Raw genomic sequence first — 139374 nt, 5'->3', positions numbered from 1 at the left:
CCATTCATAATCTGCTCACGGGATACTTGAGGACCACTGTGTTTGCCCACTCTCTTCTGGAATCACCTGTTGTGAACATTGTTAAATATGAATTAAGGCTGACACCACAAATAAGGATAGTGAAATTACAAGATGGTCCATAGAATACACAAGGTAGATCATTGTATGAATTATTTATATGCTGCAAATATAAATAACAATAAGTTATACTTTATCAAGGTGTGGATAGTATTTGATATATCTCTGTCAAAAATAGAATCATAGAATGTTAGAGATGAAAGGGACCTCCAGGGTCATCGTGTTCAACCTCCTGCTCAATGCAAGATTCACTAAATCATCCCAGACAGATGTCTGTCCAGCTTCTGTTTGAAGACTTCCATTGAAGGAGAACTCACCACCTCTCATGGCAGCCTGTTCCACTCATTGATCACCCTCACTGTCAAAAAGTTTTTTTATAATATCTAATCTGTATCTTCTCCATTTCAATTTAATTCCATTGCTTCTTGTGTTTCCATGTGCAAATGAGAATAAGGATGATTCCTCTACACTGTGACATCCCTTCAGATATTTGTAGACAGCTATTAAGTCTCCGCTTAGCCTTCTTTTTTGCAAGCTAAACATTCCCAGATCCTTTAACCGTTCCTCGTAGGACATATTTTGCAGTCCGCTTACCATCTTGGTAGCTCTTTTTTGATCTTGCTTCAGTTTTTCAATTTATTTTTTAAAATGTGGCACCCAGAACTGGACACAGTATTCCAGATGAGGCCTGCCCAAGCAGGAGTAGATGGGGTAATTACTTCACATGATCTAGACTCTATGCATCTCTTAATACATCCTTGAACTGTGTTTGCCTTTTTGCTGCTGCATCACACTGTTGACTCATGTGCAGTCTGTAATCTATTAGTATACCTGTGTTTTTCACACGTGCTGTTACTTATTCCTCCCATTCTATAGATGTTCTATTCCTCCCATTTTATAGATGTAATTTTTGTTTTTCTTGCCCAGATGTGGAATCTTGAATTTTTCCCTACTAAATATAATTCTATTAGTCACTGCCCATTGTGGGAGTATTTATGAAATAAAAGGAAATAATAATATGCAAAACTGAAAAAAGTTGTAGACCTTCATTCTTCCACCAGTCCACTGCAATCCCAGTAGCAGATTATCACTTTGGTTCAAATTTCCACCATAATCCCCAAAAATACATTACAACATTATAATCACAGATTGTACACATTAGATTAATTTCCTGAGTCTAATGTGCATGGGGTTACCCAACTCGCCCCCAACTTAATCCTTCTGTTGGGGAAGAGAAAGATCGAGCAGTTTGAATTCAAATGTCTCATCCTTTCATTCTCCTGCAAGATAAGCCACTAGCCGCCGTAGTTATCAGGTACTTGAAGAAAAAGAATCACTGCACACGTCAGGAAAAGTCAATTTTGCTGAAGTGAAGGTTTTTTATTCAAGGTGCAAAAAAGAGGTTCGAGGACGTAACAAGGCAACAGTTCAAATTCTAACGTTTCGGCAACACAGTGGCCTTGGTCACAGAGTAATGCCTCGGTGGTAGTCCAAATCGTATCATATGGTCAAAACAGTATTCAAAGACGGGTACGGCCCGTGATACCTTGTAAACAATGAAGGCTGGAGTGGTATATGTGATTGGACCCTCAGGTGAAATGTTCGGGGATAGATACACATGGAAGAGGTATTTTACCAGATGGATGTCAGCCGGCACTTAATGTTAAAGTTATGTGTAGTAAACATATGCTCATAAAAAAAAATCGAAAAATAAAACATACGGTACTTGTAAATACATTCCCAAGCAAAGTAATGACTGTGGGAAACATGAAATCATTACACTTGAAAACACATTATTTTTCATAGCCTCATATCATATTTCTTAAGGTATCCTATATCCTACTTACTCTCCCATGTCCTATAGAGTCGTTTTGCGATTTTAGGATAAGTCCAATTCCTGGAGACAGAAGGGCCTAAGGTCATTAAGCACAAATCTATGAGTTTATATATTTTAAACCATTGATGAATATTGTTGTACATATAGTGAATATAAAATATCTACACAGCTGTTAGAATGCAAAATTTTTCTTATAAAAAAAACACATCAAGAAGAATCAATTCAGAATTTTTCCACCTTCAACACGTCCGGATTTTTAGCGTTTTTTTTGCGGAATTTCGCTATAAAAACGCTATAATTCCGCATCAAAAACGCTAAAAATATGCATCCTATCATTTAGAATGCATTCCGGATTTTTTGTTCAGATGGATGCGTTTTTTACCGCAAAAAAAACGCATTCCGCAAAAAAATGAACATGCTCATTCTTTTTGCGGATTTTTTGCGGATTTCTTAGCCAAAATGACTTTCAGGAAAAAAAAAAAACGCAAAAATTCCACAAAAAATCCGCAAAAAATCCGTGCAAAAAAATGCGCAAAAACCGCGAAAAATCCGCGCGTAAAAAAACGCAAATTTCTGGCAGAAATCTCCGGATTTTGTCAGGAAAAAAACCTGACGTGTGCACATACCCTTAATTTCACCCATAATCTGTACAATTCAATTGAAAAATAAAATGAATTCATTTCGGCTTGAAAAAGAAAAATAAACAAGTAAAATAATGTGGTTGCATAAATATGCGCATCCTTAAAACAATACTTTATTAAAGTACCCTTTGAATTTATGATTGCATTTAGCCTTTCTGGGTAGGAGTCTATCAGCATGGAACATCTAGAATTTGCAATCTTTATTCTCTTTTCCTTGCAGTAGGGCTCCAAATCGATCAGATTTTGAGGGCATCTCCTACATACAGCACCCAGGTCTGTGCTGTGGTTGGATCATTCTTAGCCATTGATCTTCTTCTGGTGAACTCATTATTTTGTTGATATAGGGGTATGCTTAGGGTTGTTGTCATGTTGAAAGGTGAAATTCCTCTAAATCTTTTTAGTAGAGGCAGATTTTGTTGCAAAATTGACTGATATTTTAAACTGATGATAATTGTCTACCTTGAAGCCCCTGTTCCAGCTGCTGAAAACAGCCCCAAACCATAAAGTTATCTGAACTATGCTTCAAGATGGATATTGTGTTCTTTTGGTGATGTGCAATGTTGGCTTGTGCCAAACATACCTTTTGGAATTATTGCCAAAAAGTTCAACCTTGGCCTCATCAGACCATAAAATGTTTTCCAACATTCTTTTTGCACAGGTCTGGAAATTTTTGTATATAAGAAAAAGGCCTCCGTCATGCCACAGTATTCCACAGGCCAGACATATGAACAATATGAAAGAATATAAGGGAGCAGGATGGATACCTATGGGGGGGCAGGATGGAAACATATGAGGGTGCAGGATGGAGATACATAAGGGGGCAGGATGGAGACATATGGGGCAAGATAGAGACATATGGGGGCAAGATGGAGGCATATGGGGGGCAGGATGGAGAGATATGAGGGGGTAGGATGAGAGATATGGAGGGCAGGATGGAGACATATGAGGGGGCAGGATGGAGACATATGGGGAAGAGGCAGGATGGAGATCTATGGGAGGACATATGGGAGCAGGATGGAGACACATAGGGCCACGATGGGGAAGTTATTACTGGAAGGTGCCAGAATGTAGGATATTGTTACTGTAGGGGCTAATTAAGGGATAATATTACTACTGTGATGTATTTTATTTTTGGCGTATTTTGTTTTCCGCGTGGAGGGGTCCTGTTACTTTGCAGGGTGACACTGACTTTTTTTTCTTCATCCAGCGTAGTGTAGAAGTTGAGGAAAAATTGCAGACTGTGCTCTAGATCAGGGGTGTCAAACTGCGTTCCTCGAGGGTCTCAAACCATGCGTGTTTTCAAGATTTCCTTAGCATTGCACAAGGTGCTGGAATCATTCTCTGCAGGTGATTAAATTATCACCTGTGCAATGCAAGGAAATCCTGAAAACATGACCTGTTTGCAGCCCTCGAGGAATGCAGTTTGACACCCCAGCTCTAGATAACTGTGTTATTATCTTAACAGATGAGTGCTGGCTGGAAGAAGTGATGGTAGTCTGCTCTGGATAAAGAAGCAAAGCGAAGATGACTGTATTACTTATACACTGACACTATATACAGAGCTCCTGTGTATAATGTCACTGTTGATCACTGTATTACCTGTACACTGACACTATATAAAGAGCTTCTGTGTATAGTCACTGGTGATCACTGTATTATTTGTACATTGACACTATAGAAAGAGTTCCTGTGTATAATGTCCCTGGCGATCACTGCATTACCTGTACACTAACACTATATACTATATAGAGAGCTCCTGTGTATTATATCACTGGTCATCACTATATTGCCTGTATATTGACACTATACACTGTACACTATGTACAGAGCTATGGTGTATAAAAGCATTTATAGTAATATTAGTATTGTTTTTATTAATGATCAGTATTGTAGTATTCAGTCACTATGTTGTGGTAATATGTTGTCTGGTCATGGTGTAGCGGCATTTCACCCTTGAATGTGATATTATTCGATTACTATGTGGTGATAATATATGGCCTAGTCAGGGTGTGGCTGTATTTGGTCTATACATGTGGTATTATTCAGTCACTATGTGGTGGTAATATGTTGTCTGGTCATGGTGTGGTGGCATTTGTCCCAGTATGTGGTATTATTTGGTCACTATGTGGTGCTAATATGTGGTCTGGTCATGGTGTGGTGGTATTTATCCCAGTATGTGGTATTATTTGGTCACTATGTGGTGCTAATATGTGGTCTGCTCATGAGGTGGTGGCATTTGTCCCTTGTATTTGGTTTTATTCGGTCAGTATGTGGTGGTAATGTGTGGTCTGGCCATTGAGTGACCCTTGTATGTGGTATTATTGGTCATTCTAAAAAAATGTATGTGACATATTCCTTCAAAGAAAAATAAATACAAATATACCTAAAAAGAGCATTATACATTTTAACAAATGTTTAATAAGTCAGAGTAGAGTAGGGTCCTGCTAAAAGAGTCTACCTTGTCATGTTGGTAGCTAAAAAAATCTTTTTGGTCAAAACAAAAGCTGATGGCTATGTACGAGATATGGCGAGGACATGGTGCACAAGTGGAGTTTTTCCAAGAGTGGGCGATTTGGACTGTGGAATGTTTTCAAGGTAGGGGCGGAGCCAGGGCAGAGACTCAAGTGTGCCCCAAAATTTTGCCAGTATGGGGCCCTCAAATTCCTAGTGGCAGCCTTGCCCAACAGTATTTGTTGGCCACATTTCCAAACAGCTGTCTTTCTGTCACCTCAATAGTTAAAGAGGATATCTTACTGTAGCCGTGGAGTTTTTGGTCTGAAGGACAAAAACTGGCTATAAATATCTGTAGAGTCCCCCGGTATGTTTGTATTGTCAGCCAATCATAAAACAATGTGTTCAGAGTCCTCTTGACTGTATTATAGCAACAGATGTTGGGTGAAGAAGGATTGAAATGTTAGACTTCAATATCTCCACTATATATTTAGATAGAATAATTTAGAAAATGTTAAACCTATACATTATATAATGCAAATGGAGAAAAAATAATACTATCTTGACATTTTGGACTAAACTTTTTTAAACCCCATTGAAATCATAAAACCCGGCTATAAATCCAGATCTCTCATTTACCTATAAACGATCTTTACAATTTTAATTTTTACATCTGATATTAATCCATGCTTTTTTCCCCTCCTTTCCACTCTGCCGATTATCTTGCTCCTCTTTTGTCTGTGTTCTGTGTGTGAATTATGGGTTGAGGCAACACTTGATGTGACTTTCGTGGTATATTTTCTTTTCTCTTAGTTTCCTATGTATGTCCTAAGATTTAAAGAGGATCCGTCAGCAGTGGACAGTTTTTGGTTTTGTTCTATTCCTGCTTCTCTCAGAAGTATTCTGTTTTTGTGGACAGCTCTGGAGATATGGACCTTTTTATCCAGTGGTAATTTGTCTGTTTTTTCCAAGGGGACATGGCTCACAGGATTCTCTGGGGTTGTGTCTTTAGGCTTCTTTACATTATTATTCTGTGAGTAATGCCCCCTTGGAAAAGGCCATAAAAATTTATTAAAATAAAATAAAAATGAAATAAATAATACAATTAAATAAGGTTAATAAATAAAATAAGAAGGCAAATATATCTGGAACCATAGAGCGTGTTTTAAAAAAAAATAAATAAACAGAATCCTCTAGAGAAGAAATATTAAAACAAGCGCAAACACTGCCATTTTGTTCTGGCAACAGGTCTTTTTAACTAATGTCGTGAATAAACCTGATGGACGCCTTACCGTCAATTGGATCAAAGTTTCCATGGAACGTCCCCTTAACACAATATAAGATAGCATTCTCAAATCTAAATATTTTTCTATTTCTATTTTTTTATATTTTTCCAGTCTTTACCTGTAATTATAGTCCTTATATTCAAAGTATAGTGACTTAGTTGAGAAAAAAGCCATCTGACGCACTGCATGTGGAAATAAAGACTATCTTGGTTTAATTGTAATCTTCCTTTCATCACCAGGTTTTCATTATGAAATTAATTTTGAATAGTGTTTAGTCGAACATGGCAAACATCTGAGACCATTGTTATCAGAGGAGAAGAGAACATGTGCAAAGTGGACGAGAATGGCCCAGGAGTGGTGACATTTACCAATCCCTGTACAACATACAGAATACAGAAATCATTTCAGCCAAGTGTTTACTCAAAACGTTGATCCTCTTTCTATTTAATCTCCTGCCTATGGGAAAAAGTCCAGATGAGCTTGAATTTCCTGAAAACATAATCCAATCAAATATATGAGATGTATGATAGCGTTGTGTTTTAACGAGACATTGCATAATTATGTGAGGCTCTGTTCACGTCATTTACTTTTTTTTTTTATAAATTGGACCTTCTTCAGGCAAAAAATCTGATTTGTTCATAGATGTTAAATTATCGAAATACCATTTTGCTGGCGTGCCATTATTTTTAACTTTTCTTTTTAATATAGAGAGATGCCATAAAAAGACTTTTGTTTTACCATAAGAATCAAAGGCAGATAAATGTAACTGTATACATCCGGGTCACATGGTGGCATTTTTCTAATGTGCAACCGTGATGTAATTCATAAAGCTTAGGCTGCCCATACACAAGATAGATGTTGGCAAAACAGCAATCTGGGGTTCTACCTCTATTTATCCAATGTATATCTCCAGCTTTATTGTAGGTATCCATATAAGTGTGATGTTATCATCGTTAAGTATTGAGGTAACAAAGATCACTGTTGTGGTGCCCATACATCTTAGATCGCGGTTGGCTTAACAAATAAAAATAATAATTTTGATTTCTAAAGCGCCAACAAATCCTGCAGCACTTTACAAATCAGAGTTCAGGGAACTTGTACAGACAATATCAGACATTATAGAATAACACATAATTCAACAGGTATAAAGGGGAGTGAGGGCCCTGCTCACAAGCCTATAATCTATGAGGAAATAGGGAGGAACAAATGATAAAAGTGCTGGTATTGTATGGTTCAGCCTTCAATATAATAACTAGGGTCTTCACATAATCCCGTATGAACCGGTCACCAGCCAGTATGTGAACATGTACAGTGCTATTAAAGAAGCACTCCTCCCATCAAAGTTTTAATACTCTTAATATATTGCTATCATCATATTATATAGGACTGTATACTTACAATTGCTAATTTTTCCTTTCTGCGCAGATAATTCTTCTGTTTTTCGTTAGGTCTATGACATCACATGATTAAAACCTGACTAGCTGAATCCTTCTAAGCTCGATGTAGAAACTGGAAGTGTATTTGTCCTAAATAAGTCATCATTAGAACTACAATTCTACAATAATCACAAAATATGGGAAGTGAGGCACCGCATCCAGTGAAATGAACCTGTTATTCACCCATGCAATATTTCAGCTTCTTTGAGCTTTTCTCAATCATTTTTCTTCAGAAAAGCTCATAGGACCTGAAACATTGCATGGGTGAATAAGAGATTAATTTCACAAGATACGGTGCCTCACTCTTCATATTTTGTGATAATTTGTCATTATTGGATCAAGTCCTTAGAGGCGTGCACACCCTATTTCAAATTGCTTGTGCTGCTGCCTTTTCTTTAAAGATCTGAGTCAAATATAACCCAAAGACAGCAGGCGTGCTGCTTGGATTTATGGTAGAACCACAAACGGAAATGGCAATATTGGGTTTAGGAAGATTCAGTGGAGGGACGAAACACAAGATGCTCAGTTTTTGACAGATTCAGTTTTAGGTAGAAGAGAAGACAAAAACGTTAGAGACAACGGACAATCACTGGTATTTTGTAGTAATGCAGGCATGATGTTAGGAGAAGAGGTGTGTAATTAGATAATTGGGTGTCATTAGCATGGGACTGTTGTATAGAGAGGAGGAGGCCTAGGACTGAACCTTCAGGAATCAGGATTGTAAGGGGAACAGATGAGGAATAGGAGCCAGAAAAAGATACAGAAAGGTAGGAGTAGAACCAAGAGAGAGCAGTATTCTTGAGACTGATACAGGGGAGCACAGTGAGAAGGAGTGTCGAACAGTGATCCACAGTGTCAAATGCTGCCGAGAGATCCAGAAGAATCAGTAGAGAGTAGTGGCCATTAGATTTAGCTGTTAGTGGTCATTAGAGACTTTAGTGAGGGCGGTTTCTGTAGAGTGTAAAGAGCGGAAACTGGATTGTAAAGGGTCAAGAAGGGAGTTATCTGACAGCGGATTAGAAAGGAGAAGACCAAGTGTTCCAGAAGTTTGGAGATGAAAGGGAGGTTAGAGATAAGTCTGCAGTTAGCAGGGCATTACTGGTCGAGGGATTTAAAAAAGTGGGAGTATGATGATGTGTTTAAATTAGAAAGGATGAGAGAGAAAGGTTGAATATTTTCATTAGGTGAGTGGTGACAGCCAGGGAGAGAGATTGGAGGAGGTGAGAGGAAATAGGATTAGCAGTCCAGGTAGTAGGGTGATAAGAAGTGAGGAGCCTAGTAACTTTTTTTTTCTTCTTCCATGAACGATTCAAATACAGAACATGAGCTAGATGTTCGGCAGACAGCTATCTCCTGACTCACACACGGCCTATGCCTCAGCATTTATGTGTTCTGAAAAAGGAGAAGGGAGTAAGCCGCTGCCTAAGGTCTTCTGTTCCGTAGAACAATAGGATCAGGTATATTCAGTCGAAACACAATTTTTCAATCCTCTCTTAACATGTTTTGACAATCATTACGTCCCTTAAAGGGGTTTTCCCACGAACAAAAGTTAATTTTAACTAATAGATTTTGAAATAATAAGTCCCATGATTGAATGTGTTAAAAAAAATGTTTCTGTGCTAGATAATCTTATAAATGTGCCCCTGCTGTGTACTGTGTAATGTCTGTGTCTGACTGTACGGGGACATGGTCTGATCATACCACATCTCCTGGGCAGGGGAGAACGCAAAAGACTATGCAGACATTAAACTTTGTTCGTGGGAAAACCCCTTTAACTGATTGTATTAGGATATGTTTACACAGAGTTTTTGAGGTGTTCAAAAAGTTTTTAAACTAAATAATCAGAACAAATTCCTTTTTTGGGGGGGGAGATTATCAATTCCTGAGCGGTTTTAAGGTGTTGTAGGGCTATGTTCACACATCGCATTTTTGTGGCATTTTTTTTTTCAGCAGGGAAAAATTGTTTTCTTGGCAGCAAAGAAGCTGCTTACAAAAAGCAGGATTTGCTGCATTTTTTGCTTTGTATTATGTGTGTCATTTGTCTATAGTATATGTTTAATAAAGTTAGTTCTATTCAGAAAAAATGTAACAAAAATACATGGTTGCATTTTTTGCACTTCTCATTGCTTTCTATGGGTGAAAACAGCTGTAAAAATGTCGAACGAACTGACGTGCTGCAGATTTAAAAATCAAGTATGGGGATGAGATTTCCGAAATCACATGACTATTGCTGGAACTATAAAAAGCAGCGTTTAATTAGCAAAAAGAAAAAGAAAGAGCACTGAAAAAAATGCTGCAAAAACGCAACATGTCAACATAGCCTAGAAGAGTTTTTTTTCCCCCGTGAAGTGTTTTTTTGGTTTTTTTTTTTGCAGCAGCAGTTTGATAGTCCCTAGTGTGGAATGGAATCAGAATCCACTTCATAGCGGTGACATTCGTTTTGTTTTCCCACCAGGTGTTTTTCAAGGAAAATAAGTTTGTTTCCTCTGGTGGACTTACTGTCTCATGATGGAGCAAATGGGCCAATAGGACAAAAACGTAAGAGTCTCAAGATTAAACAAATAAGTTTGTTACTAAAGACTCATGACAAATCAAATGGGATAATAGAACTTAGGGTATGTTTCCACGTTCAGGATTGCATCAGGATTTGACACAGGTAAAATCTGCACCAAATCTGCACCGGAGGTCACTGGCAGGTCACCTGCGTTTTTCATGCGTTTTTTTCATGCGAATTTGTGTGTGTTTTTGTAAGCTCAATAAAGATATACGAAAAAAAAGGGTGATATTTCTTGTCCAACCTCTTCATTTATATACTCCATTGAAGAATAATGTTTACACACAGATATATGATAGATATGGGATAGATAGATGATAGACAGATAATAGATAGATCTATCGTATCTATCGTATCTATCTATCGTATCTATTATCGATCTATAAATATATATATCGATAGATATATCTATCGATAGCTAGATAGATATATCGAAAGATAGACACGATAGATAGATAATACCAAGCCCGATGTTTAGTATATCTATAGGTATATCTATCTATAAATATATCTATAGATAGATTATCCATCTATCTATACAATCATCTAAGGCAGAGGTGTCAAACTGCATTCCTCAAGGGCCGCAAACAGGTCATGTTTTCAGGATTTCCTTAGCATTGCACAAGGTGCTGTAATCATTATGTGTGTAGGTGATTAAATTATCACCTGTGCAATACAAGGAAATCCTGAAAACATGGCCTGTTTGCGGCCCTTGAGGAATGCAGTTTGACACCTCTGATCTAAGGGGTACTTCCGTCTATTTATCAGTCTGTCTTTTATGTCTCTAATGGAAATCCCAGTCGCTGATTGTCGCAATCAGCGACAGGCTTAATCCGGCCACGAATTGGCCCCTCCCTACTTTCCTCCAGCCAATGCCCCCTCCCTACTCCCCCTCCAGTCAGCGCCAGTGTGTCGCCCCATCCCGGACCAACGTTTTACTATTGATGCTGGCTATGCAGCATCAATAGTAAAAAAGATATGATGTTAAAAATAATTTAAAAAAAATAAAAATCATGCTATTCTAACCTCCCGTCGCCTCCGCAGCTTTCCCGCTCCTCCCGATGCTCTCGGCAGCTTCCGTTCCCAGAGATGCATTGCGAAATTACCCAGATGCGCCAATTCTGGCACTTAGCCCTTCTCTTCCCATTCCCCTGTAGCGGTGGGACATGGGGTAATAAGGGGTTAATGTCACCTTGCTATTGTAAGGTGACATTAAGCCCGGTTAATAATGGAGAGGTGTCAATAAGACGCCTATCCATTACTAATCCTATAGTAGTGAAAGTGTTAAAAAAAAATAAAGACACAGCCAGAAAAAAGTATTTTAATATTCTTAATTTAACCATACTTGCCATACTCGATTGCCTGCAAAAAAATTAAAATAAACCAACCGTATACTCCCTGTCCGCCGTAGTCCAATTAATAACGAATGTCCCACGACGATCTCTCCTATAGAACAGTGACATCGGGTGATGTCACTGCTCTATAGACCTTCAGTGACACTGACAGGAGACAATGGCTCCTGCTGTGCATCACTGAGGTTACCTTAGTTCAGGGTCTCGCTTTATGGCAAAGCTGCGTGGGAATTTTCCCACACAGCAGTGCCACAAGTGAGACTAGGGAGTATTTCTCACAGGGGCGGAGGAATACATTGCTGAAGGATACCTTCCATCATTGTATTCCTGGAGAGCGGTCGCATCAGGTGATGTGGCTGCTCTCCACGGGAGTTCGTCGTGCGACACTTGTTTTAATTGGATATCTGCGGATCAGGGAGTATATTGTTTATTATTTTAATATTTTTTACAGGAGACAATGGCTTCGGGCATCAAGGTGACAAGGTGATGGTGAGTATGTACTCTATGTTGAATGTACTGTATGTCTATATGTGTGTTGTATGTAGTGTATACATGTGTTGTATGGTGTATGCTGCATGGTGCATGTCTCATGGTGCATGTCGCATGTCGTATGTTGCATGTCATATGTCACATGGTGCATGTCGCATGGTGCATGTTGTATGTCACATGTTGCATATCGCATGGTGCATGTTTTATGTTGCATGTTGTATGTCACATGGTGCATGTTGTATGGTGCATGTCGCATGGTATATGTTGTATGTCACATGCTGTATGTCGTATGGTGTATGTTGAATGTTGTATGTGCACACAGTCTAGACGAGTCCAGCTCTGCTACATCTGGATGCCTGACATCCAGATGTAGCAGAGCCTGTAGATGATCGCCGGAGATAACTCTCCAGCCATCACCTACACTGAAGCGTTCACACAATCAGCTGATCAGTTGATTGTGAGAAACAGACTAGTGACCAGAGATAAAACCCCCGGTGACGTGCACGGCAAGTCTCGCGATAAGATGGTATCCCATTCAGACACTAACAGACTCAATTGACAAATTCCAAGAATATGTCGAGAGGGATTTAAAAGACATCAATAGCAACAAGAGAAATTATAATCTACCAAACATGCCATCAGCAATATTCACACAGCTGGAACAACATGATCATAAAAATGCCCAATAAAAGGAGATCTGTTGTGGTTATGGACAAACACGATTCCACTTCTTCAGTGGAAAAATTGCTAACTGATATCGGGACATATACTAGACTGTTATGTAACCTTACTTATCAGTTTATGACTGAGATCAGTACGTTAATCAATGAAAAGCAGAGTATATGACAATAGAATATTATTCCAATCATGCATGTCTTCCCAAAAATACATATAAAATCACTCCACTGTCCATGCGACCAATCATGACAAGTGGCGGCTCTTTGGGAGACATTAGAGATTGTGTGAATGGTTACCTCTGGCTCTCTAACGACTTGCACATAGTGTACCTGGTTTTCTATAAGATACTAGAAATGTTCTCCAAGGCCTTAAAGAATTTAGATGATCTTGTAATTACTCTTGGCTGGGTTGTGATGTAGTGTAAAAGAATTCCCCATGATATTACTATGGTAGCTACTGATTTCCTTCTCAACAAGTATAACATAATGGTGTTTTAATTTCTCATGACCTATAAATATTTTTGCTTCAAGAAGCAAGATGCTTCAATGAGGACTTATCTGAGATCCCTGACCCTTTTCTTATACTCACCAGTCACCCTTTTCATCTGATATCAGCACAGCTCCAATCGATCTGCTGCAGTCTGTGACCTGATGGATCCCTCCAGTGTTTGCTGGGCGAGCCAAAAGTCACAACTCAATGTCAGTCTATGTGAGCGAGACAAGGCCAGAACAAGGCTCTCATAGACTAAAGGTACCGTCACACTAGACGATATCGCTAGCGATCCGTGACGTTGCAGCGTCCTGGCTAGCGATATCGTCCAGTGTGACAGGCAGCAGCGATCAGGCCCCTGCTGTGCTGTCGCTGGTCGGGGAAGAAAGTCCAGAACTTTGTTTCGTCGCTGGACTCCCCGCAGACATCGCTGAATCGGCGTGTGTGACACCGATTCAGCGATGTCTTCGCTGGTAACCAGGGTAAACATCGGGTTACTAAGCGCAGGGCCGCGCTTAGTAACCCGATGTTTACCCTGATTACCATCGTTAAAGTAAAAAAAACAACCGCTACATACTTACCTACCGCTGTCTGTCCTCGGCGCTCTGATTCTCTGCTCTGGCTGTGAGCACAGCGGCTGGAAAACACAGCGGTGACGTCACCGCTCTGCTTTCCGGCTGCCCGGCGCTCACAGCCAGAGCAGAGAAGCAGAGCGCCAAGGACAGACAGCGGTAGGTAAGTATGTAGCGGTTGTTTTTTTACTTTTAGGATGGTAATCAGGGTAAACATCGGGTTACTAAGCGCGGCCCTGCGCTTAGTAACCCGATGTTTACCCTGGTTACCGGGGACCTCGGGATAGTTGGTCGCTGGAGAGCTGTCTGTGTGACAGCTCTCCAGCGACCAAACAGCGACGCTGCAGCGATCCGGATCGTTGTCGGTATCGCTGCAGCGTCGCTTAGTGTGACGGTACCATTACACTGAGAGCTTGTGACCATTACCTCTGACTTCCAGTCAGCCAGAAGTAGAGGGCACAAGATGACACTTTTGGAAGTGCATTGAACAGCAAGGGGGGATGCTGCCTGAGGGGAAAGAGAAAAAAAAATATTTAAATCTTCAGCTTAGCGAGTGTGAACGAGCTGAGTGTGACCTGAGCGTAAGTGTGAACAGCGGTAAGTGTGACTTGTGATTCAGTGACTTTGGATTCAGGGAGTTTCCAAAGGAGGAATTACTGAATTGCTGTCTGTGTTTTAGTGATACTTTGCATTTATTTTTTATTTAACGTTTCTGTGTGGTGCAATCCCCATTTAGGAAATGTGCTCCACTCTTGTTAATGCCATCCAGTGCACATCTTGCCACATGCATGCAATCCTTGATCAGCCGGTCGAGGGTGCATACTGCTGTGCGAGATGTGAGCACGTTGTGCATTTGGAAACCCAGATTCTGAATCCAAATGTGCAGCTGGCAACACTGAGATCCATAGACAATATGGAGAGGAGTCTTCTGCTCACGGAGCAGACGCTCAATGGGATAGATGGGGGGTTGGTAGGATGGAGCTGCAGGACAGTGAAGTAGCAAGCTGGGCGACAGTTAGGAAGCGGGGTAGAGGGAAGAGTGCCAGGGAGGCTAGTCCTGATCTGGCACACCCCAATAAGTTTGCTAAGTTGACAGATGAGGGGGGGTGCCAGTACAGGGGTAGCACTGCTGCAGCAGGGCATGTCCTCTGAAAGCCGGAGGAGTGACTGCTCCAGTAAGGAGGGAAATAGGAGAGCAGGGCAGGCCAGACAGGTGCTGGTAGTGGGGGACTCAATTATTAGGGGAACAGATAGGGCAATCTGTCACAAAGACAGGGATCGTCGAACGGTGTGCTGCCTACCTGGCGCTCAAGTCCGACACATCGCTGATCGGGTGGACAGATTACTGGGAGGGGCTGGTGAGGACCCAACGGTCATGGTGCATATTGGCACAAATGACAAAGTTAGAGGAAGGTGGAAGGTCCTTAAAGATGATTTCAGGGAATTAAGCTGCAAGCTGAAAGCAAGGACCTCCAACGTGGTATTTTCCGAAATACTGCCTGTACCACGTGCCACGCCAGAGAGGCAACAGGAGATTAGGGAGGTTAATAAGTGGCTCAAGAATTGGTGTAGGAAGGAGGGGTTTGGGTTCCTGCAGAACTGGGCCGACTTTTCAGTTGGCTACAGGCTCTACGCTAGGAACGGGCTGCACCTCAATCGGGAAGGTGCAGCTGTGCTGGGGGAGAAAATGGCTAGAAGGTTGGAGGAGTGTTTAAACTAGGAATTGGGGGGGAGGGTATTCATTTTATAGGAGGGGAACATAGTGCAGATAGAGACCTGGGCACAAATAAGGAAGTTGGGGGTGGCGTGGGGGGTGGGGTTAGATCAATTAATGATTTAAGAAAATAGATTTAAAGAGAGATACATAAAGTGCATGTATACTAATTCCAGAAGCCTCGCCAACAAAATGGACGAATTAGAATTGTGTTGGAGGATAATTATGACATGGTGGGGATATCATGATTAAGGGAGCTTAGTCTCCAGAAACGCGTTGAGATTCTTACCCATATGGTTCGTGCTGAAGTCTGTATCCTCTATGCTTAAAGTTTGTGAATAAAGAAAACTCTTTTTTACGGATTCAGTGAAGCTGGACATTCTCTTCTTTTTTTGACCTTATACGCCTGGACACAGTGGGTCCGTGCTCCTGAAGTTTGGTTTATGCATCACTGGTGAGCTGGCTTATATTTCTTCTTTCCAACTTAGATTAGTGGCACCACTCCAGCGCTGAAATGAAAAACACCAGAGTGGTGCTTTAACGCAGCTTACCAATAGATATAACTGACCTGTTATCTTTATTCAGCCAATGCAGTTGTGACAACACCAAATGTACAGTGGGTATGGAAAGTATTGAGACCCCTTTAAATTTTTGACTCTTTGTTTCATTGCAACCATTTGGTAAATTCAAAAAGTTCATTTTTTTCTCATTAATGTACACTCTGCACCCCATCTTGACTGAAAAAAAACAAAAACAGAAATGTAAAAATTTTTGCAAATTTATTAAAAAGAAAAACTGAAATATCACTTGGTCATAAGTTTTCAGACCCTTTGCGCAGACACTCAAATTTAACCCCTTCATGACCCAGCCTATTTTGACCATAATAAAAATAGAAAGAAGTCTAGCACTCAACTTAAGCGGCGAAAGATTTGATTTATTTGTAGCACTTGAAACGTTTCAGTCTGACTAGCGGTGGATACCGTGTCTGGAGGCAGTGTCCCTCACCCCTACATCCTGATGTGCGGCCATTGCCACACCATTACAGCACTCTAGCTAAGCTCTATTTTACCTCTATTCTCTATAACGCAAGCTGTGGCGGCGCTTTTTGCACATTCTGTGCATCCCTGCTTTTCCTGAACCCAGCCATACGGGCTTCTAACGGCACGTGACTGATGAAAGTCCTTATGGACTGAAACGTTTCAAGTGCTACAAATAAATCAAATCTTTTGCCACTTGAGTGCTAGACTTCTTTCTATTTGTATTGAAGGTCTGGGAACCTAGTCTAAGCACCACAGTATAGCTGTGCACACGGTGTTTTCTCTCACATATTTTGCCATAATGATCTGGCCATTTGTTGCAATTCTGACCAGTGTCCCTTTATGAGGTAATAACTCAGGAAAGCTTCAACGGATCATAGCGATTCTGAGATTGTTTTTTGTGACATATTGGGCTTCATGGTAGGTCGATAATTTTTGCTTTTATTTGTGAAAAAAATCAGAAATTTGTCGAAAATTTCGCAATTTTCAATTTTTATTCTGTTAAACCAGAGAGTTATGTTACACAATATAGTTAATTAAGTACATTTCCCACATGTCTACTTTACATCAGCACAATTTTGGAAACAAATTTTTTTTTGCTAGGAAGATATAAGGGTTAAAATTTGACCAGCGGTTTCTCATTTTTACAATAAAATTTACAAAACCATTTTTTTAGGGACCACCTCACATTTGAAGTCAGTTTGAGGGGTCTATATGGCTTAAAATACCCAAAAGTGACACCATTCTAAAAACTGCACCCCTCATGGTGCTCAAAACCACGTTCAAGAAGTTTATTAACCCTTCAGGTGTTTCACAGCAACAGAAGCAACATGGAAGGAAAAAATGAACATTAAACTGTTTAGTCACAAAAATGATCTTTCAGCAACATTTTTTTTTATTTTCCCAAGGGTAAAAGGAGAAAGTGGACCCCTAAAGTTGTTGTCCAATTTGTCCTGAGTACACCGATACCCCATATGTGGGGGGGAACCACTGTTTGGGCACACGGCAGGGCTCGGAAGGGAAGGAGCGCCATTTGATTTTTTAATGAAAAATTGGCTCCAATGTTTAGCGAACACCATGTCGCGTTTGGAGAGCCCCTGTGTGCCTAAACATTGGAGCTTCCCCACAAGTGACCCCATTTTGGAAACTAGACCCCCCCCCCCAAGGAATTTATCTAGATGCATAGTGACCACTTTAAACCCTCAGGTGCTTCACAAATTGATCCATAAAAATGAAAAATAACTTTTTTCACAAAAATTTTCTTTTAGCCTAAATTTTTTCATTTTCACATGGGCAACAAGATAAAATAGATCCTAAGATTTGTTGGCCAATTTCTCCTGAGTACACCGATACCTCATATGGGGGGTAAACCACTGTTTGGGCGCACGGCAGGGCTCGGAAGGGAAGGACTGCCATTTGACTTTTTGAATGGAAAATTAGCTCCAATCGTTAGCGGACACCATATCGCGTTTGGAGAGCCCCTGATGTACCTAAACATTGGAGCTCCTCCACAAGTGACCCCATTTTGGAAACTAGACCTCCCAAGGAACTAATCTAGATGTGTGGTGTGCACTTTGAACCCCCAAGTGCTTCACAGAAGTTTATATGTGGGGGGAAACCACTGTCGGGGCTCGGAAGGGAAGTAGTGACGTTTTGAAATGCAGACTGATGGAATGGTCTGCGGGCATCATGCTGCGTTTGCAGAGCCCTTGATGTGCATAAACAGTAGAAAGCCCCCGCACAAGTGACCCCATATTGGAAACTAGACTCCCCAAGGAACTTATCTTCACAAGGGTAACAGGAGAAATTGGACCGCAAAAGTTGTTGTCCAGTTTGTCCTGAGTATGCTGGTACCCCATATGTGGGGGGTAAACCACTGTTTGGGCACACGTCGGGGCTCGGAAGGGAGGGAGCACCATTTGACTTTTTCAATGCAAGATTGGATGGAATCAATGGTGGCGCCATGTCGTGTTTGGAGACCCCCTGATGTGCCTAAACAGTGGAAACCCCTCAATTCTAACTCCAACACTAACCCCAACACACCCCTAACCCTAATCCCAACTCTAACCATGACCATAATCACAACCCTAATCCTAATCCCAACCCTAACCCCAACACACCCCTAACCCTAATCCCAACCCTAACCCCAACACACCCCTAACCCTAAACCCAACCCTAACCACAAGCCTAACCCTAACCCCAACACACCCCCAATCTTAACCCTAATTCCAACCCTAACTCCAACCTTAACTCTAATTCCAACCCTAACCCAAAGGCTATGTGCCCACGATGCAGATTTTTCTGCAGTTTTTGAAAAATCCGCAGGTAAAACGCACTGCAGTGTTTCCAGTGTTTTTTGTGCGGATTTCAACTGTGAATTCCTATACAGGAACAGGTGTAAAACGCTGCTGCGGAATCCGCACAAATAATTGACATGCTGCGGAAAATACCGAGTGGTATTTTCCGCACCATGGGCACAGCAGATTTGGTTTTCCATAGGTTTACGTGGTACTGTAAACGTGATGGAAAACTGCTACGAATCCACGCCATGTGCACATAGCCTAATTCCAACCCTAATTCAAACCCTAATTGCAACCCTAACCCTAATTTTAACCCTAACCCTAGTGGAAAAGTAAAAATAAATATATTTTCCTTATTTTATTTGTTTATTCTATGGGGGTGATAAAGGGGGGGTTTATTTACTATTTTTTATCACAGTGATCAAAATGAATGAACAAATCTGTCGGCAGATTCGGCGGGCACACTGCGCATGTGCCCGCCATTTTGTAAGATGGCGGCGCCCATCCTAGAAGCTGGGTGGACACCGGGAGGGACCCCGGAGGTACGGGGGGTGAGATCGGACAGCGGGGGGCGCCGGACAGGATGGAGGGGAGATGATTATGGTGGGGGACATAACGGAGGGGAGAAAAGACTGATGGCGGTGGCAGATCGCCGCTGGCAGTCGGTGGGGGGTCAGATCGGGGTGTCCAACCGTGGCCGATGATATTGCAGCATCGCCATGGCTGGATTGTAATATTTCACCAAGTTTCATTGGTGAAATATTACAAATTGCTCTGATTGGCTGTTGAAAGTGAAACAGCCAATCAGAGATCGTAGCAATGGGGGGAGGGGGCAAAGCCACCCCCCTGGGCTGAAGTACCACTCCCCCTGTCCCTGCAGGTCGGGTGAAATTTGAGTTAACCCTTTCACCCGATCTGCAGGAATGCGATCCCTCCATGATGCCACATAGGCGTCACAGGTTGGATTGGCACCAACTTTCATGAAGCCTACGTGGCGTCACAGGACGGGAAGGGGTTAAGTCACATGCTGTCCATTTCCCTGTGATCCTCCTTGAGATGGTTCTACTCCTTCATTGGAATCCAGCTGTGTTTAATTAAACTGATAGGACTTGATTTGGAAAGGCACACACCTGTTTACATAAGACCTCACAGCTCACAGTGCATGTCATACCAAATGAGAATCATGAGGTCAAAGGAACTGGCCAAGGAGCTCAGAGACAGAATTGTGGCAAGGCACAGATCTGGCCAACTTTACAACAGAATTTCTGCAGTACTCAAGGTTCCTAAGAGCACAGTGGTCTCCATAATCCTTAAATGGAAGGAGTTTGTGACCACCAGAAGTCTTCCTAGACCTAGCCGCCCAGCCAAACTGAGCAATCGTGGGAGAAGAGCCTTGGTTAGAGAGGTGTGTACTGAGCTCCAGAGATGCAGTAGGGAGATGGGAGAAAGTTCCACAAAGTCAACTATCGCTGCAGCCCTCCACCAGTCAGGCCTTTATGGCAGAGTGGCCCGACGGAAGCCTCTCCTCAGTGAAAGACATCTGAAATTCCAGAGTTTCCTAAAAAACACATGAAGGACTCCCAGACTATGAGAAATAAGATTCTCTGGTCTGATGAAATGAAGATAGACCTTTTTGGTGATAATTCTAAGGGGTATGTGTGGAGAAAACCAGGCACTGCTCATTACGTGCCCAATACAATCCCAACAGTGAAACATGGTGGTGGCAGTATCATGCTATGGGGGTGTTTTTCAGCAGCAGGGACAGGATGACTGTTTGTCATTGAAGCAAACATAAATGCAGCCAAGTACAAAGATATCCTGGATGAAAACCTCTTCCAGAGTGCTCTGGACCTCAGACTTGGCCGAAGGTTCACCTTCCAACAAGACAATGATTCTAAGCACACAGCTTAAATAACAAAGGATTGGCTTCAGAACAACTCTGTGAGCATTCTTGACTGGCCCAGCCAGAGGCCTGACCTAAACCCAATTGAGCAAGAAGACTCATGGCTGTACTAACTCAAAAGGGTGCTTCTGCTCAATACTGAGCAAAGGATCTGAATACTTATAACCATGTGATATTTCAGTTTTTCTTTTTTAATAAATTTGCAAACATTTTTACATTTCGTTTTTTTTCAGTCAAGATGGGGTGCAGAGTGTACATTAATGAGAAAAAATGAACTTTTTTTGAATTTACCAAATGGCTGCAATGAAACAAAGAGTGAAATATTTAAAGGGGTCTGAATACTTTCCGTACCCACTGTATATAATATATTAACCACTTCATGTTTATAAAAACAGCAAGCGGTTAAAAGAAGTGACCTGTTAATCCTTCTGGTGTTTTCCAATTGGAAGGCGTTCTGCACTTTACAATGCAAGTCAATGGGAAGGCTTAGAAGACGAACTGACAACTTTTACAGCGTTTTACCATCGCTTTTGCTTAAAAATGAAAGCGGTTTGCTCATTATTAAACGGAGTGAAAAAAATACATGTAAAATGATAGTAAAAAAAAGACTTGACAAAAACAATGGGAAAACACTTTTAACAAAAAAAAAATTAAGGTTGCCAAAACCATTGGAAAAATGTCCAGGAAGTACCGTATATACTCGAGTACAAGCCGAGATTTTCAGCCCATTTTTTAGGCTGAAAGTCCCCCTCTCGGCTTATACTCGAGTCATTGTCGTTGGTGGGGTGGAAGGGGGGGGATGGGGGTCGGCGGGGGAGCGGCGGCTGTCACATACTCACCTGCTCCTGGCGCGGTCCCTGCATCTCTGATGGTCTCCGGGCGCCGGCAGCTCTTCTTGTCTTCAGCGGTCACGTAGTACCACTCATTAAAGTAAAATATTATATATTTTCTTACAAAATTTTACCACTAGGGGGAGCATTTTCCATTTTAGACCTCAAGCACATATAGTGAGAAGTACCAGCTTTACTGATAGCTGGAAAATTGATTGGGGAAGTAACTGCTGACATCACCATTTCCCTCCCCTTTTGGGTGGTCTAGTATCCCTGGGGCAGAATGAAGAGTAGCATCACAGGGCAGCGCCATTTTGTGGGTGACTGCCCTGTGACCTGCTATCACCAGCAGTTACTGTCTCTCTCCCAGTCTTCACATGTCTCTCTCACCCAGACTACATGTATCTCACCCCCCTCCACAAGTTCACTGCAGACCCACAGCTCCTATTCTTATCTGAGGGATGAGCCACAGCTCTTGCTGACAGCTCCTGGGATAATGCTGATGCACATTGTCCCTCCTTGATGTCTTTGCAGTCTCTGATACTCTGCCCTAGCTTTTCTCCCGCATTTTACATGTCATTTTAATGACAGGAGACAAATCGAAAGCCGACGGCTCCATGAAAATGGCAGCCGAACACTCCCACTACTGTGAACTGTGGAGCCCACAGAGGCGTGCCCCGTTCACAGCAGTGACTGCTCCATTACAATAGATAGGGTTGGCGGCGGTTATCTCCTATAAACATGGGGTGCCATATTATGACACTGATGCTGCTGCAGTGAAAGCAAAATGTCAGCCTCCAGTGCCTTCTTTAAGGCTACTTTCACACTTCCGTCTTCTGGGCTCCATCGCAATCCGTCATTATGGGCAAAAAACGCATCCTGCAAATGCGTTTTTTGCCCATAGACTTGTATTAGTGACAGATCACGACGGATGGGCACACGTCACATCCGTCATGCGAAAAAAATTTCAATGTAACTCCGCACCCTCCTCCCCACTTATCACAATGTGCAGCGGATGCATTGTAAAACTGCATCCGCTGCCCACGTTGTGCTACATTTAGCACAACGCCCGTCGGTACGTCGGGCTGACGGTTTGCGACGGCCCCGTACCGACGGAAGTGTGAAAGTAGCCTAAACTCCTATGACACACAAAATGAGTTTCAAATGCAATCAAATCTTGGTTATAACAGCATGTTATGCTACTTTACATTGATTTATTCATGATCTACAAATGCGGTACCTTCACTTTAACAACCGCCAATACGCCTTTTAAACGGCAGCAATTAAGGGTACTTATTCCTCAGGGCCGCTTTTTAACGTCGCTGAGAAATAACGGTATGGCGCCCCGCAGAGTCAGAAAATCATCATCGAGGCAGTGCTGAACTGTGGTGACCTCAGGACCATGGGAAAATGCCAGTGTTGATGTCACTGCTGGTGAATGATGCTGCACTCTCAGCAGCTCATTCACCAGTGGTTTTCAGCTGGGATGGTCGCATCTTGGCACCGCCCACGTTGAAAACTATTTATGGGGCCTTCATTAACCTTTATGGAGCATTACATGGTGCATATTTTTGTATGGAGCATCTTATGGGGCCCATCATGATCTTTATGGAGCATCTTATGGGGCCCATCATGAACTTTATGGAACATTATATGGGGTGTATTTTGTATGGTAGAAGGTTTACACAGTAAAATATTGATAATCGCAGATGATACAAAACTATGTAAAGCAGTTAATACAAGAGAAGATAGTATTCTGCTACAGATGGATCTGGATAAGTTGGAAACTTGGGCTGAAAGGTGGCAGATGAGGTTTAACAATGATAAATGTAAGGTTATACACATGGGAAGAAGGAATCAATATCACCATTACACACTGAACGGGAAACCACTGGGTAAATCTGACAGGGAGAAGGACTTGGGGATCCTAGTTAATGATAAACTTACCTGGAGCAGCCAGTGCCTGGCAGCAGCTGCCAAGGCAAACAGGATCATGGGGTGCATTAAAAGAGGTCTGGATACACATGATGAGAGCATTATACTGCCTCTGTACAAATCCCTAGTTAGACCACACATGGAGTACTGTGTCCAGTTTTGGGCACCGGTGCTCAGGAAGGATATAATGGAACTAGAGAGAGTACAAAGGAGGGCAACAAAATTAATAAAGGGGATGGGAGAACTACAATACCCAGATAGATTAGCGAAATTAGGATTATTTAGTCTAGAAAAAAGACGACTGAGGGGCGATCTAATAATCATGTATAAGTATATAAGGGGACAATACAAATATCTCGCTGAGGATCTGTTTATACCAAGGAAGGTGACGGGCACAAGGGGGCATTCTTTGCGTCTGGAGGAGAGAAGGTTTTTCCACCAACATAGAAGAGGATTCTTTACTGTTAGGGCAGTGAGAATCTGGAATTGCTTGCCTGAGGAGGTGGTGATGGCGAACTCAGTCGAGGGGGCCTGGATGTCTTCCTGGAGCAGAACAATATTGTATCATACAATTATTAGGTTCTGTAGAAGGACGTAGATCTGGGGATTTATTATGATGGAATATAGGCTGAACTGGATGGACAAATGTCTTTTTTCGGCCTTACTAACTATGTTACTATGTTATGGGGCTCCTGATTCAATATGGATATTCAACTGATGTCTCAATTAATTTTATTTTTATTGGTATCTATTTTTATTTTTGAAATTTATCAGTAGCTGCTGCATGCATTTCCCACCCTAGGCTTATACTCGAGTCAATAAGTTTTCCCAGTTTTTTTGTGGCAAAATTAGGTGCCCAGCCTTATACTCGAGTATATACAGTACATCAATTTAAGGTTTGAACACTGCAGTCTTCTCTGGGCCAAGGCTAATTTATAAAGGAATGAAGAAAAATGGCAAACTGCTCTGTGATTAGATGAATCAAAATTTTATATTTTTTATGGAAACCACGGATGCCGTATCCTGAGGACACAAGATGAGGCGACCATCCAGCTTGTTATATTTATATCTCTCTGCTGTATCTGTGCATCATGAAGTGGCCCACTGAGACTCTTTAGCCGGGGCCCAGGAAAGCCTGGAGCCGGCCCTGTGTGTTTATGAGTGTGCATACGTAAATCAAATGGTAACACTGGACACACAAACACAAAAAAAAAGATTGTAGTTGCACAATACAGTTTTAATGAAGGGGCTTGCTGGAGTACAAGCCCCTAACTGATTTAGAGGCACACACCATTTAAACAGGAGTATGTCAGCACAGAATGACTGTTTAAACCAAATACTGTGGCTGGGTGCACCCTTAAGGTACCGTCACACTCAGCAACTTTGCAACGAGAACGACAACAATCCGTAACGTTGCAGCGTCCTGGATAGCGATCTCGTTGTGTTTGACACGCAGCAGCGATCTGGATCCCGCTGTGCCATCGCTGGTCGGAGCTAGAAGTCCAGAACTTTATTTCGTCGCCAGGTCGGCGTGTATCGTCATGTTTGACATCAAAAGCAACGATGCCAGCAACGTTTTACATGGAGCTAACAACCAGCGAGAACGATAAGTGAGTCGCCGTTACATCACTGGATCGCTCCTGCATCGTTCTGGAGTTGCTGTGTTTGACGTCTCTACAGCGACCTAAACAGTGACGCTCCAGCGATCTAGTTTAGGTCGGCTCGTTGTCTATATCGCTGCAGCGTCGCTGAGTGTGACGGTACCTTTAGTCAAACAATAGCAACTTCCAACCTACTTGTTTTAATCCATCTCAGCCCTTCTCTGGCTCCAAGGCCAAAGCGGTCAATAAAAGAAGAGAAATGTGGAGATGGAGGGAAAACAAGTAGGTGGTAAGGTGTGCTTAATTGTGTGGCCACATGAGGTTGCACCAAGCACCTGTACTTTGTTTGAAAAGTCATTCTGTTCCAATAGACTCCCTTTAACACTAGGACTACTGGTATAGTCATTTTGACTACTTACTTGCATTAGTTCTAGTCAGGGTTCACGAGTCCAGTAGTCCTAGTGTTAATGAATTGGGTGAAGCGCACCCCCGCCAGGAATGTCAGGGACTTTTCATAAATTTAACAGGGGAGCATAGCCATGTCACATTCACACTACAACCATATTGGTGTAGCTGGTTGAGAGTGGCTTGTAAACACCAAATATCACAATATTTTTGTTAAACTTATGATTTGCAGTGAGGTAATTACTAAATTTTGGTGTAAACACCTTAATAGAATATGCCCTAGATTTTGACAGTAGACCATTAAGAAGTCCTTTTCAATATGAATGGTTCGCTGGATCTTGTGCAATAACTTCCTTAACTATTAAAAACAAAATCAGTGGACACCGTAACTGGCCGGACACCATAGGTGCACGTGATACGATACAAAACTCACAACTTACAAGATTGTAGAATCCCTTATATAGAAGATCTTTAATAAGTTTCTTAGACATGACAACCAGTCTATGGACAATTGAACAGCTCATCCCAGTAAACATTTTTTATATATAAACAGCTTGATTACTGATATCTAAGCAAAATAGTGGCACATCTCTGGAGTTCCTGAGGGGTAGAACATTTTATTTATATATTTGGTCTATTTATGATCATGAGAAAAAAAAAATCATAAGTTACATAATACATGGTGTACATACAAGTGTCTGCTGTACTAAAGTATACCCATTATGTTTATGCTTGTCAAAGTTTATAAAGGAAGAGCCAATTCTGAAGAATTCAACCTACCTCTAATCCAGTAGGCCGCTTTGTAACATTTGTTTTTTTATTTATTAATCTTGAACTGATTTTAATTACATGAGGTTTCCTTGTGTCTAAAGCTGAAGTCAGAATCCTCCTGGTTTGCCATCACCAAGAAACAATGCCTTGTGACAGCTCAAATGTCGATAATACAATTATAGCCAATCTGTACGGTCACATGTCTGACAGCAAAAGTTAAAAGGGTTCTCCAGATTCCAAAAACACCTGTCGCACGGCAGCATTTGTGTGCAGTTGTATATATATATTTATAAAAAAATTTCTTCTCACCCTCCCCAGGGCCTGTGTTGGAGTTTCCACTGCTGCTCCCCATGTCAAATATCGTCTGCAGCCAACAACGTGATGTCAGTGCTGCAGACCATAAGACACCAGGAGAAGCGGTGGAAGCTCTCTGCTGGACACCAGAAGGGGCCTAAAGTCCAGTTTGTTAAAAAAAAAATAATAATAATAAACAAAATAGCAGCCAGAGAAACAGGAAAACCTCCTTAACTAAACTAATGGCAGTTTTAAGGAGAAATCAGCAGGATTTTGACAACTCCTATGAACTGAGAATATAAAAATCAGTACAAAACTAGTAAATAAAGAATATACAAAGTCACTCCAAAACTTAAAATAACTCAATCCAGCAAATTTGGGTTCTACATTTTGTGAAATTAATTTTAGTATCTTTATTTTTATCAAACATGTAACTGCAACGAGACATTACCAGAAGAAAAAATAAAATCCTCATATATAGGGATTGTTTTGGACTTCGTACTTTGTTACATTATTTTCATGAACAAACAGTAGTAATGGAAGATAAAAAAAAAAAAAAAAAAAAAAGGGAAACTATTGCATATTTAATTTAACAAAATGGTAACATAATTAAATTGTATAATTACAAGTCTGTAAAAACAGCAGTAATATTTCAATAATCAGCATTTCCATTCCATTTTCTTGGATGAAGTCTGAAAAGTTCTGTGATTTATAAAATAAAAAGGTTGTAATTTGTGCATAGAAAAAGATGCGCCAACAATGATAACAAATTTACTTTGTGAATAAAAAAAAAATATGTAATTGATGCCGTACATATCCAGAAGCCCAGCAGAACTAGAAATCATTCCTGCCCTGTTTAAAGGGAACCTGTCACCCCGTTTTTTCAGATTGAGATATAAATACTGTTAAATAGGGCCTGCGCTGTGCGTTACTATAGTGTATGTAGTGTACCCCGATTCCCCACCTATGCTGAGAAATACATTACCAAAGTCGCCGTTTTCGCCTGTCAATCAGGCTGGTCAGGTCGGGTGGGCGTGGTGACATCGCTCTTTTCTTCCCCAGCTTTCCGTTGGTGGCGTAGTGGTGTGCGCATGTCCAGAGTTCCGAATCCCCTGCGCGCACGTGAAGCAAAAGCGCGCGTTCTGCGCTATTGCCCCTGTCATCGGTGGGGGCGGCCATCTTCCTGGGGCCATGCGTGCGCAGATCGAGTGCTCTGCTGCACGGGGCTTCAGGAAAATGGCCGCGGGATGCCGCGCGTGCGCATTAGAGATTGCGGCGGCCATTTTCCCAAAGCCGAGTTTGCATCTCGGCTTTGGGAAAATGGCCGCCGCGATCTCTAATGCGCACGCGCGGCATCCCGCGGCCATTTTCCTGAAGCCCCGTGCAGCAGAGCACTCGATCTGCGCACGCGCGGTCCCAGGAAGATGGCCGCCCCCACCGATGACAGGGGCAATAGCGCAGAACGCGCGCTTTTGCTTCACGTGCGCGCAGGGGATTCGGAACTCTGGACATGCGCACACCACTACGCCACCAACGGAAAGCTGGGGAAGAAAAGAGCGATGTCACCACGCCCACCCGACCTGACCAGCCTGATTGACAGGCGAAAACGGCGACTTTGGTAATGTATTTCTCAGCATAGGTGGGGAATCGGGGTACACTACATACACTATAGTAACGCACAGCGCAGGCCCTATTTAACAGTATTTATATCTCAATCTGAAAAAACGGGGTGACAGGTTCCCTTTAAGGTGAACATGAAGACTAGAGATAAAAGGATTGCAAAACCCAAAACGAGTAGTTTCCTTAAATAAGGAAAGCAAATCGACCTTTCAATAATTCATGAGACGCCTGCATAATCAAATGCAAATTCCAAACGCGAAGATCTCAGAATATTACTCCAGATGTATTAACCTGTATGTGGGCTCTCGAGGTTTCACAAATTTGGGTCTTGTTGAGCGTGGTGGGTTTAACGAGTCATTTATCAGTTTATAGAAAAGGATGCTTCTATAACTAATGATAAATGCCTGTTCAGGAGAGATTGCACAACCTGGTATCTGCAGAAATGGTATAGAAAAAAAAAGCATGCATCGTATGTACAAAAGATTCTTCTTAAAAAATATTAGCTTCATATACATGTAAATCTACCTGGATGTTTCAGAAGTTGAACATATAAAATTTTGCTTAGTAGAAAAAGAACTATAGGTTCAAATAATAGGAGACACAAATTAAAAGCTGTACAAAGATTTCCACTAGGAAATGGTAACCTCAAAGGCCACGTTGATCTGTTTTCAGAAAGCACTGCAGATATGCAGAGCATCTATTTTTGGAGATGGTGCATACTGTTAAGAGGATCAGCATCGTGATCTTTTCTTTATGCAAAACATGGTCATACCTTTCACACTGTGATCTCTGCATCTTTCAAAAATCAGAATCAACTTATAAGCTAATTGTAAAATAAAAAACAAAACTGTATTTACAGTATTTTTTTTAAATACTTTTCACAAGGATTGACCTTCATACAACCAGCCATTTTAGAAGTGTTCTAGCTGGAGATCTGTTCCGACGTCCTGCACGTCCCATTTGTGGCACACAGCAGTACACAGATTAGGTCAGAGCCATCTTGCTGAATAAAAAATATCAAAAAAATTATATGTCCCACTAGAAGTTTAAACCACTTCCTTATTGGTCTGCAGTCTGGTCATGGCTTCTAGCTTCTGTCTGTAGGCCTCGGCCTCTTGTTCTTTCTTAAGCAGCTGCTGGCGGTATTTCTGGGCTTCTCTGTTGGCCTCATCAAGTTGCTTCTGAAGGGATTCTCTTTCCTGTGAATAAGGGATAATAAAAACATTTTAATTTTTACAATCATGCCATGGCAGAACATCTCTGACCTGAAACTGACTTTCTTAATTATGTGTAATAATCGACTTTGTCATATTAATCTAGGCCTTTTTTGCTTATTGAAATGGATTGCAAGCTGCAAACAGCTCCTAGAAATTGTGATTCTATGTGCAGATAAAACTGCTGCAAACATATGGCATTTCTCATGACAAGCGGTCCACTTTAGCACACACTATTGGATGACATAATGGGAGTATGAATACAAGTGCTACACAATGGAATAATGTGCATAGTGGACATATCTGCAGGTCTCCTTCACCTGGGCTTAAAGCGGAGACAGGTATAGGGAATATTAAACTTTTTATAGACTTATGTATTAGCAGATATATGCAGAATGAAAAGCTGCTTAAAATGAAAGAAAAATGAATATATCAAATAATACTCAGTTGACTACATGAAAGCCAATGAGAAAGAATAAAAAACCCGTCCCACACATGGAAGGGATAAGGTATCATTCACCCCCCCAAAAAAAGTCACAAAGGCAGCATTAACAATGTTTTATTGGTCAGAAAACATGAAATCAATCATACACACAGCACCACAAAATCTGAGGATGAAGGGCTCAGAGATCCTCTCAGAAACATACAGAATCTGCTTTAAAATGTATATAGGTACCTGAGAAAACTCTTGAGTATTCACAATATAGATTTCTGACCCAGAAGTTTCTGGAATCTGACAGGCCGAAAAAAAAATTTAAAAAAGGAGAAAAAAAAACAGGTTTACAATATCTAAAGTAACAAGCAAGTACTGCATGCTGCCAATGTGAAACTACTGGGGAAAAAAGGCGTCAGAAACACAAATGTCACTGCAAGCACTGGTGAAACTTTAAATATAAAGACGGCGTTTAGAGGCAGCAACTATCAGACCCAAACACACACCTTCGGACAAAGATTTCTTTCCTGTAGCCCCTTTATCTTCTACAACTCAGACAATCAAAAGGATTGGATTTTATGCACGTTACTACCTGCATCTCCTGGAAATACCCGCTCCAGCCATAATGAAATCCAGCCAAGATTGCCAGGACGCCACAAAAATAAGGAACAACTACTAGCTGTTTTACATTTTGTTTGTTGCTTTCCTAATTTATTGGTCATCTTTACAAATAAGCCAAAAGATGGAATATCCATTAACCACAAAGATGGTCTGCCAGATGTTTCAACCGATATACACACTTCAGGTATAGAGATCATGAAATTATATATGGCTGCAGTCCTAGAAAATACCCATAAGTTCAGCTGTAGGCCCTGGTCACACAATGTTATTGTTTATGTCTGGGGTGTACAAGGATAGAACGACAAAACATGTGTATGCCGCGCTGTGTATGATATTTCTTGGTAAATTGATGGCAAATTAGCCTATAGGTGGCAGATGCCCATAGGCTAGAATGTCATCAGTAACATAGTAACATAGTTTTTAAGGTTGAAGGAAGACGTAGGCTACTTTCACACTTGCGTCGGTACGGGGCACGTTGTGAAAATTGTGCACGACATGGGCAGCGGATGCAGTTTTTCAACGCATCCACTTCCCACCATTCTGAAGTCCGGGGAGGAGGGGGCGGAGTTTTGGCAGCGTATGTGCGGTAGAAGATGATGGACGCGATGGACAAAAAAACGTTACATTGAACTTTTTTCGTGACGACGGTCCGCCAAAACACAACGGATCCAGTGCACCACACACGCGACGTGTGGCCATCCTTCGCGATCCGTCAGCAATACAAGTCTATGGGCAAAAAACGCATCCTGCAAGCACATTTGCAGGATCCGTTTTTTGTCCAAAACGACAGATTGCGACAGATGCCACATGACGCAAGTGTGAAAGTAGCCTAAATCCATCTAGTTCAACCCATAGCCTAACCTAACATGCCCTAACATGTTGATCCAGAGGAAGGCAAAAAAAAAACATGTGGCAAAGAGTAAGCTCCACATTGGGGAAAAAAATTATTTCCTGACTCCACATACGGCAATCAGACTAGTTCCCTGGATCAACGCCCTATCAAGGAATCTAGTATATATAACCTGTAACATTATACTTTTCAAGAAAGGCATCCAGTCCCCTCTTAAATTTTAGTAATGAATCAGTGTACCGGATAAGTCATGAAAAGCTATTGAAAAACTCATCTTGTAAGCATAAGCCAAGATCATGGGTACTATGCTGGTGATGGATACTAGGTGTGTTCATCACAGCCCTGTCTCATAAATATGCCTGGAGCATATAGTGTCATAAATCTTAAAGGCGAAAAAATGTGAATGTAATCTGAAACAGAAGATTTTGTGCCACTGTACGGCTGCTTTCACACATCAGTTATTTGCCGTTCCGGCACAATCCGTCGAATGTTGAAAAAAACGTATCCGTCTAAGATTGCGAAAAACTGATTCATTTTTTTCGACGGATCCGACTAGCTGATCCAGCCAATTAGATCCTCCAAAAATTGGAGCATGCTCAGTTTCAAAAAACGGAATCCGGTGACGGATTCCGTCATTTGACGGATCCGACGCCATAGGGTTCCATTGTAGCAAACGCCGGATCTGTCGCTGTCCGGTTTTTCGCCGGAGACAAAAAACGTAACTTTGTATGAATGACGGATGTAACGTGTGGCCATTTGGCGCAATCCGTCGCTAATACAAGTCTATGGGGAAAAAACGGATCCGGCGGTATCATTCGTCGGATGTTTTTTTTAAATTCATCGGATTGAGCCTAAAGGCAAAAAACTGATGTGTGAAAGCAGCCTAAGAAAGCAACATCCCTTATACAACACCATGAATAATCAAGTTTCATTTTTTTTTCATATTAACAGTTTATACAAAAAACAGGATTGGCCTCGCCAAGAAGAGCCTCAATGTAAGACTTGATTGGAACAGAGGGAAGACTGCAACCTGGAGGGGACGAGGGCTGACTACCTGCGCCACTTCGTGGCACCAACAGCAGCGCTGGCGAGGACACATAGTATTGACACGGGGAGGTATAAAGAGCGGTAGCAATTTCTTCAAGCGCCTGAAGGAAACCCCCAATTACGCCAGCGCCATTTGGTACACTGCTACAGCTTTTCCATCTACTAATTGCAGGTATCCCGTGTTCCTGAGCTTAGCAGCCTAATAGCAAGTGAGTGATGATTAACTTGCTATATGACCAATCATCACTAAATATGGCCAGATCTATTAATGGGATTTATTGACAATAGACCTAGCAATTGGCTAATAGCCCAAAATGTTTTTTTTGTTAATATGGAGACTAGAATGAGTTGCTGCCAAACATCTTTTTCACACGAGAACCAAGTACTGGCCATGCTGAAATCCAACATAAGGAAGTTCACTGTACATAACCCTCAAAAAAAGAGGTCCAAGGAGCTGAAAAGAATGGCTAACTGTGTAAGGAGAGATTGTACACGCTGCAGCAGGCAATTACTGATGTTTCTGATGTGTGCTGCTCCTCTTCACAAGCCCATAACCCCTGACATGACCCTGTGCATGTAGGTAGTTCTGCACTGTCACCACTGAACTTCATCTACAGTATTACTCATCTTTACTGACTCCGTCACTGCTTGCATTATACAGGTCCTTCTCAAAAAATTAGCATATAGTGTTAAATTTCATTATTTACAATAATGTAATGATTACAATTAAACTTTCATATATTATAGATTCATTATCCACCAACTGAAATTTGTCAGGTCTTTTATTGTTTTAATACTGATGATTTTGGCATACAACTCCTGATAACCCAAAAAACCTGTCTCAATAAATTAGCATATCAAGAAAAGGTTCTCTAAACGACCTATTACCCTAATCTTCTGAATCAACTAATTAACTCTAAACACATGCAAAAACAGGATTTTTGGTTGCTTACCGTAAAATCTGTTTCTTGAAGCCTCCATTGGGGGACACAGGAACCATGGGTGTATGCTGCTGCCACTAGGAGGCTGACACTATGCAAATAAAAAAGTTAGCTCCTCCTCTGCAGTGTACACCCCACCGACTGGCATTATACTCTTCAGTTAGTGAGAAAGCAGTAGGAGAAAAGAACAAGGTTGAAAAACCATAACCACAAACTTGAGAACTGTAAACGTGAGAACAGTCATAAAACAGATAACAGAAACATTGGGAGGGAGCTGTGTCCCCCAATGGAGGCTTCAAGAAACAGATTTTACGGTAAGCAACCAAAAATCCTGTTTTCTTTATCGCCTCTCATTGGGGGACACAGGAACCATGGGACGTCCCAAAGCAGTCCCACGGGTGGGAAAGACAGACTTCCATCAGGTCAGAGGACTCACCACTGCCGCCTGCAAGATCCTTCTGCCTAGGCCGGCGTCCGCCGAAGCGTAGGTATGGACCTTGTAAAATTTGGCGAACGTGTGGATGGAAGACCAAGTTGCCACTTTGCAAAGCTGTAAGGCGGAAGCCCTGTGGTGCACCGCCCAGGAGGCGCCGACTGCTCGGGTAGAGTGAGCCTTAATCCCAGGAGGGGGCACTCCGTTCTTGACCCGGTAAGCCTCCAAAATTGCCAATCTGATCCAGCGAGCAATAGTCGCTTTAGAAGCCGGTTGGCCTCTGCGCGTGCCATCAGGAATGACGAAAAAGGAATCCGTCTTCCGGAAAGTGGACGTTCTGTCCAGATAGATCCTCACTGCCCTGACGAGGTCCAGCTTGTTCAATGATCGCTCCAGAGGATGAGTCGGAACTGGACAAAAGGAAGGTAGAACGATGTCCTCGTTGAGGTGGAAGGTGGAAACCACCTTAGGAAGAAAGGAAGGTGGGAGCCGGAAGACCACCTTGTCCTGGTGAATGACCAAAAACGGAGGGCGGCAAGACAGGGCCGCCAACTCGGAAACGCGGCGAATAGACGTGATGGCCACAAGAAAGGTCACCTTCCAAGATAGAACTGATAGAGGAATCTCCCTAAGAGGTTCAAAGGGGGAAACCCTCAGAACGTCCAGTACCAGGTTTAAGTCCCATGCCTCCACAGGGGCCCTGTACGGCGGGACAGCATGGGCTACCCCTTGAAAGAAGGTCTTAACTTGTGGCCGAGAGGCCAAGGTCTTCTGAAAGAGGATGGAAAGCGCAGAGACCTGACCCTTCAGGGAGCTAAGCGCCAGGCCTGAATCCAGTCCTGCCTGAAGGAAGGCCAAAAGAGAAGGCAGGGAAAAAACCATAGGCGGAACGCGGTTGGACTCGCACCAACGGAAGTAAGCCTTCCAGGTGCGGTAGTAGATCCTGGAAGACGAAGGCTTCCGAGCCTGAATCATGGTGTGAATCACCCGGTCCGAGAGGCCGGACGCTCTCAGAACCGCGGTCTCAACAGCCACGCCGTTAAACTGAGCGACCGAGAATTCGGGTGGCAGATCGGACCCTGGGACAGCAGATTGGGCCTGTCTGGAAGGCGCCAGGGAGCGTCCGCGAGAAGGTTGACGAGCTCCGCGAACCAAGCTCTCCTGGGCCAATCCGGGGCGATCAGGATGACCGGCACCCCTTCCGCTTTGATTTTCTTCAACAGCTTGGGAAGTAATGGAAGGGGTGGGAACAGGTAGGGCAGCTCGAACTGTGACCAAGGAATGGCCAGAGCATCGACGTCCACTCCGAGAGGATCGCGGGACCTGGAGACGAACTGCGGAACCTTCCTGTTGATTCGAGACGCCGTGAGATCCACATCCGGAGTCCCCCATCGAAGGCAAATCTGATGGAAGACCTCCGGATGCAAGGACCATTCCCCTGCCGCGAGGCCCTCGCGGCTGAGGAAGTCGGCGGCCCAGTTGTCCACGCCGGGGATATGCACCGCGGATATCACCGGAACCGTTGCCTCTGCCCAAAGGAGGATCTTGGATACCTCGGCAAGGGCCAAGGAGCTCCGGGTCCCCCCCTGATGGTTGACATACGCCACAGCCGTGGCGTTGTCCTTCTGGATCCGGACTGGAAGGCCCCTGAGGATCCTTTCCCAGTGGCGGAGGGACAGAAAGATGGCCCGAATCTCGAGGACATTGATTGGCAGAGTTGACTCCTGCAACGACCAACGGCCCTGAACCGTCAGGTGGCGAAAAACCGCACCCCAGCCGATCAGGCTGGCGTCCGTTGTCACCACCTGCCAGTGAACTGGAAGGAAGGACCTGCCCTGGGAGATGAGAGGTGACGTCAGCCACCAGTTGAGGGACCGCTTGACCCGAGAAGAGAGCCTGATCGGCCGATCCAGGGAGAAGACAGACCTGTCCCACTGAGACAGAATGGCTTGCTGAAGGGGTCGCGAATGAAATTGGGCGAAGGGAATCGCTTCCAAGGTAGCCACCATCCTCCCCAAAACCTTCATGGCCGATCGGAGGGAGGGAGGCCGAGGACCCTGGAGCAAGCGTATGTCCCGACAAAGAGTGGATCTCTTGTCCTTGGGAAGGAAGACTCTGCTCTGACGAGTGTCGAAAAGCATGCCCAGAAAGATGATGCGCTGAGAAGGAATAAGGCAGGACTTCTTCCGGTTGACCAGCCACCCGAAACGGGCTAAGGTGTCGAGAACAATGGACAGGCTTTCGTGGGCCTGAGCAAAGGACGGAGCCTTGATGAGAATGTCGTCGAGGTATGGAAATAGGACCAGGCCTCTGACTCTCAATATTGCCATCAGCGCCGCCATGATCTTCGTGAACACCCTTGGAGCGGTTGCGAGACCGAACGGCAGGGCGACGAATTGAAAGTGTTCCTGTTGTACTGCGAAGCGCAGGAAACGGTGATGTCCGGGAAATACCGGGACATGGAGGTAGGCGTCCTGGATATCTATTGAGCATAGAAATTCCTGGGCCTCCATGGAAGCAATTACTGAACGAAGGGATTCCATCCTGAAGTGTCTCAGGCGAACTCTCCTGTTCAGCAATTTGAGGTCCAGAATGGGGCGAACCTTGCCGTCTTTTTTCGGTACCACAAAAAGGTTCGAGTAGAAACCCGTGAACCGTTCCTTTTCTGGGACGGGAACGATTACCCCGGATTTGAGCAGAGAAGCGATGGCTGCGAAGAAGCCCGGAACTAGAGCGGGATCTCTTGGAGGACGGGATTGGAAGAAACGATCCCTGGGTCGGGAGGCGAACTCTATCTTGTATCCCGAGGATACAACTTCCCTGACCCATGCGTCCTCTACTGCGGAAATCCAGACGTCCCTGAAGAAGAGAAGACGGCCGCCCAACCTGGGAGGTGGGCTGGGGTCTTGCCGAGAGTCATGCCGAGGTGGATCTTCCAGTCCTGGGCCTGGAGGATCTACCCTGGGAATAGCGAGGACGCCAGGACGGAGTGGGCCTAAAGGACACCGCCTTCTTCTCCTGACGTGCCTGTGGCCCCTGTTGCTGCTGGGAAAAGGAGTTTGACGCAGCGAAGCGAAGAAAGGGCCGAAAAGAGCGAAACTGCCGTCTAGGAGGAGGGCGACGAGGCTTAGCCTGGGGGAGAAGAGAACTTGTACCCCCGGTGGCGTCCTTAATGATTTGATCCAGCTGGGAACCAAAGAGACGAGAGCCCTGGAAGGGCAGACTAGTGAGGGACTTTTTAGAAGATAAATCCGCCTGCCAGGCCTTGAGCCAAACGGTGCGGCGGATGGCAACGGCATTGCTGGAAGCCTGAACCGCACAAGACGCGACATCCAGGGAGGCAGAGACCAGGTATTCACCGGCGTGGGAAATCTGGTTGGCAAGCTCCACTAGTTGCATGGGAGGCGCCCCGTCCAGGATACCTCGACGGAGTTCTTTGGCCCATTTGGAGATGGATTTAGAAACCCAAGTGGAAGCAAAAGCTGGGCATATGGCCGCTGCAGCCGCTTCAAAAGCTGACTTCGCAAAGGATTCTATAGCCCTATCGTTAGAGTCCTTCAGAGATGCTCCGCCGGACAGAGGAAGCACCGTGTTGGTGGACAGCCTGGACACAGGTGGATCCACCGAGGGAGAGACCGTCCAATTGGCGGTAACTTCTGGAGAAAAGGGATATAGCACACCCAGGCGTTTTCCCCTCTGAAAATGCCTAGTGGGGTTCTCTCTCTCTCTGGACATGATTTCCTCGAATTCAGGATGAGGAGCAAAAAACTTGGAAGGTGGTTTGGCCCGTCTAAACGAAACCGCCTGATCTGCGGGTTCCGTAGAGCAGGGGTCCCCAACTCCAGTCCTCAAGGCCCACCAACATGTCATGTTTTCAGGATTTCCTTAGTCTTGCCCAGGTAATAATTGCATCACCTGTGCAATGCAAAGGAAATCCTGAAAACATGACCTGTTGGTGGGCCTTGAGGACTGGAGTTGGGGACCCCTGCCGTAGAGGGATCATTTATGCCACAAGATTGGTTTACTGCCACAATGAGATTCTGGACCATCTCCCTCATGGTGGCGATTTGGTTAGAATCCAGCTCCGAAATATCCTCCGAGGGCGCATCAGAGGGTGCCTCGCCTGACTCAGGGGAGGAGGGTCGAGGAGATGCCGACCGCAGGGGAGGGCCGAGTGGCGAGATGGAGCGCGAAGAGGACTCAGACCGACGTTCCTGTCTGGACCTTTTGTGGCTTATCAAGGAGGGCTCGGGCGGCGGTTCCTGCGACCCACTGGCCACGGCAGGGGTCTGCAGGGGTAACCGATCCAGCGCGGACACCAGGGTTTGAGATACCCGTGTTAAATCCGCCACCGATTGTGACAGAGAGGCGGCCCAGCCTGGGATGGGGGGGTCAGTCTCTGGCGGAACAGCCGGGGGATCCTGGGCGGTGGGAACAATCGGGTTGCTGCAGGACTGACACAGCGGGGAGGACTGACCTGAGGGAAGTTTGCTGTTACAGGACGAACATGCAAAGTAGGTGACTAGGGCAGAAGATGAAGAAGTCAGAGGACGAGAGCGGCCCCCTTTAGAGTTAGACATTTTGAAGAGGTCCCTGAAGAAAATGCCAGCAGGTTAGGGGACAGTGGGGCAGAGGAGGGTGTCAGTCTGCAGTGCAGAGCTACTCACGGCAGACGAAAAGCCCGGATACCAGGAGCTGCAGGAAGATGCTGTGGATCCCCGGCGCAGATGGCGTGCTGCGTCCCCGGACCGAGCGCTCTGCGAAGTTTCCCGGCGCAGGAGCGTGGCAGAATGAAGGAGACTCGTGCCCTAAGCGTCCAGCAGCGGCGTGGAGGAAGGGGCGGAGCCAGACGAGATGGCGCCGGTGGGAGGAGAATGCGGAGTTTGTCGGGCGGGAGAAAGCCCGCCCGATGATACCGGAAGTGGGCGAGCGCGTCACCGGAAGTAGGCCCCGGGGAAAGCCGGGGCCTAAATTAGAAGCCGCTGACCGCCGAAAAGGTGGTAATCGGCGGTGCGGCGCAAAAAACAGTGCGGGCGCCGCCCGGCTGATAGGCGCGGCAGCCGCCGCAGGAAAGGGGGGAGCGCCGATGCCGGCGCCAGAAGTAGGCCCGGGAAGAGCCGGGGCCTGTATTAGAAGCCGGCGGCCGCTGGATAGGACCGCGGCCGCGCGTCACCTCCCAAGGTACGGCCGCCGGGGAAAACGGTGCGGCTGCCTGAAGGGGGCCGCGCCGCAAAGATTAAAAGGATGCGGCCGCAGGTAAGGCAGTGCGACTGCCTGTGAAAACGCGGCCGCGGTGGAAAACTGCGCAGTCGGTATCAAGGCCCCCAAAGATAGGGAAGGAATGGGGCCTAAGTGTCACCCAGATCGGTGGGTCTCGGAAAAAGGTGCGGCCGCAGGTGGAGAAGTGCGGCCGTAGAAATAGCAGTGCGGCTGCCAGTAAGGCACCGCGCTGCTCAAAAGGAAAACTGCGCAGGAAACGTAGGGGATCCACAGGGCCCCCTAACTGATAGGGGCACAAATACTCACCTAACTTCCCACGCCGTCGGTACTAACCTTAAGAAGTGGAAGGTATTAGACGTCCGTGTAGGTGGTGACGGACGTCCTCGTCTCCTCCGACCGACAGGCTCTGGTGGGCGAGTGGGTGGGGGACGGAGCCAGGACCGGACTTCTGAGCACGCTTCTGTGCCAGGATCTTGGTCCTGCTGTGGGATCTATGAGGATACGGGGTGGCAGTACACGCCGTACTCATAGTCCATAATGTGGGAGTACAGGTGTGACTGTTCACCCTGTATCCCTCCGGAAACCTGAAAAGGAACGACGCACATTGAGGTAGATAAGGGTCTAATGAAAGACCCGTGTCCACCTCCTACTGACACTAAGCTAAACTGAAGAGTATAATGCCAGTCGGTGGGGTGTACACTGCAGAGGAGGAGCTAACTTTTTTATTTGCATAGTGTCAGCCTCCTAGTGGCAGCAGCATACACCCATGGTTCCTGTGTCCCCCAATGAGAGGCGATAAAGAAAGATACCTGAGGCTTTTATAAACTCCCTGCCTGGTTCATTACTCAAAACCCCCATCATGGGTAAGACTAGCGACCTGACAGATGTCAAGAAGGCCATCATTGACACCCTCAAGCAAGAGGGTAAGACCCAGAAAGAAATTTCTCAACAAATAGGCTGTTCCCAGAGTGCTGTATCAAGGCACCTCAATGGTAAGTCTGTTGGAAGGAAACAATGTGGCAGGAAACGCTGTACAACGAGAAGAGGAGACCGGACCCTGAGGAAGATTGTGGAGAAGGACCGATTCCAGACCTTGGGGAACCAGAGGAAGCAGTGGACTGAGTCTGGTGTGGAAACATCCAGAGCCACCGTGCACAGGCGTGTGCAGGAAATAGGCTACAGGTGCCGCATTCCCCAGGTAAAGCCACTTTTGAGCTACAGAGAAGCAGCACTGGACTGTTGCTAAGTGGTCCCAAGTACTTTTTTCTGATGAAAGCAAATTTTGCATGTCATTCGGAAATCAAGGTGCCAGAGTCTGGAGGAAGACTGGGGAGAAGGAAATGCCAAAATGCCTGAAGTCCAGTGTCAAGTACCCACAGTCAGTGATGGTGTGGGGTGCCATGTCAGCTGCTGGTGTTGGTCCACTGTGTTTCATCAAGGGCAGGGTCAATGCAGCTAGCTATCAGGAGATTTTGGAGCACTTCATGCTTCCATCGGCTGAAATGCTTTATGGAGATGAAGATTTCATTTTTCAGCACGACCTGGCACCTGCTCACAGTGCCAAAACCACTGGTAAATGGTTTACTGACCATGGTATTACTGTGCTCAATTGGCCTGCCAACTCTCCTGACCTGAACCCCATAGAGAATCTGTGGGATATTGTGAAGAGAAAGTTGAGAGACGCAAGACCCAACACTCTGGATGAGCTTAAGGCCGCTATTGAAGCATCCTGGGCCTCCATAACATCTCAGCAGTGTCACAGGCTGATTGCCTCCATGCCACGCCGCATTGAAGCAGTCATTTCTGCCAAAGGATTCCCGACCAAGTATTGAGTGCATAACTGAACATTATTATTTGATGGTTTTTTTGTTTGTTATTAAAAAACACTTTTATTTAATTGGATGGGTGAAATATGCTAATTTATTGAGACAGGTTTTTTGGGTTATCAGGAGTTGTATGCCAAAATCATCAGTATTAAAACAATAAAAGACCTGACAAATTTCAGTTGGTGGATAATGAATCTATAATATATGAAAGTTTAATTGTAATCATTACATTATGGTAAATAATGAAATTTAACACTATATGCTAATTTTTTGAGAAGGACCTGTAGTCCACCACTGCAAGTACAATACTACAGGCCCCAGAGCGGACATCAGCATTCCTTACTGCTTCAATGAGAAGAACTTGCTCAGATGGACCGTACCGGACATTTTACAAATCAGCTAGCCTGTGGCTGTAGTGGTCACGCTCCATACGGCAGAATAACGCAGATTTGAGAGACAGGTCAGTAAAGTATTTCCGCGTAGGGAAATTGCTAGTGTCCCTGGTGGAGGACCGACTTTCATCTTTGATCGTTGTGTTAAGGACACAACACCTGTTAATCATATATATCCAATGGACCGCCTGTTGGCAATCCTTTCACCGGATCTACTCAGGTCCATTTCTGCAATTGGGTAATAAACATGTGATTCTCCTAGTGTAAATTAATGGACGTATAGCACTTTTTCTTTGTATTGTTAGAAGTGGACACATCCATCCATTTACACTGGGAGAAGGCACATTCACATCACAGCCTGACACCTTCAGGAAGGGAAACACACTGCCAAGGGGCCAGCACTGGCTGCAGATTAAATGAAAGTATTTCATTAATAATCCAAAGTGTGGTCATGGCATAAACACAATGCTGGAGGACTGAATGACATTTTGATTATCCCTGTCCTGTAAATGAACAAATAACGGTTGCAGAATACTAGTATTTGCGTCTACAAGGACTTTTCGGTCATCAGGGAATGACCCAGGACTTTTATAATAAACTTCCTTTATGTAAGCATAACAACAGCATCAATATAATAGAAGAGAAAGATCCAACAACAAAAAAGATGGTGGAAGTACTGGAAAGTGACACCCAAAAGTGCTGGTAAATTGGTAAGAACCGCACACCTGTGATAGTTGAAGGCACTTTCACATCATGTAAATGGTAAAATCAGAGATGAGGTAAATCAGAGATATTGTATCTGATAAGGTATCCTCCTTCCACAGACTGCACAATAAAGAGGAACACATCGTCAAATAGCAGCTACTAAAAAAAGGTTTAAAAAAAAAAATAAAAATACTAGCAGCAAGAGCAATAAATTCAGTGAGACGCAAGTAAAATACATACGCTTGGCATGTTACACATATTAAAGTATAAAAACAGTCAACAAAGTGATTTTTCAAAGCTATGGGCACCTTTGCTCTAATTCATTTTTTTTTTGTTCATTTGTTTCTAAAATATGAAATTAAGCAGCTTTCTACATAGACTTTGTTCATTTTGTTGTGTCAAGTTTGTGCAATTTCATTAGATAACCAGCTGTACTACCGACGGTGACATAGATCCAACAGCACACTGCTCTTATTCCTCCTTCCTTCCACCAGAGATGACAAAGGCTGTACAGCATCTGAGTATAGACAGGGGTATTATAAGTGTGGAGACCGAGGGGAGCACCCACAGCAGAAGCTGGAGGGAGAGGGACCCACACACCACGGCATCAGCGGCTCTGTAGGAGGAAAGATCAGTTCAGGAATGAAGCTAAGGCAGTAAATGGGATCTTGCCACTGACAACAGCCAGATCCGGACACACAGACCGCATGTATGGCTTGAAGGTACGTGCCAAGAGGGAAAATAAATATTTGGTGCAGAAATTTGTGCACTATTTCCTCTTGAAAATACAGCTGAAAAGGGGCATCATCGCTGTCCTGCTCAGGTCTCTGAACAAATTCACTACAGGATGCAGCCAGCCCATGTGGAAAAGATGTTGGCAACACAGGTGCAAAATACTAAATGGACAGCCACTCACAGCTTACCAATTCATGGAGGGGGTGACTGCTTAGTATATGTTTGCACAAGAGGCCTGTATAGAGCACTGTTCACATGCAGGTAATGCACAGTGTCTGGTTCTCAGCCTATTAGTCACGCCCATACTATTCGATCAGGCGGGCTGGCCAGCACTCTCTAAATGCATCCTATGTGCACACCCCTGTATTTTGGAGGATTTTCAGTCCTCTTTTGTGGCTTTGCTACCAAGTTTAGTGTTAGGACTCGCAAGCGTGACGTTGGGTTGCGAGCTTGCATATCTTGGCCAAAATATCAGCCAATACTTCACATATTTATGTGTGTTTTGTGCACTTTATTTTTCAGGGTGCAGCCAAGCCCAGCACGCTGGGTTTTGTATACAGGGGTGTGTACATGGGATGTATTGAGAGCGGGCTGCCCAGCCCACCTGATCGAATAGTATTGCTGAGAGCCAGACACTATGCATTATCTGCATGTGAACAGTGCTCTATACAGGCCTCTATTGTGCAAACATACACTAAGCAGTCACCCCCTCCATGAATTGGTAAGCTGTGAGTGGCTGTCTATTTGGTATTTTGCACCTGTGTTGCCAACATCTTTGCCACATGGGCTGGCTGCATCCTGTAGTGCATTTGTTCAGAGACCTAGGCAGGTAAGCAATGCTGCCCCTTTTCAGCTGTATTTTCAAGAGGAAATGGTGCACAAATTTCTGCAAATATTTCTTTTCCCTCTTGGCACGTACCTTCAGGGTATGTGCACACGTTGCGGATTTTGCTGTGGATCCACAGATGTTTTGACGCTGCTGTTTTCCATGAGTTTACAATACCATGTAAATCTATGGAAAACAAAATCTACAGTGCACATGCTGCGGAAAACACCGCACGGAAACGTAGCATTGTTTATTCTACAGCATGTCAAATCTTTGTGCGGATTCCGCAGCGGTTTACACCTGATCCATAATAGGAATCCGCAAGCGTAAGGGTATGTTCACACGTTCAAGATTTCCATCCTTTTTTTTTCAGGACAGTTTTTTTAAAAAACTGCAGCTCTTGGCAGAAAACGCAGGTCCTTTTTTTGTCCTTTTTTGATGCGTTTTTGATGCGTTTTTTGATGCGTTTTTTGATGCGTTTTTTTATCCTTTTTTTACTGTGTGTTTCCTAGGAAGCTTTTTAGGGCTAAAATGGCTGAAAATACCCTAACCCTACCCCTACCCCTAACCCTACCCCTAACCCTAACCCTACCCCTAACCCTACCCCTAACCCTACCCCTAACCCTAACCCTACCCCTAACCCTACCCCTATTCTAACCTTAGTGAAAAAAAAAAAAAAAAAAATTCTTAATTTTTTTTATTGTCCCTACCAATGGGGGTGACAAAGTGGGGGGGGTGTCATTTACTATTTTTTTAATTTTGATCACTGAGATATAACCTATCTCAGTGATCAAAATGCACTTTGGAGCGAATCTGCCGGCCGGCAGATTCGGCGGGCGCACTGCGCATGCGCCCGCCATTTTGCAAGATGGCGGCGCCCAGGGAGAAGACGGCCGGACGGACACCGGGACGCCGGGTAAGTATAAGGGGGGGAGATTAGGGCACGGGGGGGGGGGCATCGGAGCACTGGGGGGGGGGCATCGGAGCACGGGGGGGGCATCGGAGCACGGGGGGGCGGGATCGGAGCACGGGGGGGCAGCCACACTCCGCCCACGCACTTCCGCCCGCTCCCCCGCACTTCCTGCTGCAGCGGTTCTGCACATCAAATCGCAGTAAAACCCGCAGATATATTTTTGATCTGCGGGTTTTACTGCGATTTTGACCTCACAATGGAGGTCTATGGGTGCAGAACCGCTGCGGTTCAGGAAGAAGAATTGACATGCTCCTTCTTTTTTCCGGGAGCTATTCAGCGCGGCTTTTTTTTTACAATTTCCGGACCATGTGCACAGTGTGTCCTGTTTTCCATAGGGTACAGTGTACTGTACCCTGCATGGAAAACAGCTGCGGAACCGCAGCGGCAAAACCGCCGCGGTTCCGCGGTAAAAAACGCACTGTGTGAACATGGCCTAAAACCGCAGGTGGAATCCGCACAAAACTGCATAAAATCTGCGGTAAATCCACAGGTAAAACGCAGTGCTTTTACCTGCAGATTTCTCAAAACAAGTGCAGAAAAATCCGCAGAGGTTCCATCTAAGTGTGCACATACCCTCAAGCCATACATGCTGTAGGCATGGTTTGTGTGTCCGGATCCGGGCAGGTAAGCGGTGCTGCCCCTTTTCAGCTTTATTTTTGAATTTTTGGAGAATTTTCAGACCTCTTTTGTGGCGTTGCTACCATTTCCTCTTGGCAAGAAAAATGCAGTGGCAAAAACGCTTTTGGTGCAGGTTATTATGGGAGATATCTGAACTGAAAGAATTGACATGCAGAAGACTTAAATCTGCACCACATCTGTAAGTCACAAATAAGCCACGTGTGCACGACACTTCAGGATTCTTATTCACTGCGCTGGCATCAGGAAACCCTTAAAGGGAATCTATCACCCCATTTTTGGCCAATAAGCTGCGGCCACCGCCATCAGGGGCTTATCTACAGCATTGTGTAATGCTGTAGATAAGCCCCGATGTAACCTGAAAGATAAGAAAAAACAAGTTAGATTATACTTGCCCAGGGGCGGCCCCGCTGTGGTCCGGTCCGATGGGCGTCGTGGTCCGATGCCTCCCATCTTCATACGACGACGTCCTCTTCTTTGCTTCCTGTCGCGGCCCCTGCGCAGGCGTACTTAGTCTACCCTGTTGAGGGCAGAGCAAAGTACTGCAGTGATAAGGCGCCGGGAAAGGTCAGAGAGGCCCAGCGACTGCGCACTGCAGTACTTTACGCTGCTCTCAACAGGGCAGACAAAGTACGCCTGCGCCGGAGATGCGACAGGAAGCAAAGAAGAGGACATTATCGTATGACGATGGGAGGCCCCGGACCGGACTGCGATGCCCATCGGACCAGTGAATGTAATTAACTTGTTTTTCTTATCTTTCAGGTTACATCAGGGGCTTATCTACAGCATTAAAGAATGCTGTAGATAAACCCCTGATGGCGGCGGGCTTAGCTTATTGGCGAAAAATGGGGTGATTCCCTTTAAGGTTTTGCGACAAATCTGCACTGAAAAAATGCAACAAAACATTGCAAACAAAAATGTAGTGGTTACCTCAAAGTAAAAAAAAAAAAAAAAATTATATATATATATATATATATATATATATATATATATATATATATATATATATATATATATATATATATATATATATATATATATATATATATATAATAAAATAGCATTATTGTAGGTAAAAATATATATTTTTTAATTTCAAAGGTGCCCATAGCCCTTGATAGTATATTAAATGAGTTTCCTCTAAAGAGATGGCTACAGTAACAATAACAGGGCTGTAAACTACTAACTCCATGGAGCCTCATGTGTAATACTCAGAAAAGTAAAACTGCACAGTGCTAGCAATTGTACTGCGCCACTGTAGTAGCATACACCCCAAAATCAGGAATCACAGGGACATTCCAAAACTGAACTGGACATTACCTCGATCTCTGCGGAGTCCATGCGATTTTCAATTATCTCAATGCACTGTCTTTTAGGAGGGGGCTCGTCACTAATTACAGTTTCTTCGGCAATGTCAGTTGCTGGTACCGTCAATACTATAAGATTAAAAACAAGCAGACTCAATAATGGACATTTTTGGACTATGGTTTGAAGGGTAAAGCTGTTCAATTGCAGGAACCCTTATGATTAGTGCTACATACAAAATGTACAAAACACAATCATTTTTAATATATGATAACTTAATTAATTCATCTTTTTTCATCCCAACCATTTATATACAGGTCCTTCTCAAAAAATTAGCATATAGTGTTAAATTTCATTATTTACCATAATGTAATGATTACAATTAAACTTTCATATATTATAGATTCATTATCCACCAACTGAAATTTGTCAGGTCTTTTATTGTTTTAATACTGATGATTTTGGCATACAACTCCTGATAACCCAAAAAACCTGTCTCAATAAATTAGCATATCAAGAAAAGGTTCTCTAAACGACCTATTACCCTAATCTTCTGAATCAACTAATTAACTCTAAACACATGCAAAAGATACCTGAGGCTTTTATAAACTCCCTGCCTGGTTCATTACTCAAAACCCCCATCATGGGTAAGACTAGCGACCTGACAGATGTCAAGAAGGCCATCATTGACACCCTCAAGCAAGAGGGTAAGACCCAGAAAGAAATTTCTCAACAAATAGGCTGTTCCCAGAGTGCTGTATCAAGGCACCTCAATGGTAAGTCTGTTGGAAGGAAACAATGTGGCAGAAAACGCTGTACAACGAGAAGAGGAGACCGGACCCTGAGGAAGATTGTGGAGAAGGACCGATTCCAGACCTTGGGGAACCTGAGGAAGCAGTGGACTGAGTCTGTTGTGGAAAAATCCAGAGCCACCGTGCACAGGCGTGTGCAGGAAATGGGCTACAGGTGCCGCATTCCCCAGGTAAAGCCACTTTTGAGCTACAGAGAAGCAGCACTGGACTGTTGCTAAGTGGTCCCAAGTACTTTTTTCTGATGAAAGCAAATTTTGCATGTCATTCGGAAATCAAGGTGCCAGAGTCTGGAGGAAGACTGGGGAGAAGGAAATGCCAAAATGCCTGAAGTCCAGTGTCAAGTACCCACAGTCAGTGATGGTGTGGGGTGCCATGTCAGCTGCTGGTGTTGGTCCACTGTGTTTCATCAAGGGCAGGGTCAATGCAGCTAGCTATCAGGAGATTTTGGAGCACTTCATGCTTCCATCGGCTGAAATGCTTTATGGAGATGAAGATTTCATTTTTCAGCACGACCTGGCACCTGCTCACAGTGCCAAAACCACTGGTAAATGGTTTACTGACCATGGTATTACTGTGCTCAATTGGCCTGCCAACTCTCCTGACCTGAACCCCATAGAGAATCTGTGGGATATTGTGAAGAGAAAGTTGAGAGACGCAAGACCCAACACTCTGGATGAGCTTAAGGCCGCTATTGAAGCATCCTGGGCCTCCATAACATCTCAGCAGTGTCACAGGCTGATTGCCTCCATGCCACGCCGCATTGAAGCAGTCATTTCTGCCAAAGGATTCCCGACCAAGTATTGAGTGCATAACTGAACATTATTATTTGATGGTTTTTTTGTTTGTTATTAAAAAACACTTTTATTTGATTGGATGGGTGAAATATGCTAATTTATTGAGACAGGTTTTTTGGGTTATCAGGAGTTGTATGCCAAAATCATCAGTATTAAAACAATAAAAGACCTGACAAATTTCAGTTGGTGGATAATGAATCTATAATATATGAAAGTTTAATTGTAATCATTACATTATGGTAAATAATGAAATTTAACACTATATGCTAATTTTTTGAGAAGGACCTGTACTTGAAATTCAAACACCAAGAAGGAAAAGTTGGGGAAATATAGATATCACACGATTGATAGATATGTTAATAATATCCAAATAATGCAAAAAATGGAAACAAAATATATCGATTTATTCAGTATCAACGCACAGAACTACAGTGGGGAAAATAATCATTTGATACATTGTCGATTTTGCAAGTTTTCCCACTGTGGCGTTGCACCTACTGTTTGTGTGGGGGACACTCACTTGGCACGGGATTAACGTAGACAGGCACAGTTTTCTGACATAAATCAGTCTATTTGGTTTATTTAGGCATCATAAACCACATAACAGAAAGTCCATTTCATTACATCCATGAACATATCACGACCACCAGTCGGTTCATGCAGCAGATAAACTTCTCCGCCGTATATTACAATCCCCTTGTCCAGGGTTACCTTCCAGGAGCTCCGCGCCTCACGATGACTGCTTGTCAGTCCTGGCTTCGCCAACACAGATGCCGTCCCAGGCTCTGTAGGTACATGGTCTCACCAGGTGTTTCCAGGAAGTCTCCACTCACATGAGCTTCCAACACAGACCGTCCAGGTCTACGGTCTCTCCAGGTGCTTCCAGGAAGTCTTCACTCACAGGAGCTTCCAACACAGACCGTCCAGGTCTACGGTCTCTCCAGGTGCTTCCAGGAAGTCTTCACTCACAGGAGCTTCCAACACAGACCGTCCAGGTCCACGGTCTCTCCAGGTGCTTCCAGGAAGTCTCCACTCACAGGAGCTTCCAACACAGACCGTCCAGGTCCACGGTCTATCCAGGTGCTTCTAGGAAGTCTTCACTCACAGGAGCTTCAAACACAGACCGTCCAGGTCCACGGTCTCTCCAGGTGCTTCCAGGAAGTCTCCACTCACAGGAGCTTCCAACACAGACCGTCCAGGTCCACGGTCTATCCAGGTGCTTCCAGGAAGTCTTCACTCACAGGAGCTTCAAACACAGACCGTCCAGGTCCACGGTCTCTCCAGGTGCTTCAAGGAAGTCTCCAATCACAGGAGCTTCCAACACAGACCTGACCTCTTCCAGGACCTACAGTACAGACCATTCAGGTCCAAACACTCTCAACCATGTGACCCACACCCTGGTCACATTATGAAGCTGTAACCGCCCCCACAGGTGGGACGTGTGTGGCTAGTTCGACCCACCCAGCTCTTCAAACTAGCCCAGTAAGCCTCCCTCTATAAACTATACAAATACTTGTAGGACTACAGGTCCCAGAACAACAATACTGCAGGCTTACCACGCAGACTTTCTCTGCGACACATACCGGCCATTTACAATCCTGCCGGACTTTGTCTCATCGCCACAGTTATACCAACGACTGCCATGCATTCTTATGGCCTCAATACGCCTCCGTGCCTATTCTGAAGAGACAATGCAGAGCCCCCTACCTGTAGTAACAGGGGTCACTGCATCACACAACCTACAAAGAATGGAGAGGTCTGTAATTTGTATCATAGGTACATTTCACCTGCGAGAGAAAGAATCTAAAAATAAATCCAGAAAATCTCATTGTATGATTTTTACATAATTCATTTGCAATTTATTGCATGACATAAGTATTTGATCACCAACCAACCAGAAAGAATTCTGGCGCTCACAGACTTGTTAGTTTTTATTTAAGAAGCCTCCTACTGTGCACTCATTACCTTTATAAAAGACACCTGTCCACACACTCAATCACACTCCAACCTCTCCACCATGGCCAAGACTAAAGAGCTGTCTAAGAACACCAGGGACAAAATTGTAGACCCTGCACAAGGCTGAGATTGGCTTCAAGACAATAGGCAAGCAGCTTGGTGAGAAGGCTACATCTGTTGGTGCAATTACTAGAAAATGTAAGAAACATAAGATAATTGTCAATCTTCCTCGTTCTGGGGTTCCATGCAAGATCTCACCTCGTGGAGTAAGGATGATTCTGAGAAAGGTCTTAAGAATCAGCCCAGAACATGGGAGGACATGGTCAATGACCTGAAGAGAGCTGCGACTATAGTCTCAAACATTAACATTAGTAACACACTACGCCATCATGGATTAAAATCCTGCAGGGCATGCAAGGTCCTCCTACTCATGCCAGGACATGTCCAGGCTCATTTGAAGTTCGCCAATGACCCTCTGGATAATCCAGAGGAGACATGGGAGAAGGTCATATGGTCAGATGAGACCAAAATAGAACTTTTTGGCATCAACTCCACTCGCAGTGTGTGGAGGAAGAAGCAGGACGGGTACAACCTCAAGAACACTGTCCCAACAGTGATGCATGGTGGGGGAAACATCATACTTTGGGGGTGCTTTTCTGCGAAGGGGTCATGACGACTGCACCATATTGAAGGCAGGATGGATGAGATTTTGGCTAACAACCGCCTTCCCTCAGTAAAAGCATTGAACATGGCTGGGTCTTTCTGCATGAGGATGACCCGAAACACCCAGTCAGGGTAACTAAGGAGTGCCTAGGTAAGAAGCATTTCAATGTCCTGGAGTGATCTAGCCAGTCTACAGACCTCAATCCAATAGGGAGCTGAAAAGCAATGTTGCCCAGCAACAGCCCCAAAACATGAAAGATCTGGAGAAGATCTGTATAGAGGAGTGTTCCAAAATCCCTGCTGCAGTATGTGCAAACTACAGGAAATGTCTGACCTTTGTAAATGCAATCAAAAGGTTTCTGTACCAAATATTAAGCTGTTTTTCTATTGTATCAAATATGTATTTCATGCAATAAAATGCAAATTAATTATGTGAAAATCATACAATGCGATTTTCTGGATTTTTTCTGGATTCTGTCTCTCACAGTTGAAGTGTACCTACGATAAAAATTACAGACCTCTCCATTGCTTGTAGATGGAAAAACTTGCAAAATTGGAAGTGTATCAAAACTTATTTTCCTCACTGTATCTACAGTTAGGCCATGTTCACACAGTGCGTTTTTTTCTGCGGAACCGCAGCGTTTTTGCCGCTGCGGTTCCGCAGCTGTTTTCCATGCAGGGTACAGTACAATGTACCCTATGGAAAACAGGAACCACTGTGCACACGATCCTGAAATTCAGAAAAAAAAAGCCGCGCTGAATAGCTGCGGGGAAAAAGAAGTACCATGTCACTTCTTTTTTCGGAGCCGCAGCGGTTCTGCACCCATAGACCTCCATTGTGAGATCAAACCCGCAGTAAAACCCGCAGATCAAAAATATATCTGCGGGTTTTATTGCGGTTTGTGGTGCCGAACCGCTGCAGCAGGAAGTGCGGGGAAGCGGGCGGAAGTGCGTGGGCGGAGTGTGGCTGCCCCGATCCTACCCCCCCATGCTCCGATGCCCCCCCCCGTGCTCCGATGCCCCCCCGTGTCCTAATCTCCCCCCCTTATACTTACCCGGCCTCCCGGTGTCCGTCCGGCTTCTCCCTGGGCGCCGCCATCTTGCAAAATGGCGGGCGCATTCGCAGTGCGCCCGCCGAATCTGCCGGCCGGCAGATTCGTTCCAAAGTGAATTTTGATCACTGAGATATAACCTATCTCAGTGATCAAAATAAAAAAAATAGTAAATGACACCCCCCCCCCTTTGTCACCCCCATAGGTAGGGACAATAAAAAAATTAAGAATTTTTTTTTTTTCCCACTAAGGTTAGAATAGGGTTAGGGTTAGGGGTAGGGTTAGGGGTAGGGTTAGGGGTAGGGTTAGGGGTAGGGTTAGGGTATTTTCAGCCATTTTAACCCTAAAAACCTTCCTAGAAAACTGCATAAAAAAACGCATCAAAAAACGCATCAAAAAACGCACCAAAAAAGCACCAAAAAAAGGACCTGCGTTTTCTGCAAAGAGCTGCGGTTTTTAGTCCTGAAAAAAAGGATGGAAATCAGGAACGTGTGAACATAGCCTTACATGCCTTGACCGGATGAGACTAGTCAGCACATGACTGCATGTATGTCAATGGCATCAATGCGGTCATGTGACCACTCGCTATCAGCAGCAATAATTTGATGTTGTCACAAAGTAACTAGACTTTTCTCTCAAACCTGGATAAGGTTTAAGTGGAGGATAAGGCTATGTGCACAACTATAATGGTCCACTGCGGATTTTTCCGCAGCGGATTATATAAATCTGCAGGGCAAAAACGATGCATTTTTGCTATAGATTTATCGCGGATTTACCGCGGTTTTTCTGCGAATTTCACTGCGGTTTTACAACTGCGGTTTTCTATAGGAGCAGCTGTAAAATCGCTGTGGAATCCGCAGAAAGAAGTGACATGCTGCGGAATGTAAACCGCTGCGTTTCCGCACGTTTTTTTCCGCAGCATGTGCACAGCGTTTTTTGTTTTCCATAGGTTTACATTGTAATGTAAACTCATGGGAAACTGCTGCGGACCCGCAGCTGCGGAAACGCTGCGGATTTGCAGCGTTTTCCGCATCGTGTGCACATACCCTAAAGGGAAACATAAAATGATCTCCATCGATCAGTCTATACCCAGAATTTCTTTAATTCAAAAATGTACATCATAACACTAGAAAGACTAGCATAATTTACACATTTTTTTTTTTAATTTACTTACCCTGTTGGCCATCAGGCATTGTGACAATAATTGGTTGACCTATGGCACTTGATGGAATAGCAGACTGAAGATTACCAAGATGGATGCCATCTGTCACTATTGTGATGACTTGTTGCCCACCAGAACTAACAACTTGTTGAATTGCACCATCAACAGACTCCGCAGTTACCACTTCTTCTGTTGCCACCACTAGAAAACATAATTGAAATGCAACAAGTTCACACAGAAAAGCTTATTGTTTTGTAACAGTGATTTTCTGCAGGGTTAGGAAGCGTAGCATAAAATGTTGCTTCGTATCAAGCACAACTCTTTGAATTATTTTAAGTTCATTTCTTCCAGGCAGCGGTGCGCAGGCCGCCCAGTTTCTATCAAACCCTTCACCACCATGGGATTTTCAGTTTTTGCTCCCCTTCTTCGCAAAGCCATAACTTTTTAGTTTTTCATCTACATGGCCTTGTGAGGGTTTGTTTTTTTGCGGGAAATGGGAAAAAAAATTCCAAGTGTGGTGAAACTGAAAAAAAAAAAAAAAGAGAGAATTCCACAATTTTTTTTTTTTAAGCATGTTCACTAAATGCTAAATCTGACCTGGCAATGTGATTCTCCAGGTCGTTACGAGTTTGCAGATACCAAACATGTATAGGTTATTTTTTAAGTGGTGAAAAAAAAAAAATCCAAAGTTTGTAAACAATAAAACACGCAGTGATCCGAAATAGGTGTATTTTCAATTTTTATTATTTTATTTGGAAAGGGGCAAAAGAGGGGTGAATTGATTTTTGTTTTAATACTTAATTATTATTTTATTTTTATTTTTTTTACACTTTTTACTTTTTTCAATAGCCTCCATGGAGAGCTGCGCTCTTCTGATTGCTAGTGCTACACATAACAAAGCTTCATCTCTTCTATGTGTAGCAGAAATGATCATATGCTATCAACATAGCATATGTGGCACGCTCATAGCAGCTCGGCAAAGATAAGCATAGGGGTCTCCTGCAGACCCCTGTCTGTCCTACAAACCCATCAGCGCCCCGTGATCATGTGACAGGGCGCCAATGGGCAAGGCTGGTGATGCACCCTATGTTCAATGCAGCTGTCAAGCGCTGAAAAACATACGGACTCAGCGCCAGAGCCCGCATGAAAGAGGGAGGTGACCTATGATGTACCTATACATCATAGGTCATAAAGGGGTTAACCTGTTAGCTTAACCCCATTTTGCAGGTTACATGACAGGTTCCATTTAACCATTTCCAAACCATTCATAGGCTATGTGGGTGGTCTTCTAAAATGTCACTGTATAGTAGAGAAGCTGCTGGGGCGGAAATCTGGTTGTCAGACACAGTCGGACTACACATAGAGAAGACAAGGGAAGTGTGTTACTGTTTCTGCCTTCTGTATGCAGCAATAGGAACCACTGCTGCTGATTCTTCCTCCTGACCTAACAATCATGTGATTGGCTGAGTCTACACAGGAAGAGGGTTCTTGGGAGAAAAAAAAAAAGAGCATCAAAATAACACGAAAGATGAAAAAAGATGCAAGAATTATTTAAATGACAAATGAATATATTTCTCTTAAAGAACACTGAGCAGTAGCATTTGGAAAGCAACTAATGATTAAAGTAAACTGTATTTATTCTTTCTTCTAGATTTTCTGACTCTAGGCTCAAGGGTTGCCCAGTCTAAAGTAAAAGTAATATGGTCATAGTAAACTGTAAGGGCCACAAGTACAATTCATGAAAGAAAAAAAAAAAGAAAAACATGATGTCAGGGCCATAGCAAAGTTTACAACATGTGAATGTGGAGAGATGACAGAAATCATGTAGATAAAAAGGCAGAACAGAAGCTTCAATATATTTCGCCAAATAGCTATTCTTAAGGGTAACTGCGGCCAATTGTCAATTTGTCCTGCAATTATCTGCCACAAAGGCAAGCTCTACAGACATCACCAATGCGTGCTTTGATTTCTGTCATTTTCTGTGTACCAAGTCTTGCTTTTACGTCATAACAGGGTCCAAGATCTAAGATATTCCTGCTATGATCCAAGCTTTCATCTCTACAATTAGTCAATTGTATTCAAAAGACAGTCGTCCCGATAATGGCATGGAATAACCAAATTATGTGACATTAGATACAAATTGTATATAGCACTATTTAAGCATAAACAGATTTTATAAATAAATAAAAAAAAACTAGGACTTCATTCAAAAGTCCAAATATACCTGTGCCACTTTATTATTTCTCTTTTGTCAGGAAAATAAATTGTGCATAGCAGGGCAGGGGGTGACCACAACCTCTTTATTTTTTAGCTCATCCATAACCAGGAGCTTGAACATTTCACCAAAAGTTTAGTTAATAGTGATTACAAAATAATGTTTTCACTTATCCTTCAGTAATAGATTTAGTATAGGGCATTTAACTTCAGGAAGGCAAATTTCCATGGGCCAAGAGATGATTTTTTTCCGCTTACCAACATCAGCCAAACATGTACAGAGCAATTCAGTAGCGGGTGTATGGAGCGGACTGTGCTATACCTGCAAATGTTAACCTGTTAAATGCCACTGATCACGGTGTGCCGATGGGTTGCTATGACAGCAAAGGGTCTGCAAAGACCTCAGTGCCGGTCATTACGGAGCTCCCTCGAAACGCAGCCTGTGGGCAGGCTTCAAAGGAGACTGTGATTTTTACTATATACAATTATACTATGGTGTTGCTGTATATAGTGCAAGTGATCAGACGATTGCAGGTTCACTAATAAAGTGAAAAGTTAAAAAAAAAAAGTTAGAAAAAACTTGAAGAAGAAAAAACGTAAGTTAAATCCCTCTGATTTTCTCCCATTAAAACTAAAGATCAAAAATACAAATGTAGTACCGCCACGTCCAAAGAAAATCAAGTCTTTCAAAATATAAAAATAATAAACCCGATGGTCAAACATCATAATCAGATGAATATTCAAAATGCCAAAATTGCATTTTTTGGTGGGGTTCCTGCCCAAACCAAAGACTGCTGCAAGAAGAGATCAAAATGTTATATCTATCCCAAAATGGTATGCCGGAAAAACAATTTCCAAACAACAATGCCAGAACAGTGTTCTTTGTTTCCACAATTTCAGTGCAATTGGAATTTGTTTCCCATTTTCCAGTAAACTTTGTGAGAAAATAAATGGCGTCGCTCACAAGTACAACTTGTCCCGAAAAAAAGCCCTCATAGCTATGTGAACAGAATAGTTAAAATAGCTATGGCTCTTGGACAAAGGGGTGGAAAAAAAGAAAATATGCCAAAATCGGCAAAGGGTTAATGCCATAAACTGGGGCAAATCCTCAAAAATAAAAGTGCACAAAGAAAAATGAGATATTTTTATAAGAATCAAAATAGGACCCCTACACAATATATTCCTTATGGTAAAAAATAACTTAGAAATATGCGGAAACCACTAAATAAACCTGTAAGAGGTGCAATAAATGAAATAAATTTGGGAGGAAAGTGTGGGTGCGTCTTGTGGTCGGAATGTAGCATGTGGGGAGGGGGCAGCAGCAAGTGGGATCCCACTGTACTGCCTGGAATCCAGCACTGGGGAAACCATGTGGACCTGATGATTAAAGTGCAGTGAATATTCATTAGCTGCTTCCCCGCCCACCTGTCAGCTGAGCAGTGAGTGGGGAGCAGCACATGAATACTCCTTCACTGAAACACACATGGTTTCCCCAGCGCTGGATTCCTGCAGCAGCTGGGGAGATCTGTGTGTCCAGAGGAGGAGGGGGCAGCAGCAGGGGCCAGAGGGGACAAGATCGCTGCATACCTGCCTGGCTGTGCTGGATGCTGAGTGCTGGGCATACAGACCTGTGTGATGTCATGAAGTGGGCGGGCTGGAGCATCACATGGCAGCACAGAGCCCTCCCTCTTCTGATGTCATCACAGGTCCTTCAGACTCCCCACTAGAATCTGCTGGCTTCCTCTTATGACCTGTGCAGTCATGGGATGCTCCAGCTTTTCACCTCACCACAGTGTGGCTGGCTGGCTGCCACAATTAAAAGGTTAGTCTTTACAACACACAAAGCACTCTGCCACTCCTGTGGTGAACTATAACTCCCAGCATGCCGTAGAATCTGCAGGACATGCTGGGAGTTATAGTTCTCCCAATGGGATCTTAAAGCAGCAATCCAGTGTTATTTTTCAGTTCTGGAGTGGTGCTTTAAATATAAGCCCTGTGCCCCCATTCTTATACTCACCCTCCAGCGTCTTCATATAGTACTTTACAGACACCACACTGGTCCAGCAGCACCATCTTCTACACACAGCTTCCAACATAATAACATACTATTATATATAATATAGTATAATATATAGTATGTTGTTCAATTTTACCACTTTTTTTTTTTTGCTTCAAATATTTTTTTCCCTATTTTCCACCTCTAAAACCTGGGTGCGTCTTATAGTCCAGTGCGTCTTATAGTCCAAAAATACGGTATATCGGCTCTGCTATCGTTGTGCTGTACCCCTACAGGTAATATATTAGGTGTCCTGATATATTCATGTATTCAGCTGGCATTATTGCCACTGAGGTGTATACTTGTCTCTCTTACTGTTGTGGTGATTTGTACAGTACTATCGTTAGTGATATGTGCCAGTGAGTGGGTTTTTTAGTCCTAGGACATATTTTTTGATATGACATATGGATATAATTGATAATATACTGCTGTTCTAGGATTGAGTGGACGGAATTATCCCTGGTCACTAGGCACTTAATCAATATTAATTGAGCTGTATATTTACCATCTTTTGATATGATATATTGCCAGACTGTTTGGAGCCCCTCTTACTGGATATCTTTATGCGATTATGTTTTTTGCCGTACAATTTTTTAAAAAAAAATGCTTTAATAAATTTTGATTGTTTTAATATTATGGTTCGCTTCTTTTTGACTACTTATCAGTAAGTCTTTTTCTGTGGTTAAAGGGACTCTGTCACCTGAATTTGGAGGGAACAATCTTCAGCCATAGGGGCGGGGTTTTCGGGTGTTTGATTCACCCTTTCCTTACCCACTGGCTGCATGCTGACTGCAATATTGGATTGAAGTTCATTCTCTGTCCTCCGTAGTACATGCCTGCACAAGGTAATCTTGCCTTGCGCAGGCGTGTACTACGGAGGACAGAGCATGAACTTCAATCCAATATTGCAGCCAGCATGCAGCCAGCGGGTAAGGAAAGGGTGCATCAAACACCCGAAAACCCCGCCCCTATGGCTGAAGATTGTTCCCTCCAAATTCAGGTGACAGAGTCCCTTTAAGGTACTGACAAGGTATTAAAATCCTATTACAGATTACATGATCAGGGATACCAGAAATTCTCAATTAAAATGTCACCTGCTTAACCCAGAAGGAAGTACAGTGCAGCCACAAAAATCACTAAAGTGGACAAATACCCGAGCCCTGAAAGGAGACTGATGTGATCTATAATTCACTTCTCCTTCCCTCAAGGAAAACAGACAATAACTGTAGACCGAAAAGTAGGTATTTTTGCTATTTTCTTTTATAACTGTTTTGCATATTTGTGTGTCATTTTATTTTCACCTTTTAATATCTTTTAATGTAAGCACTGTATATTTTTATATTAAAGCTTAAAATCTTTAATAAGTTTGACCCTTGTTTGCTCCAAACCAATCCATAGCCATCCAGAGAATGTGTTAGCTTTTGACAGTAACATATTTTGAGGACTCATCGCCCTGTGTTTGATGAGTGATGGCAGAGTGTTAACAAATCGGGGTTTGTGGACCGTGTTGGGGGTGTGTTTAATGCTCACTTTATAGCTTAGAACAGAGGTTGAGATTTGGATTGAGGGAGGGGAGATAAATTAAAGGGAACCTGTCACCCCCCCCCCCCCCCTCAGGCGTTTGTAACTAAACGAGCCACCTTGTGCTGCATTCTGACAAGGTGGCTCTTTTAGTTATGCTCCCTGCACACGCTGAAATAAACGCTTATTAAGAAGTGCCCCCTCATACCCTGAAATCGTCCCGGGGCAGGTCTTTCCCCCCCCCTAATCAGACGCAGCACAGCTGTCACTCCGGGCCTGTGTGCGCCGCCTCCTCTTGCCTCATTAGCGTCCCCGGCGCCTACGCTGCACGTATTTTTTTCCGGTCATGCGCAGTTGCGCTGCCTTTCGAACTTACAGTGCAGGCGCCGGGAACGCTAATGAAGCAAGAGGAGGCGGCGCCCATAGGCGTGGAGTGACGGCTGTGCTGCGTCTGATTAGGGGGGAAAGAGCCGCCCCCGGGACGATTTCACGGTATGAGGGGCACATTTTATAAGCGTTTATTTCAGCGTGTACAGGGAGCATAACTAAACGAGCCACCTAGTCAGAATGCAGCATTTGTGCTGCACAAGGTGGCTCTCTTAGTTACAAACGCCTGAGGGGGGTGACATGTTCCCTTTAACCCTTGCAGGTGCACTCCACATTAGGTGCTGAGAAGTGTGTATGTGAAAACATTTATTAATGGCCATATAAGGAGGACACAGCAAAATTTCAATATTTGCAAATGGTACTAAACACTGCAAAGTAGTGATTACAGAGGAGGATACGTTTAATGTTACAGAGAGATTTATGTAAGCTCGAGGCTTGGGCTGAGTATTGGCTATTAAGGTTCAATGTAGTTAGATGTATGGTCATAAAGGAAGTAAGGAAATACATTTCGCAATTATGTTCTGCAATGGTAATACACCAGTCATTGAAAAAGAATTGGGTGTATGGGAGGTCAGCAAACTCAAGTGTAGTGACCAGTGCCAGGCAGCTGCTGGAAAGGCAAATAAAATTATGGGATGCATTAAAAGAGGCATATATGTTCATGAAGCGAACATAATTTTGCCTCTATTCAAGTCACCAGTATGGCCACACTTCGAATACGGAGTACAATTTTGGACTCAAATGTATAAGAAGGACATCGCTCAACCAGAGCGGTGCAGAGAAAAGCAACCAAGGGCATTAAAGTAATGGGTGAACTGCAAAACCAAGACAGGTTATCAAACTTGTGGTTATTCAGTTTTGAAAAACAAAAGATCAGGAACGATCTTTTTACAATGTACAAATATATGAAGGAACAGTACCAAGATCTTTCTAATGATGTTTTTACACCTAGGTATGCAGCAATGACAAAGATGCATCCTCTATGTCTAGAGAAAATAAGGCTCAATCATAATCACAGACAGCGATTCTCTACTGTAAGAGCAGTGAGACTATGGAACGCTCTGACACAGGATGTTGTAATGATCGATTTACTAAAAAATGTAAAAAGAGACTGAAAGAAGAAAAGCGGTGCTCCCTGTGTAATACCGCTACCTGTAAGTGAGGATACACTGGGGGATTGGTCGGTCACCTAGGTGCAGCACAACTCTGTGGAAACGTAGACTTGATTCACGTGTAGGGCTGCTGATCCGTCCAAAGAACGCACACCCGATAAGCGAAGGACGTATAGAGTGAATGGAAAGAGAGGTACGGTTGGGTGCTGATGAAAGTGATTGCAGTCAGTGAGAATAAAGAAAAAAAACCTGTTTAGTCTTGCAATAAGTTTCAGAGTATAATTTACTGTTACAATCACTGAAAGAATAAACAGATTTTTTTTTTTTTAATCCTCATTGCCTGGAATGCAACGCCCCGGGATTCATCGTCTCTCTCCCTCCTTCCATTCACAAAAGTACAAGGAGGACCTGGTTGCCTTTCTTGAAAAATATAGTATTACAGGTTATAGGTACTAGATTTTGTGATGGGACGTTGATCCAGGAAACTAGACCGATTTTTTGCCTTAACATGAGGCAATTAGCATCTGAATTATGTTTTTTTTTGCCTTCTTCTGGACCAACACGTAGGTGAAACATGTACTTGGGTCTTCTTTCAATCTTAAAACTACAGAAAATTGTTTACTAGCTGTGATAATCAACATAAAGTGTATAAAATTGTGCAGATAAATCAATACAATAAAAGTAAAGCAACAAGAAAAATGATTATTTTGTTGGTCAAGTATTTAGGTGTTTTTTTTTTAAATTATTTTGCATTGTGTTTTATGCAAGTTTTAAACGGTTACCTTAAAAGTCATAAAATCTAGACAAACCTGGTGTTTCTGATGAATTGGATAAAGGAGCAGAAGCCTCAGCTAATGCTGCTAATGTAGCCAAGACAGAGGTGGAGGAATTTCCAAACTGTACTGCAGAGGATATCCCATTATCGTCTTTAAAAAAGAAAAAAAAAACGTTAGTCAAACACAAAGCATTTATATAGATGTCAATATAAAACAATAATCCTATCTCTCATATGCTCCTGCCATTAGAAAATAATACTAATAGTAAAAAAATAAAGAAGTTAAAATGCCAAGAGTGTAATTTTTGTGATATTTCATTTCAATGAAAAGTAAGGTGATAAAATACAGCTTTTACTTTTAAGCATAGAAAGTGCACAGAAGACAATCCATCATTTGCTGAATATGCAACTAGCCCAAATTATTAGCACTTTTATCTGTACACTGTAGTCAATTACCAAACTGCAGGCTGCCCAGACTTAAATTATGGTAGTTATTCAATGCTGAGCATTGGTTTGGGCATGATCCCTAACACCCTTACACCCACCACCAAACTGCAACCTAAATTAAAAATAAATGATTATTTAGAAGTACCGTACATTAAAAAAAAATTACCGTAAGCAAACAGAAATTCCCTCAAAGTGCAATGTAAACAAGGCCTTATGGTTTATAAATGTCACATTCCACCTCACCTGGTTTATAAATATCACATCCTTATGACAGGTCACTGATGTGCCAGAACCTGCACCCTATTTTACATACTACATCAAATATTGTGTGGGGATAAGAAAAAAGTACAGTCAGCAAAATGGTGGCGTCTACTGGGCAGTAACATTGATCGCATTACGCATATAATATGGTAGGGTAAAAAAAATAAATGTAACTTCATCAAAATGAGCACAATCCTGCTGACAGGTCAACTTTAATCAGACCGTTTTTGTTGTCTTACCTGTTAAATTTACTACCCCTCCAGGCCCAATGAAAAACTGTGGCGTTGCGGTGTGTATTGTTACAGTGTCTGGACTTTCAGGATTTGTATTAATTTGATTCTGCATTGCAATCTAAGACAAAAAATAAAACATTTTTATTGTCTAAAACAAAAAACCTGAAGGCTGTTTCTCCTCATTAGTCTTAACCCGATATAAAACCAATATGGAAACTAGAAGGCTGGGGTGTATGTTATTATTAATTACTATATTTTCCATCTCAATCAACCACAAGGGGCAAGAGAGATCCTTCTCTCACTTTTGCCATCGATATTAATATTTTTCCACAATTCTGCGCAGGTAGAAATCGACAAAACAGCATTTATGGTGTTCCTGTTTAGTCTAAATGATCAGGAACACTGGTGGAAATACAATGCCCTCACTAGCTGCTTTTTGTGAATACAGATTAGTCTAAAGCCTAAGCAACACAATGATGTAAACCAACCTGGAGTATTTCTGCTAGATCTTCATTCCCGTTATCCACAGAGATATCAAATGCAGTTTTACAGAACTTGCTCTGACTGTGCACATCGGCTCCATACTTTATTAGAAGCTCCACTACTTCTTGGTGATTGTGCTCTGTAGCCCAGTGGAGAGCAGTCATCTTCAACATATCTTTGGCATTAATGTCAGCACCGTGCTAAACGTGGAAAGAAAAAAAAAAAAAAAAAATACTACAGATAACTTTGCTTTACCTTCTGGATTTATGGTAAGAGCCACAAAAACCGTGACTGAATAGGAATGAAGGCTACACAATGTTTGAGGTCCAGAGTCCCAGAATCTCTGAGAGAAGCTGCACAGCACAGATGTAACATATAACGATCGTGATTTGTGCACATCATTTTCCATGACAGCCCCTTGGCAGCACAACCAGTTTTGGCCTTTATGACAAATGATTCTTTGCTCACTTTTTTATTGCCACCTTCCAGTAGGGGACATATGATTCAATATTTATTGACTTTTTATTGGGTGGAATATGAAGAAAATTGCGATTCAGTCCAGGTTTGTTTTATAGTACATGCAACTGTTTCATCACTTTTTATTACAAAATGAACAAGACCCCAACCCCCAATTCTAGATTGATTTTATCCAGTTTAAACACCAGTCACCGTTAGATATAGTTAATATATTCACTTTTTCTATGGGTCGATATGATCACAGCAATACCAAATTTATTATAGATTTTTTTTTTCTGTTAAGAACATTAAATAAAAAAAGGTTTTGTTTTTTCTTGGTCACCATAGTACTGACACCTGTGACCTTTCTGTATAGCTGGGAGAGGGGTTTTTATTGCATTTTTGAGTACATAAAACTTTGACAGGAGATTTGAACATTAAACTGTAAATATGGAACTTTTTTTATGGCGTTCACCGTTCACAATGCAGCACAGTTGACATGTTAACTTTGTTCTGCACGTTGCTAATGATTACGGTACTACCCAAAAATATCTGGAGCAATATTATGTGAGCCATAGCTTTTACATTTTTCTCAGTACAGAGCTGCATGGAGGCTTGTTTTTACGTCTAACAAGCTGTAGATTGCATTGCTGCAATTTAATACAAACAACTTTTGATCATTTTTTCTTTTATTTCATTTTTTTAGGCAAGATGAATAGAAAGTTGAACATATAAACCCTTTTACAAATATAATTTTATTTAAGAAATGAAAAAAAAAAAAAAGGAAACACCACAGTACAAAATGGTAGATAAAATAATATAATGGCTATCTCTTCTGGTATGCCTAGTTACTACTGATATGAATCAACAGGTCCATAATCAGAAATTCAATAACTATGTCCCAGGCAACACCCAATAATTGCAAATCCCTAGCCTGATATCTAGGGCTGGTACTGCCTAGTAACGGAGGTTGGCACCCTAGATAAACAAAAAAGGTGCCCCCACTCACCGGTAGCTTTCCCTGACTGCCCCTAGCCTTCCCTATTCTAGTGTCAGGTACAGGATTATAATAGCATAAATAAAAGGACAGATATGTTACGGTCTGGGAGCCGACCGTAATGAGTAATTAAAGATATACGGATTATTTATCATTACTTGTATGTGCTTCTAGATGTCTGTGCCTCGACGCGTTTCCCCATCTTGTAGGTTTATCAGCAGGTTTGAGGAGACACAGTAATGGCAAAGTTAACACTGGGCATTTCCGCTGCATTTTTTATGCTATTTTTTTCAGCTGCATTTGACAGTACCAGCAATGTCTATTAGATTTCAGAAATCTCATGAACACATCTTGGCTTTTTTTGTCTTCAGTATTTTATGTTTTGCTTGTTTTTTGGACATAGCGCATGTTATTTCTTTCAGGGTTTTCCACCCACTGAATTGAATGGAAAAACGGCATGAAAAAAAAAAAAAAATGGCACAAAACTGCACCAAAAACGCAGCAAAACCAGCATTTTTGCTGTAGCTTCTTTCCTGCCAAGCACTCAGGCTTTTCTGAAGAAAAAAAAAAAAACAGCAAAAATGCACAGTGTGAACTTAGCCTAAAGAGAAGAGATTCACAGGTCCATTTGAGTGCGCCTGAGCATGAAGTCTGTGTGCTTTAAATATCCCTCCATGTCAGAGATAGAAATAAAGCGAACGCCCATTTAGTAATATTCCCTCCCATTCCTGAGGTTCTTGCCTGTCCTAAAGGGGTAAGTGAACATAGGTAAGGGGTGGAGGATATATCTCCAATTGCCTTTGATGTGGGTTCAGGCGGTGAGCACACACCTTTACCAGGACCTGTCAGCTGTTTTGCACAGCTGACATGTGCCCACAAGAGCCGCGGGTGGAATCTCGATCCACACTCGGCTATTAACCAGTTAAATGCCGTTGTCAAACTCTGACAGCAGGGGGGGCATGGCTATGTAGCTGAGGAGAAAGGACGCATTGCGAGATAGCTCCTAGAATCCTGATGGTATCCTGCACTAAAGACCCCCAGGGACGGTGAAATATTTACTATTGTTGAGCCTCCCAGATTCCGGGTGGCTTTTGGCTCCTGTGACGAGGCGCCGTGAAGACCGGGAGGCGCCAGGGGCTGAAGAGGCCTGGACAGAAGACTGGATCCTTGTGAGGCGGCGGCCATTTCCAGGAGGACACGCTCTGTTGGGAGGAAGCGCGGCGCTGACTCCAGCCGGCGTGGGGATCCCACCCTTGGCCGTGGCTTCTGGCACCTGCGGTAGGTGCTGTGGAACTCCGGTGCACCGGGAAGAGGCAGTGGTGGCATCTGTGTGGAGCGGCGGCCATCTTCAATGCATGCACTCTAATAGGAGGAGACGAGACGTCATTTCTCATCCTTGCAGCATTGTTTGGGTGAGTGAGCACACACTTTGAGCATACCGAGGGGACGCGCGGCATGTGCTCTGGAAAATTGGGCCCTGTGCTCTCCTTTCAATAAGGACACTCATCCGGTCAGTACCATTACTTTGGAGGGCTCTTGTACCCCCCTCCCTGCTGCTACCAATGCGGGCGCCGTGGATCCTTCCTGGTGCACAATACACTGGTGGAAATTCAGGGTAGCCACATTTATAACTCCCTGCATCCTGTTGATATAAGTACTCTATAATAGACCTGCTGTGTCTGTGTGGAACACTTAGGCTGCCGTCACACTAGCAGTATTTCTTCAGTATTTTACATCAGTATTTCTCAGCCAAAACCAGGAGTGGGTGATAAATGCAGAAGTGGTGCATATGTTTCTATTATACTTTTCCTCTAATTGTTCCACTCCTGGTTTTGGCTGAGAAATACTGATGTAAAATACTGACCAAATACTGCTAGTGTGACGGCAGCCTTATAAATATAATTCTAACCATCCTGCTGTGCCACATTACTGCTAGCCATGCATCGCTCCAAAGGATCGGGGGCTGCCGATTAAAAGAGTTTGCCAGAGTTGATCCCTCTGATAGTGTACGGTCTCTTAGAAATAATCCCTCACAAGTACAACGCAAAAAACGTCTCTCTGATAGTAGTGAGGGGAGTGAACAGGAAGAACTGACTCTTAAACAGGCGTCTGAACAATTAATGCAGGCCATATCCCTAACCAGAACATCCCTTACCGAAAAAATAGAGGATGTACATACTGAAGTGGGACGCCTTCGGCAAGATATGCAGGCTATGAAAGGGCGTATTACAGAGGTGGAGACAAGGGTATCCCATGTAGAAGATACCATTACACCCATGGAGGCCAAGTTGACAAAAGTAGCTGGCTCTATAAACGCCTGGAAACAAAAAGCAGATGACCTAGAGAATAGACTACGCCTAAATAATATCTGGATTATTAGTCTACCGGAACGCTCAGAGGGTCAACAACCTGAGAAATTTCTCGAGGGCTGTCTTAAATCTTCTCTGGGAGATGAATTCTCGTCAACGTTTGCTGTTGAAAGAGCTCACCGAGTTCCCACAAAACCTCTCCCTCCTGGGGCCCCACCCAGACCTTTCCTGACATGTATCCTCAATTGCAAGGATAGAGATATTCTACGATTGGCACGGCAAAAAAGCCCCATTAAATTTAACAATGCTACAATTTCGATTTTTCCGGATTTCTCTATGGAACTTCAGAATCAACGGGCTAGGTTCATGGAGATCAAGAAACAATTCAGAGACAAGAACGTTATATACTCAATGATCTATCCAGCTCGACTCCGAGTTGTTCATGAGGGCTCTTCTATATTTTTCACGGATCCAGCGGAGGCAGCTGAATGGCTGCGATCTCATGGGGTGTCTAGAGCAAAGGCATTCTAAAATGCATCCAGTCAAGTAGAAGTCTTCTAATAATTTAATATGCAGAGCTCTCTCTGGGGGCGTTCAGATTACCAACAATACCAGACGCTGAATCCAGCGAGGGTATCCCCTTACTACATTGATATTAGGAGCACAGGACGTTGCTCCTATACTGTTTGGTTCTAGTTCCATTTTTTCTTTTATATTGGTTTTATCTGTTATCTATGTAGAAACTGCCGCCAACAGCATTCTCATTTTTTGTGTGCCATCTTTGATCTTTACCTGAGTAATAATGCATACCATATCTTGATGAGTAAACATGGGATCTGAATTAGTATGTATTACCTGGAATGTACGAGGTATTAAATCCCCCCGGAAGAAAATTAAGGTATTTTCACAGATTAGACACCATCGCCCCCACATATGGCTTTGGTGGAGACGCACCTGACCAGAGATACGGCCCGATGCGTATAGAAACCATGGGTACAATGGTATATTCACGCATTCCATACTAGCTATTTGAGGGGGGTGTCGTTACTGGTACAAAGAGATGTTAGATGGGAGACCAGGGAGGCCCGTAGGGACCCTGAGGGTCGTTTTGTTTTTGTATACGCACTAATTAATTCTTGTGAATATGTAATTTTATGTATCTACAACTCTCCCTCGGCTAACACATCAATCCTCCGGATGGCAATGAGTTTTGCCTTAAGCTATCCAGACGCACAAGTTATTTGTATGGGAGATTTTAATTTAGTCATGGATAATTGTCTTGATAGATTGAGATTAGGTGATGGAGGATCTGAGGAGCCCCCTCTTCGGCTCAAACTCATTTGGCATTGTTTATGGAGGGCAGTGGATGGCTGGATTTGTGGCGGATGAGTCACCCTGGAATGAAAGGATACATCTGCCACTCGTCCACTAGGCGGTCTCTGTCTCACATAGATTATATATTTGGATCTGGTGGATTGGCAATATGGGTAGATAATGTGGAACATGGCAATAGAGGGGTATCGGATCACAGCCCGATTATACTTAAAGTCAATACTTAAAGGCAACCGAACAATAGTATGGTCTGGAAGTTGAATCCCTTTTGGCTGGAATTAATTGATTCTAACAACAGAACAGTAGATCAGCTGAACTGTTTCATTTCGTCCCACCCAGCACCTCAAAATGTTAATCTATTTTGGGACGCCCTTACGGCGTATTTAAGGGGATGTTTATCTTCCACAATTTCTTATGTAAAGAGGGTGACCTCGGAAGAGGATGCTGAGATGGAACGGAGATTGAAAGATGCAGAGGCTGTATACATATCTGCCCAAACTATTGGCAATAGAATCGAGTGGCTGACTTCACAGAGGCTATATACTCAAGATATAGATTCCAAGTCTAAGCGTAAACTGTTCTTTGCACGTCAATCATATTTGAGCTGGGAAATCAAGGTAGTAAATTTTTGACCTTTCTGGTGCGTCAACACAATACATCTAACACAATATTACAGATTCGTACACCAAACGGCTTCTTGGTATCCACGACCGAAGAAATACTCCACTGTTTTTATGACTATTATAAATCGTTGTATAAATCCAAAAGCGACCTCGATATTTTAGAATGTTTAGATTATTTATCAGATATAACATTTCCCACATTGAGTCCCGCCCAGCGGGCCTTTATGGATGCTGAGTTTACATTGGAGGAGATAGAATATGCAATGATGGACATGGCCTCTGGGAAGGCTCCTGGACCAAATGGGTGTCCCATTGAGTTATATGAGAGATATAGGGATATACTAGCGCCACTCTTATTGAAGGTATTTCGGGGTGTATGGGAGGGAGGATGTATGCCTGAAACTTATTATGAGGCAAATATTATCATACTTACAAAGGAGGGGGAAGGACGCTTTGGAATGTGGATCCTATCACCCCATATCCCTGGTCAATGTAGACTACAAAATCTTCACTAAAGTCCTGACCATTAGACTAAATTCAATTATATTGGATCTTATCCACCCAGACCAGACTGGCTTTATGCCCGGTAAGAGCACCTCCATTAACATCAGGCGAGTCCAGTCGATAATTCAATATAGTTCTTTAGTGTCAGACAACAACTGGGCACTAGCATCACTGGACGCGGCCAAAGCCTTTGATTCTCTTGAGTGGCCCTTTCTGTCAGCATGCTTACAGAGGTATGACTGGGGATAAATTTCTGAAATGGATCAATATACTTTACATGAAACCTAAAGCCCGTATAATTATAAATAACTCCATTTCCGAGTCCTTCTCATTATATAGGGGGACCCGTCAGGGGTGCCCCCTCTCAAGCTCTTTTTGCTCTCGCGATAGAGGCATTGGCAATACGTATAAGATCTTCCCCTGACATTAAGGGTATAGATATAGCGGGTCGTGAGGATACCATCGGTTTATATGCTGACGACATGGTGATATTCATGGATAGGGCGGAGGAAACATTGTCGCGGGTAATTACCACTATAGGTAAATTCAGTAAATACTCCGGTCTATATATAAACTGGGATAAATCTGCTCTGTTGCCTCTCTCTCGTACCCCAATACCAGGCCTCAAAACGCTCTCCTCGTTACCTATTGTATCCAATTTTAAATATTTAGGTATCTACATGTCCCAATACAGCAACTCTGACTTACAACTTAATATTTATCCATTGTTAGAACTAGTCAAATCTAAATTTGCCTCTTGGAGCAAACTTCCATTGTCGGTTGCGGGCCGTATAAACCTAATTAAAATGATACTCCTCCCTAAGCTTAGTTATTGCCTTCAACATAGCGCGGTACCGGTGCCTAAATCCCTCTTTACAAATCTAAACTCCCAAATTACTTCCTTTATATGGGGGAAAACTAGACCCAAACTTAGGCTGTCTGCTTTACAGAGATCTAAACAGGGGGGGTGGAGCGGCACTGCCGGATTTCTCTCTGTACTACCTGAACGGACAGGATAGAGCATTGCGTACATGGATGCCTAATAATTGTCTCCCTAATTCTGAACATCATTTGCTTCACTCTGCTCGACTTGAGTGTCCATTGGGCTTCCTGGAACTAGAATAAATTAATGTCCCTCGTTTACTGCCTATGCTTTGGCTGGCATGGTCAGTTTAAAGACAAATTAAAAAAGTTGTTGGATTTAAAGATATTATAGCCAAAATGCCCCTATGGAAAAATAATTATTTCTTAGTGCTGTTGAGCCACCCGTTCACTGATTTTTGGATTTTACACGGTGTTTCCTCGATGGGTGCTTTACATGACCGGGGGACCTTAGTGTCCTTTGAACAACTACAGACTAAATACGGTATCCCGAGATCCCAATTTTTTCGTTTCCTACAACTAAGATCAGATTTCCAGTCGTATATGAGGGGTGTGGGTGCAGGTCGAACTATCTCGTCTCTACCTCTGATAGGAATCCTTAATTCGCAGGGTCCCAGGGTCTTATCTCCTCTTTGTATACCTAAATGCTGTCTGTGGGGACTGGGTCTGCTATAAGATCTATTTAAGGGGAAGTGAGAGGGGCTTATCCCTGACGTGCAAGAAGAGGAATGGGAAGTGATTCTAGAATCCCCACTCAGGGTGTCCCCATCGATCAATAACAGAATGACCCAGCTATATAAACTGTGTGCAGAATTATTAGGCAAGTTGTATTTTGATCACATTATACTTTTTATACATGTTGCCTTACTCCGAGCTGCTCAGGCTTGAGAGCCAACTACCAATTAAGTAAATCAGGTGATGTGCATCTCTGTATTGAAGAGGGGGGGTTGTCTAATGACATCAAAACCCTATATAAAGTGTGCTTAATTATTAGGCAACTTCCTTTCCTTTTGCAAAATGGGTCAGAAGAGAGATTTGACGGGCTCTGAAAAGTCCAAAATTGTGAGATGTCTTGCAGAGGGATGCAGCAGTCTTAAAATTCCCAAACTTTTGAAGCGTGATCACCAAACAAATCAAGCGTTTCATGGCAAATAACCAACAGGGTCGCAAGAAGCGTGTTGGGCAAAAAAGGCGCAAAATAACTGCCCATGAATTGAGACAACTTCTTCAAGCAGTGGTACAGGAAGAAGTCGGTATCGTTCAAGAAAAACATGATTTTTATGCAGGACAATGATCCATCACATGCCTCCAACTACTCCACAGCGTGGCTGGCCAGTAAAGGTCTCAAAGAAGAAAAAATAATGACATGGCCCCCTTGCTCACCTGATCTGAACCCCGTAGAGAACCTGTGGTCCCTCATAAAATGTGAGATCTACAGGGAGGGAAAACAGTCCACCTCTCGGAACAGTGTCTGGGAGGCTGTGATGGATGCTGCATGCAATGTTGATCGTAAACAGATCAAGCAACTGACAGAATCTATGGATGGAAGGCTGTTGAGTGTCATCATAAAGAAAGGTGGCTATATTGGTCACTAATTTTTTGAGGTTTTGTTTTTGCATGCCAGAAATGTTTATTTCTAAATTTTGTGCAGTTATATTGGTTTACCTGGTGAAAATAAACAAATGAGATGGGAATTTATTTGGTTGTTATTAAGTTGCCTAATAATTCTGCACAGTAATAGTTACCTGCACAAACAGATATCCTCCTAAGATAGCCAACTCTAAAAAAAAAAAAAAAAACACTCCAACTTCCAATATTCCAAATATTAAGCTTTTGGGTTGATTGAGAACATAGTTGTTGATCAAAAATAAAAAGAATCCTCTAAAAAATACAACTTGCCTAATAATTCTGCACACAGTGTAGAATAGATCAATCATATTTGATTCCAGTACGACTTTTTAGGATGGGTCGACTTCAGTCATCAGAATGTTTACGTTGTCACTCATCAGACGCAGATTTTATCCACATGATGTGGAAGTGCCCCATCATCCTTCAATACTGGAAAGAGGTGACTTCATTATTAACGTCCCTGCTGTCAGCTCCTGTTCCTCTTGAGCCACTAATCTGTTTGTTTGGGATATGGGATGAGGAGACTTGGGATCATTATGTCGGGATTTTTCTACGGGAGACACTTTTTATGGCACGGAAGGTACTGGCATTACGGTGGATGGGGGGGGTTCATGTCCTTCCCTCAGAGCCTGGATTGAACTGGTGAACTCGATCATCCCATACGAACGTACATTATATCGGAATAGAGGATGTCCAGGTAAACTTGATAAAATTTGGAACAAGTGGAATTCCTCTCACCTTACTTTATAAATTCATAGTTAATTGGCATCAGTGTAAAGAGTTAGATCTATCAAGATATTGCACAAAGGAAAATACAATGATTAATATCAAGCGGCGGAATGGTAGTTATTATAGATATAGTTGCTGTTGTAGCTTAAAGGGAACCTGTCACCTGAATTTAGCTGGACTGGTTTTGGGTCATATGGGCGGAGTTTTCGGGTGTTTGATTCACCCTTTCCTTACCCGCTGGCTGCATGCTGGCTGCAATATTGGATTGAAGTTCATTTTCTGTCTTCCATAGTACACGCCTGCGCAAGGCAAGATTGCTTTGCGCAGGCGTGTACTATGGAGGACAGAGAATGAACTTCAATCCAATATTGCAGCCAGCATGCAGCCAGCGGGTAAGGAAAGGGTGAATCAAACACCCGAAAACTCCGCCCATATGACCCAAAACCAGTCCCGCCAAATTCAGGTGACAGAGTCCCTTTAAGAACTTTAAATTCACATGGCTCCATGTTTCCGTTTACATGGTTCACATGAAGTAAATGATTCGATATACACAAATTGTTGCCTTTTGGAAATCCCATAGACTGTAAATACCGTCTTGGATATAACTAACAATGCACGTTCTGCTTTATACTCAATAATGCATATAATGCACATGTTTTATATTGTATGTAACAATAATGAGTACAAATGTGTATACTGTATACTTTCATTTTGTGGTTAATAAACGAATAAAAAAAAAAAAACTGACAGCAGCATTTAACAAGCGCTTCCTCCAATTGCACCAGAAATACGCACACCAGTTACCTGCGTCACGTGACTGCGGGTCACCGATGTGTTGGCATGACAAACGGAGGTCTCCTGGAGACCTCTATGGTTGTCAGTGCCGGATTGCTGTGAGCGCCACCCAGTGGTCGGCGCTCACAGCAAGTGAGCAATTCTGCTATATAGAGGCGATCTGATCATCGCCTCTATGTAGCAGAGCCGATAGGGTAATGGCAGCTTCTATTGAAACATGCCAAAAGTTAAAAAAAAAAAATGTTTTAAAAATATTAATTAACCCCTTTACCCCCAGGGTGGTTTGCACGTTAATGACCAGGCCAATTTTTACAATTCTGACCACTGTCCCTTTATGAGGTTATAACTCTGGAACGCTTCAACGGATCCCAGTGATTCTGACATTGTTTTCTCGTGACATATCGTACTTCATGATAGTGGTAAAATTTCTTTCATATTATCTGCGTTTATTTGTGAAAAAAAATGGAAATTTGGCGAAAATTTTGAAAATTTCACAATTTTCCAACTTTTAATTTTTATGCAATTAAATCACAGAGATATGTCACACAAAATACTTAATAAGTAACATTTCCCACATGTCTACTTTACATCAGCACAATTTTGGAACCAAAATTTTTTTTTTGTTAGGGAGTTATAAGGGTTAAAAGTTGACCAGCAATTTCTCATTTTTACAACACCATTTTTTTTTTAGGGACATCTCATTTGAAGTCATTTTGAGGGGTCTATATGATAGAAAATACCCAAGTTTGACACCATTCTAAAAACTGCTCAAAACCACATTCAAGAAGTTTATTAACCCTTCAGGTGTTTCACAGGAATTTTTGGAATGTTTAAATAAAAAATGAACATTTAACTTTTTTTCACAAAAAATTTACTTCACCTCCAATTTGTTTTATTTTAACAAGGGTAACAGGAGAAAATGGACCCCAAAAGTTGTTGTACAATTTGTCCTGAGTACGCCGATACCCCATATGTGGGGGTAAACCACTGTTTGGGCGCATGACAGAGCTCGGAAGCGAAGGAGCGCCATTTGACTTTTCAATGCAAAATTGACAGGAATTGAGATGGGACGCCATGTTGTGTTTGGAGAGCCACTGATATGCCTAAACATTGAAACCCCCCACAAGTGACACCATTTTGGAAAGTAGACCCCCTGAGGAACTTATCTAGAGGTGTGGTGAGCACTTTAACCCACCAAATGCTTCACAGAAGTTTATAATGCAGAACCGTAAAAATAAAAAATCATTATTTTTTTTTCCACAAAAATTATCTTTTCGCCCCCAATTTTTTATTTTCTCAAGGGTAAGAGAAGAAATTGGACCCCAAAAGTTGTTGTCCAATTTGTCCTGAGTACGCTGATACCCCATATGTGGGGGGGGAAGCACCGTTTGGGCGCATGGGAGGGCTCGGAAGGGAAGGAGCGCCATTTGGAATGCAGACTTAGATGGAATGGTCTGCAGGCGTCACATTGCGTTTGCAGAGCCCCTAATGTACCTAAACAGTAGAAACCCTCCACAAGTGACCCCATATTGGAAACTAGACCCCCCCAAGGAACATATCTAGATGTGCTGTGAGAACTTTGAGCCCCCAAGTGCTTTACTACAGTTTATAACGCAGAGCCGTGAAAATATAAAATCTTTTTTTTTTCCCACAAAAATTATTTTTTAGCCCCCAGTTTTGTATTTTCCCAAGGGTAACAGGAGAAATTGGACCCCAAAAATTGTTGTCCAATTTGTCCTGAGTACGCTGATACCCCATATGTTGGGGTAAACCCCTGTTTGGGCACACGGGAGAGCTCGGAAGGGAAGGAGCACTGTTTTACTTTTTCAACGCAGAATTGGCTGGAATTGAGATCGGATGCCATGTCGCGTTTGGAGAGCCCCTGATGTGCCTAAACAGTGGAAACCCCCCCAATTATAACTGAAACCCTAATCCAAACACACCCCTAACCCTAATCCCAATGGTAACCCTAACCACACCTCTAACCCAGACTCACCCCTAACCCTAATCCCAATGCTATTCCCAACCGTAAATTTAATCCAAACCCTAACCCTAACTTTAGCCCCAACCGTAAATGTAGCCTTAACCATAACTCTAGCCCTAACCCTAGCCCTAATGGGAAAATGGAAATAAAAACATTTTTGTAATTTTTCCCTAACTAAGGGGGTGATGAAGGGGGGTTTGATTTACTTTTATAGTGGGTTTTTAGCGGATTTTTATGATTGGCAGCCGTCACACACTGTAAGACGCTTTTTTTTGCGTTACCACATTTTGAGAGCTATAATTTTTCCATATTTGAGTCCACAGAGTCATGTGAGGTCTTGTTTTTTTGCGGGAAAAGTTGACGTTTTTATTGGTAACATTTTCGGGCATGTGACATTTTTTGATCACTTTAAACCAGCTATTCATGAATTTCTTTTGGGGGAGGCATTTATACCGTTCCGCGTTTGGTAAAATTGATAAAGCAGTTTTATTCTTCTGGTCAGTACGATTACAGCGATACCTCATTTATATCTTTTTTTATGTTTTGGCGCTTTTATACGATAAAAACTATTTTATAGAAAAAATTATTATTTTTGCATCGCTTTATTCTGAGGACTATAACTTTTTTATTTTTTTGCTGATGATGCTGTATGGCGGCTCATTTTTTGCGGGACAAGATGACGTTTTCAGCGGTATCATGGTTATTTATATCCGTCTTTTTGATCGCGTGTTATTCCACTTTTTGTTCGGCGGTATGATAATAAAGCGTTTTTTGCCTCTCTTTTTTCTTACGGTGTTTACTGAAGGGGTTAACTAGTGGAAAAGTTTTATAGGTTGGGTCGTTACGGACGCGGCGATACTAAATATGTGTACATTTATTGTTTGTTTTTTTATTTAGATAAAGAAACGTATTTATGGGAATAATATTTTTATTTATTTATTTATTTATTTACACCTGTGGGAATTTATTTTTTTTTTTTACTTTTTTACTTTGTCCCAGGGGGGACATCACAGATCGTTGATCTGACAGTTTACACAGCACTCTGTCAGATCACCGATCTGCCTTACAGAACTGAAGGCTTACCAAGCGCCTGCTCTGAGCAGGCACTTGGTAAGCCACCTCCCTCCCTGCATGACCCGGATGCCGCAGCCCCTTGGATCCGGGCCTGCTGCAGGGAGGGAAGTAAGGAGACCCTCGCAGCAACGCGATCACATCGCGTTGCTGCGGGGGTCTCAGGGAAGCCCTGGTGTGCCAGGGGTTAATGTGCCGGGGGCGGTCCGTGACCGCTCCTGGCACATAGTGCCGGATGTCAGCTGCGATAGGCAGCTAACACCTGGCCGCGCTCCCCCCGTGAGCGCGGCCGATCGCGCTGGAAGTACTATTCCGTCCGTGGGAATTAAGGCCCACCCCACATGGACGGAATAGTACGTCCAATGACAGAAAGGGGTTAAAAAAAATCTAAAAAAGTTCAAAACAAGCCCCTTTTGCCCTATTCAAAATAAAACAATAAAAAAAAAAATCAAACATACACATATTTGGTATCGTCGAGCTCAGAATTGCCTGGTCTATCAATAAAAAAAAAAATGGAGATGCTACGGGTATTGGAAAATGGTGCAATTATTACTTTTTTTTTTTTGAACAATGTTTGGAATTTTTTTTTCACCACTTAGATAAGAAAGAACCTTGACATGTTTGGCGTCTCTGAACTTGTAATGACCTGGAGAATCATAATGGCAGGCCAGTTTTACCACTTAGTGAACCTAGTAAAAAAAGACAAACAAAAAACAAGTGTGGGACTGCACTTTTTTTTGCAATTTCACAGCACTTGGAATGTTTTTCCCGTTTTCTAGTACACGACATGGTAAAACCAATAGTGTCGTTCAAAAGCACATCTCGTCTCGCAAAAAACAAGCCCTCACACAGCCATATTGACGGAAAAATAAAAAAGCTATGGCTCTGGGAAGAAGGGGAGCGAAAACTGAAAATAGCTCCAGGGGTCAAGGGGTTAATCTTCAACTTGCTTAACGTTCACAATAACAGTAATTTTGACCAGGGGTGCCCAAACTTTTACATGGCACTGTATATGTGATGGTCGGATTTGATGTCAAAAGCATTCCCCAATATTTTTTGAGAGTATGGTAGACTATCATCTTGATTGTGAAAGTTTCAAATTAGGCCGGGATCACACATACGAGAAACACGTCCGTGTCTCGCATTTGAAATCCAAGCTCTGGCGCCGACACTGTGGAGCGGAGCGTGCGGCCGCATAGGAACACATGGAGCCGCCAGAGCTTGGATTTCACATGCAAGACACAGACAATTAACCCCTTAACGACAGCATATACACCCCTTCACGGCAGCAATTAAGGGTACTTAAACCACAGCGTCACTTTTTATTGGCGCCGTGGAAAAAGTGTATAGCGCCCCCCAGAGTCGGAATTTCTCCGGGGTCTCTGCTGCCAAGACCACAGAGAACATGATCCGGGTCGGTTTTTACCGACCCTGGGGTTGCGATTGGCATCATTAACCGTATAAAGACGACTGCAAAAAAAAAAAGGGAGTCCGATATGCCATTTTATTTCTCTCTCCTCTGATGTGATCGAACAACAATAGGAGATTTTTCCTATTGGTTCACAGGGATTAAAAAAAATAAATAAATAAAAAAATAGTAAATAAAAACCCTCTTTATCATCCCCTTAGTTAGGGAACAATAATGAAATAAAAATAAATATATATATTTCCATTTGGGTTAGAGATGGGCTAAAGTTAGGGTTTGGATTACGTTTACGGTTGGGATTAGGGTTACGGGTGTGTCAGGGTTAGGTTTGTGGTTACTGTTATGGTTGTGGTTAGGGTTGGGATTAGGGTTAGGGGTGTGTAGGGGTTAGGGTTGGAGTAAGAATTGGGGGATTTCCAAACGTGACATGGCATCCCATCTCAATTCCAGCCAATTCTACATTGAAAAAGTCAAACGGCGCTCCTTCCCTTCCGAGCTCTGCCATGTACCCCAACAGTGGTTTACCCCCATATATAGGGTATTGGCGTTCATTTTTTCCTTCCACGCTGCTTTAGTTCCTGTGAAGCACGTAAAGGTGTTAATTATCTTCTTGAATGTGGTTTTGAGCACCTTGAGTGGTGCAATTTTAAGAATGGTGTCACTTTTGGGTATTTTCTGTCATGTACACCCCTCAAAGTGACTTCAAATGTGATGTGATCCCTAAAAAAAAAAATGGTTTTATAAATTTTGTTGTAAAAATTAGAAATCACTGGTCATCTTTTAACCTTTATAACTTCCTAACAAAAAAAAAATTGTCTTTCTAAAATTCTGCTGATGTAAAGTAGACATGTGGGAAATGTTATCTATTAACTATATTGTGTGACATATCTCTCTGATTTAAGAGCATAAAAAATAAGTTTAAAAATTGTGAAAGTTTAAAAATTTTCGCCATATTTCCGTTTTTTTTTCTCATAAATAAATGCAAGTCATATTGAAGAAATTTTACCACGAACATCAAGTACAATTTGTCATGAAAAACAATCTCAGAATCAGTGGGATCCGTTAAAGCGTTCCAGAGTTATAACTTCATAAAGTGACAGTGGTCAGAATTGTAAAAATTGGCTTGGTCATTAAGCTGCAAATTGGCTCTGTCATTAAGGGGTTAACATGAAAGAAAAAAAAGTCAGTGTTTAGAATATATGATTATTTCTGCAGTGAATACATCCTGGAGTCTCTTACCTTGAGTAACACTTCTACTATATTTGCATGTCCTTCTGAAGCAGCCATGTGCAAAGGAGTTCGGTCAACTTTAGTACGTGCATCTCTGCTTACTCCGGCCCTAAGAAGCACTTCTGTTGTGGAATAATGACCATACTGGGCTGCTAGATGGAGTGGAGATGTTCCAAGCTGCAATTACACAGAGCAGGTAACACTTATGATCGTGCATACATACAGAATAATAGACCTGACAAAAATCATACCAACAGTTGCAGGGATTGTCTTGAGAGCTTCTTTTTCTTTGTAAAGTCAGAGAAATTATTCTTGTTATTTTAAATTTTAATATTGTTTAAACATTTCGCCATATGGCTCGGGTTTTTTCGTAGGTCTATGTTTACGTTCCTGCTGCTTTCGTTTTGCCATCAAATCACATGGCGGCCCAGCAGTGACACCTACAGTGGATTAGAGTAGTCACCCCCTTGGCATTTTTGTGTTTTGCTACCTCACAACCCGGAATTTCACAGTTTTTCCTAATTGGATTAATGCTTAGGCTTTGACCAGACCACTCCAAAACATTTACACGTTTCCCTTTAAACCACTCAAGTGTTGCTTTAGCAGTATGCTTTGGGTTGTTGTCTTTTTGGAAGGTGAACCTCCTTCTCAGTCTCAAATCACTGACAGAAACAAGTTTTGTTCAAGAATATCCCTGTATTTCGCACCATCCATCTTCCCCTTATGTTGGCGCTATATAAATAAAAAATTATTATTATTATTAATGCAGACTATTTTATATTTCCCTGCTGATGAAAAACATCCCTACAGCATGATGCTGCTACCACAATGTTTCACTGTGGGGATTATGTTCTTGGGTGAGGAGCTGGGTTGATTTGGTGCCAGACATAGTGTTTACCTACCGTGAATGGTTCCTGTCGATCATGTGATCGGAGGAACTAAATATATATAGAGGAACACTTATGACATTAAATCACGTCCGCTGAGGAAGCAACCAAAAGCGAAACGCACGCTGGGGCCAGAGAGCTGGGGTGCTACTCTAACAACACCAATGAGTAATTGCTGCTGAATTTGATGTATGCATTCTCTTTGTTACCATCCTTTACTTAAATTATATGCATATACATGCCATGGGTGGAACAGTGCATGTTACAGAGTTTGTTTTCTGTGCAGGGGCCAATTGGATGTGCTGTTACACACTACTTAGCTAAAACTTATAGACTACTAAACATCCATTACCTACAAGCACTGTACTGAAGATTTCCGGGTACATGTGCACACAAATATACAATGTATATTACTAACCTTGATAATTCATATAGGATGGATACTCTATATGTGCTTCTAATTGATTGTTTTGCATGCACTAACACTTGGTCATACAATACAAATAGCACCTCTGGCTCCCTTTATGATTTTACCCCGTATCTTGCCCATTATTTATGTGCTTGTATACAAAATTAATTGTTTCAATAAAATATACGTTTTTAGCATGGACTCTATCCTCTCCTTTAATTACCGTATATACACTCGAGTATAAGACCACTTTTTGGGGCTGAAAGTCCCCCTAATCGGCTTATACTCGAGTCATACCCAGGGGTCGGCAGGGGAGGCGGAGCGGGTGCTGTCTAATAAATCTCACCTACTCCTGGCACGGTCCCTGCAGGTCCCTGGCTCCCCCGATGCCGGCAGCAGCAGCTTCTTCCTGTACTGAGCGGTCACATAGAGGTGGAGCCGCATATTCATTACTGTAATGAGCGGTAACGATGACCGCTCAGTACAGGATGAAGCTGCGGCGTCTGGGAAGCAGGGACCTGCACAGCACCAGGACCAGGTGAGTATATCGGGGAGGGGGAGCGCTGCGCGATAGTCACCTTTCCTCGTTCCGGGCGCCGCTCCATCTTCAGCAGTGGCGCTCAGGTCAGAGGGTGCGGTGACGTGGTCAGTGCGCGCCCTCTGCTGAACGTCAGTGCTGAAGATGGAGTGGCGCCAGAACGAGAAGCAGGTGACTTTTGAGAGTGCCGGGGGCGTGAGCGACGGAGAGGTGAGTATGTGATTTATTTATTTTTTATCTGCAGCAACAGCTAATGGGGCAAGTGTATGTCTGTATGAAGCATCTATGGGGCCATAACGTTTGTGCAGCACTATATGGGGCAAGTGTTTTGTATGGAGCATCTATGGGGCCATAACATTTGTGCAGCACTATATGGGGCCATAACGTTTGTGCAGCACTATATGGGGCAAGTGTTTTGTATGGAGCATCTATGGGGCAAATATCTTTATAGAGCATCTTATGGGGCCTTTATTAACCTTTATGCAGGATTATATGGGGAATATTTTAATATGGAGCATCATATGGGGCCATCATAAACTTTATGGAGCATTATATGGGGCTCCTGATTCAATATGGATATTCAAAAACACAACCTACTGATGTCTTAATTAATTTTACTTTTATTGGTTTCTTTTTTTACTTTTGACATTTACCGGTAGCTGCTGCATTTCCCACCCTAGGCTTATACTCGAGTCATTAAGTTTTCCCAGTTTTTTGTGGCAAAATTAGGGGGGTCAGCTTATAATCGGGTCAGCTTATACTCGAGTATATACGGTATCTAACAGAGTCGCTACTTTTGCATATACTGTACATGCCTAATCTACAAAAATGTTGATCTCAAGATATTTTCAAATATTGCTTACCTTGGTGGCCAAAAAGTTTGATATTGGTCTCATCTGATTACAGCACCTTCCTCCACACATTTAGGGATTCTGACGTAAGCCTTTGGGCAATCTCAAACTTAACCTTACAATTTTTTGTGTAAATAAAGGATTTTTCCTGCCAACTCTTCAAGGCCACCTCTATGGAGTGTATGGCTTATTGTGTTCATATGGACAGATACTCCAGTCTCTGCAACTCCTTCAGGGTTACCTTTGGTCTCTGTGCTGCCTCACTGATTAATGCCCTCCTTGCCCGGGCTGAGAGTTTTGGTGGGTGGCCCTCTCTTGGCAGGTTTATTGTGGTACCATGTTCTTTCCATTTGATGAGAATGGATTTGATGGTGCTCCGGGGAATCATCATCAGAGATTGTGATTTTTTTTATTTTTTTTAACCTAACCCTGACTTTTACTGCTAAAGAACTTTGTCCCTGACTTTTTTTGGAGATCTCCTAGGTCTTCATGGTGCTGTTTGGTTAGTGGTGTTTCTTTGCATCTTGTTAATGGTGTTTTAGCTTCTGTGGCTTTTCAGAAAAGGTGTGTACAGTATACACTGACAGACCAGGTGATAGTTTGATTGCACACAAAGGGACCCATATTTAAGAAAAAAAAATGTCTATTTTTAATACAATAAAAATACTAACAATGGCAAGCATTAGAATACAAATGATGTAATAAATATCAATGTTAGACTATTTACCCAATCTGTAGTAAAAGGAGCTCCATTTGCCATTAATATTCGAACTTCATCATCTTGACCAGCTCGAGCTGCCTCTAAAAGTTTTTTTCCCAAATCTACCAAGGACATCTAAAAAAAATAATAAAAAAATAACAATTTGTGAAGTCTTTAAATGAAACAATTGGTTTGCACAATTTTCCACTGTTTAACAGTGTATACTATTTTACATGGAGATACAGAAAATATATAGAAACGTTTAATTTCATGTCAGGGGAGAGTAAACGTAAATGCCTACAGACAATAGCAGAACAAAGGCCATATACCGTGGCCTATCTGTTTTAGCTCTGTCCCTATTGGTGAAAACGAATAAAGAGCGCTTTCACACTGTGCTCAGGCATCAAGCTCAGTGGCGCACAAAACTGGATTTGGGTGTATGAGTCGAAGAGGCCGTAGACTATAATGGTGCCAACAGAGCGAACACAGAAGCGGACACTCAGTGTGAAACAACTGAAAATGTCTTATATTCTAGGTTCTTCAAAGTAGCCTCCTTTTACTTTGATGACCGCTTTGCCCACTCTTGATGAGCTTCAAGAGGTAGTCACCGGAAATGGTCTTCCAACAATCTTGAAGGAGTTCCCAGAGATGCTTAGCGTTTGTTGGCCATTTTGCCTTCACTCTGCGGTCCAGCTCACCCCAAACCATCTCGATTGGGTTCAGGTCTGGTGACTGTGGAGGACAGGTCATCTGGCGTAGCACCCCATCACTCTCCTTCTTGGTCAAATAGCCCTCACATACCCTGGAGGTGTGTTTGGGGTCATTGTCCTGTTGAAAAATAAATGATGGTCCAACTAAACGCAAACCGGATGGAGAAGCATGCCGCTGCAAGATGCTGTGGAAGCGCTGATGGTAAAGTATGCGTTCAATTTTGAATAAATCCCCAACAGCGTCACCAGCAAAGCACCCCCACACCATCACACCTCCTCCTCCATGCTTCACGGTGAGAACCAGGCATGTAGAGTCCATCCGTTCACCTTTTCTGTGTCGCACAAAGACACAGTGGTTGGAACCAAAGATCTCAAATTTGGACTCAGACAAAAACACAGATTTCCACTAGTCTAATGTCCATTCCTTGTGTTCTTTAGCCCACACAAGTCTCTTCTGCTTGTTGCCTGTGCTTAGCAGTGGTTTCCTAGCAGCTATTTTACCATGAAGGCCTGCTGCACAAAGTCTCCTCTTAACAGTTGTTGTAGAGATGTGTCTGCTGCTAGAACTCTGTGTGGCATTGACCTGGTCTCTAATCTGAGCTGCTGTTAATCTGCGATTTCTGAGGCTGGTGACTCAGATAAACTTATCCTCAGAAGCAGAGGTGACTCTTGGTCTTCCTTTCCTGGGGTGGTCCTCATGTGAGCCAGTTTCTTTTGAGCACTTGATGGTTTTTGCCACTGCACTTGGGGACACTTTCAAAGTTTTCCCAATTTTTCTGACTGACTGACCTTCATTACTTAAAGTAATAATGGCCACTCGTTTTTCTTTACTTAGAAATTGTATTATGGCATTAAAAAAACAGCTAGGTAAAGAAAAACGAAGACAAAAAGGGCCAACAAGTGCTAAGCATCTTTGGGAACTCCTTCAAGATTGTTGGAACACCATTCCCGGTGACTATGTCTTGAAGCTCATCAAGAGAATGCCAAGAGTATGTTATAGGTAGGGGGCGCTGTATGAGCTTCCCAGAGTGTGCATAGAGGCATATGGTGGCCATAGGAATGGATGGCAATCGCAGATGTAACTGTGGTGAGGAGTAAAATTCCGGCATTATTGTGAAAGGCCAGTGTGTGTGTCGCAGAGGAAGACACTCTGCACTGTCAGCCTGAAGTAAGGATGTTCTGGGTCCTGTAGTCCTACAAGTGAAGTGTGTTGTTTAAAGGGAACCTGTCACCTGAATTTGGCGGGACCGGTTTTGGGTCATATGGGCGGAGTTTTCGGGTGTTTAATTCACCCTTTCCTTACCCGCTGGTAACATGCTGGCCGCAATATTGGATTGAAGTTTATTCTCTGTCCTCCGTAGTACACGCCTGCGCAAGGCAGAGAACGAGGACAGAGAATGAACTTCAATCCAATATTGCGGCCAGCATGTAGCCAGCGGGTAAGGAAAGGGTGAATTAAACACCCGAAAACTCCGCCCATATGACCCAAAACCGGTCCCGCCAAATTCAGGTGACAGGTTCCCTTTAACTAGGGAGGCTGGCAGGCTAGTTCTGAGAGATGGGAGGGTCAGACTAGCCACACACACTCCCATCTAGGGGAGTGGTTACAACCATGTGTGACTGAGGATTGGTCACATGGGCTCGGAGTGTGGACCTGAATGGTCTGTGCTGGAAGGTCCTGGAGAGCCCCATGTGTTGGGAGTGTCATCTCCCTGAAGAGCACATGGCAGGGTCTCTGGACCTCGCACAGACCAGACTGTGGAACGGATGGAGATCCGTGTTGCACTGACTGGGGTCAGAGTGAGAATGTCAGAAGGATGCCTCTAAGGAAGAGAGGTATCCGAGAACCTGTGCGGCACCAACAGGTAACGGATGGAGATCCGTGTTGTACTGACCGGGGTCAGAGTGAAAGGAAAAGAGACATTGTGTCTGGGGCACCTCTGAGGCCAAGAGGTATCCAGGAACCTGTGAAGGTCGCCCACAGGTAACGTCTAGGGATCCGTGTGTTATGCTGATCGGGATCAGTGAGGTACTCTGATAAAGGTGAATATGTACAGACGGTGTTCATGCTGTTGTCAAGTTCCTGAAGATGTTGTTTATCTGGATGTGAACCAACACTGGCAGAAGTCAGTGTGTAGAGCCGAAGCTCCTGAGGTAATCCCTGGTATGGGATAAAACCTGTAATATATGGCAGAGACGTATCTGCCATTGGAACAGACTGTCGGGGTTTAATATGTTCCATTGATGCATGTAATGAACTGTAATGGAGAGAAAAGACATGACTACCGAATGTTTTGTAAAGTCACACGTGTTAAAGTAACAGACCGTGTGTAACCTGGCTTACGGTGCGGTTTAGGATGCTTTAATAAACCGAAACGGACTTAATTTGTGTGAGAATTCATGCCTGTATGCGTTATTCCCATGCAAGACGCGAAGTAAGGGAAACGCTACAATAATATATATAATATATATATATATATATATATAATATATATATATATATATACACATACTTACTAACTAGATTGTGGCCCGATTCTAACGCATCGGGTATTCTAGAATATGCATGTCCCCGTAGTATATGGACAATGATGATTCCAGAATTCGCGGCAGACTGTGCCCGTCGCTGATTGATCGAGGCAACCACTGTGACATCATCGTTGCTGTGCCTGTTGCTGATTGGTCGAGGCCTGGGGGCCTCGACCAATCAGAGACGCGGGATTTCCAGGACAGACAGACGGAAAAACCCTTAGACAATTATATAGATATACATACATACATATATGCACACATACATACAGTGCAGACCAAAAGTTTGGACACACCTTCTCATTTTAAGATTTTTCTGCATTCCATGACTATGAAAATTTTACATTCACGCTGAAGGCATCAAAACTATGAATTAACACGTGGAATTATATACATAACAAAAAAGTGTGAAACAACTTAAATTATGTCTGATATTCTAGGTTCTTCAAAGTAGCCACCTTTTGCTTTGATGACTGCTTTGCACACTCTTGGCATCCTCTTGTTGAGCATCAAGAGGTAGTCACCGGGAATGGTTTTCACTTCACAGGTGTGCCCTGTCAGGTTTAATAAGTGGGATTTCTTGCCTTATAAATGGGGTTAGGACCATCAGTTGTGTTGTGCAGAAATCTGGTGGATACACAGCTGATAGTCCTACTTAATAGACTGTTAGAATTTGTATTATGGCAAGAAAAAAGCAGCTAAGTAAAGAAAAAGGAGTGGCCATCATTACTTTATGAAGGTCAGTCAGTCCGAAAAATTGGGAAAACTTTGAAAGTGTCCCCAAGTGCAGTTGCAAAAACCATCAAGCGCTACAAAGAAACTGGCTTACATGACGACCGCCCCAGGAAACGAAAACCAAGAGTCACCTCTGCTTCTGAGGATAAGTTTATCTGAGTCTCCAGCCTCAGAAATCGCCGGTTAACAGCAGCTCAGAATAGAGACCAGGTCAATGCCACACAGAGTTTTAGCAGCAGACACATCTCTACAACAACTGTTAAGAGGAGACTTTGTGCAGCAGGTCTTCATGGTAAAATAGCTGCTAGGAAATCACTGCTAAGGACAGGTAACAAGCAGAAGAGAGTTGTTTGGGCTAAAGAACACAATGAATGGACATTAGACCAGTGGAAATCTGTGCTTTGGTCTGAGGAGTCCAAATTTTACATCTTTGGTTCCAATCACCGTGTCTTTGTGCGACACAGAAAAGGTGAACGGATGGACTCTACATGCCTGGTTCCCACCGTGAAGCATAGAGTAGGAGGTGTGATGGTGTGGGGGTGCTTTGCTGGTGACGCTGTTGGGGATTTATTCAAAATTGAAGGCATACTGAACCAGCATGGCTACCACAGCATCTTGCAGCGGCATGCTATTCCATCCGGTTTGCATTTAGTTGGACCATCATTTATTTTTCAACAGGACAATGACTCCAAACACACCTCTAGGCTGTGTAAGGGCTATTTGACCAAGAAGGAGAGTGATGGGGTGCTACGCCAGATGACCTGGCCTCCACAGTCACCCAATCGAGATGGTTTGGGGTGAGCTGGACCACAGAGTGAAGGCAAAAGGGCCATCAAGTGCTAAGCATCTCTGGGAACTCCTTCAAGATTGTTGGAATACCTCTTCCGTTGACTACCTCTTGAAGCTCATCAAGAGAATGCCAAGAGTGTGCAACGCAGTTATCAAAGCAAAAGATGGCTACTTTGAAGAACCTAGAATATAAGACATAATTTCAGTTGTTTCACACTTTTTTGTTAAGCATATAATTCAATATGTGTTAATTCATAGTTTTGATGCTTTCACTGTGAATGTACAATTTTCATAGTCATGAAAATACAGAAAAATCTTTAAATGAGGTGTGTCCAAACTTTTGGTCTGTACTGTATATATACACACACTAGATGGTGGCCCGATTCTAATGCATTGGGTATTCTAGAATATGCATGTCCACGTAGTATATTGCCCAGCGACGTTGTATACAGCACAGAGCCACGTAGTATACAGCACAGAGCCACGTAGTATACAGCACAGAGCCACGTAGTATACAGCACAGAGCCACGTAGTATACTGCCCAGTCACGTAGTATATTGCCCAGCTACGTAACAGGTTAAAAAATAAAAAAGAAACATATACTCACCCTCCGAGGGCCCCTTGTAGTCATGTCGCCTGTGTGCGGTGCACGTGGCAGCTTCCGGTCCCAGGGTTGGTATGAGCGCAGGACCTGTGATGACGTCGCGGTCACATGACCGTGACGTCATGGCAGGTCCTTCTCGCATAGCATCCATAGCAGCAGAACTTGCCGCTTGCACTGCCGAGGAGAGTGCCACGTCGGAGGGTGAGAATAACCTTTTTTTTTTTTATTATTATTATTTGTAACATTAGATCGTTTTACTATTGATGCTGCATATGCAGCATCAATAGTAAAAAGTTGGTCACACAGGGTTAATAGCTGCGTAACCGGAGTGCGTTGCACCGCGCTCCGGTAACGCTGGCATTAACCCTGTGTGAGGGCTGACTGGATGACTGGAGGGGAGTATGGAGCGGGCAGTGACTGTGGGGAGGAAAGAGCGGCCATATTGCCGCCGGACTGTGGCCGTCGCTGATTGGTCGTGGCAATGGTCGTGGGCGTTTTGCCATGGCCAATCAGCGACTTGGATTCCATGACAGACAGAGGCCACAACCAATGAATATCCGTGACAGACAGAAAGACAGACAGAAGGACAGACAGAAAGATGGAAGTGACCCTTAGACAATTATATAGTAGATAGATAGATACAGTCATGGCCAAAAGTATTGACACCCCCGCAATTCTGTCAGATAATACTCATTTTCTTCCTGAAAATGATTGCAAATACAAATTATTTGGTATTATCTTCATTTAATTTGTCTTAAATGAAAAAACACAAAAGAGAATCAAGTAAAAAGCAAAACATTGATCATTTCACATAAAACTCCAAAAATGGGCCAGACAAAAGTATTGGCACCCTCAGCCAATACTTGGTTGCACAACCTTTAGCCAAAATAACTGCGACCAACCACTTCCAGTAACCATCAATGAGTTTCTTACAATGTTCTGCTGGAATTTTAGACCATTCTTCTTTGGCAAACTGTTCCAGGTCCCTGATATTTGAAGGGTGCCTTCTCCAAACTGCCATTTTTAGATCTCTCCACAGGTGTTCTATGAGATTCAGGTCTGGACTCATTGCTGGCCACCTTAGAAGTCTCCAGTGCTTTCCCGCAAACCATTTTCTAGTGCTTTTTGAAGTGTGTTTTGGGTCATTGTCCTGCTGGAAGACCCATGACCTCTGAGGGAGACCCAGCTTTCTCACACTGGGCCCTACATTATGCTGAAAAATTTGTTGGTAGTCTTCAGACTTCATAATGCCATGCAAACGGTCAAGCAGTCCAGTGCCAGAGGCAGCAAAGCAACCCCAAAACATCAGGGAACCTCCGCCTTGTTTGACTGTAGGGACCGTGTTCTTTTCTTTGAATGCCTATTTTTTTTCCTCCTGTATACTCTATGTCAGGGGTCCCCAACTCCAGTCCTCAAGGCCCACCAACAGGTCATGTTTTCAGGATTTCCTTTGCATTGCACAGGTGATGCAATTATTACCTGGGCAAGACTAAGGAAATCCTGAAAACATGACCTGTTGGTGGGCCTTGAGGACTGGAGTTGGGGACCCCTGCTCTATGTTGATGCCTTTGCCCAAAAAGCTCTACTTTTGTCTCATCTGACCAGAGAACATTCTTCCAAAACATTTTAGGCTTTTTCAGGAAAGTTTTGGCAAACTCCAGCCTGGCTTTTTTATGTCTCGGGGTAAGAAGTTGGGTCTTCCTGGGTCTCCTACCATACAGTCCCTTTTCATTCAGACGCCGACGGATAGTACGGGTTGACACTGTTGTACCCTCGGACTGCAGGGCAGCTTGAACTTGTTTGGATGTTAGTCGAGGTTCTTTATCCAACATCCGCACAATCTTGCGTTGAAATCTGTCAATTTTTCTTTTCAGTCCACATCTAGGGAGGTTAGCCACAGTGCCATGGGCTTTAAACTTCTTGATGACACTGCTCACAGTAGACACAGGAACATTCAGGTCTTTGGAGATGGACTTGTAGCTTTGAGATTGCTAATGCGTCCTCACAATTTGGTTTCTCAAGTCCTCAAACAGTTCTTTGGTCTTTCTTTTCTCCATGCTCACTGTGGTACACACAAGGACACAGGACAGCAGTTGAGTCAGCTTTAATCCATGTCAACTAGCTGCAAGTGTGATTTAGTTATTGCTAACACCTGTTAGGTGCCACAGGTAAGTTACAGGTTGTTAGGAGTCGAGTTTCCTCTGCTGCACAGGGGGAATCTCGATCCGTGTCTGCTGTGGTCTCCCATTCTGCATCGGCCGCAGTGCAGCCTGCTCAGCAGAGACGTCGCTCCCAGCGTCTCACTGGGACTGATACTGGGTTACTACTGCCTCTCAAGGCTCTGCTATTGTACCCTGCACTGATCTGCGGCGAGCAGGCTTTTCTGGGACTAAGTCCTGCTGTGCTCACACTGAGCATGCCCAGGGCAAGATCTCTCAGTGGAGGTTTAGGGTCGCATGCTCAGGTACTGCAACTCCATTGGTCCTTCTTTGAAGGCCCTGTACGTGCTGCAGCTATTTAAGGCTCGCATGGCCGCACGGCCATGCGCTAGTATCAAATGTGTTTTGGCTTATGCCAGTGGATACTATACCACTCAGTTCTTATGTGGTGTGAAGCTGTTAGCATTGGGACTGTACACTCAGGCAGGCAACTAGCGTCAGTGGGGGCAATTAGCCTAGTTAGGGTATTAGTTATTGTGTACAGCGCGACTCTGTGAGGCAACAGAGTTCGCTACCAGTTCACACGGGGTGAAGCCTAACCCACGTGAGAGCTCAGAATCTATCCGCCATTACTTAGCAGCAGATATCTCTGCACGGTGGACCCCAGGCTGCGAACGCATCTTGTAGCTATCCACCTATTACTCGGTGCGTTCCGCTAGCCCTAACACAGGTGCTGTTAATTACACAAATTAGAGAAGCATCACATGATTTTTCAAACAGTGCTAATACTTTTGTCCACCCCCTTTTTTATGTTTGGTGTGGAATTATATCCAATTTGGCTTTAGGACAATTCTTTTTGTGTTTTTTCATTTAAGACAAATTAAATGAAAATAATTATACCAAATTATTTGTGTTTGCAATCAATTTCAGGAAGAAAATAAGTATTATCTGACAGAATTGCAGGGGTGTCAATACTTTTGGCCATGACTGTATATATACACACATACACATACTGTATATACTAATAATACTCACCTGCTCCTGGCGCGGTCCCTGCAGGTTCCTGGTTCCCCGGCAGCTTCTTCCTGTAGTGAGCGGTCACATGGTACCGCTCATTACAGTAATGAATATGGACCCGACTCCACTCCCATTTCATTAATATTTGGTACCATTGCCTTTAAACTAAATGACTTGGGTCAAACATTTGGAATATCCTTCCACAAGCTTCTCACAATAGTTGGTCGCAATTTGGGTCCATTCCTCCTGACAAAACTGGTATAACTGATCCAGGTTTGTTGGTCGCCTTGCTCGCACCTGCCTTTTCAGCTTTGCACATACATTTTCAATAGGATTGAGATCACAGCTTTGTGATGGCCACTCCAAAATATTGACTTTGCTATCCTTAAGTCACTTTGTTACTAGTGATGAGCGGGTATACTCCTTGCTCGGGTGATCTCCGAGTATTTGTTCTTTCTTGGAGATATAGTTTTCATCGCCTCAGTTGCATGATTTACGGCTTCCAGTTACGCTGAATACATGTGGGAATTCCCTAACAAACAGGCATTCCTCACATGTATTCCGCGTATCATGCAACTGAGGCAATGAAAACTACATCTCCGAGCAATAACAAATAGTCGGAGGTCACCCGAGCAACGAGTACACTTGCTCAACACTATTTGTTACCATTTTGGCAGTAACAAATGGGACACTGGTCAGAATTGCAAAAAATGGCCAGGTCATTAAGGTCAAAATAGGCTGGGTCATGAAGGGGTTAATGTCCTGGTGGAGGGAAGGAGGTTGTCACTCATGATTTTTCGGTACATGGCTCCATCCATTCTCCCACTGATGCGATAAAGTAGTCATGTGCCCTTAGCAGAGAAACACCCCCAAAATATAATATAATGATTCCACCTTCATGTTTGACAGTGTGGACGGTTTTCTGTGGGTCAAAGGCAGCATTTCTTTTCATCCAAACACGGCGAATTTAGTTAATGTCAAAAACCTCGTTTTTGTCTCATCTGACCACAATACCTTCTCCTCTACTCAGAGTCATCCAGGTGTTCATTGGCAAACTTCACGACAGGCCTGCACATGTGCCTTCTGGAGCAGGGAGACCTTGCGGGCACTGCAGGATTTTAAACCTTTACAGAGTAATGTGTTACCAATGGTTTTTTTGGCGACTATGGTCCCAGCTGCCTTGAGATCATTAAAAAAATTCCCCCAGTGTAGTGTCAAGCTGCCGTCACACTAGCAGTATTTGGTCAGTATTTTGTAAGGGCTACGTACGTACTGTGAAGCTCCGCCCACCCTCCGGTCAGCTCCGCCTACATCGGCATGCGTACCCCATCTTTACCATTAGGTATGCAGGCCATACCGATGTATGCGGATGCCTCCGCAAGCGTAGTTTTGACGGTGCTGCGACCTGCGCCGAACGCAACGAGTTGCAATTTGGTGCGATCGCCGCACCGTCAAAACTACGCATGCGGAGGCATCCGCATACATCGGCATGGCCTGCATACCTAATAGGGTACGCACACCGCATGCCGATGTAGGCGGAGCTGACCGGAGGTGTGGTGGTGGGCAGAGCTTCACGGAGGACTTACGCAGCCCTCCATCCGCAAATGTGAAACCAGCCTAAAACAATCATTGTAAGCAAATAAAAGAGGCATCCCTGAAATCTGTGTTTAACCCTTTCTCATGCCATCTACAGACTACATAGCAAAAACCTGGTGACAAGTTCCCTTTAAATGGAACCTGTCATCTGATTTACGATGCCTGAACCACTGGTAGAACAAATCAGACTCCAGCTGCACTGCTTTTCTACTTTTTTAGCATTTTAAGAGAAAACATTTTTTTGAACTGGACAGGGACTATGCATCTTGGGTGACTGATCGCACCCTGCTCTCCTAGATCTCTCCCTATGTGTGACTACAGGAGACATGTCAGTCTAGGAAATGGGATTTGGATGATTTCTTGCGGTAGCATGTATTGCCCCTATACGGCTATCACAGCAGTGTTATGTCACATCTGGTCACTCGCAGACGAAGGCAAATTGTTGAAACGTGTTGTGGCTGATGTCATCTTGGCAGACCACAACTCATAGATATGCATCTGCATTCACTATGAAGAAATAATTTTCACAAGCTATTTCAGGTTTGATTCACATGTCCCTCATATACCTTATGACAATATCCTATGCTACAAGTAACTTCTGAGAAGAGCCAGATATACAATAATTTTTTCACGTTACATGCTTTTTGTATTTATTCCCTCCATAGGCCCCATCATTGTGGTTTGTTCTGATGAAGAGGCATGATTACCTTGAAACGCATTGACAAATAAAACCACATCCATACTGTATCTGGTTTCCTACTGTATATATTGGATTCTCAGCAGTACAGCTCTACATCCACTCTCCAAGTTTGCTGACTGGTGGATCTGTAGAAAATCCTGTTTTACTCTCTCTTCTAAACCAGATAAGACCCCATTATTGTCATTCCAGTTTTATCTACATGTCTCCTTTTGTCTGACGCCATTTTGCACAATGTGGTAAAACTCGTCATTTAATAAAGTATCTCACATGTTATGTCTGTTATTTTTTACTGAGAATATGGCCGCTGTCCTCTTCTTCTTGCATGTAACTATACCATCATTGTATACGTAGGCTCATTACAACAAAACCCAGACTCATATTTAGATAGAGCGCCAAAAGTGACGCAATTGATTACATATTACTCCAAAAACATCGTATCTCAAAAAGGAGGAAAAATCTTTTGTTTTTTTTTTTAATATGTACAAAAAGACAGATATAACCATGTGCTATAAAGGACACCACAAGAAGTGGTGGCGTTTAGTACAAAGTATAGCTCAATTCACAATAACAAACTAAAGGTACCTTCACACATGATATTGTTAACGATATCGTTGCTTTTTGTGACGTAGCAACGATATCGTTAATAAAATCGTTATGTGTGACAGCGACCAACGATCAGGCCCGTGCTTGGAGATCGTTGGTCGCTGAAGAAAGTCCAGAACTTTATTTCGTCGCTGGACTCCCTGCTGACATCGCTGGATCGGCGTGTGACACCGATCCAGCGATGTCTTCACTGGTAACCAGGGTAAACATCGGGTAACTAAGCGCAGGGCTGCGCTTAGTAACCCGATGTTTACCCTGGTTACCATCCTAAAAGTAAAAAAAAAAAACAGTACATACTTACCTACAGCCGTCTGTCCTCTGCACTCCTCCTGTACTGACTGTGTGAGCACAGCGGCCGGAAAGCAGAGCGGTGACGTCACCGCTCTGCTTTCCGGCTGACCGACGCTCACAGCCAGTACAGGAGGAGTGCAGAGCACAGCGCTGGAGGACAGACAGCGTTAGGTAAGTATGTAGTGTTTGTTTTTTTTACTTTTAGGATGGTAACCAGGGTAAACATTGGGTTACTAAGCGCGGCCCTGCGCTTAGTTACCCGATGTTTACCCTGGTTACCGGCATCGTTGGTCGCTGGAGAGCGGTATGTGTGACAGCTCTCCAGCGACCAAACAGCGACGCTGCAGCGATCCGGATCGTTGTCGGTATCGCTGCAGCGTCGCTTAATGTGAAGGGGCCTTTAGTAATGGTAAAATGAGGACTTGCTGGTTGAGCTCAGTCACATTACAATGCCCCCTGCTGTAAGCAAAAAGTGCCATCAGTCATTATACTATTCCTATGTCTTTACTAATGCCCATGGTTTGTGGTCAAGAGCCCAAGGTCCAAAACCAACCTGACATTACAATCAAAGGTCCCCCAAATTCATTTGTATGATGCACAATCAGATAATCATCTTAGGCTACGTTCACATTTGCGTTGCGTCGGGCGCAGGTTCGGCGACGCATAGCGACGCATGCGTCATGCGCCCCTATATTTAACATGGGGGCGCATGGACATGCGTTGTCTTGCGTTTTGTGACGCATGCGTCATTTTTGGCGCAAGCGTCAGGGCGCAGCAAGTTGCATTTTTGTGTGTCCAAAATCAAGCCAAAAATGGACACATGCGTCACAAAACAATGCGTTTTTGCGTGCGTTTCACATCCGTCGTGCGTTGCGGCGACAACGCTGCGTCCAAAGACGCGAATCTGAACGTAGCCTTACCTGGTACTAAAACGCCAGCACCCAAACCCCGACAGGCGTTTCACTGTCCGTTGACTGCTTCCTCAAGGGGGAGTACTGCCACAAATGAATTTGGGGAACCTTTGAGGATTGTAATGGCAGATTGGTTTTGAACCTTGAGCTCTTGACCACACAACATGCAACCCTGGACATTAGTATAGACATAGCAATAGTATAATGACTGATTGCACTTTTTGCTTACAGCAGGGGGCATTGTAATGTGACTCTCTGAGCTCAACCAGCAAGTCCTCATCTTACCATTACTAAAGGTATCGTCACACTGGCCAACTTAACGATATCGCTAGCGATCCGTGACATTGCAGCGTCCTGGCTAGCGATATCGTTGTGTTTGACACGCAGCAGCGATCTGGATCCTGCTGTGACATCGTTGGTCGGAGCAGAAAGTCCAGAACTTTATTTCGTCGCTGGATCTCCCACAGACATCGCTGAATCGGCATGTGTGACGCCGATTCAGCGATGTCTTCACTGGTAACCAGGGTAAACATCGGGTTACTAAGCGCAGGGCCGCGCTTAGTAACCCGATGTTTACCCTGGTTACCAGTGTAAATGTAAAAAAAAACAAAAAAAAACACTACATACTTACATTCCGGTGTCTGTCGCATCCCCCGGCGTTCTGCTTCCCTGCACTGTCAGCGCCGGCCAGCCGTAAAGCAGATTACAGCGGTGACGTCACCGCTGTGCTTCACGGCAAACCGGCGCTCACAGTCAGTGCAGGAAAGCAGAGCGCCGGGGGACAGACAACGGAATGTAAGTATGTAGTGTTTTTTTTTTTTACGTTTATGCTGGTAACCAGGGTAAACATCAGCGACCCTGCGCTTAGTAACCCGATGTTTACCCTGGTTACCAGGGGACTTCGCATAGTTGGTCGTTGGAGAGCTGTCTGTGTGACAGCTCTCCAGCGACGCTGCAGCGATCGGGATCGTTGTCTAGATCGCTGCAGCGTCGCTACATGTGACGGTACCTTAAGTTTGTTACTGTGAATTGAGCTATACTTTGTACTAAACGCCACCACTTTGTGCGGTGTCCCTTATAGCACATGGTTTTATCTGTCTTCTTGCATGTTCATTATTGTGTCAAAGATTTTTGTACATTTTTTTTTTTAAAAAACGAACATTTTTCCTCTTTTTTGAGACACGTAGGTTCATGTATGACTCAGTCCTGTGCAAAGAGCACGCACAGTAGTATACGGAATACAACCCCTGTCCCGTAAGTGCACACAGCAGTATACAACACCGCAGCATCAGGGCACACAGAGGCAGGGTGGATAAAAATCAATGTTTTTTTTTTTTTAAATTAAAAAAAAAAAAAATTTAAAAAAAATAATCGGATTTTTTTTATTTAAATCGGATTTTTTTCAATAAACTGCTTTTTGAGGAAAATATTTTACCATCCAAAGGTTCTTCCATCATGAGATAAAGCTGAGTTGTTTAACTCAGTAGAATAAAGGCTGTATATGTGTAACATTCACAATGCCATGCTCTTCCAGAGGTTTCTGTAGGATTAGTGGGCAGTTTCTCTCCTATATTATCACAGACGCTCGCTTTACTTACGCAGTTCTCAAAACTGAATTTGAAAGGAAAGAATGTAATAAACCTCAGATCGTACACACAAACAGATCCAGACTTGTCTGTCTGTGGCTATGCTGCAGTATTGTGCTCAAAGTTTCACTTTCATTTTCTTGTCTGCTTGCCCTTCCTCCTCCTCACACTTCGCATTCTTCTTGTGTTGTGCAGATCTATTCCACTCCAAACAATCAGAAACATATTGTCTAACTTCTTGGACTTGGCACTGAAGGGGTTGATTCTGTATTTATAGGTTTGTAGAACAATAGGATTTAGGTCTTTTTCTCAACTCTGTTCATGTTGTAACATTTTTGCTGTGAAGAAGAGGCTGGGACCTCTGCGGAGTCAAATTCCGTTAGGTAGAAACTTTGATTTAAATCACTGATTTAAATCAAGCCTTACTGACTAGTGATTTAAATCGTGATTTAAATCAGTTAGATTTAAATCAAATCCACCCTGCACAGCGGTATGCAATACCGTGCCATCAGGGCACACAGCCGTATACGGTACGCGATACCGTGCCATCAAGGCACACAGCCGTATACGGTACGCGATACCGTGCCATCAGGGCACACAGCCGTATACGGTACGCGATACCGTGCCATCAAGGCACACAGCCGTATACGGTACGCGATACCGTGCCATCAGGGCACACAGCCGTATACGGTACGCGATACCGTGCCATCAGGGCACACAGCCGTATACGGTACGCGATACCGTGCCATCAGGGCACACAGCCGTATACGGTACGCGATACCGTGCCATCAGGGCACACAGCCGTATACGGTACGCGATACCGTGCCATCAGGGCACACAGCCGTATACGGTACATAATACCGTGCCATCAGGGCACACAGCCGTATACGGTACATGATACCGTGCCATCAGGGCACACAGCCGTATACGGTACATAATACCGTGCCATCAGGGCACACAGCCGTATACGGTACATGATACCGTGCCATCAGGGCACACAGCCGTATACGGTACATGATACCGTGCCATCAGGGCACACAGCCGTATACGGTACATAATACCGTGCCATCAGGGCACACAGCCGTATACGGTACATGATACCGTGCCATCAGGGCACACAGCCGTATACGGTACATAATACCGTGCCATCAGGGCACACAGCCGTATACGGTACATGATACCGTGCCATCAGGGCACACAGCCGTATACGGTACATGATACCGTGCCATCAGGGCACACAGCCGTATACGGTACATAATACCGTGCCATCAGGGCACACAGCCGTATACGGTACATGATACCGTGCCATCAGGGCACACAGCCGTATACGGTACATAATACCGTGCCATCAGGGCACACAGCCGTATACGGTACATGATACCGTGCCATCAGGGCACACAGCCGTATACGGTACATGATACCGTGCCATCAGGGCACACAGCCGTATACGGTACATAATACCGTGCCATCAGGGCACACAGCCGTATACGGTACATGATACCGTGCCATCAGGGCACACAGCCGTATACGGTACATAATACCGTGCCATCAGGGCACACAGCCGTATACGGTACATGATACCGTGCCATCAGGGCACACAGCCGTATACGGTACATGATACCGTGCCATCAGGGCACACAGCCGTATACGGTACATAATACCGTGCCATCAGGGCACACAGCCGTATACGGTACATGATACCGTGCCATCAGGGCACACAGCCGTATACGGTACATAATACCGTGCCATCAGGGCACACAGCCGTATACGGTACATGATACCGTGCCATCAGGGCACACAGCCGTATACGGTACATGATACCGTGCCATCAGGGCACACAGCCGTATACGGTACATGATACCGTGCCATCAGGGCACACAGCCGTATACGGTACATGATACCGTGCCATCAGGGCACACAGCCGTATACGGTACATGATACCGTGCCATCAGGGCACACAGCCGTATACGGTACATGATACCGTGCCATCAGGGCACACAGCCGTATACGGTACATGATACCGTGCCATCAGGGCACACAGCCGTATACGGTACATGATACCGTGCCATCAGGGCACACAGCCGTATACGGTACATGATACCGTGCCATCAGGGCACACAGCCGTATACGGTACATGATACCGTGCCATCAGGGCACACAGCCGTATACGGTGTTCTTAGGACAATGGGGCCTCCCCGCACTGATATGACGTGCGGCTTTATTACACGTGTACACCGAGCACCAGTGCCTCCGCGGCCGGGGCGGTTTCCCGCCCAATGTGAGGGGCCGTCCCGGTGGGAGCAGTGCGGCCTTCATTCCCGCCGCCCGGTCTCACGCATGTACCGATCCCGCTGCGCAGTCCCCGCAGCCCGGGATGGACACTGCACGGCCCCGGGTCCCCGGAAACCTGCCGACTTTAACGCAATAAACAGGAAATCGTGCGGATGATCTGGGTTCCGGGGGAAGTTGAATTATTTTTTACCACAGAAGAGATCAACTTCCACATCCGGTAGGGCCCGACACCCAACACTGACCTGGAAAAGATTCGGTAACTGCACAAATGCGCTGGCCGTCCTTACCGTGCCCTCCGTGGCTGTGCCGCCCACCCCGCTCCTGGCTGCTCAACTCCCGGCTGAGGGCTTCTCGCTCACCGAGCCGGGTCACTTCAAATGCAATCTCATCGGCGCCGAAAATCCCAGAAGAAAAGTCCCCCGCGTTGTGCGCGGATGTGCACAGTGATCTCTATAGGCCGCATCACCACCACTCACGTCGTCGATCACTATACTCTGAGCTGGGTTTTAGTTCCGGCTTTTTTTACCGGTTTACTAAACGTGTTATTTTGTGGAGACTGGTAATCGGTGACGGGATTACACACAACGCAGAGGGAAAGGCCGAGGATTAATTTACTTAAAAGAAGCGGGTGGCGGAGGAATACTGATGTGAGGCGGCTCGGAGGAAGGCGCATGCGCGGTGAAAGACCAGGATGTGTGGGGTCTTCTGTGGTGACAAGAGTCCTGCCCGGGGTCTCCCGAGTGTGTGCTCTCCATGACTGCAGCCTGTTGTGGGGGATTCCCAAATCATTGTTTGTGGGATGTTTTAGGAGAAAGATAACATTTATGGCAGATTTTTGCAATCTGTGCAAACATGTTATGGAGATGGTATGTGGGGCATGTATACAATATAATGGCAGAGCATTAATGCTGAGGAGTTGTATAAAATACAGTGTGTGAAAAATATATACATTTCATAGTTATATCTATTTAGCTTTTTTTTTCCCTCTGGGACATAGTCTTGCTAGGGAACCTGTCAGCAGGATTGTGCACAGTAACCTACAGACAGTGTCAGGGCGGCACCATTATACTGATTACAATGATACCAGGTGATGAAATCCGTCTTGTGGTTGTTATGTAATCTTTAGGCTGGGTTCACATTGCGTTAATGGCAATGCGCTGATGGCATCCATTACACAACAGCACTAACGCTATGTAACGGATGCGTTAGCGCACCCATTAACTGCCATTATGTAGCGCATCGCTAACGCATGTCATAATAGGCATGCGTTAGCGATGTGCCATCATTCTGTGACGGACCCTCGGACGCAGTCTGCAGCGTTTTCGGGTCCGTCACCGCTAGCACAGATAGAGCATCTGCGCTAGCGCGATCGCATAAACACGATTTTTCGGCACTTGCGTTAACGCAGTCAGTTTTAACGTATGCGTTGAACGGACTGCACTAACACAATGTGAACCCGGCCTTATTTTCAGTTTTGAGTTAAAGGAAATCTGTCACCTCATTTTTCGCCTATAAGCTTCGGCCACTGAAGAGAATTACGCCTGCACAGGAGTCGGGACAGAAGCAAGGAAGAGGACGTCATCGTATGAAGATAGGACCGTGACACCCATCGGACGCAAACCGCCCCTGGATGAGTATACTCTAAGGGTACCGTTACACTATACGGTTTACCAACAATCACGACCAGCGATACGACCTGGCCGTTATCGTTGGTAAGTCGTTGTGTGGTCGCTGGAGAGCTGTCACACAGACAGCTCTCCAGCGACCAACGATGCCGAGGTCCCCGGGTAACCAGGGTAAACATCCGGTTACTAAGCGCAGGGCCGCGCTTAGTAACCCGATGTTTACCCTGGTTACCATCGTAAAAAATAACAAACACTACATACTTACATTCCGGTGTCTGTCCCTTGCCGTCTGCTTCCCGCACTGACTGCCGGCCGTAAAGTGAAAGCACAGCGCGCTGTGCTCTGCTTTCACTTTACAGCCGGCAGTCAGTCAGTGCGGGAAGCAGACGGCAAGGGACAGACACCGGAATGTGAGTATGTACTGTTTTTTTTTTTTTTTACATTTACGCTGGTAACCAGGATAAACATCGGGTTACTAAGTGCGGTCCTGCGCTTAGTAACCCGATGTTTACCCTGGTTACAAGCGAACGTATCGCTAGATCGGTGTCACACACCCCGATCCAGCGATGACAGCGGGAGATCCAGCGACGAAAGAATGTTCCAAAGGATCTGCTACGACGTACGATTCTCAGCAGGGTCCCTGATCGCAGGAGCGTGTCAGACACAGCGATATCGTATGGATATCGCTGGAACGTCACGAATCGTACCGTCGTAGCGACAAAAGTGCCACTGTGAGACGGTACCCTAACTTGTATTTCTTATCTTTCAGGATACATCAGGGGCTTAGCTACAGCATTATTGCCTGCGCTGCAGGATAATTGAATGTATAATGTGCATTTAACCTTCGTCAGGCTGCATAATTTTACAACGTTAACAGGCTGCAGAGGTACAATTGTACCTTCATATATATTTTATTGAAATTTGGCCAATATAGTCTGGACCAAAACTGCAGAGATGTCACGAAATTTCAGCCCCCTACGGCTTTGAGAAAAAAAAAAGTTACTGCAATTTTAAAACTGAATAGTTACAATTGTACCTACTCAGCCGGACGAAGGTTAATTATTTTATTTACTGATACAAATTTATTCAGAAGAAAAAATTCTGTCCCAAAGTGGCGCCGGCGGCATAGTAGCATATATTGGCGATCCAATAGATACTAGGGTGCCGACGCTGCTTGCGCCATCTTTCTGGAGACCAATTTTTGTTTTCCTCTAGCAAGGTGGCGGCTGCGCAGTAACATCTATTGGATCACCGATAGCTGCTACTGCGCGGCCAGTGCCGTTTTGAGACAGAATTTAGTTTAAATAAAATAATTAAATGCATATTATAGATGCAATCATGCTGCTGCACAGGTGCCACCTGCCAAATGTGATTTTTTTTGTTTTCCAATACATACATCTCTGGCAAAAATTAAGAGACCACCACATCAAAACCCTCAATCTCCAGACCTGAACCCCATTGAAAACCTCTGGAATGTAATCAAGAGAATAATGGATAGTCACAAGACATCAAACAATTTTTGCACCAGGAGCAGTGTGAAAGACTGGTGGAAAGCATGCCAAGACACATGAAAGCTGTGATGAACAATCCTGGTTATTCCACAAAATATTGATTTCAGAACTCTTCGCGAGTTAAAATATTAGTATTCTTTCTAAATGAATTTGAACTTGTTTTCTTTGCATTATTTGAGGTCTGAAAGCACTGTTTTGTTATATTTTGACCATTTTTCTTTATCAGAAAAAAACATTTATTGCTTGGAAATTCGGAGACATGTTTCGAAGTTTATAGAATAAAAGAACAATTTGGCTAGGAAGGTGGATAGCTAGAAACTGGATTAGGGAAGAGCCGCCGTCAAGAGGAGAGTTCCTCCAGTATGTGAAACAGGGCCTGACACTAGAAAAAGGGATTTATAAGAAGAAAGGGAAAACTGAAACGTTCAATAAAATGTGGTCTCCATGGATTGCTATGGGATAGTAATGTGAAGTGTGGCTTATACGAATGGTTGAGGGATTAGATACTCTATTGTTTTAATGATGGTAGCAATTAACAAGATGAGCTGCTTTGTGGGGTGGGGGTGGGGGGCTTTGGGATCGAAGGGGGCTGTTTGAAGGGGGAGGGGGGGGGGGAAATACTCTATATTGAAAATGTAAATGTAACATGTTAATTGCCTTGTTATTCTTAATAAAAATTTATTTGAATAAAAAAAAATAAAAGAACAATTTAGATTTTACTCAAAAATATACCTATAAAGCGAAAAATCTTTGAAACTGAACATTTTGCAGTGGTCTCTTATTTTTTGCCAGAGCTGTATAATATTCAGTATGTAAAATAGGGATCAGTGACCTGTTATAAGCAATACTGAGGAATAGCTAAGCAGAGCACAACATGAAGAATCCCCACAGGCCATCCTGCAGCACGAGCATATCATTGATTGAAAATTTAAGATTACACAACAACCACAAGATGGATTTCATCACCCAGGTATCATTTTAATCAGTTTAGCAACGCCAACCTGATACTGTTTGTAGGTTACTGAGCACAATCCTGCTGACAGGTTCCTTTTAATGTCTTGTTATCATGGTTGTCCCACACTTTGAGGGTGTTTAGTACATGTGATAACTATTGTGCTGTCCTTTTTTTAAGACCTTGTTCACACTGAGAAATCAAAGTCCTGACAATCTAATTTTCACCGATAATGCCTGAGCCTAGTGTTTCTACATGAAGACATCCATGTGGTATAAGGATCACATTGGAGGAAATTTACTGACGCTCCAGGTTGATCCTGTAGGTCACAGTGGCCACTAAATAGTCTATGTAGCTGAATACAGTCACATATATACAGACACTAGTGGCTGATCTAGGTACTGCAGCTTATAGCCACAATCTGCTTTACTAAGTATACAGCACTGTGGTGTTTTGCTCTTTCCACTGTTTACATCGGATAGCATCTGATTGGTGTCACCCTTGGATAAGGTCGGTGTCACAAAAGTGTGAAGCTTAGCCTGTCCTCCTGTTGGATGACCTAGCCTGACCGGAGCTAACTGCTTTATATATGCCTAAGTTCTGCCTCATCAGCCCTAAGGCTATGTTCACACTTTGCTTTTTTACTGCTTTTCCTGCTGCATTTTTCAGGGTCCCAAAGTTCACCATACAAGCAGGAACAATACAAGATGTTAGGCTAGGTTCATATTGCGTTAATGTGACCGCGCTAACGGACAGCGTTGCACGGCGAAATTAACGCCGTGCAACGCGTCCGTTAGCGCGCCCATTAACAGCAATGGGGACGCGCATCACTAGCGCGTGCCATTTTCGGCACGCGCTAGCGATGTGCCGGTGTTTTGTGGCGCGCGCGTCCGCGGTGCGCCCGAGGTCCGTTCCCCGCTCTCGCAGATCGGAGATCTGCGAGAGCGGGGACGTTTAACGCGACCCCATAAAACAACATTGCGTTAGCACAATCTGCTAGCGCTAGGTGCTAAACGGATTGCTCTAACGCAATATGAACCAAGCCTAAGGCCACCAATGCAAGACCTATGTGGAACCATAAAACATTTTTTGAAAAAAGGGGAATTTGATAAAATTATTTAATGGAAAAAGAATTGTCTGAAAAAAGTGACTATTTTGAACCAAAAAAAATTTAGGAGTTTAAGAAAAAATACAGAATTGCAAATGTAAAAATAGCGGGAGGACGTGAATTGGTCTGGAACAGTTTACCTAAGACATTGACAGTGCAGTGAGTTTGTATGACATGGTTTACTTTTAGGCTATGTGCACAGGTTCCGGATTTTTCGCTATAAAAAAAACGCTCACATAAAGCATCCTATTTAAAAGAATGCAATCCGCATTTTGTATGCACATGCTGCATTTTTTTTTCCTGAGCGGAATCTCATTCCCGAAAAAATGCAGCATGTTCATTAATTTGCGGAATCGCGGGGATTCCGCACACATAGGAATGCATTGATCCGCTTTCTTCCCGCATGGGGCTATGCCCACCCAGTGGGAAAGCCAGTGACTGAGGGCAGATATTAATAGCCTAGAGAGGGACCATGGTTATTGGGGCCCCCCCTGGCTAAAAACATCTGCCCCAGCCACCCCAGAAAAGGCACATCTGGAAGATGCGCCTATTCTGGCACTTGGCCTCTCTCTTCCCACTCCCCTGTGGGATATGGGGTAATAAGGGGTTAATGCAACCTTGCTATTGTAAGGTGACATTAAGCCAGGTTAATAATGGAGAGGTGTCAATAAAACACCTATCCATTATTAATCCTATGTTCATAAAGGGTTAAAAAAAAACACATTAGGAATAAAGTATTTTAATGAAATAAAGACACATGGTGTTGTAATAGTTTATTAAACGCTCAATCCAATTGAAGACCCATATCACCTGAAAGAAAGTTAAAATAAAAAAACAACAATATCCCATACCTCTCCAGCGTTACAGTCAAGTCCCACGATCCATCAGAAGGGGTTAAATAGTTTTACAAGCAGGAGCCTGCTAATGCAGCTGTGCTATGACAACACCCTGTGTCTTTATTTCATTAAAATACTTTTTTCCGAATGTGTGTTTTTTTAACCCTTTATGAACATAGGATTAATAATGGATAGGTGTCTTATTGACGCCTCTCCATTTTTAACCTGGCTTAATGTCACCTTATAATAGCAAGGTGACATTAACCCTTTATTACCCCATATCCCACCACTACATGGGAGTGGGAAGAGAGTGGCCAAGTGCCAGAATAGGCGCATCTTCCAGATGTGCCTTTTCTGGGGTGGCTGGGGGTAGATGCTTTAGCCGGGGGGCAATAACCGTGGACCCTCTCCAGGCTATTAATATCTGCCCTCAGTCACTGGCTTTACCACTCTGGTGGAGAAAATTGCACGGGAGCCCACGCCAGTTTTTTTCATGATCTAACCCTTTATTTTAACAGCTAGAGCCCCCAAATTTTGCACATACACACACTAACATTACTAGTGAGGAATATGTAAAAAAAAAATAAGTGATATGAAATGGTTTACTGTATGTAAACCATGTCTCGTATCCTGTCGGGTTTGATAAGGAGATAGCAAAAGCCGGCAATTGAATTACCGGCTTTTCGGCTACCTAGCGTTATATGAAATATAAATATATGTATATATATGTGTCTCATTGATAGATTATATATATATATATATATATATATATACTAGATTGTGGCCCGATTCTAATGCATCGGATATTCTAGAATATGCATGTCCCCGTAGTATATGGACAATGATGATTCCAGAATTCGCGGCAGATTGTGGCCGTTGCTGATTGGTCGACGCAACTTTTATGACATCATCGTCACCATGACAACCATTATGACATCTACGTCGATACTGTGCCTGTCGCTGAATCAGAAACGTGGGATTTCTACGTCCTTTATGACATCATTATGACATCATCATCACTGTGCCCGTTGCTGATTGGTCGAGGCCTGGCAGCCTCGACCAATCAGACACGGGATGTCTACGTCCTTTATGACATCATCGTCGCTGTGCCTGGCGGCCTCGACCAATCACAGACGCGGGATTTCCAGGACAGACAGACGGAAAAAACCTTAGACAATTATATATATAGATATATATATATATATATATTATACTGTATATATGTTTTTATGAATATTTGAGGCCACGGATCCATTCTATATCCATTTTGCAAGCCGGCGAGAAAGTCTAGCCATACGGATTACACACAGATATTTTTTGGAGAAAAAATTGCATCCTCGCATTGAATACGGATCACTGTTCAGGAAATTTTCTGCGTATCTCGGCCATCAAAAACAGACCGTATTTTTATACGTTGTGTGTGACTCCGGCCTAAAGAACATTAACAGCAGAGAGATCACCCCTAGCTGTAGCCCTATATACAGGCCCACTCACTGATTCCAAGATTGTAGACGCCTGTGATGCTGGTTAGTGGACACACCTTGATTTAACATGTCCCTTTTATCACATTATTTTCAGGGGTACCATCATTTCTGTCCAGGCCTATTTCATGAGTTTTATTATTTAATTTTTTGTTCTTTGGAAGCATGGCTAAAAAGCAATCTTTGACTTTCATTTGTTCATTTTCAGAGATTTTTTATTTATTATTATATGTGTCAGATTCAAGTTATTTCTGTGACTATTGTGGGTTTTTCTGTCATTAAATGAGGGGTACAAACAATTTTGACCACGTGTGTATGTCAGGAAACAGGACAGCAGGAAACCACAGGCAGGTAGCCCATAACAGTCTGGAGAAACAGGAAAGTAAGCAATCGAGGAAGCAGCATACAGCCAGAAAGACACCTGAGATTCGCCGGCGGACACGGAGCAGAGGTCTGGAAGAACCAGGGACAGATAACCAACAGAACTCTGGAGTCACTAGAAGCCGCAGACAAGTAGGATGAGTCCCTAGCAGCTGCTGGTCTACAAGAGACGACCTGCCACCCTCAGCCAGGTGTCTGTGCATGCACAAACTGCAAGTGCATGCACAGATTCAATACCAAGGGGGAAGGGGGGTGTCTTAGAACCCCTTAAATAGGCCCAGGCAGTTCATCAGATGGAAGCACGCCAGCCACTTGCAAAGCCCAACTTGGAGCACAAGAAAGTTCATCGGTCCAGGGCAAATGGAGCCCAGACCATGGACAGGACACTGGAGTCAGGGAAATGAACGTCTGTGTGAGCTTCATAAATCAGGCTGGTTGTGGACAACCCTTCCAATGCCATGCAACTTTGCTAAAGTTATCCAAATATTTCTCAAAGGAATTGTTACATGATTATATTATTTATTTAGGATAAATTGATGGCCACAGCTCCACTCCATTATCTAACACTAGATGGTGGCCCGATTCGAACGCATCGGGTATTCTAGAATATGCATGTCCACGTAGTATATTGCACAGCCCACGTAGTATATTGGCCAGCCACGTAGTATATTGCCCAACCACGTAGTATATTGGCCAGTCACGTAGTAGATTGCCCAGCGACGTATTCAGCACAGAGCCACGTAGTATATTGCCCAGTCACGTAGTTTATTGCCCAGTCACGTAGGTATATAACACTGCCCACTGTGCACCATATCCCTGTTAAAAAATAAAATAAAAAATAGTTATATACTCACCCCTGGGATCCAGCGAAGCTGAGTGATGCGGCCGCCATCTTCCGTTCCCAAGATGCATTGCGAAATTGCCCAGATGACTTAGCGGTCTCGCGAGACCGCTAAGTCTTCTGGGAAAGTTCGCAATGCATCTCTGGGAACGGAAGATGGCGGCCGGCGCGAGTGCATCATCCGACGACGGAAGGTGAGAATAGCAGGGTGTTTTTTTTTAACATTACATCTTTTTACTATTGATGCTGCGTAGGCAGCATCAATAGTAAAAACTTGGTCACACAGGGTTAATAGCAACGGTTACGGAGTGCGTTACCCACGGCATAACGCAGTCCGTTACTGCTGGCATTAACCCTGTGTGAGCGGTGACTGGAGGGGATTATGGAGCGGGCACTGACTGTGGGGAGTATGGAGCGGAGCGCCGGGGACACTGCGGGGAGTATGGAGCGGGCGCTGGGTACACTGACTGCGGGGAGTATGGAGCGGGCGCTGGGTACACTGACTGTGGGGAGTATGGAGCGGGCGCTGGGTACACTGACTGCGGGGAGTATGGAGCGGGCGCTGGGTACACTGACTGTGGGGAGTATGGAGCGGAGCGCCGGGGACACTGACTGCGGGGAGTATGGAGCGGAGCGCCGGGGACACTGACTGCGGGGAGTATGGAGCGGAGCGCTGGGGACACTGACTGCGGGGAGTATAGAGCGGGCGGCGGGCACTGTGACTGTAGGGGAGGGACTAATCGGACTGTGCCCGTCGCTGATTGGTCGCGGCAGCCATGACAGGCAGCTGCCGAGACCAATCAGTGACGCGGGATTTCCGTTACAGAAGTTGAGGACAGAAAGACGGAAGTACTCCTTAGACAATTTATATATATATATATATATATATATATATATACAGTGGGGCAAAAAAGTATTTAGTCAGTCAGCAATAGTGCAAGTTCCACCACTTAAAAAGATGAGAGGCGTCTGTAATTTACATCATAGGTAGACCTCAACTATGGGAGACAAACTGAGAAAAGAAAATCCAGAAAATCACATTGTCTGTTTTTTTAACAATTTATTTGCATATTATGGTGGAAAATAAGTATTTGGTCAGAAACAAACAATCAAGATTTCTGGCTCTCACAGACCTGTAACTTCTTCTTTAAGAGTCTCCTCTTTCCTCCACTCATTACCTGTAGTAATGGCACCTGTTTAAACTTGTTATTAGTATAAAAAGACACCTGTGCACACCCTCAAACAGTCTGACTCCAAACTCCACTATAGTGAAGACCAAAGAGCTGTCAAAGGACACCAGAAACAAAATTGTAGCCCTGCACCAGGCTGGGAAGACTGAATCTGCAATAGCCAACCAGCTTGGAGTGAAGAAATCAACAGTGGGAGCAATAATTAGAAAATGGAAGACATACAAGACCACTGATAATCTCCCTCGATCTGGGACTCCACGCAAAATCCCACCCCGTGGGGTCAGAATGATCACAAGAATGGTGAGCAAAAATCCCAGAACCACGCGGGGGGACCTAGTGAATGAACTGCAGAGAGCTGGGACCAATGTAACAAGGCCTACCATAAGTAACACACTACGCCACCATGGACTCAGATCCTGCAGTGCCAGACGTGTCCCACTGCTTAAGCCAGTACATGTCAGGGCCCGTCTGAAGTTTGCTAGAGAGCATTTGGATGATCCAGAGGAGTTTTGGGAGAATGTCCTATGGTCTGATGAAACCAAACTGGAACTGTTTGGTAGAAACACAACTTGTCGTGTTTGGAGGAAAAAGAATACTGAGTTGCATCCATCAAACACCATACCTACTGTAAAGCATGGTGGTGGAAACATCATGTTTTGGGGCTGTTTCTCTGCAAAGGGGCCAGGATGACTGATCTGGGTACATGAAAGAATGAATGGGGCCATGTATCATGAGATTTTGAGTGCAAACCTCCTTCCATCAGCAAGGGCATTGAAGATGAAACGTGGCTGGGTTTTTCAACATGACACTGATCCAAAGCACACCGCCAGGGCAACGAAGGAGTGGCTTCGTAAGAAGCATTTCAAGGTCCTGGAGTGGCCTAGCCAGTCTCCAGATCTAAACCCTATAGAAAACCTTTGGAGGGAGTTGAAAGTCCGTGTTGCCAAGCGAAAAGCCAAAAACATCACTGCTCTAGAGGAGATCTGCATGGAGGAATGGGCCAACATACCAACAAGAGTGTGTGGCAACCTTGTGAAGACTTACAGAAAACATTTGACCTCTGTCATTGCCAACAAAGGATATATTACAAAGTATTGAGATGAAATTTTGTTTCTGACCAAATACTTTTTTTCCACCATAATATGCAAATAAAATGTTAAAAAAAACAGACAATGTGATTTTCTGGATTTTTTTTTTCTCAGTTTGTCTCCCATAGTTGAGGTCTACCTATGATGTAAATTACAGACGCCTCTCATCTTTTTAAGTGGTGGAACTTGCACTATTGCTGACTGACTAAATACTTTTTTGCCCCACTGTATATAGATGCATTCCCGCTAGGTGTCATTGCAATGCTGCCTGGAATATATGCCATCACTTCTGGGTGCAGCAGCACATTAATATCATGGCTATAATGTACAGCACAGTTTCTCCTGAGACATATAGGCCAGCGTCACTACTTTCTTTGCATTACACTGTCAACCGTGTACACCAGAGGTCGGTACCCAGGTACAGCAAACAATATGGCAGAGCAGGTTGTGTAATTAGTTGGAATCCAGGGGTTGGTGCACAAGAGCAAACAATATAGAGGAGCAGCAGGTAGCAGACATAGACTAAAGGCTGCTAGCTCAATAACCTCATGAGAAGTTAAAGTCCAGACTTAAGAGTGTCCAATCATAAAAAACACAAAATGGAGCCAATCAGGGACAAAGGGTACTGATGGCTGAAAGAGCTTTCCGGAGAGCTGAATTGCTCAAAAAGAGCTGGTGCACAGGTCTGAATCATGACAGTCTCTCTACTGACAAACAGTGGAGGGGTCCATGTTCTCTACATGTGTCTTGGGAAGGTGCTTTTGCATCTGACAGTATGTACATCCATATACAGGTAATTATTGTTCTTGAAGTCTGTCTTGGGGATCAAACTAAGCATGACAAACAGATAATGTAGCATTGTGCCACAGGCTTCACTGCTATGTCTTGTATAATTTTCCCTGCCTAAGTATCTAAATAGTATTCTTCTTTACGTGCCTATTTAATTGGCACAAAGAGCCCTTTTCCCCCCATAAAATTACTAAAAAAATAATGAAAACTGTTAAAATCATATTTTGTATGTACTTTAAAAAAATCAATGTCATGAACAAGCAAATAACATTGACTTATTTGGTATCCCTGTAATCGCAACAGCTCATATAATGCAATAACCATATTATACAGTGTAATCTGTTTTTTGTTCCCAGGGAATAAATGTAATTTCTTAATTGGCTATATGATATCCTAAAAAAAATAGAAAAATGTATGAGTCTACAAAAACTGTGATTTTGGGGTCAGGACAGGTAAAAATTGAAATTGGAATACTTTCTTTAAAGGGAACCTGTCACCCCCCTCAGGCGTTTGTAACTAAAAGAGCCACCTGCAGCACTAATGCTGCATTCTGACAAGGTGGTTCTTTTAGTTATGCTCCCTGCACACCCGGAACTATTTCACGGTATGAGGGGGCACATTTTATAAGCGTTTATTTCAGCATGTGCAGGGAGCATAACTACAAGAGCCACCTTGTCAGAATGCAGCATTAGTGCTGCACAAGTTGGCTCTTTTAGTTACAAATGCCTGAGGGGGGTGACAGGTTCCCTTTAAGGAAAACTACAAATGTTTGGATTTAAGTGGAGGGGGCCCTTGCAGGGTGATCAATATTGAGAGCAGTCTGGCCAGAGGCTCCAAGGGGCCCTGGCCAGATTGCCCTCATTATAGGGCACCGGGCAGAGATCGTTCCTGCGTCTCCTCTGCCTACGGTAGAAAATGTCAGCTGAGATGCAGGAACAAGTCCTTTGCTTCCTGCCCTGTGCTTTTTCAGTGACACAGGCATGCGTCCTCACTCTGCATGCGCCTGTGTCATTTAGAAAGTTCCCAGCAAGAAGAAGAAAGCGATTTTGCTGGGGGAACGGACGGAGAGATGAGCGAGCGAGTGAATGAATGTCCTGTGTGTATTTAGTTTTTTTACAATAAAGTGGGGAGCAATAAACTGGGGACTCGACGCAATACACTGGGGGAGCAATAAACTGGGAAGGCATTACCCTGTGGGAGCAATAAACTGGGGAGGCAATACACTGTGGGAGCAATAAACTGGGGAGGCAGTACACTGGGAGCAATAAACTGGGGAGGCAATACACTGGGAGCAATAAACTGGGGAGGCAATACACTGGGAGCAATAAACTGGGGAGGCAATACACTGGGAGCAATAAACTGGGGAGGCAATACACTGGGAGCAATAAACTGGGGAGGCAATACACTGTGGGAGCAATAAACTGGGGAGGCAGTACACTGGGAGCAATAAACTGGGGAGGCAATACACTGTGGGAGCAATAAACTGGGGAGGCAATACACTGGGAGCAATAAACTGGGGAGGCAATACACTGGGAGCAATAAACTGGGGAGGCAGTACACTGGGAGCAATAAACTGGGGAGGCAATACACTGTGGGAGCAATAAACTGGGGAGGCAGTACACTGGGAGCAATAAACTGGGGAGGCAATACACGGGAAGCAATAAACTGAAGAGGCAACACACTGGGAGCAATAAACTGGGGAGGCAATACACGGTGGGAGCAATAAACTGGGAAGGCATTACCCTGTGGGAGCAATAAACTGGGGAGGCAATACAATGTGGGAGCAATAAACTGGGGAGGCAATAAACTGAAGAGGCAATACACTGTGGGAGCAATAAACTGGGGAGGCAATACACAGGGGAGCAATAAACTGGGGAGGCAATACACTGGGAGTAATAAACTGGGAAGGCAATACACTGAGAGCAATAAACTGGGAAGGCAATACACTGGGAAGGCAATACACTGTGGGAGCAATAAACTGGGAAGGCAATACACTGGGAGCAATAAACTGGGGAGGCAATACACGGGAAGCAATACACTGTGGGAGATATAAACTGGGGAGGCAATACACTGGGAGCAATAAACTGGGGAGGCAATACACAGGGGAGCAATAAACTGGGAGTAATAAACTGGGAAGGTAATACACTGAAAGCAATAAACTGGGAAGGCAATACACTGTGGGAGCAATAAACTGGGAAGGCAATACACTGGGAGCAATAAACTGGGGAGGCAGTACACTGGGAGCAATAAACTGGGGAGGCAATACACTGTGGGAGCAATAAACTGGGGAGGCAGTACACTGGGAGCAATAAACTGGGGAGGCAATACACGGGAAGCAATAAACTGAAGAGGCAACACACTGGGAGCAATAAACTGGGGAGGCAATACACGGTGGGAGCAATAAACTGGGAAGGCATTACCCTGTGGGAGCAATAAACTGGGGAGGCAATACAATGTGGGAGCAATAAACTGGGGAGGCAATAAACTGAAGAGGCAATACACTGTGGGAGCAATAAACTGGGGAGGCAATACACAGGGGAGCAATAAACTGGGGAGGCAATACACTGGGAGTAATAAACTGGGAAGGCAATACACTGAGAGCAATAAACTGGGAAGGCAATACACTGGGAAGGCAATACACTGTGGGAGCAATAAACTGGGAAGGCAATACACTGGGAGCAATAAACTGGGGAGGCAATACACGGGAAGCAATACACTGTGGGAGATATAAACTGGGGAGGCAATACACTGGGAGCAATAAACTGGGGAGGCAATACACAGGGGAGCAATAAACTGGGAGTAATAAACTGGGAAGGTAATACACTGAAAGCAATAAACTGGGAAGGCAATACACTGTGGGAGCAATAAACTGGGAAGGCAATACACTGGGAGCAATAAACTGGGAGCAATAAACGGGAGCAAATACACAGAGAAAGCAATAAACTGAAGAGGCAATACACTGGGAGCAATAAACTGGGAAGGCAATACACTGGGAGCAATAAACTGGGGGAGTAATAAACTGGGAAGGCAATACGCTGTGGGAGCAATAATCTGGGGAGGCAATACACAGGGGAAGCAATACACTGGGAAGGCAATACACTGTGGGAGCAATAAACTGGGAAGGCATTACCCTGTGGGAGCAATAAACGGGGGACGCAATACACTGGGAGCAATAAACTGGGGAGGCAATACACAGGGAAAGCAATAAACTGAAGAGGCAATACACTGGGAGCAATAAACTGGGAAGGCAATACACTGTGGGAGCAATAAACTGGGGGAGTAATAAACTGGGAAGGCAATACACTGTGGGAGCAATAAACTGGGGGAGTAATAAACTGGGAAGGCAATACACTGTGGGAGCAATAAACAGGGAAGGCATTACCCTGTGGGAGCAATAAACGGGGGAGGCAATACACTGGGAGCAATAATCTGGGGAGGCAATACACTGGGAGCAATAAACTGGGGAGGCAATACACAGGGGAAGCAATAAACTGAAGAGGCAATACATTGGGAGCAATAAACTGGGAAGGCAATACACTGTGGGAGCAATAAACTGGGAAGGCAATACACTGTGGGAGCAATAAACTGAGGAGGCAATACACTGGGAAGGCATTACCCTGTGGGAGCAATAAACTAGGGAGGCAATACCCTGTGTGAGAAATAAACGGGAGGCAATACCCTGTGGGAGCAATAAACTGGGGAGGCAATACACGGGAAGCAATAAACTGAAGAGGCAAAACACTGTGGAAGCAATAAACTGGGGAGGCAATACACTGGGAGCAGTAAACTGGGAAGGCAATACACTGGGAGCAGTAAACTGGGAAGGCAATACACTGTGGGAGAAATAAACGGGAGGCAATACCCTGTGGGAGCAATAAACTGGGGAGGCAATACCCTGTGTGAGAAATAAACGGGAGGCAATACCCTGTGGGAGCAATAAACTAGGGAGGCAATACCCTGTGTGAGAAATAAACGGGAGGCAATACCCTGTGGGAGCAATAAACTGGGGAGGCAATACACGGGAAGCAATAAATTGAAGAGGCAATACACTGTGGAAGCAATAAACTGGGGAGGCAATACACTGGGAGCAGTAAACTGGGAAGGCAATACACTGTGGGAGCAATAAACTGGGGAAGCAATACACTGGGAGCAATAAACTGGGAAGTCATTACCCCGTGGGAGCAATAATCTGGGGAGTCAACACACTGTGGGAGCAATACACAGGGGAAGCAATACACTGGGAAGGCAATACACTGGGAGCAATAAACTGGGGAGGCAATACACTGTGGGAGCAATAAACTGGGGAAGCAATACACTGGGAGCAATAAACTGGGAAGTCATTACCCCGTGGGAGCAATAATCTGGGGAGTCAACACACTGTGGGAGCAATACACAGGGGAAGCAATACACTGGGAATGCAATACACTGTGGGAGCAATAAACTGGGGGAGTAATAAACGGGAGGCAATACACTGGGAGCAATAAACTGGAAAGGCAATACACTGGGAGGAATAAACTGGGGAGGCAATACATAGGGGAAGCAATAAACTGAAGAGGCAATACGGTGGGGAGCAATAAACTGGGAAGGCAGTACACGGGAGGCAATACAGTGGGGGAGTAATAAACTGGGGAGGCAATACACTGTGGGAGCAATAAACTGGGAAGGCAATACACTGTGGGAGCAATAAACTGGGGAGGCAATACACTGTGGGAGCAATAAACTAGGAAGGCAATACTCTGTGGGAGCAATAAACTGGGGAAGCAATACACTGTGGGAGCAATAAACGGGGAATGCATTACCCTGTGGGAGCAATAAACTGGGGAGGCAATACACTGTGGGAGCAATAAACTGGGGAGGCAATACACAGGGGAAGCAATAAACTGAAGAGGCAATAATCTGGGAAGGCAATACACTGTGGGAGCAATAAACTGGGGGAGTAATAAACTGGGAAGGCAAGACTGTGGAGACCTGGGTGTCGTAACCAGTGCCTTCCCCCCTCCCATCAGTCCCGTAATCAAACTCACACAGTCCTAGGTGGGTTGAACAGGTCGGTCACAGTTTATTAATTAAATAAGCAGAGAAAGGGCAATTACATATCGTAACGAGCGGCTCGCGCCGAGCTCCTGTCCGTGATCGACAGGGGAATTGGCCCAACGAGCGGTTACGACCTTTGCCCTCCCCCGCTTCTTCCGCTGTGACTTAATAAAGGTTACCAGGGTTAGTTATATCACATACGTATGCAAAAAAACACTTTTTTTTTTTTTTTTTTTTTTTAAATATTACAACATAATTTACACATTTACATTCTCCTGCGGGTTAGTATCATAATTAGCCTTTAAAAGGGGGGGTGGGTGGGACAAAAGCTTCCAGGTGTCCTGCCGAGAGTGAAAGAGAAAGTTCTCGGCCGGACACCTGGATTTAACCCCTGTAGGAGTGGCCGTAGGACCCCTCCCCTCTAGTGCCCACTGGCCGGCTGGGGGTCTTCCAATTAGTGCATCACTAAGGGGGAGTGATGCTAGGGGGGAACTGGCACAGACCACCTTTACGTGCAGCTCTCTATGTGCTCCCCAGTCAGAGACGCGCACCTTATTCAGTACCGCGTCTGCCAGACTGTGGAGACCTGGGTGTCGTAACCAGTGCCTTCCCCCCTCCCATCAGTCCCGTAATCAAACTCACACAGTCCTAGGTGGGTTGAACAGGTCGGTCACAGTTTATTAATTAAATAAGCAGAGAAAGGGCAATTACATATCGTAACGAGCGGCTCGCGCCGAGCTCCTGTCCGTGATCGACAGGGGAATTGGCCCAACGAGCGGTTACGACCTTTGCCCTCCCCCGCTTCTTCCGCCACGGAGGATCCCGTGTACTACCTACGCGGGACTCCGACCCCACCCCTCAATGTTAAGGCCTGTTCAACCCCATCCTGTAAACCGGACAGAAAAATATCGAGGCCAATGTCCGTTAGGTGAACTCCGTCCGGTCTTAATTGTGGCGTGTTATCCCCTTGTAGCTGGTGGTGACGAATCACGATACCGCCTCTTCCTCTCACATATTTTCCAATCCGAGCATTGAATTTGCTCCTTGTCCGCTCTATGGCTTTTTTATCTCTTGCTCCGTGCCAGACGGCCCGTGGTGTTATATCCGACCACACCAGTATCATGTTCCTGAATAGACAGCTGAACCTTTCCATATCAGTTGTCACCCATTTGTACAATTCAGCCACCTTTTGTTTGCCAAGGTCATTGCCACACGCGTGTACCACCATTATCACCGGGTGTTCCGCCATCCCTGCTATTCCAACCATCTCTTTGAACACCTGTTTCCACTGGAGGCCTCTGACACCCCTCCATTTAACTTTTATGCCCGGGAGGTAAAGATTTATCCCTCCTGGCCGCCGTTCGGCCCTTTTTTCGGCCCAGTAAACGTAGGAATCTCCTACCACCCAAACTTCAACCCCTGTAAGAGACAACACATGTTAATTAAGCAAGTCGGGTCTAATGTATCTGGCGAAGCATGCGGACTTCCAACGACCCCTTCTCTGCACCTCGGCCTCTGGCACTCCTGCCCTAGCCGCTTCCGTGGCTGCCCCAATGCGGAACGAATGTGTTCCGTACTCCTTTGGGTTTGCGCCGTTTTTTTCCAAGCATAGCTTGAACATCGCCTGGAATTGGTACTTGGTCAGGGGGGACCCGTCTGTATGAGTGAAGAAAAATCTACCAGCGTGTCTTATCTCGGCGAATCTTCTAACCATTTTTAGCGGGCAAGCTGGGCCATCAGTGGAGTTAACCAGGACCCATGTTCCCCTACCGGTGGGATCGCATTTGGATTTTCTAACCCTGATGCGCAGGGCGTCGCTGCATATTACTATGTCCTCATAAATTAGGCCGCCTTCCGACGCGTTTTTTGACCGCGGTAGCAATTCACTGATACGCAGTGCTCCGAAAAAGACGGTCGCAAAAGCTGCCGATAAGAGGGCTGCCTCGTATTGCGATGAGCAGACTGACGGGGATAACGCAATCAGGTCCTGCAATAGTCTCAGTGAAATGGGGCGGCGACATTCTTGGCTTGGCTGAAGCCTTTTCCAACCTTTTATGGCTTGTCTTATGCAAAAGGACTTAGTTACGTCTACCCATCCCAATAATTGAAAGAAAAATGCTAGCCCCGATAATTTCCGTTGTGCCGAGGTGCCCGACGCCCCATCTCCTCTCATCCGCATTAGAAAATCAGTCGTCACCGCGCTTCGTGCTTGATCGCATTTATCGACTGGCCTACCCCGAATTAGTGAGCACCACTCCTCCCAAGCCTTACCATACACCTGCCAGGTAGCTGGCGAAACGGAGGCCCGGATCAAGGGCATCAATGATTGGCCACTGTATCCCACAGGGACAGTGGACACAGGATACCCAGGGGTTGCGCGTTGGGCTGCTGGATTCTGAAAGCCTGCCAATTGGAAAATAACAATGGGTTAATGATATTCTCGTCGACCTCCGCCACCACGGTGGCTCTACACCAAATATTGTTTTCTAGGCATATCAGTGCGAGCCGTCGCAAGAGAGCGAGTATGGGCAAGGATGAAGACGACATGTGATTTAGACTCCTCGCTGTTTTCACATTTTTAGTTTGGAAACGAATGTTCATGTTCCTCAACAGATCGGCCCATATCTCCAACGCTGCTACTACCGCAAACAATTCCCATAGGGCTGGGTCTTGCCCCCACTTTGTTGTCGTCCATCTTTCTGGCCAACCAGATTTGCACCATTGGTTTTTATAGATTGCTGCGAAACCCTCCTTTTTGTTCCACCCTATTGTCAGCCCTAATTCCTTGCTTGTGATCTCTCTAGCCATGACACACGTGTGACCGTTGTACGATTGTAGGAACGTCTGCCATACCAGCAGATCAGCTTTTAGCGAACGAGTGAGCCTAATTCTATGGCCGGGCTGCGAAGCGCCTTTTGTTGCCAGAGATAGTCTGCGCGAGAATGCTCTGCCGACCGGCATTACGCGGCAGGCAAACGTCAGTAGACCCAATAACGCCTGCATTTGCTGTAGGGTTACCTTTTTACCTTCGCGGAAGCCTTTCAACATTTGCAGGGTTTTTTGTATTTTATCCTCTGGTAAGCGGAACACCATCAAGTTGGTGTCTATTTCAATGCCCAGAAAGGGCAATACATTACATGGACCCTCCGTTTTCTCCGGTGACAATGGCACGCCGAATTTGAGTGAGATAGATTTGAATTTTTCTAGTAGATCGGAGCAGAGTTTAGAATTTCTGGGGCCGACGAACAGGAAATCGTCGAGGTAGTGAATTAGGGATTTACTGCCCGTTTCGTACTGAACTACCCAATCTAGGAAGGTGCTGAACAGCTCGAAATAGTGACATGAGATGGAACATCCCATCGGGAGGCACATGTCGAAGTAATAGTGTTGGTCCACTTTGCAGCCCAGCAGGTGGAAACATTCGGGGTGCACGGGTAGTAAACGGAATGCCGATTCAATGTCCGATTTTGCGAGCAGGGCGCCGGTCCCGGCTGCCCGCACTAATTCTACCGCCCTATCAAAAGACGCGTATGAGACAGAAGCTTCTTCTGGAGTAATTGCGTCGTTAACCGAATCGCCCTTTGGGTGAGATAAATGATGGATTAGGCGGTATTTCCCGGGTTCCTTTTTTGGTATGATGCCTAACGGTGATATTTTAATGTTTTTGAAGGGGAGCGACGTAAAGGGGCCTGCTACCCTACCCAATTCTACCTCCTTTCCAATTTTTTGCCTAAGAATTTTGGGGAATTCGCGAGCCGATTTAAGGTTATCGGATAGGGTTGGCGTTCTTGTTAGCCTAAAGGGAATAAAGAACCCTTCGGAGAATCCCGCCTGCAGCTGCTGAGCCGCTTTCTTATTGGGGTAGAGCTTTAGCCAGGGGGCCATCGCGGTTACGCTCACTGGGGTTCTGCCTTGTAGGCCCTTTGTGCGGCTGACGAGTGCACCTTGATGCTTGGTGTCCCCCCCCGCAAGCGGAGCATTCGTGTCTGAACTTGCATAGCGCGTGGAAACGGCAGTTTCCCTCGTTATATAGCCAGCAGGCCCCGGGTTTTCGCACGACCACTGAGTTCTGACCTGCGGCTCCGGAGTAATTAGTGGTCGTGGCTGAAAAGGGGGGCTGCTTTTGAGACAACATCATACGCAACCACACGTCTGTCGCTTTTACCCCCCAGCCTAGATCGGGCTGTAGGGCCAGACGCCTGCGGAACTCCTCGTCGTACCTTCGCCAGGCTGACCCGCCGTGCGACTTGTACGAACTATATATCATGTCCTGATATATAAACAATTCGGAGCAGCGTTCCGGATGTTTCTGGCCCATAATACAGCCCAATACTGCGAAGGCCTGGATCCAATTATTCATGGTTAGAGCAATTTTCGATCTCCCCCTATCAAAACCCCAATCGTTCGCTTTATCCACCGTTTGTTGGTCGGCTGATAACAGCGACCATATATCTATGTAATCGTTGCTCCATATCTTCAGTCTCGTTTCCTGGTCTATATGAGCGCCTAGCGGACTGATCCCGCAGAAGAAGGCGTCTTTGTGTAGATTAGCGGATTGTGGTATTGAATTGTTCACCACATTTCCCCTTGCCTGAGATAATTGCAGGATTATCTCCTTTAACGCTGAAGTTAGCTCCATTTCCTTCACATTAACCCCGTAGCGTAAAGTTTCCTCGCTACCCTTGGAACACTCACCGCTGTGTGACTCTGGACGAGTGGACACCGATCCTGGAGGAACCCCCGCCGATGTTGACGGGGGGATGTCGCAGGACGGGGAAACTCTGGCTCCCGCTACAGCGTGGGACTGGCCGATGTGCTGAGTATCGTGCGTTGGAGCCCGATTACTACCACATAGTGGCGGATTGATGGCTCCGTCTTCAGCGACTGCGCGGTGATAGTTGTGGCTGGAAGCCGCGGGGGGAGCCCGATTACTACCACATAGTGGCGGATTGATGGCTCCGTCTTCAGCGACTGCGTGATGGTTGTTGTGGCTGGAAGCCGCGGGGGATTGTTCTCCCCGGCTGAAAGCCCTAGAGGGTGCCCGCGATTTAGAGGACTTGCCACGTTCACGATGAATCTTATCCGGACTTAGCGATACCTCGGACCCCTCGGATGTTGCTGATGACAGCCATCCTGAGGCCCGGGATCTGCGGCGGCTCCTATGGGAGCTGCGTCTGCGACGGTGACGGGAGGGGCGTTTAGCGGAGTAGTGGGAACGGCGACGGGAGTTATCGGAGGAAGATTGGGAGGACGTGTGGCGCCTACGCCTTCGTCCGCCGTTATTATGCGGTGCAATGGGGGGGATTCTATCAGTAGACAGAGGGGGATAATTGGCCGTAGATGGTCCTGTAACGCTAATCGGAAGGGGGGGCGTCAGGAGGTAACCATATTCATCCCCATTGCTGGGATTTGACGGGGCAGCGGTTAACGGATAATTTTTATTTAGGTTTTGGGCAGTGGGGGGAGGTGATAATGTGTTTGTGTTTGGTGCGTTTACTGAGGTGTCGCCATGATTCCCGCTGCGCGGCTGTTGAGCGCCTTGCTCGGTCCCATGGGACCGAACAACGCGCTCCTCAGCCGCCCTGTGACCTCTCCGGCCTGACCCCTGATACCCCCGTACAGGCATCAGGGCTGCGTCTGCCGGGGGTATGCTGGTGGTCAGGCCAGGTGATAAATCAGCACGCTGATCGGTCGATTTCGACCGATCAGCGCACTGTGGGGAAAGTGAGGGGTTAAAACCAGCCCCCATGTTACCCCCTGCGGGCGGCGTATATGTGCCCGCAGGGAAGGCAACCGAGGACTGGCCAGCGCTGTGTTCAGCGCTCATCTGCCGCGACCGGAAGTGGGTGGGCGGGGACCGGAAGTGGCTGGGCGGAGCCTCCCCAGCACTCCGAGCGGTGTCCGAGGCCTCCGGAAGACGCCTGCAGCTGCGAAGCGGCGAGGCCCTCCCCTCCCCGACCTGGAGCCGCTCCGGGGCGCGGGGCAAGCGGGCGGATCGCCTGCCACCCGGCGCCACCACCGGCCTCTCCGGAGCGGCCGGGGAAGGGGGCGACACCGTCCCCCGCCGGGCGCCGCCGGATGTAACCCCGCACCGCCGTGACGGAGTAACCGGCGCCGGCTGCCCATCGCTGCCCTCCGCCCCCACCGGAGTCCGGACAAGAACCGGCGAGGAGATGCCGGCCACCCTCCGACGGGTGCGACGCCCGGCTCTCCCCCGCCGCCTTCGAGAGGCCCCCAGACCCCCTACAGCCGAGGGGTCCGGCACCGACAGCGGCGCAGAGAGGGGCCTCTGTCCACCGATCGGGGCCGGGCCTAACGACGGACCGCAGGGCGCTGGTGCTCTCGAAGGTCTTGGAGGTGAGCTAGGCCCGAGGGGGCCCGATGGCGGAGGGGTGAGGGAGAACAGCCCTGGAGAAGGGATACTGGGGGAAGGACCCAGGGGACCAGCGGGCGATGGGGTAATATAGGACGGACATACGGGACCAGGGGACAAAGGGGTAATGGAGGACGGACCTATGGGGCCAGGGGATGAAGGGGTGAGAAAAGACAGAGCGGGGTCGGGAGAAGGCCCAGGGAGGTGAGACCTGAGGCCGGTAAGGATGGCCTGAAGCCAGTGCTCACCTCTCTGTTCCAATCCTTTCCGCAGGGCCTCGACCAGGGGGTCCGACATTACTGCAGGGATGCAGGGACAAAAGCTTCCAGGTGTCCTGCCGAGAGTGAAAGAGAAAGTTCTCGGCCGGACACCTGGATTTAACCCCTGTAGGAGTGGCCGTAGGACCCCTCCCCTCTAGTGCCCACTGGCCGGCTGGGGGTCTTCCAATTAGTGCATCACTAAGGGGGAGTGATGCTAGGGGGGAACTGGCACAGACCACCTTTACGTGCAGCTCTCTATGTGCTCCCCAGTCAGAGACGCGCACCTTATTCAGTACCGCGTCTGCCATACACTGTGGGAGCAATAAACTGGGAAGGCATTACCCTGTGGGAGCAATAAACGGGGGAGGCAATACACTGGGAGCAATAATCTGGGGAGGCAATACACTGGGAGCAATAAACTGGGGAGGCAATACACAGGGGAAGCAATAAACTGAAGAGGCAATACATTGGGAGCAATAAACTGGGAAGGCAATACACTGTGGGAGCAATAAACTGGGAAGGCAATACACTGTGGGAGCAATAAACTGAGGAGGCAATACACTGGGAAGGCATTACCCTGTGGGAGCAATAAACTAGGGAGGCAATACCCTGTGTGAGAAATAAACAGGAGGCAATACACTGTGGGAGCAATAAACTGGGAAGGCAATACACTGGGAGCAATAAACTGGGGAGGCAATACACTGTGGGAGCAATAAACTGGGGAGGCAATACACTGTGGGAGCAATAAACTGGGAAGGCATTACCCCGTGGGAGCAATAATCTGGGGAGTAAACACACTGTGGGAGCAATACACAGGGGAAGCAATACACTGGGAAGGCAATACACTGTGGGAGCAATACACTGGGAATGCAATACACTGTGGGAGCAATAAACTGGGGAGGCAATACACTGTGGGAGCAATAAACTAGGAAGGCAATACACGGGAGGCAATACAGTGGGGGAGTAATAAACTGGGGAGGCAATACACTGGGAGCAATAAACTGGAAAGGCAATACACAGGAGGCAATACAGTGGGGGAGTAATAAACTGGGGAGGCAATACACTGTGGGAGCAATAAACTGGGAAGGCAATACACTGTGGGAGCAATAAACTGGGGAGGCAATACACTGTGGGAGCAATAAACTAGGAAGGCAATACTCTGTGGGAGCAATAAACTCGGGAAGCAATACACTGTGGGAGCAATAAACGGGGAAGGCATTACACTGTGGGAGCAATAAACTGTGGGAGCAATAATCTGGGGAGGTAACACTTTGGGAGCAATAAACTGGGGAGGCAATACACAGGAGAAGCAATAAACTGAAGAGGCAATAATCTGGGAAGGCAATACACTGTGGGAGCAATAAACTAGGGAGGCAATACACTGTGGGAGCAATAAACTGGGGAGGCATTACCCAGTGGGAGCAATAAACTAGGGAGGCAATACACAGGGGAAGCAATAAACTGAAGAGGCAATACACTATGGGAGCAATAAACTGGGGAGGCAATACACTGTGAGACTAATAAACTGGGGAGGCAATACACTGTGGGAATAATAAACTGGGGAGGCATTACCCAGTGGGAGCAATAAACTGGGGAGGCGATACACTGTGGGAGCAATAATCTGGGGAGGCAACACACTGGGAGCAATAAACTGGGGAGGCAATACACAGGGGAAGCAATAAACTGAAGAGGCAATACACTGGGAGCAATAAACTGGGAACAATACACTGTGGGAGCAATACACTGGGAATGCTATACACTGTGGGAGCAATAAACTGGGGAGGCAATACAGTGGGGGAGTAATAAACTGGGGAGGCAATACACTGTGGGAGTAATAAACTGGGGAGGCAATACACTGTGGGAGCAATAAACTAGGAAGGCAATACTCTGTGGGAGCAATAAACTGGGGAAACAATACACTGTGGGAGCAATAAACTGGGAAGGCATTACCCTGTGGGAGCAATAAACTGGGGAGGCAATACACTGTGGGAGCAATACTATGGGGAGGCAACACTTTGGGAGCAATAAACTGGGGAGGCAATACACAGGGGAAGCAATAAACTGAAGAGGCAATAATCTGGGAAGGCAATACACTGTGGGAGCAATAAACTAGGGAGGCAATACACTGCGGGAGCAATAAACTGGGGGGGCAATACACTGGGAGCAATAAACTGGGAAGGCAATACACTGTGGGAGGAATAAACTGGGAAGGCATTACCCCGTGGGAGCAATAAACTGGGGAGGCAATACACAGGGGAAGCAATAAACTGAAGAGGCAATACACTATGGGAGCAATAAACTGGGGAGGCAATACACTGTGGGAGCAATAAACTGGGAAGGCAATACACTGTGGGAGCAATAAACTGGGGAGGCAATACACTGTGGGAGCAATAAACTAGGAAGGCAATACTCTGTGGGAGCAATAAACTCGGGAAGCAATACACTGTGGGAGCAATAAACGGGGAAGGCATTACACTGTGGGAGCAATAATCTGGGGAGGTAACACTTTGGGAGCAATAAACTGGGGAGGCAATACACAGGAGAAGCAATAAACTGAAGAGGCAATAATCTGGGAAGGCAATACACTGTGGGAGCAATAAACTAGGGAGGCAATACACTATGGGAGCAATAAACTGGGGAGGCATTACCCAGTGGGAGCAATAAACTGGGGAGGCAATACACAGGGGAAGCAATAAACTGAAGAGGCAATACACTATGGGAGCAATAAACTGGGGAGGCAATACACTGTGAGACTAATAAACTGGGGAGGCAATACACTGTGGGACTAATAAACTGGGGAGGCATTACCCAGTGGGAGCAATAAACTGGGGAGGCGATACACTGTGGGAGCAATAATCTGGGGAGGCAACACACTGGGAGCAATAAACTGGGGAGGCAATACACAGGGGAAGCAATAAACTGAAGAGGCAATACACTGGGAGCAATAAACTGGGAACAATACACTGTGGGAGCAATACACTGGGAATGCTATACACTGTGGGAGCAATAAACTGGGGAGGCAATACAGTGGGGGAGTAATAAACTGGGGAGGCAATACACCGTGGGAGTAATAAACTGGGGAGGCAATACACTGTGGGAGCAATAAACTAGGAAGGCAATACTCTGTGGGAGCAATAAACTGGGGAAGCAATACACTGTGGGAGCAATAAACTGGGAAGGCATTACCCCGTGGGAGCAATAAACTGGGGAGGCAATACACTGTGGGAGCAATACTATGGGGAGGCAACACTTTGGGAGCAATAAACTGGGGAGGCAATACACAGGGGAAGCAATAAACTGAAGAGGCAATAATCTGGGAAGGCAATACACTGTGGGAGCAATAAACTAGGGAGGCAATACACTGTGGGAGCAATAAACTGGGGGGGCAATACACTGGGAGCAATAAACTGGGAAGGCAATACACTGTGGGAGGAATAAACTGGGAAGGCATTACCCCGTGGGAGCAATAAACTGGGGAGGCAATACACAGGGGAAGCAATAAACTGAAGAGGCAATACACTATGGGAGCAATAAACTGGGGAGGCAATACACTGTGGGAGCAATAAACTGGGAAGGCAATACACTGTGGGACTAATAAACTGGGGAGGCATTACCCAGTGGGAGCAATAAACTGGGGAGGCGATACACTGTGGGACCAATAATCTGGGGAGGCAATACACAGGGGAAGCAATAAACTGAAGAGGCAATACACTGGGAGCAATAAACTGGGAAGGCAATACACTGGGAGCAATAAACTGGGGAGGCAATACACTGTGGGAGCAATAAACTGGGGAGGCAGTACACTGGGAGCAATAAACTGAGGAGGCAAAACACTGTGGGAGCAATAAACTGGGGAGGCAGTACACTGGGAGCAATAAACTGGGGAGGCAATACACGGGAAGCAATAAACTGAAGAGGCAATACACTGGGAGCAATAAACTGGGGAGGCAATACACGGTGGGAGCAATAAACTGGGAAGGCATTACCCTGTGGGAGCAATAAACTGGGGAGGCAATACAATGTGGGAGCAATAAACTGGGGAGGCAATAAACTGAAGAGGCAATACACTGTGGGAGCAATAAACTGGGGAGGCAATACCCTGGGAGCAATAAACTGGGGAGGCAATACACAAAGGAGCAATAAACTGGGGAGGCAATACACTGGGAGCAATAAACTGGGAAGGCAATACACTGAGATCAATAAACTGGGAAGGCAATACACTGGAAGTAATAAACTGGGAAGGCAATACACTGAGAGCAATAAACTGGGAAGGCAATACACTGGGAGCAATAAACTGGGAAGGCAATACACTGTGGGAGCAATAAACTGGGAAGGCAATACACTGGGAACAATAAACTGGGGAGGCAATACACGGGAAGCAATACACTGTGGGAGATATAAACTGGGGAGGCAATACACTGGGAGCAATAAACTGGGAAGGCAATACACTGGGAGCAATAAACTGGGAAGGCAATACACTGGGAGTAATAGACTGGGAAGGCAATACACAGAGCAATAAACTGGGAAGGCAATACACTGGGAGCAATAAACTGGGAAGGCAATACACTGTGGGAGCAATAAACTGGGAAGGCAATACACTGGGAGCAATAAACTGGGGAGGCAATACACGGGAAGCAATACACTGTGGGAGATATAAACTGGGAAGGCAATACACTGGGAGCAATAAACTGGGAGCAATAAACGGGAGCAAATACACAGAGAAAGCAATAAACTGAAGAGGCAATACACTGGGAGCAATAAACTGGGAAGGCAATACACTGTGGGAGCAATAAACTGGGGAGGCAATACACAGGGGAAGCAATACACTGGGAAGGCAATACACTGTGGGAGCAATAAACTGGGAAGGCATTACCCTGTGGGAGCAATAAACGGGGGAGGCAATACACTGGGAGCAATAAACTGGGGAGGCAATACACAGGGAAAGCAACAAAACGGAAGAGGCAATACACTGGGAGCAATAAACTGGGAAGGCAATACACTGTGGGAGCAATAAACTGGGAAGGCATTACCCTGTGGGAGCAATAAACGGGGGAGGCAATGCACTGGGAGCAATAAACTGGGGAGGCAATACACAGGGAAAGCAATAAACTGAAGAGGCAATACACTGGGAGCAATAAACTGGGAAGGCAATACACTGTGGGAGCAATAAACTGGGGGAGTAATAAACTGGGAAGGCAATACACTGTGGGAGAAATAAACTGGGAAGGCATTACCCTGTGGGAGCAATAAACGGGGGAGGCAATGCACTGGGAGCAATAATCTGGGGAGGCAATACACTGGGAGCAATAAACTGGGGAGGCAATACACAGGGGAAGCAATAAACTGAAGAGGCAATACATTGGGAGCAATAAACTGGGAAGGCAATACACTGTGGGAGCAATAAACTGGGAAGGCAATACACTGTGGGAGCAATAAACTGAGGAGGCAATACACTGGGAAGGCATTACCCTGTGGGAGCAATAAACTAGGGAGGCAATACACGGGAAGCAATAAACTGAAGAGGCAATACACTGTGGAAGCAATAAACTGGGAAGGCAATACACTGGGAGCAATAAACTGAAGAGGCAATACATTGGTAGCAATAAACTGGGAAGGCAATACACTGTGGGAGCAATAAACTAGGAAGGCAATACACTGTGGGAGCAATAGACTGGGGAGGCAATACACGGGAAGCAATAAACTGAAGAGGCAATACACTGTGGAAGCAATAAACTGGGAAGGCAATACACTGGGAGCAATAAACTGGGGAGGCAATACACTGGGAGCAGTAAACTGGGAAGGCAATACACTGGGAGCAATAAACTGGGGAGGCAATACACTGTGGGAGCAATAAACTGGGGAGGCAATACACTGGGAGCAATAAACTGGGAAGGCATTACCCCGTGGGAGCAATAATCTGGGGAGTCAACACACTGTGGGAGCAATACAGAGGGGAAGCAATACACTGGGAAGGCAATACACTGTGGGAGCAATACACTGGGAATGCAATACACTGTGGGAGCAATAAACTGGGGGAGTAATAAACGAGAGGCAATACACTGGGAGCAATAAACTGGAAAGGCAATACACTGTGGGAGGAATAAACTGGGGAGGCAATACATAGGGGAAGCAATAAACTGAAGAGGCAATACGGTGGGGAGCAATAAACTGGGAAGGCAATACACGGGAGGCAATACAGTGGGGGAGTAATAAACTGGGGAGGCAATACACTGTGGGAGCAATAAACTGGAGAGGCAATACACTGTGGGAGCAATAAACTAGGAAGGCAATACTCTGTGGGAGCAATAAACTGGGGAAGCAATACACTGTGGGAGCAATAAACGGGGAATGCATTACCCTGTGGGAGCAATAAACTGGGGAGGCAATACACTGTGGGAGCAATAATCTGGGGAGGTAACACTTTGGGAGCAATAAACTGGGGAGGCAATACACAGGGGAAGCAATAAACTGAAGAGGCAATAATCTGGGAAGGCAATACACTGTGGGAGCAATAAACTGGGGGAGTAATAAACTGGGAAGGCAATACACTGTGGGAGCAATAAACTGGGAAGGCATTACCCTGTGGGAGCAATAAACGGGGGAGGCAATACACTGGGAGCAATAATCTGGGGAGGCAATACACTGGGAGCAATAAACTGGGGAGGCAATACACAGGGGAAGCAATAAACTGAAGAGACAATACATTGGGAGCAATAAACTGGGAAGGCAATACACTGTGGGAGCAATAAACTAGGAAGGCAATACACTGTGGGAGCAATAAACTGGGGAGGCAATACACTGTGGGAGGAATAAACTGGGGAGGCAATACATAGGGGAAGCAATAAACTGAAGAGGCAATACGGTGGGGAGCAATAAACTGGGAAGGCAATACAGTGGGTGAGTAATAAACTGGGGAGGCAATACACTGTGGGAGCAATAAACTGGGAAGGCAATACACTGTGGGAGCAATAAACTGGGGAGGCAATACACTGTGGGAGCAATAAACTAGGAAGGCAATACTCTGTGGGAGCAATAAACTGGGGAAGCAATACACTGTGGGAGCAATAAACTGGGAAGGCATTACCCCGTGGGAGCAATAAACTGGGGAGGCAATACACTGTGGGAGCAATACTATGGGGAGGCAACACTTTGGGAGCAATAAACTGGGGAGGCAATACACAGGGGAAGCAATAAACTGAAGAGGCAATAATCTGGGAAGGCAATACACTGTGGGAGCAATAAACTAGGGAGGCAATACACTGTGGGAGCAATAAACTGGGGGGGCAATACACTGGGAGCAATAAACTGGGAAGGCAATACACTGTGGGGGGAATAAACTGGGAAGGCATTACCCCGTGGGAGCAATAAACTGGGGAGGCAATACACAGGGGAAGCAATAAACTGAAGAGGCAATACACTATGGGAGCAATAAACTGGGGAGGCAATACACTGTGGGACTAATAAACTGGGGAGGCAATACACTGTGGGACTAAAACTGGGGAGGCATTACCCAGTGGGAGCAATAAACTGGGGAGGCGATACCCTGTGGGAGCAATAATCTGGGGAGGCAACACACTGGGAGCAATAAACTGGGGAGGCAATACACAGGGGAAGCAATAAACTGAAGAGGCAATACACTGGGAGCAATAAACTGGGAACAATACACTGTGGGAGCAATACACTGGGAATGCTATACACTGTGGGACTAATAAACTGGGGAGGCATTACCCAGTGGGAGCAATAAACTGGGGAGGCGATACACTGTGGGAGCAATAATCTGGGGAGGCAATACACAGGGGAAGCAATAAACTGAAGAGGCAATACACTGGGAGCAATAAACTGGGAAGGCAATACACTGTGGGAGGAATAAACTGGGAAGGCATTACCCCGTGGGAGCAATAAACTGGGGAGGCAATACACAGGGGAAGCAATAAACTGAAGAGGCAATACACTATGGGAGCAATAAACTGGGGAGGCAATACACTGTGGGAGCAATAAACTGGGAAGGCAATACACTGTGGGACTAATAAACTGGGGAGGCATTACCCAGTGGGAGCAATAAACTGGGGAGGCGATACACTGTGGGAGCAATAAACTGAAGAGGCAATACACTTGGAGCAATAAACTGGGAAGGCAATACACTGGGAGCAATAAACTGGGGAGGCAATACACTGTGGGAGCAATAAACTGGGGAGGCAGTACACTGGGAGCAATAAACTGAGGAGGCAAAACACTGTGGGAGCAATAAACTGGGGAGGCAGTACACTGGGAGCAATAAACTGGGGAGGCAATACACGGGAAGCAATAAACTGAAGAGGCAATACACTGGGAGCAATAAACTGGGGAGGCAATACACGGTGGGAGCAATAAACTGGGAAGGCATTACCCTGTGGGAGCAATAAACTGGGGAGGCAATACAATGTGGGAGCAATAAACTGGGGAGGCAATAAACTGAAGAGGCAATACACTGTGGGAGCAATAAACTGGGGAGGCAATACACTGGGAGCAATAAACTGGGGAGGCAATACACAAAGGAGCAATAAACTGGGGAGGCAATACACTGGGAGTAATAAACTGGGAAGGCAATACACTGAGATCAATAAACTGGGAAGGCAATACACTGGAAGTAATAAACTGGGAAGGCAATACACTGAGAGCAATAAACTGGGAAGGCAATACACTGGGAGCAATAAACTGGGAAGGCAATACACTGTGGGAGCAATAAACTGGGAAGGCAATACACTGGGAGCAATAAACTGGGGAGGCAATACACGGGAAGCAATACACTGTGGGAGATATAAACTGGGAAGGCAATAAACTGGGAGCAATAAACTGGGAGCAATAAACGGGAGCAAATACACAGAGAAAGCAATAAACTGAAGAGGCAATACACTGGGAGCAATAAACTGGGAAGGCAATACACTGTGGGAGCAATAAACTGGGGAGGCAATACACAGGGGAAGCAATACACTGGGAAGGCAATACACTGTGGGAGCAATAAACTGGGAAGGCATTACCCTGTGGGAGCAATAAACGGGGGAGGCAATACACTGGGAGCAATAAACTGGGGAGGCAATACACAGGGAAAGCAATAAACTGAAGAGGCAATACACTGGGAGCAATAAACTGGGAAGGCAATACACTGTGGGAGCAATAAACTGGGAAGGCATTACCCTGTGGGAGCAATAAACGGGGGAGGCAATGCACTGGCAGCAATAAACTGGGGAGGCAATACACAGGGAAAGCAATAAACTGAAGAGGCAATACACTGGGAGCAATAAACTGGGAAGGCAATACACTGTGGGAGCAATAAACTGGGGGAGTAATAAACTGGGAAGGCAATACACTGTGGGAGAAATAAACTGGGAAGGCATTACCCTGTGGGAGCAATAAACGGGGGAGGCAATGCACTGGGAGCAATAATCTGGGGAGGCAATACACTGGGAGCAATAAACTGGGGAGGCAATACACAGGGGAAGCAATAAACTGAAGAGGCAATACATTGGGAGCAATAAACTGGGAAGGCAATACACTGTGGGAGCAATAAACTGGGAAGGCAATACACTGTGGGAGCAATAAACTGAGGAGGCAATACACTGGGAAGGCATTACCCTGTGGGAGCAATAAACTAGGGAGGCAATACACGGGAAGCAATAAACTGAAGAGGCAATACACTGTGGAAGCAATAAACTGGGAAGGCAATACACTGGGAGCAATAAACTGAAGAGGCAATACATTGGGAGCAATAAACTGGGAAGGCAATACACTGTGGGAGCAATAAACTAGGAAGGCAATACACTGTGGGAGCAATAGACTGGGGAGGCAATACACGGGAAGCAATAAACTGAAGAGGCAATACACTGTGGAAGCAATAAACTGGGAAGTCAATACACTGGGAGCAATAAACTGGGGAGGCAATACACTGGGAGCAGTAAACTGGGAAGGCAATACACTGGGAGCAATAAACTGGGGAGGCAATACACTGTGGGAGCAATAAACTGGGGAGGCAATACACTGGGAGCAATAAACTGGGAAGGCATTACCCCGTGGGAGCAATAATCTGGGGAGTAAACACACTGTGGGAGCAATACACAGGGGAAGCAATACACTGGGAAGGCAATACACTGTGGGAGCAATACACTGGGAATGCAATACACTGTGGGAGCAATAAACTGGGGGAGTAATAAACGAGAGGCAATACACTGGGAGCAATAAACTGGAAAGGCAATACACTGTGGGAGGAATAAACTGGGGAGGCAATACATAGGGGAAGCAATAAACTGAAGAGGCAATACGGTGGGGAGCAATAAACTGGGAAGGCAATACACGGGAGGCAATACAGTGGGGGAGTAATAAACTGGGGAGGCAATACACTGTGGGAGCAATAAACTGGGGAGGCAATACACTGTGGGAGCAATAAACTAGGAAGGCAATACTCTGTGGGAGCAATAAACTGGGGAAGCAATACACTGTGGGAGCAATAAACGGGGAATGCATTACCCTGTGGGAGCAATAAACTGGGGAGGCAATACACTGTGGGAGCAATAATCTGGGGAGGTAACACTTTGGGAGCAATAAACTGGGGAGGCAATACACAGGGGAAGCAATAAACTGAAGAGGCAATAATCTGGGAAGGCAATACACTGTGGGAGCAATAAACTGGGAAGGCATTACCCTGTGGGAGCAATAAACGGGGGAGGCAATACAATGGGAGCAATAATCTGGGGAGGCAATACACTGGGAGCAATAAACTGGGGAGGCAATACACAGGGGAAGCAATAAACTGAAGAGGCAATACATTGGGAGCAATAAACTGGGAAGGCAATACACTGTGGGAGCAATAAACTAGGAAGGCAATACACTGTGGGAGCAATAAACTGGGGAGGCAATACACTGTGGGAGGAATAAACTGGGGAGGCAATACATAGGGGAAGCAATAAACTGAAGAGGCAATACAGTGGGTGAGTAATAAACTGGGGAGGCAATACACTGTGGGAGCAATAAACTGGGAAGGCAATACACTGTGGGAGCAATAAACTGGGGAGGCAATACACTGTGGGAGCAATAAACTAGGAAGGCAATACTCTGTGGGAGCAATAAACTGGGGAAGCAATACACTGTGGGAGCAATAAACTGGGGAGGCAATACACTGTGGGAGCAATAAACTAGGAAGGCAATACTCTGTGGGAGCAATAAACTGGGGAAGCAATACACTGTGGGAGCAATAAACTGGGAAGGCATTACCCCGTGGGAGCAATAAACTGGGGAGGCAATACACTGTGGGAGCAATACTATGGGGAGGCAACACTTTGGGAGCAATTAACTGGGGAGGCAATACACAGGGGAAGCAATAAACTGAAGAGGCAATAATCTGGGAAGGCAATACACTGTGGGAGCAATAAACTAGGGAGGCAATACACTGTGGGAGCAATAAACTGGGGAGGCAATACACTGGGAGCAATAAACTGGGAAGGCAATACACTGTGGGAGGAATAAACTGGGAAGGCATTACCCCTTGGGAGCAATAAACTGGGGAGGCAATACACAGGGGAAGCAATAAACTGAAGAGGCAATACACTATGGGAGCAATAAACTGGGGAGGCAATACACTGTGGGAGCAATAAACTGGGAAGGCAATACACTGTGGGACTAATAAACTGGGGAGGCATTACCCAGTGGGAGCAATAAACCGGGGAGGCGATACATTGTGGGAGCAATAATCTGGGGAGGCAACACACTGGGAGCAATAAACTGGGGAGGCAATACACAGGGGAAGCAATAAACTGAAGAGGCAATACACTGGGAGCAATAAACTGGGGAGGCAATACACAGGGGAAGCAATAAACTGAAGAGGCAATACACTATGGGAGCAATAAACTGAGGAGGCAATACACTGTGGGAGCAATAAACTGGGAAGGCAATACACTGTGGGACTTATAAACTGGGGAGGCATTACCCAGTGGGAGCAATAAACTGGGGAGGCGATACACTGTGGGAGCAATAATCTGGGGAGGCAACACACTGGGAGCAATAAACTGGGGAGGCAATACACAGGGGAAGCAATAAACTGAAGAGGCAATACACTGGGAGCAATAAACTGGGAAGGCAATACACTGGGAGCAATAAACTGGGGAGGCAATACACTGTGGGAGCAATACTATGGGGAGGCAACACTTTGGGAGCAATGAACTGGGGAGGCAATACACAGGGGAAGCAATAAACTGAAGAGGCAATAATCTGGGAAGGCAATACACTGTGGGAGCAATAAACTAGGGAGGCAATACACTGTGGGAGCAATAAACTGGGGAGGCAATACACTGTGGGAGGAATAAACTGGGAGGGCATTACCCAGTGGGAGCAATAAACTGGGGAGGCAATACACAGGGAAGCAATAAACTGAAGAGGCAATACACGATGGGAGCAATAAACTGGGGAGGCAATACACTGTGGGACTAATAAACTGGGGAGGCAATACACTGTGGGACTAATAAACTGGGGAGGCATTACCCAGTGGGAGCAATAAACTGGGGAGGCGATACACTGTGGGAGCAATAATCTGGGGAGGCAACACACTGGGAGCAATAAACTGGGGAGGCAATACACAGGGGAATCAATAAACGGAAGAGGCAATACACTGGGAGCAATAAACTGGGAAGGCAATACACTGGGAACAATACACTGTGGGAGCAATACACTGGGAATGCTATACACTGTGGGAGCAATAAACTGGGGAGGCAATACACTGTGGGAGCAATAAACTGGAAAGGCAATACACTGTGGGAGGAATAAACTGGGGAGGCAATACATAGGGGAAGCAATAAACTGAAGAGGCAATACGGTGGGGAGCAATAAACTGGGAAGGCAATACAGTGGGGGAGTAATAAACTGGGGAGGCAATACACTGTGGGAGCAATAAACTGGGAAGGAAATACACTGTGGGAGTAATAAACTGGGGAGGCAATACACTGTGGGAGCAATAAAATAGGAAGGCAATACTCTGTGGGAGCAATAAACTGGGGAAGCAATACACTGTGGGGGCAATAAACTGGGAAGGCATTACCCCGTGGGAGCAATAAACTGGGGAGGCAATACACTGTGGGAGCAATACTATGGGGAGGCAACACTTTGGGAGCAATAAACTGGGGAGGCAATACACAGGGGAAGCAATAAACTGAAGAGGCAATAATCTGGGAAGGCAATACACTGTGGGAGCAATAAACTAGGGAGGCAATACACTGTGGGAGCAATAAACTGGGGAGGCAATACACTGGGAGCAATAAACTGGGAAGGCAATACACTGTGGGAGGAATAAACTGGGAAGGCATTACCCCGTGGGAGCAATAAACTGGGGAGGCAATATACAGGGGAAGCAATAATCTGGGGAGGCAACACACTGGGAGCAATAAACTGAGGAGGCAATACACAGGGGAAGCAATAAACTGAAGAGGCAATACACTGGGAACAATAAACTGGGAAGGCAATACACTGGGAACAATACACTGTGGGAGCAATACACTGGGAAGGCAATACACTGTGGGAGCAATAAACTGGGAAGGCATTACCCTGTGGGAGCAATAAACGGGGGAGGCAATACACTGGGAGCAATAATCTGGGGAGGCAATACACTGGGAGCAATAAACTGGGGAGGCAATACACAGGGGAAGCAATAAACTGAAGAGGCAATACATTGGGAGCAATAAACTGGGAAGGCAATACACTGTGGGAGCAATAAACTAGGAAGGCAATACACTGTGGGAGCAATAAACTGGGGAGGCAATACACTGTGGGAGGAATAAACTGGGGAGGCAATACATAGGGGAAGCAATAAACTGAAGAGGCAATACGGTGGGGAGCAATAAACTGGGGAGGCAATACACAGGGGAAGCAATAAACTGAAGAGGCAATACATTGGGAGCAATAAACTGGGAAGGCAATACACTGTGGGAGCAATAAACTAGGAAGGCAATACACTGTGGGAGCAATAAACTCCCGGGAGCAATAAACTGGGGAGGCAATACACTGTGGGACTAATAAACTGGGGAGGCAATACACTGTGGGACTAATAAACTGGGGAGGCATTACCCAGTGGGAGCAATAAACTGGGGAGGCGATACACTGTGGGAGCAATAATCTGGGGAGGCAACACACTGGGAGCAATAAACTGGGGAGGCAAAACACAGGGGAAGCAATAAACTGAAGAGGCAATACACTGAAGCAATAAACTGGGAACAATACACTGTGGGAGCAATACACTGGGAATGCTATACACTGTGGGAGCAATAAACTGGGGAGGCAATACAGTGGGGGAGTAATAAACTGGGGAGGCAATACACTGTGGGAGCAATAAACTGGGAAGGCAATACACTGGGAGCAATAAACTGGGGAGGCAATACACGGGAAGCAATACACTGTGGGAGATATAAACTGGGGAGGCAATACACTGGGAGCAATAAACTGGGAAGGCAATACACTGGGAGCAATAAACTGGGAAGGCAATACACTGGGAGTAATAGACTGGGAAGGCAATACACAGAGCAATAAACTGGGAAGGCAATACACTGGGAGCAATAAACTGGGAAGGCAATACACTGTGGGAGCAATAAACTGGGAAGGCAATACACTGGGAGCAATAAACTGGGGAGGCAATACACGGGAAGCAATACACTGTGGGAGATATAAACTGGGAAGGCAATACACTGGGAGCAATAAACTGGGAGCAATAAACGGGAGCAAATACACAGAGAAAGCAATAAACTGAAGAGGCAATACACTGGGAGCAATAAACTGGGAAGGCAATACACTGTGGGAGCAATAAACTGGGGAGGCAATACACAGGGGAAGCAATACACTGGGAAGGCAATACACTGTGGGAGCAATAAACTGGGAAGGCATTACCCTGTGGGAGCAATAAACGGGGGAGGCAATACACTGAGAGCAATAAACTGGGGAGGCAATACACAGGGAAAGCAATAAACTGAAGAGGCAATACACTGGGAGCAATAAACTGGGAAGGCAATACACTGTGGGAGCAATAAACTGGGAAGGCAATACACTGTGGGAGCAATAAACTGGGAAGGCAATACACTGTGGGAGCAATAAACGGGGGAGGCAATACACTGGGAGCAATAAACTGGGGAGGCAATACACAGGGAAAGCAATAAACTGAAGAGGCAATACACTGGGAGCAATAAACTGGGAAGGCAATACACTGTGGGAGCAATAAACTGGGAAGGCATTACCCTGTGGGAGCAATAAACGGGGGAGGCAATGCACTGGGAGCAATAAACTGGGGAGGCAATACACAGGGAAAGCAATAAACTGAAGAGGCAATACACTGGGAGCAATAAACTGGGAAGGCAATACACTGTGGGAGCAATAAACTGGGGGAGTAATAAACTGGGAAGGCAATACACTGTGGGAGAAATAAACTGGGAAGGCATTACCCTGTGGGAGCAATAAACGGGGGAGGCAATGCACTGGGAGCAATAATCTGGGGAGGCAATACACTGGGAGCAATAAACTGGGGAGGCAATACACAGGGGAAGCAATAAACTGAAGAGGCAATACATTGGGAGCAATAAACTGGGAAGGCAATACACTGTGGGAGCAATAAACTGGGAAGGCAATACACTGTGGGAGCAATAAACTGAGGAGGCAATACACTGGGAAGGCATTACCCTGTGGGAGCAATAAACTGAAGAGGCAATACACTGTGGAAGCAATAAACTGGGAAGGCAATACACTGGGAGCAATAAACTGAAGAGGCAATACATTGGGAGCAATAAACTGGGAAGGCAATACACTGTGGGAGCAATAAACTAGGAAGGCAATACACTGTGGGAGCAATAGACTGGGGAGGCAATACACGGGAAGCAATAAACTGAAGAGGCAATACACTGTGGAAGCAATAAACTGGGAAGGCAATACACTGGGAGCAATAAACTGGGGAGGCAATACACTGGGAGCAGTAAACTGGGAAGGCAATACACTGGGAGCAATAAACTGGGGAGGCAATACACTGTGGGAGCAATAAACTGGGGAGGCAATACACTGGGAGCAATAAACTGGGAAGGCATTACCCCGTGGGAGCAATAATCTGGGGAGTCAACACACTGTGGGAGCAATACACAGGGGAAGCAATACACTGGGAAGGCAATACACTGTGGGAGCAATACACTGGGAATGCAATACACTGTGGGAGCAATAAACTGGGGGAGTAATAAACGAGAGGCAATACACTGGGAGCAATAAACTGGAAAGGCAATACACTGTGGGAGGAATAAACTGGGGAGGCAATACATAGGGGAAGCAATAAACTGAAGAGGCAATACGGTGGGGAGCAATAAACTGGGAAGGCAATACACGGGAGGCAATACAGTGGGGGAGTAATAAACTGGGGAGGCAATACACTGTGGGAGCAATAAACTAGGAAGGCAATACTCTGTGGGAGCAATAAACTGGGGAAGCAATACACTGTGGGAGCAATAAACGGGGAATGCATTACCCTGTGGGAGCAATAAACTGGGGAGGCAATACACTGTGGGAGCAATAATCTGGGGAGGTAACACTTTGGGAGCAATAAACTGGGGAGGCAATACACAGGGGAAGCAATAAACTGAAGAGGCAATAATCTGGGAAGGCAATACACTGTGGGAGCAATAAACTGGGGGAGTAATAAACTGGGAAGGCAATACACTGTGGGAGCAATAAACTGGGAAGGCATTACCCTGTGGGAGCAATAAACGGGGGAGGCAATACACTGGGAGCAATAATCTGGGGAGGCAATACACTGTGAGCAATAAACTGGGGAGGCAATACACAGGGGAAGCAATAAACTGAAGAGGCAATACGGTGGGGAGCAATAAACTGGGAAGGCAATACACTGTGGGAGCAATAAACTAGGAAGGCAATACACTGTGGGAGCAATAAACTGGGGAGGCAATACACTGTGGGAGGAATAAACTGGGGAGGCAATACATAGGGGAAGCAATAAACTGAAGAGGCAATACGGTGGGGAGCAATAAACTGGGAAGGCAATACAGTGGGTGAGTAATAAACTGGGGAGGCAATACACTGTGGGAGCAATAAACTGGGAAGGCAATACACTGTGGGAGCAATAAACTGGGGAGGCAATACAATGTGGGAGCAATAAACTGGGGAGGCAATAAACTGAAGAGGCAATACACTGTGGGAGCAATAAACTGGGGAGGCAATACACTGGGAGCAATAAACTGGGGAGGCAATACACAAAGGAGCAATAAACTGGGGAGGCAATACACTGGGAGTAATAAACTGGGAAGGCAATACACTGAGATCAATAAACTGGGAAGGCAATACACTGGAAGTAATAAACTGGGAAGGCAATACACTGAGAGCAATAAACTGGGAAGGCAATACACTGGGAGCAATAAACTGGGAAGGCAATACACTGTGGGAGCAATAAACTGGGAAGGCAATACACTGGGAGCAATAAACTGGGGAGGCAATACACGGGAAGCAATACACTGTGGGAGATATAAACTGGGGAGGCAATACACTGGGAGCAATAAACTGGGAAGGCAATACACTGGGAGCAATAAACTGGGAAGGCAATACACTGGGAGTAATAGACTGGGAAGGCAATACACAGAGCAATAAACTGGGAAGGCAATACACTGGGAGCAATAAACTGGG

At 44.8% G+C, this 139374-nt stretch overlaps 1 protein-coding gene across 3 annotated transcripts; it reads right to left on the bottom strand.

Annotated features, from left to right (window-relative positions):
- Nucleotides 1-26189: 26189 nt before the first annotated feature.
- On the bottom strand, nucleotides 26190-98684 carry GABPB1 (GA binding protein transcription factor subunit beta 1). 3 transcript variants are annotated; one of them, XM_069766073.1, is made up of 11 exons: nucleotides 98520-98684; nucleotides 81738-81845; nucleotides 78335-78502; nucleotides 62364-62558; nucleotides 61882-61993; nucleotides 60969-61085; nucleotides 52882-53070; nucleotides 46446-46561; nucleotides 30164-30220; nucleotides 28408-29472; nucleotides 26190-27520 (listed from the first exon to the last, which is right to left on the bottom strand). In XM_069766073.1, the coding sequence occupies exons 2-10, from the start codon at nucleotides 81843-81845 to the stop codon at nucleotides 29320-29322; spliced, it is 1215 nt and encodes a 404-aa protein (XP_069622174.1). In that variant the 5' UTR covers nucleotides 98520-98684; the 3' UTR covers nucleotides 26190-27520; nucleotides 28408-29319. The 3 variants fall into 3 exon arrangements, with proteins under 3 accessions (XP_069622174.1, XP_069622175.1, XP_069622176.1); XM_069766075.1 differs by lacking the exon at nucleotides 26190-27520 and adding an exon at nucleotides 41976-42075 and having other exon boundaries at nucleotides 29406-29472; nucleotides 98520-98657; XM_069766074.1 differs by lacking the exon at nucleotides 30164-30220 and having other exon boundaries at nucleotides 98520-98670.
- Nucleotides 98685-139374: the final 40690 nt, after the last annotated feature.

This window comes from Ranitomeya imitator, chromosome 4 (assembly GCF_032444005.1).
Source record: "Ranitomeya imitator isolate aRanImi1 chromosome 4, aRanImi1.pri, whole genome shotgun sequence".
Taxonomy (NCBI): Eukaryota; Metazoa; Chordata; class Amphibia; order Anura; family Dendrobatidae; genus Ranitomeya; species Ranitomeya imitator.
Note: the sequence above shows the minus strand (reverse complement) of the source record. Positions and strands in the feature narration are given on the sequence as shown.

Excerpts from the sequence above, each read along its gene's own strand:
- GABPB1 (XM_069766073.1), bottom strand. The coding sequence starts at position 81,845 with ATGTCCTTGGTAGATTTGGGAAAAAAACTTTTAGAGGCAGCTCGAGCT. Across the intron at positions 78,503-81,737 it reads CTCCTTTTACTACAGATTGG|CTTGGAACATCTCCACTCCA; the intron begins GTAAATAGTCTA and ends GTGTAATTGCAG. Across the intron at positions 61,086-61,881 it reads AGGGGTAGTAAATTTAACAG|ACGATAATGGGATATCCTCT; the intron begins GTAAGACAACAA and ends TCTTTTTTAAAG.